The sequence below is a fragment of the Schistocerca serialis genome, chromosome 8 (assembly GCF_023864345.2).
Source record: "Schistocerca serialis cubense isolate TAMUIC-IGC-003099 chromosome 8, iqSchSeri2.2, whole genome shotgun sequence".
Classification (NCBI taxonomy): Eukaryota; Metazoa; Arthropoda; class Insecta; order Orthoptera; family Acrididae; genus Schistocerca; species Schistocerca serialis.
In genome coordinates, this window is record NC_064645.1 from 480,445,882 (window position 1) to 480,590,060 (window position 144,179).

A 144,179-nucleotide genomic window follows, 5' to 3' on the forward strand; every position below is an offset into this window, starting at 1 on the left:
ATGGTTGTTGTCTTTCAAACGTCCCCATCTGTTGACTCAGGGATCGAGACGTGGCTGCACGATCCGATACAGCCATGCGGATAAGATGCCTTTTATCTCGACTGCTAGTGATACGAGGCCATTGGGATCCAGCACGGCGTTCCGTATTACCCTCCTGAACCCACTGAGTCCATATTCTGCTAACAGTCATTGGATCTCGACCAACGCGAGCAGCAATGTCGTGATACGATAAACCGCAATCGCGATAGGCTACAATCCGACCTTTATCAAAGTCGGAAACGCATTTCTCCTCCTTACACGAGCCATCATAACAACGTTTCACCAGGCAACGCCGGTCAACTGCTGTTTGTGTATGAAAAATCGGTTGGAAACTTTCCTCGTGGCAGCACGTTGTAGGTGTCGCCACCGGCGCCAACCTTGTGTGAATGCTCTGAAAAGCTAATCATTTGCATATCACAGCATCTTCTTCCTGTCGGTTAAATTTCGCGTCTGTAGCACGTCATCTTCGTGGTGTAGCAATTTTAATGGCCAGTAGTGTACTTTTACGAACCCTCGGACACGATGTGTTACTGGCTGAATTCATAGTCTCCCAAAGTATCGCACTATGTGGGACGCCAGACGGACGTCGTTCAGATACATTATTCAGGACACAGAATACACTAATTATGTCAATCAAATATTCGTTTACTCGTAGTAAAAGTTGTAGCAAGAAGTTAACGTCGAAGACCAGCAGTTGCTGTAGATCGGTAATGAAAGATTTGCCATACGACTTTGCGGTTTTTACCCCTCACTGGTCGGTACCGTGGCATAGTCCATAGATAGGATTTCGAACCAAAAACACTTAACCTGTAACCAAACGTGTCAAGCAAACTAGCCTTCATCGAAAAATCATCAGTAGATGTGAGAGCTGAATTCATGCACCTCGTACTTATTCAGTTTAAAACGCTAACATGAGTACTTAGCTGACAGCATGAGAACGTACTTGCGTCTGAAATGAAGGAATATTAAGAGCAGTGTTGAGATGAAGAAGCTTGCACAGGATAGGGTAGCATGGAGAGCTGCAGCAAACCAGTCTCTGGACTAAAGACCAGAGCGACAAGAGCAGTGATAGCCTCCGAAAATTATAGGTGAAACAATGAAATTAGTGCGGAATTATTAAAAACGGTGTTCCTCAAGGCTCATTCCTTGAACCACTGATCTCCTTAGTGTGCATTGTGACCTACCAGCGTCAATAAGTAAATATGCAAAGATATTAATGTCTGCTGATGATACAGGTGTCTCGACCGAGGGCTTGAAATCCTCAGCACAGATTACAACTGAGACAATAACGCAACAAGTCAAGAAATGGTTTGCAGCAAATTGTCTATCATTAAACCTCCCAATTATAAATTTAATGCAGTTTCAGGCTGCAAATAACAACCTAAAAGCTCCTCAAATAGACATCAAAGGTCAGAAACTAAATGAAACTTATAAGAATTTTAGGAATACAAATGGATAATAAATTAAGAATAAATGGAAGCTCAGCATGCTTTGCTCTTAGAGCTATTTCACTCTGTGTTTACAGGGAAATAATAATGTTGTCTTATTTTACATATTTCCACTCTCTAATGTCGTATGGTACAGTATTCTGGAGAAATATTGCAAAACAGGAAAAAAATTTCAAAACACAAAAACGAGCTTTGAGGTTGATCTGTGATATTTCAAATCGGACGTGCTGTAGGCACCAGTTCAAGGCACTTGGGGTATTGGCACTCACAAGTCAGTGCATCTACTCACTGACGATATTAGTATTCAGCGAAAAACTTTTGCAAACTGTGATATTCACAATCATGCCACGAGTCAGAACCAAAGCCTCTAGTAACTTTCTATATAGAATACAAAGGAGTTACCCATCCTGGAATAAGAATTTACAACAAACTCCCACTGAATATAAGAAAGGACATTGAAAACCCTTATGTATTCAAGAGGAAAGTGAAACAATTTCTCATAAATCATAATACATACAATTTAAATGAATTTCTGGAGCTATAAGCTTTGTAAAAGATGTGTTACGTTACAAATGATGTAATTTGTATGGTAAAGAATGTAATATTGTATATCTTGTATGTATATTGCCTTGATACTGTGGTTTTTGTCGAAACATCGAATGTAGTACTATATTTGTTCTGTATTTGTATTATTTACAGTATTATTTGTTTTTCTTCTCTTTTTGCCCATGTATTATTATATTCATTGACTTGTCTTACATTCCTACATCTGCATCTACATGGATACTATGAAAATCACATTTAAGTACCTGGCAGAGGGTTTTTTCGAACCACCTTCACAATTCTCTATTATTCCACTCTCGTATAGCGCGCGGAAAGAATGAACACCTGTATCTTTCCGTACGAGCTCTTGTTTCCCTTATTTTATCGTGGTGATGGTTCCTCCCGTTGTAGGTCGGTGTCAAATAAAATATTTTTGCATTCGGAGGAGAAAGCTGATGATTGGAATTTCGTGAGAAGATTGCGTCGTAACGAAAAACGCCTTTCTTTTAATGATTTCCAGCCCAAATCCTGCATCGTTTCTCAGACACTCTCTCCCATATTTCGCGATAGTACAAAACGTGCTGCCCTTCTTTGAACTTTTCAGTGTACTCCGTCAGTCCTATCTGGTAAGGATCCCACACCGCGCAGCAGTATTCTAAAAGAGGACGGACAAGCGCCGTGTAGGCAGTCTCCTTAGTAGGTCTGTTACATTTTCTACGTTTCCTGCCAATAAAACACAGTCTTTGGTTAGCCTTCCCCACAACATTTTCTATGTGTTCCTTCCAATTTAAGTTGTTCGTAATTGTAATAGCTAGGTATTTAGTTGAATTTATGGCTTTTAGATTAGACTGATTTTTCGTGTAACCGAAGTTTAACGAGTTCCTTTTAGCACTCATGTGGATGACCTCACATTTTTCGTTATTTAGGATCAACTGCCACTTTTCGCACCATTCAGATATTTTTTCTATATCGTTTTGTAGTTTGTTTTGATCTTCTAATGACTTTATTAGTCGATAAACGACAGCGTCATCTGCAAACAACCGAAGACAGCTGCTCAGATTGTCTCCCAAATCGTTTGTATAGATAAGGAACAGCAAGGGGCCTTTAACACTACCTTGGGGAACGCCAGAAATCACTTCTGTTTTACTCGATGACTTTCCGTCAATTACTACGAACTGTGCCCTCTCTGACAGGAAATCACAAATCCAGTCACATAACTGAGACGACGTCCCATAAGCACGCAATTTCACTACGAGCCGCTTGTGTGGTACAGTGTCAAAAGCCTTCCGGGAATCCACAAATACGGAATCGATCTGAAATCCCTTGTCAATAGCATTCAACACTTCATGTGAATAAAGAGATGGTAGTGTTTCACAGGAAAGATGTTTTCTAAACCCATGTTGACTGTGTGTCAATAGACCATTTTCTTCGGGGTAATTCTTAATGTTCTAACAGAACATATGTTCTAAAATCCTGATGCATATCGACGTTAACGATATGGGCCTGTAATTTAGTGGATTACTCATTGAAGTGACCTGTGCAACTTTTCAGTCTTTGGGTACGTATCTTTCGTCGAGCGAACGGTTGTATATGATTGTTAAGTATGGAGCTAATACATCAGCATACTCCGAAAGGAACCTAATTGGTATACAGTCTGGACCAGAAGACTTGCATTTATTAAGTGACTTAAGTTGCTTCACTACTTCGAGGATATTTACTTCTACGTCACTCATGTTGGTAGCTGTTCTCGATTAGAGTTCTGGAATATTTACGTCTTCTTCTTTTGTGAAGGCATTTCGGAAGGCTGTGTTTAGTAACTCTGCTTTGGCAGCACTGTCTTCGATAGTATCTTCATTGCTGCCGCTAACATACTTCACATACGACCAGAATCTCTTTGGATTTTCTGCCACGTTTCGAGACAAAGTTTCGTTGTGGAAACTGTTATAAGCCACTCGCCTTGAAGTCCACGCTAAATTTCGAACTTCTGTAAAAGATAGCCAATCTTGGGGATTTTGCGTCTGTTTAAATTTGGCATATTTGTTTCGTTGTTTCTGCAACAGTGTTCTAACCCGTTTTGTGTACCACGGAGGATCAGCTCCGTCGTTTGTTAATTTATTTGGTATAAATCTTTCAATTGCTGCCGATACTAGTTCGTTGAATTTAAGTCACATCTGGTCTACACTTATATTATTAATTTGGAATGAGTGGCGATTGTCTCTCAGGAAGGCGTCAAGCGAATTTTTATCTGCTTTTCTGAATAGGTATATTTATTACTTATTTTTCGAGGATTTGGGGATTACATTTTAGTACAATCTTTATACAGAATATAATTTAACAGGACCAAATAAAAATTCGAATCAAATCACTGGATAGCATATGACATAGGGTTATCAGTTAGTGAGTGAACCATACCCTCAGTACAGGAAACAGACATTTATAAATTAGAGTAAATAGCGTTAGGTAAGCCCAGCTGCTCATCTTAACGGAACACTGGGAACAGGAGAACTGTAGTTAGTGTGGGCCAGTGTGTAGTATGGGCCACTTGGTGTTCCTCGGGTTTGCCGCAAAACAGTGGAAGCATGCAGTGCTTTGAATGAAATGCAGACATCATTCTGCCATTTGCTACAGCTTGAGTGCTGCTGATTTTGTGTCACAGCTAAATTTCACTTGTTTTTGAGTATCAAAGCTGCTAAACGGTTAATTTTCAGTGTCGGTTTATGCTTTCAGAGGTAAGCACTAATATCATCATATTAATATTTTGTATTTAAGTAGCCTAATGTAGACAGCATCGTAAAAATGAAATTCTGATCACTGAAGCCGATTTCTGTTCCGCTAAGTTTTAATGCGCTGTGTCAGTCGGATAGTATGGGCCATGCCAAAGTCGGGTGGTATGGACCATATAACTAATATTTTTGTTTTGCTTTTAGTGCACAGTGCCAGGGTTGAAGCAGAATCTCACTGGTGGGGGTCGACGGAAGCGGTCGGGGAGTGCAATGAAGCAGGCGGTTTCAGGTGCTTTGGAAACCGAAATGACCGAAAGGACTGCTGCAGCTCGTTTTAATGTTCCTAGAAGCACACTTCAAAGGAGACTACAATCGTTGTAGTGATGCAGACATCTGCGACACCTCAGATGGGATTTTCCAAATGAACATTTGAAGAAATTTACGAAGAAATGCTTGTAGCACACACCGGAGATTTATATTCCGGGCTAATGCCGCTGGTTGGCTTGAATTGGCAGCAAAATTTGAAACTGCCTCACAGACTTAACAAAGAAAGGAAATTGCCAGGTAAAGTTTTCCATCAAAATTTTTGAAGAATCATCGGGAACTGTCGTACGGAATACCTCAATCCAGAGGTATAACGCGTTGTGTCAGGTACAATCGAACACAGGATGAAAAATGCTTTTTATTATCCCGTACTTTTGATATACAAGCAGATTAATTTGTTTTTGAATCACAGAAACTAGTATTTATTAAAAACTTACATTTTGTTATGTGGCCCGTAATACCAAATAATATTCGTGTCGGGGAAAAATAAATTAAGTTACAGCAAGAGAAGGCGGTTTTATTTACAAAACAAGCTTTTCTTAACAGTTCGAATTATAAGTCTTAGAAAATCTTTTCTTCCTGGGTGTCATTTTGATTAGAAATCACCATTTGCCTAGGTGTACAATTACAATGAGAACATTCCTCAAGATATTCAGACTTCTCAGAACTGTGAAAAAAATGTATCAAAATGATCTACGTGTGCATGGCACACCACTTTGGTGAAATTTGTTAACAAATTCGTTTTTTTAACTTTAATGTAGCAACGGCCGTGTGTCGCAGTGGAAAAATGGATACATCAACTCACAGAACTGTGAAGCTCATCGAACCGTTTTCACTTACATTTAAATACATAGATTTTACACTACACAATTTTAGTCAGAAAAGTACTCAGTTTGGTGTGAATAGAAACAGAAAATTCACATTTAGCGTTCAGAAGATAGAGACTTTAGCCCAAGTGTTAAAAATATTGACACGTGACGAAAACAGCAAATACTGCTTACCAGAAGTAGTGAGAAGGCAAGCAACGAACTGCGCATTCTGCTGCAGCGTGTGCGACCCACGAGCACGTGACAGTGTGTGTGCGATAATAAGGCAGTGATGAGAGAGAATGACATCTAAATACTCGTTGGAAAAACAATAATGGAAAAATATATCTGTTTCCTTTTAAGTAACTGACCAATCAATTAACTTCACAGTTGATTACAAGAACGGTGGTCTTTTTTCTGAGAAAAAGGTATCAGATTACAGGATTTTTATATCGGCACGAATCTGATGGCACTCGTGATTAAAGATATAGTTCCATGGTTTCCCCGAAGTGTGAAGTACTCATTGCAACGGTCATTTGCGAAAACAAGTTGCCTCCTGGTAGTATTACAGGATAAGGTGGCGCAGTCAAGGACGCATTTCCCCACTTGAGCACGATATCGTTTGGCAACGCCCCTTTCCCCTCAGACAGCAGTTACTTTTTCTTGTACTATTCGTGGGATCAATAAAAATAAACGTAAATCTAGTGATTATAACATGTTTTTTCTTTAAAAAAACTTCTACGTAGACATTCGCTTCTAACAGAAATGAATTTATGAACCTTACGTCAATCGTAAATAATAAAAGAAGAAGTAATTCGTTTTCATTTAATGTAATTTGTGAATTTGTAAAAGCTTTCAGTGAAATCTGAAAGAGTTACAACTGTTTTTCTACCTTCGATAAAAACATACATCTATTGAATCGGGTGGAAGGAATGAAAATATATAATTTCTATTACTATTTAGTTTATAGTGGAACATTTTAATTCTACAGTTAACAAATTACTCCATTTCCCATCGGAAAAGTTTCGACATAAACACAAAAAATATCATCTAATCTTATGCTGACGTATTAAACATATGCCACAGTTTAACTAAGTTGTATGATAAACTTGAAAAAAAACTCTGCAGTAACTAGTTATATTATAGTAAACTTTACATGAACGTTGTTGAAAATTGGAATACATGTTCCAGATTTTGATGTACGCGAGTGAAGTAACTCAAATTTGTGTGTGATACGAAAGATAAACCACACCATGAATTTGGATTCGACTGCTGTTGATAGCATTAGTTTAAACAGACTAGGCCGCCACTGGAATTGTGTCAGATGAAAATATTTGCATCAAACTCTGAGCCACGCCACATTTATTTACATACAAACATTATTCAACTTGACGTTGTATAAAGTAAGCCGTGACACTAGTCAAATCGGAGAAGTGTAGATTGTGGCAGCGGATATAATGGTAGCACTTGCTGACAATGTTGTGATTCTTGGTGACACCCTGATGCAAGTACGCACTGATACTTCCCGATTTCTCCACAGTGCGAAGAAAACTAGGCATGTCGTAAACGATAATAAAATATCTCGTTGCATCATGCTGTCAAGCTCTCCTTCTTTCCACTGCTGTTGATGGGCATATCTTTGGACGAGATCAAGAATTCAAGTACCGGGGATCGTTACTGACTAATAAAAATGGAGTGAAGAAAGAAGTGTATCAACGAATAATAAACGCTAATCATATGTTCTTTAGTACGGACGGTTTATTCAATTCGTGCCTGGTATCGCAGAAGAAGCATCTGTGAGCGATGTATACCTGTGGACATGGCCATCTGCACAAGGTACTTTATGTTTTTTAATATTTTAGTTATGACAGACCTTTAATATCGTGTTGATTTTTATCCACATGACAACTTTCCTCCATTCTTCGCCTGCCGGAAAACGCACAGGGGGAAGTCCCAGGACGTGATGGAAGGATCGAGTACTAACAAGCCTTAAACAAGTGGAGCTGACAACGTGGGAGATATCTCTTCTGTTGTCACTGATTGCCCTTCTTTTTTATTGCGCTTCCTGTGTATGTATTATCGTATAATCCTTTATAGTGATCTCGTTTATTTTCCTTTTGTAGTGAGATTTGTTCTTTTGATCTTCTGCTCTGAGCCTTAAAGGCCCTTTAATGCCATAAATGATTATGATGATGACAAACATTACGATAAGTTTTGATAAGAAACCCATTGGTAGTAATGTACCGTGAAACGTCTCTTTAGATTCGTTCCATACTATTTAACGTGTATTTCGTGCCGTCACGTTCAATAATTTGTAATTTAGTTTTATACCTCGTGTTTGTCCCCATTCAGTGCTACACAGTTACATTTAAGTATCAATTTTTCCAGTTAGGACCTAATCCTACGTACATTACCTACGTTTTGTGCTCCTAAATTCCGTTTCTCTCTTTATCATCTGCATGAATGAGTGATCGAGTGTTTATACTGAATTTATTTTTTATATGGTAGCAAAAGGTGGGAATTTAAGGAGATGGGGCCTGGATAAACTGACAGATCCAGAGGTCGTAGAGAGTTTCAGGGAGAGCATTAGGGAACGATTGACAAAAATGGGGGTAAGAAATACTGTAGAAGAAGAATGGGTACCTTTGAGAGATGAAATAGTGAAGGCAGCAGAGGATCAAGTAGGTAAAAAGACGAAGGCTAGTAGAAATTCTTGGGTAACAGAAGATATATTGAATTTAATTGATGAAAGGAGAAAATATAAAAATGTAGTAAATGAAGCATGCAAAAAGGAATACAAACGTCTCAAAAATGAGATCGACAGGAAGTGCAAAATGGCTAAGCAGGGATGGCTAGAGGACAAATGTAGGGATGTAGAGGCATATATCACTAGGGGTAAGATAGATACTGTCAACAGGAAAATTAAAGAGACCTTTGGAGAAAAGAGAACCACTTGTATGAATATCAAGATCTCAGATAGAAACCAAGTTCTAAGAAAAGAAGAGAGAGCAGAAAGGTGGAAGGAGTCTATACAAGGGCGATGTACTTCCGGACGGCATTATGGAAATGGAAGAGGGTGTAGATAAAGATGAAATGGGAGGTATGATACTGCGTGAAGAGTTTGACAGAGCAATGAAAGACCTAAGTCGAAACAAGGACCCGGGAGTAGACAACATTCCATTAGAACTGCTGATAGCCTTGGGAGAGCCAGCCCTGACAGATGACAGATGACAGATGTGATGTTGTCAGATGTGAAAATTACCGAACTATCAGGGAAGCAGTGGTTGGTATGGGAGTGAGACGGGGTTATAGCCTATCCCCGATGTTATTCAATCTGTATATTGAGCAAGCAGTAAAGGAAACAAAAGGAAAATTCGGAGTAGGAAATAAAATCCATGGAGATTAAAATCCATGGAGATTAAAATCCATGGAGAAGAAATAAAAACTTTTAGGTTCGCCGATGACATTGTAATTCTGTCAGATACAGTAAAGGACCTGGAAGAGCAGTTGAACGAAATGGACAGTGACTTGAAAGGAGGATATAAGTTGAACATCAACAAAAGCAAAACGAGGATAATGGAATGTAGTCGAATTAAATCGGGTGATGCTGAGGGCATTAGATTAGGAAATGAGACACTTAAAGTAGTTAAAGAGTTTTGCTATTTGGGGAGCAAAATAACTGATGATGTCGAAGTGAAGAGGATATAAAATGTAGACTGGCAATGGCAAGGAAAGAGTTTCTGAAGAAGAGAAATTTGTCAGCATCGAGTATATATTTAAGCGTCAGTCGTTTCTGAATGTATTTGTATGGAGCGTATCCATGTATGGAAGTGAAACATGGACAATAAGTAGTTTATACAAGAGGAGAATAGAAGTTTTCGAAATGTGGTGCTACAGAAGAATGCTGAAGATTAGATGGGTAGATCACATAACTAATGAGGAGGTATTGAATAGAATTGGGGAGAAGAGAAATTTGTGGCACAACTTGACTAGAAGAAGGGATCGTTTGGTAGGACATATTCTGAGGCATCAAGGGATCACCAGTTTAGTATTGGAGGGCAGCGTGGAGGGTACAAATCTTAGAGGGAGACCAAGAGACGAATACACTAAGTAGATTCAAGAGGACGTAGGTTGCAGTAGATACTTGGAGATGAAGAAGCTTGCACAGGATATAGTTGCACGGAGAGCTGCATCAAACTAGTCTCTGGAGTGAAGAAAACAACAACAACAACAACATGGTAGCAGTACAGCATCTTGCTGTCAGCTGTAGCAGCAACAGTGTAGCCAACGTAGCTTTCTCAGTCAGTTTAAAGAGATTTGTACCCCTTCGGTAGTCATTCGACAGTAGTTAAGTTGGCGGCAGAAAGAACCCCTCTGGTCTCTTCCGGCTACCTGGGGAAGTTCGTTGCAGGGAGAGAGTGCCCTAGGCACTCGGGACTGGACCTTGGATGAGTGACGGTGGTACTCTTAAGAGCGACTCAAGTGTGTTCATGTGTGATGGTGTGTAGCTATTCTGATGCACACGTTTGATTTGCTACTCAATCTTAAAGATCGGTAGTCGAATTCTTATAGTTTTCAAAGTGTAGTCACGAGTATATTTTCTGTATTTAGTAAGTTCTTCTGGTTCTTGCTTTGTGCATCCAGAACACGTCATGTAGGAAGTTCGTTACTCCACACAGTTTCAAAATTCAGTTCCCTGACTTATCTTGTAACTGGAATGTATGTGTGAACTTTCCTCGAGTGTGTGCGTTTCATCTCTTCTACTTTTCATTTCGTTTCAGTTTTAAGACTGTGCAGCTTTTTTCATACCACAAGATAGTGATTACATCGCGTGTAATTTCAGTAGCGTCTTGAATAAGCTTTTTTCTTAATTACGCGTGCTACTTTATTGCTATTTGTGTCTATGCGTTTTACATTTGTGTTCTTGAAGTTTCCACGATTCTTAGTAATTTTGCTTTGTTCATTAATATACCAGGCATTTGCCGGTGTTTCACGCCAGGGTGCCTTAGTTTCATGTGTTAGGTGATGCAGATAAATTTCTTCGTCGCAAAGTATTCCACAATATGAGTATTCACAGCAGTTCAATCATACCGACTGTGATGAATCTCTGAGCCTTTGACTTATCGTGATGAGCAAAATTATTTTCATCTCTGTTTTGCATGTGTGAATCGTGTATGTTTGTGTGAACTTTCCTCTTCTGCCCCTAAGATTTTCTTTCCATTTATCACCGTAATGTATCTCAGCACTCAGTATAATAATACACTGAACACGAAAAAAATGGTACACCTGCCTAACATCGTGTAGGGCCCTCATGAGAACGCAGAAGTGCCGCGACAGGACGTGGCATGGACTCGACTTATCTCTGAAGTAGTGCCGGAAGTAATTGAAACAATGAATCCTGGAGTGCTGTCCATGAATCCATAAGAGAACGAGGAGGTGGAGATGTCTTCTGAACAGCACGTTGCAAGGCCCCCCTGATATGGCCAATAATGTTCATGGCTAGGGAGTTTAGTGGCCAGCAGAAGCGTTCCTGGACCAACTCTGTAACAATTCTGGACGTGTGGGGTGTCGCATTGTTCTGAATGGTTCACATGATGACACTTATTGATGGCCCAGCATTGAAATCTGCAGCAATTTGCGGAAGGGTTGCACTTCTATCAGTCTTTGTTGGTCCCATTCTTGCGGGATCTTTTTCCGGCCGCAGCGATGTCGGAGTTTTGATGTTTTACCGGATTCCTGATATTCACGGTACCCTCGTGAAATGGTCGTACGGGAAAGTCCCCACTTCATCGCTACCTCGGAGATTCTGCGTCCCATCGCTCGTGCGCCGACTATAATACCACGCTCAAACTCCATTAAATCTTGATAACCTGCAATTGCCGCAGCAGGAACCGATCTAACAACTACGCCACACACTTGTTTTCTTATATATGCGTTGCCGACCGCAGCGCCGTATTCTGCCTGTTCATGGATTTCTATATTTGAATAGGCAAGGCTGTAACAGTTTGTTTGGCGCTTCAGTGTAATAGAAGTTGTAGCAACAACGACTCTGTACTATTGTACATATAAGTAATTCTTTTCATCTGATTCTACGATAAACTTGTGTAATTGATGTTCTGATTTCATTTCTTTTTGTTTCATGCCATTATGTTAAGACAACTGTAAATAAGTTTCTATGTGAATATGAATGTTTATGTCAAATGTCAAGTAATATTGTAATAGGATTGAAATGTAACAAATGTTGAAACCGTTGTAAGATGTTGAAAATTGTAACTGTGCGTCTGGTCCATACGTAGGCAATGTGTTAGGATATGTAGAATGCAAAACCTAGGGTGAATACCCTGTCTGTAAGGGAGCGGTAAAAGGTGGATGGCAGGCGAGCGCGGGAAAATGCGCACGGGCACTGCACGGCACAACGGGCACAGTTTTAGTTGGAGTTTGGCACTGGTTTGAGCAACACCTTCTGGAGCGAGGAGGCTCTCCTGGAAGACGTAGTTTCACTGAGCCTCGGGTATGCCGTTCCAACGCCCACACAGCATGGAAAAATTCCACAGGCACTAAATGGAAAAGTATTGCGACGCTAAGAAGAATTAAAGTGCCGATACGTCAAGTGCCATAGCTGTGGTTGTATGTGTGCTCTGTACCTCGCCATCTTGCCGCCCGCCAACCGCCGCATCGATACTAAAAGGTTGAAACTTTTAGTACTGTGTTCGTATGGATCAGAGAGTGAACTGTGTTTGTTTGGTGCAATAATAACCTAAATTTTACCAGAACTTTTCCATCATTTAATTATCCTCACAACTAACCTAGACAGGGTCCTTTCCAAACGTTGTGCAATCCGAGTGTGCCGAAATGAAAATTAAAAATTGTGTTAATAATAATTTTTGTAGAACTAGCTATATTAGAATGGTTTTGTTAATGTACCAGTAAATGAACAGCGAAGGTCTAACGAAGTCGAAAGATAACTTTAGTATTGATATAGTAATGAAGTTTATTATTTCGAGACAGATTGAAAGACATTTAAATGAGCAGTAAAGAAGATGAAAAGAGTAGTAACTTATATACTGAAAATCTTGAATGAATAATAAATTCAGTAATCATTTTTTTTAAATATAGCGATCAAGCGATCATAACAGTTTCAGGGTCCCCCCCCCCCTCATTCATTGTAATTCTGAAGTGTTCTAAATTGGTTTGACCAGCAAAAGTTAAAGCCAATATAAAAGTCAAAATGTATCAGTGTTTTATCCCTATCAAAATTTACATTTTGTGTGTGGCATGAAAGTATAATTTCTAGGGTAACCTAAGCCCGATTTTAGTCAGATTAATAGAAAGTATAAAGTTTTGTAGTAAACATTATAGTGTAGTGTTATGTATTCATGACTTTCCATATCAATGCAGAACGTGACTCTATCAGTTCAATAGATTTTCTGGTTCTAAAATTCTACTATATTATGCAGTGTTACAACTTGTTGTTTTGCATGAATATATACCAACTTGTACAGGGAAGAAACTCAGTTAATGCCTAATTAGGCTGGCGACCGTATTATTGTCACATTGGTAGCATCTTCTGGTTTGATTTTGATCCATCCTGACGTGTGATTGCATTTCGAACTCACTTGACGTATCATCGTTATTACAGAGTGGATGTAAGTCTGATTTGCCACCATTCAGGTACACACGGTCGATATCTATGCGAAAATCCTTTCTCATAAGGTGAATCCCGCTCACTTACCATAGCACAGGCTTTAACGAGTACTGTGTCAGGGATTACAAAGTGAGTTAATTAAATAACAGGCGATACGTTGCTTTTAGTATAACTAAGGACGCTGATAACCTCGCCGTAGAGCGTCTGTAAGCACCAAACACACACAAACACACACACACACACAACAGGCAACGACAAACCATAGTTTGGAATTACAGTGTTTTGTGATTTTTAATATGCTGTTTTATTTTAATAGACTATGTTAAACTGTGATGACTGTTTCTCAGACAAACCCCTCCCGTTTCGTAAGATTATTTTTAATACATCCCATCTGGCCTTTCTGCAGAGCATAAAACAGGCTTTTTTTAGGCTTAAGCTTCTGCCAGCTCTGAATGATTTGATTTGTCGTTTGTGCTTAAATTGTTCCCATATGTTCATTAGATATATTCACTTGGATTTTGTAAAATATTAACAAGTTATTTATGCTTACCAATTCAGTCATTAATTCAGTTCTTATGTTAAATTTTCCCAATTTTTATTAAATTGGGTGGTGATCCGGCAAAATTTTACGGCACATTAAGTTCTGCGCTAAACTCGGGAAAACTCCTAGTGAAACGTGAACAATGAATAAGCAAGAATATGCACACGATGCACTTTCAAGAGGTGTTTTCAAGTGGCACAAAAGTTGTTGTGGAGGCTGAAGTTCATTGCAAGACGATCCCAGAGCTGCATGATATCAGAAGAACTTAATTTGAATCGTGACTTGTGTCATAAGATTTTACACGAAGATTTAGGGAAATGTAAACTTAATGCAAAACTCGTCCCTCAAACACTAACAGACGAACAGAAAGAGGAAAGATGAAGAATTTATGCTGAACTACTACATAGAGCCAGACGTTATGCCACAATTCTGTCGAATTTATGGGGATGAAAGTTGGTGCTACCAGTATGAGCTCACACGAAGCGTCAAAGTGCTGAATGGCGCAGTCCTGGATCACCAGCCTCGAAGATAGTTGCCCTGATTTTTGGCATTATCAGGACTGGTTCTTACTGCGTAATAGTGCAAGACTTCATACTGCTTTACCTGTTATCAACTACCTGGCCAGATATTCTGTAATTGCCACTCCAAATAAGCTGTATTCGTCCGACCTTTCGCCTTGCGATACTTTTTGCCATGAGTGAAAAGGTCATTGAAAGGAAAGCTTCATCAGCATGTCACAGACATCCCACGAGCTGTGACAAATGGGTTTACAAGAATCGCAATTGAAAAATTCCCTGCTTGCTTCCAATACTTCCAGAAAGGAAGGAAAGGGAAGGTGGTAGGCTTTATTCGTCAAGTGTATTTCGCCTGATGCAAGAAGGGCAGCTTCTTATACTGCCAGACTTTGCACTACTAAATACATCAGTTGGATTCCTTATTGTATTCATTGGAGATTAGACATTCCCATTGTGGAGGCATTTTATCAAATATCACAGTCAATTTGTTTTAGATCGGTGGTATGAATATTTCAACAAAAACTTTTCCAAACAACAACAATTAACAGCATGTGATTTTGGTATAATAGTCGCCAAGTGCAGTCTTATTTGGAATCCAATAGAAACTTCACCAGAATTTGCTGACAATATTGCCGTGCTCCTTGCAGCGGTGTACCGTAGGTCTCTAGAAGAGCGTAGCGTTCCAATGGATTGGAAAAGAGCACAGATCATCCCCGTTTTTAAGAAGGGACGTCGAACAGATGTGCAGAACTATAGACCTATATCTCTAACGTCGATCAGTTGTAGAATTTTGGAACACGTATTATGTTCGAGTATAATGACTTTTCTGGAGACTAGAAATCTACTCTGTAGAAATCAGCATGGGTTTCGAAAAAGACGATCGTGTGAAACCCAGCTCGCGCTATTCGTCCGCGAGACTCAGAGAGCCATAGACACAGGTTCCCAAGTAGATGCCGTGTTTCTTGACTTCCGCAAGGCGTTCGATACAGTTCCCCGCATTCGTCTAATGAACAAAGTAAGAGCATATGGACTATCAGACCAATTGTGTGATTGTATTGAAGAGTTCCTAGCTAACAGAACGCAGCATGTCATTCTCAATGGAGAGAAGTCTTCCGAAGTAAGAGTGATTTCAGGTGTGCCGCAGGGGAGTGTCGTAGGACCGTTGTTATTCGCACTATATATAAATGACCTTGTGGGTAACATCGAAAGTTCACTGAGGCTTTTTGCGGATGATGCTGTGGTATATCGAGAGGTTGTAACAATGGAAAATTGTACTGAAATGCAGGAGGATCTGCAACGAATTGACGCAGGGTGCAGGGAGTGGCAATTGAATCTCAATGTAGACAAGTGTAATGTGCTGCGAATACATAGAAAGAAAGATCCTTTATCATTTAGCTACAATATAACAGGTCAGCAAGCAGTTAATTCCATAAATTGTCTGGGAGTAGGCTTTAGGAGTGATTTAAAATGGAATGACCATATAAAGTTGATCGTCGGTAAAGCAGATGCCAAACTGAGATTCATTGTAAGAGTCCTAAGGAAATACAATCCGAGAACAAAGGAAGTAGGTTACAGTACACTTGTCCGCCCACTGCTTGAATATTGCTCACCAGTGTGGGATCCGTACCAGGTAGGGTTGATAGAGGAGATAGAGAATGTCCAACGGAGAGCAGCGCGCTTCGTTACAGGATCATTTGGTAATCGCGAAAGCGTTACGTAGATGATAGATAAACACCAGTGGAAGACTTTGCAGGAGGGCGCTCAGTAGCTCGGTGCGGGCTTTTGTTGAAGTTTCGAGAACATACCTTCACCGAGGAGTCAAGCAGTATATTGCTCCCTCCTGCGTGTATCTCGCGAAGAGACCATGAGGATAAAATCAGAGAGATTAGAGCCCACACAGAGGCACACCGACAATCTTTCTTTCCACGAACAATACGAGACTGGAATAGAAGGGAGAACCGATAGAGGTATTGAAAGTACCCTCCGCCACACACCGCCAGGTGGCTTGCGGAGTATGGATGTAGATGTAGATGTAGATGAAATGTACATGTCCTCCACAGCAATGTCATTGACCTGCAGTGATCCCTAAGTGTTGATGAGCAACACACAGAAGTGAGTGTTCTATACCAGGCATTTATCAGACAGGCCGAAAGTTTAACAGACCTTCATATGAAGCTGTTCAAATGAGACAGTTTTGAAAACTTTTTCTCACTTAATAAATCGCGATTTTCATATATTTCTCAGGTACGCTACATCAACTTCAGTATTGCCTCTCGTTTTAAGACAATGAAAGAAATAAGAGGTTAATGAAATACATTCAGTACTTATAGTCTGTAATTCTGCTACCACTTTATCACATAACTTGTCCAAAATGAATCAGTTGTGGTATAATGGTTTTGGTAGTTCCATTAAGGACGCCATGTAAACACAACTGCTATGAAAGCTTCTGCTGATGCCATGTTTTCAACAGTACAACAACAGAAACACGAGCGTCAGCAACAGTACTGGCGCTGCTACGCACAGCGACAGCCGAATGCTGCCGGCTGCACCCAGTCGCCGTCGGAGTCACCCGAACGCTCTGGTCGCTGGGCTCAGAAACAGCAATTCGGCCAGCGGCGCTCTCTGCCCCCCCCCCGATTGCAACGCTACAGTAATCCCGCGCAGTCAGCAAGCTGTGGTTTGTTCCGCCATCGCTGCTCTACTCGGCTCGCGCATTTGCTCTGATCGTGCCGCATCACTCCACTAAAACCGCAGCCTAAACCACAACAGAGTCACAGCTTGGTCATGAAGTGGTCAGGCCATCAACAACAGAAGGCTTCTGTTCTTCCACTGTGCCAATGATATTACAGCTCCGGCTTTATCCATCAGGGCCTCTACATGTGGCTACCAACCAGAAGCCTCGACAGCAGTACTTAACAGCATCAGCACAGTCTGCTTGACCGCCCCTGTATGACCTGCTTCCACAGTGCTTCTTGCATTAGCCCGTGGGTGATATCTTTTCTGTAATTTAGCCATGCCAGATAAAGCAGCTGTGGCGCAACATAACTGGAAGAGCACGATAACAGAACAAAAACGTTCCATTAAACATTGCAACACACACACTAAGACAAAGAAAATGACGCACCACGAAGCAATTATCCGGATGGGACTGAAGTTGGTAGATGTGATGTTCATGTACAGACAGACAAATGATAACAATTCCATAAAAATTGAGTGACTTATTCTTGAGTAAGGGCTTCACAAATTGAGCAAGTTATAAGGTATGGGTGTACCTGTCATCCTTATGCAAGCAGTTATTCTGATTGTTGTTGACTGACAGAGTTATCGGATCTCCTCCTGATGGAAGTCCTGCTATGTTCTCTCCAACTGGTGCAATAGATCATCAAAATTACGGGATGTTTGGAGAGCCTTGCCCCTAAGGTTCAAAACGTCCTCAGTTGGGCAGAGGTCCGATGACCTTGCTGGCCAAGGTTCATTTTGGCGAGAATGAAGAGTTACAATAAAATCTCTCGCCATGTGTGCGTGGACATTTTCTTGCTGAAGTGCAAGTCCATGATGGCTTTCCATGGAGGGCTACAAAAAGGGATGTAGAATATCGTCGATGTACCAAAGTGCTGCAACAGGGCTGTGGATGAGAAGCAAAGCGGTTGTGATATCAAAAGCAATAGCATCCCCAACCATCACTCCTGGTTGTTTTTCTGTATGTTGGGTGACAGTTTGATATCCCACTACTGTCAAGGGTGTCTCCAGACGTGTGTGCTGGTCATCGGACTCACTTCGAAGCAGACTCTACACTGAAGACAGTTCTACTCCAGCCAATGAGCTTTTAGGTCAAAGACGTGTCTAGGATGTCCTGGACAGCAGTGGGATACCAACTGCCTATCGCCCGCCATATGGTCCTACTATGTGTGATGGTCTGTGGAGCCTTTTCTTTTCATAGCACGACCCCTTCGGTTGTCATTCACTGCCCCCTTACGGCACATCAGTATGTCGGCGATAATCCAAAACCCGTTTTTGTTGCTCTTCATGGCAAACCATCCTGATCTTCCATTTCAGCATGACAACGGCGAGAGTTTCTTCTGCGTGTCTCACTGGTTGCCAAACACTACCCCAGCCAGCAAGATTGCCGAATCTCTCTCCAATTCAGAATGTTTTGAGCATTATGGATATGGCTCTCCAATCATCTCGGGATCTTGTTGATCTAAAACGTCAATTGGACAGAATGTGGCACGATATTCAGAAGGTCATCTGACAACTCTGTCAATCGATGCCAAACAGAATAACTGCTTGCATAAGGGCCTGAAGAGGACCAACACTTTATTGCCATGCCCAATTTGTGAAGCTCTTTTTCTTGAATAAATCAACGAATTTTTATGAAACTGTAATATTTGATCGTGTATGTATGTACATCACATCCACCAATGTCCGCTCTATTGGGATAACTCTTTCATGGTGTGACATTTTTTTTTATTTTTTGTGTGCTTACGTTTGTGTGGTTATGAGCAACCATTGGCTTTAGTGTGAAATATTGTCCTAATCAGTACAGTCTTAATTTAATTGAATGTATTCTTTCAGACCACCTCCAAAATGGCTCAAATTCCAACTAGGACAATATTTGATACTAAAGCCAGTGGCGGCTTATAACCATTCATTCGCAGCTATGTGGCGGACAAGCTGTTTTTTCGAGGCCATTTTTTCTGGAGCGTTCATTCTTCTATTGCCGTACACTTTAAGACGTGTCTGTTTTCGATCTTAATTACGATACACACGGTATACAAATTTTGCACTTGGGCCCCTCTTGCTCCACTCTCAGCTTGGTGCCCCAAGAGGGTGCTTGTCCCAGTTGGGCCTTAAACCAGCCCTGTACCCAGTGGAAGAGCACTGGACTTACATTCGAGAGAATCACGGTTCAAATGTCTGTTCGTCAATGCAAATTTACGTTTTCTGCTGTTGTCGTACATCACTAAAGGCAAATGCCAGCACGGGTGATTCCCTTCACTATCTTTGGCCAGTTGGAGTGTGCGCTATGTTTCTAATGACCCCGTAGCCTTGGGATGTTAAATGCCTAACTTCCTTAGTCGAAAAGAGTATGCTAAGAACGACTGACCGTACCTTTTTTAATTTTGTTTTTGAGTAATCAGTCTTCTGACTGGTTTGATGTGGCCCATCACAAACTCCTCTCCTGTGGAAATTTCTTCATCTGAGTAGCACTTGCAACTTACGTCCACAGTTATCTCTAGGATATATTCCAATTTCTGTCTTCCCCTACAGTTTGATCCTCCGTATCCCCCCCACAGTTACCATCGACGTTAATGGTTGATGTCGTAATGTGAGGGACATTCAATAATTAATTAAACACGTTTTTTTCTGAAAGCATGTTAGTTTTATTCAGGATTCCAACCCACCATTTTTTCCCCACTCTTTTGGCTACAAAACCCTAGTTTCCAACATAATCTCCATTCAATGCGACAGCCGTATGCCACCTTCCTGGGAGAACCTGTACGCCCGCATGGCACCACTTTACTGGGCACATCTTGCTGCATCCACAACCTCCGGTCATCCACGTACTGCATCCCCCGTAGTGCATCCTTCGTTGGGCCAAACGGATGGAAGTCGGAAGAGGAGATATTTGGGCTGTAGCGCGGATGAGGAAGAACAATCCAATGAAGTTTTGTGAGCTCCACTCAGTGCACGGATTTGTGTAAGGCCTTGCGTTATCATCCAGAAGGACAAGTTCGTCTGCATTTTTGTGGCGACGAACACGTTGAAGTCGTTTCTTCAATTTCCTGAGGGTAGTAAAATGCAGCCGCGCGGAGTGGCCACGCGGTTTGAGGCGCCATGTCACGGATTTCGCGGCCCCTCCCGCCGGAGGGTCGAGCCCTCCCTCAGGCATGGGTGTTTATGTTGTTCTTAGCATAAGTTAGTTTAAGTACTGTGTGTAAGTCTAGGGTCCGATGAACTCAGCAATCTGGTCCCTTCGGAATTCACACACATACATTTGAAGTAAAATGCGCTTCAGAGTGGACATAAAACAGAATAATAGTTGCAGAAGACGGTCGCCATGACTATATTGGCTGAGGGTGCGGCTTTGAAATTTTTCTTCAGTTGAGAGATGGTGTGGGGCACACTGTGTGAGGCACAACGACGGCTCCTTATCAGTTCTTCCCTGCCTCCCGTAGTCGTATGTGGCTATGGCACCACACTTCCCTCTGTGTATCGATTATCCTTGTGAAGTAACATCTCTGGCGGTGCATCCCCCTAGTCCTGCACGTGGCGGATTCCAACTGTAATGGTAGTCGACCCATCCACGCACAGGCGGTACAGGATTGGGGTACTGGGACACATTTTGTTACTTTGAGAGGCACCCACATGCCTTGCTCATACTGTGGCATCAAGCAGTCAGGCCTGCAAGATGAGTGGTCTGCCAAGCGAGTGGATTCATTCTTAATTTATCGAGTAACATGAACTCTTGTACTCACAATTTAAGTTACAAGTTATCCTCCTATATGATTATTACGCAACGGAAACACGCATCTGACTATCAATAATTTACGGAACTCTGACTGTACACTACGCACTGGCAATACCACATTTTCTTTTTTGTCTTTTATTTAACGGCTTTTGTCAACACGTGACCACCGCACACATTATAAATTCATGACATTATGACAACATACAATTCGAAGTAAAAGTCTTTTCACTATCTTATTTATTCCGATAAATTCTCTAACCTAAACACACAAATTCTACAATCTACAACAAAACACACAAGAAATTCCGCCCAGTGGGCATGGCTTTACAATGGTGAATCTCTATATTATGGTCTCGTAATTACTTTTAACGCTACAGTGCACTTCCTGGATAGGATGGTGGATCTTTTATTATACCTCACACTTCGACTCTCACAATCATCATCACTAAACTTTCCTCCAGACCGAGCGGTACCGAAGGAACAAGCATAGCCCGCTAATCTTTTGAAACTACCTCGCTACTCTCCCATGCAAACCACACATACCCAAATTACATGACATACACCACACTACAACATGAAATGCCACACAGAGAATAGTCACAACATTACCACTTTCAGCTTTCCCACTTCAATTAATATTTATCCCAGTTTCACACGACACTGCCCCACTTTGTAATTCTACTTTCCTACTGTGAACTCTGGAGATATATGCACGTCTTCCTGTGCAATGCAAGCCATGTGGCGTTGCTGGATAGATGGCCGACTCACCTTGATTCTCTCTCAGAGTTTAAATCTAGCGTCACACGGAATCATATCACACAATTTAACATTAAGAACATCACACACGCGAGTCCTCAACTGATACCCTGGACGAGTAATTCTCTTTATCTTTTGTCTCATACACAGTTTGAGACTCACACAGTACTCACCACGTGGAAGTACTCGTCTCTAATTTCAAGTCCTGCACACGCCATTTCTTAAATATTTCAACTTATGGTACACACGCTATTTCTTAAATATTTCAACTTATTGACACATGCTAGTAATTCAGCTTAACTTAAGCACATGGAAGTATTTCAACTTAATGCTACACGTGGTTTCATTGTGACCGTTGGTCACTTCCGAAGATTCCTACAATCACATTAATATTACCTGCCTGACATTTAATTCTCCCCACAAAAGTTCCTGAAATAGAGAAATTAATATTTCAAACTACTCTTAAATATTCCACATGCATACCATGTCTCCACTCTTTCGTCATTACGGAGCACAACTAAAACAGGTCTTAACAGCACAAGATCCAGCGGCAGAGTGCTGAAACATGGCCGTTCTCTAGCCCCTGGTGACCTCAAATAGACGACCAAATGCTGTTACTTTACCAAAGTATTGACACAATTGTTCCATTATTGTACTCTCCACAATCCGGAGTAACGTACACATACAAGTTTGCAACAATCCACATGACAAATAAAACATTACATCACACAAATAAAGAATAATGTTCAGATAAAAATTTGCTTAGTTACTGCGATCTTCGTTATTTTTATGAGTAATCCAAACTTCACTGATTCTATGACAAATAAAAAAAATACTAATTGTACTCGTGAAATTCTAAATAGCTCACCGTCCAAACACAGAACAAGTAATCTGACATTCATAAATTGCGTTGTAATAATATTTACACAGCAATCTCTAAATACAAAACAAAATCAACAAAAGGAAAAAAAAATTGCGTACACTAGTTACACGTAGAAGTCAGGCTCCATATCAATACACGCAATAAATAGTTAGCAATAAGTGCTTGAATCCTCCAATAGGTCTCGTATCTTACTCTAGTGCTCATTTCTCTGTTGTCACACATTTAGATGACAAGAACTTGCATTTCGACTAGCCTTTGTTACACTTTAGTGTGAAATATCACCACTGTGATAATAAAATAAGTGGCTTCAGTCAACACACCAACAAGATCATTACAGTCCACGACATCTAAAATCATCAATTAACTCTGATATTTGTTGTGCAATGCAAACTCTTGTCCCCTGTGACAACCTTACTGACCAATGCAACAAGAGCCGCTACGTTAGTATTACGCCACCGGCTAATAATTAAAGCATCATTGTACCAAATATTCTAATAAACATACTACGTGAACTTGATAACTCAGAACAAACAAAAAACAAACACTAACTATTCTAAACACAAATGTTAATGAAATACAATTACTCTTGCTGTCCCTTCAGGAATGAAACATAAAAAAAAACATTTACACAATTACAAATACATTATTCCCTATCTTGCGAGTCACATGGAAACATTTCATTCTGTGATTTTCTTGGGGTCAAAAAGTTGCTGATAGTTTTCCTAGAAACACTGTCTCGGTGTCAAATCTCTCCCATGGTTTCCCGGACGAAAATCTTTAAGTCACTCGGCATTTTGAACACGCACTGAACAGTAAACTGTATCTCACATTAAACACGAATGCCATAGTCACTCTCAGCGTACCATCCACATGAATCTGGTCGTCCAGAAATGGCCCTACAACTACTATTACCCACAGTTCTGTCCTTTCAGTTTATGGTGTAATTAAAAGTCGTAATTTCCAACAAACAGCACTTATTCCTGCACCAATTAAAGAAATGTCTCCTACTACAGACGCAAATGTCAATGACCCACTCTAGTTTCTTGGGTTCATACAATAATTAGTCACCAAACAACAACTGTCCTCTTCCAGAATACCAAGCGTCCCACATGCAATTCACGAAGCACACTTAACGAGTCACTGCTAAAAGTTTATGGATCCCACCGTCCAGTGGTCAAGACAAAACAAAACAATCGTCCTGTCTGCTAAAGACAAAATCTTTCCACCACTCACAACGTGGAAACACCAGTCCTTCACTTTCCACCTTATGGAGACGTAACGAGCAGTCCTCTTGTTTCATGGCTCCACAGTCCAGTACTAGTTGATAGTTGCTGGTAACAAATGCCCGCCGGGCTCTGCCGCGTGTCGTCCTTTCTGCCGCGGCGCCACTGCGCGCGCCGTTGAGCAGAAGAAACCACCCGCTGTTGCCTCCGCGGGATACTTTCCCCAGTCGTAAGGGCGGCGGAACTTATGAATGGCCAGTGGTACGTGCGTGTCGCCCCAGGCCGTTGACCTGCTGTAACGGGCGCGTGGAGTGTACCCCGTCCGGCAGTGGAGTGGGGAGTGCCGCGGCTCTGTCGCCCGTCGCCATGGCTACGTCATCTCGGCCCGCTAGCGGTATGGGCGTTACGACACCCAATCAGTCAGACCCTTCCGTGCATCTCGCAACATTACAAACAAAAGGATATATTTAAATACTCATTGATTACATGTATGATCTATTAGATACATTGGTAATAAAAGAATCTTTGTTCTAAAAAACATAAAACTATACACCCTACTTTTCTACACATACATCAACATTTATCCCTTTTCTATATGCAGCCCACACTTGCGCTATTGATTGTACCTGTCGTCCCTCATACAAAACATGAAAGATTAAAAAAAAACAAAAGGAATAATAAACAATCTATACAACTCATAATTACAATATAAAATAGTAGACTACTCTAACATCCTATCACAATAAACATTTTAGAAACTGGTGACTCTAAATCTACAACATACAATGCACCTTTGTGCTTGTGACAGACTGAAATTAGTATCTCTTTATATATTTTACCTTTTTTATTATATATAACAACATTTCTAGGACACGTATGTACCATCCACATGATGTCAGATCCTGACCTGCCATCGAGGTTCATCCAAATCAAACAATAAAACACAATAACGTTTTAGTTACGGATCAGTAGCATTGATCACACTACTCTACGACTCTCACTCACCAGACATCACATTTTCCTTCTCATTCAATCCATTAATACACTAACAGAATAGGTCTAGAAGTCAGCTAACCTTAACACCACCACACTCACGACAACATACCACACATTTGCTCCCTCTTACTCATGACACCACCACACTCACAACATACCATCCTTTGCTCCCTTATACTCAACCACATAACACATGAAGCTGTTTCGGAGATAGCATTCCAGTCTCCGAATTCGTCCTTTCACTCTGGCACCTCTCTCCATCGGCTTACCTCTGCATTCGCTTTACCGACTATTCCTCCTGCTAAATATCACTTTAGAATTGCGACATTTCATCTAAGAACAAAAATACACAAATTATTCAACCTGCAAAATAACTGTACACATTCTTGGTACCGTTTTGATTAGTTATACTGGTACCAGGCTTCAACAACAACAAATATTATTTTTTCCAAATCGCAAATGTTATGCTAAGAATTAGATCTACACTTATATTACATCTTACGTCAGTATTCCACAACGTTCACCATCTGGATCTCATACTCCCTTTATGTCCTTTCACACTGTGCAGTTGTCCTCATCTCTTCATTCGTATTTCGGCTCTCCGTCCGTCCATTACTCCATCATTTTCTGGTCTTCCTTCGCCATTGGCATCAATCTCTATTGCAGCATACACAGGCCTCTCTGTAACATACATCTAAGACATCTCCACATTATTAATTCTACTCACCTTTATTTACCACTGTTTCATCACGTCGAATCTCTCTTTATTAATCACACTGCTTCACATCGCTTCTCTCCTTAAATATCACCTTTATCCACTACTATTTATCACGTCGCTTCTCTATCTACCATCTTTATCCACTCATTAATCATCACGTCGTTTCTACCTGATCCTTATTCATATGACAAAAAATACATACATACACCACTCTGTCGACTCCTGTTCATGACTCATTCGACCAGTCTATTCCGTCATACTTCCTGACATCCCGCCTGAAAAATTCTTATGTTCGATTTTGACCCTGCATAACGTTACACACCACAAATAAATACACTGACTATCTACCATAAATTGCCTACTTTCGATCTATCCTTAACTTTTCCATAATTTGATGTTAGAAATGTGATGAAGCCCACGAGATTGTTTTCCCTTGATCGTCTCAATTGTGACAATGATTCTCCTGTCGTGAACGCAATGACTGCCTATCCTCTCTTCGCCCATCATTTTGATTTTCCCTTCTTCTTCCATCTCTGTCCCATCTTCTATTTTCCCGGTTTGCCGGTCGATATCCCCATGAATTCTGCCCCCTATTCTAAGTCCCATAGTGCTCAGAGCCATTTCTGCCCCCTATTTCCTCGCCACCTTCCATTCCCGTCATTCCTCTGATTCCATGCTCTCCTGCCATTCTGATAGTTTCTGCCGTTCCTGTCCTCGACTCTGTCTGACCTATGAGTCGTGTCTCCGTTCACGATGTTGCTCTCATTACTCAGTTCCTGTAACAAGTGCTGAAATGACGCAGAATCGTCTAAGCCTCTGCCTGCTATCGCTATATCTCTGCGCAATCTCACTGGCAACTTCGTTATACAGATCCTAATGAGCTCCCCAGGTTGGTATGGCACATCCAAATACCTATTTCGTCTCAGCATTTCCTGATAGCACGCAACTGGATCTCTTATACTACCTTCGTTACAATTTGGCATCATCAATATGCTTTGCTTAACCTGGTCCTGCTTACTTTTCGGCCAGAAGTCATTTAAAAACTTGTCACAAAATATCTTGTAGCTACTACAGTCTTTGATAACTTCCTGCATTTGTGCTCTAGCCTCGTCCCTCAAATGGTTACACACAAACTTCATTTTGAGGAGCGGTCCCCACGATTCAGGTAATGAATCTTGAAATTGAGACAGCCACAGACATGGATGTTGATAGTTATCAGGATCCGGAAAGCAAGTGAACTTTTGTACCGACACGAAGTGCCTCCTACATTCTTCTTCCGCATTTATGTTTTCCGACCTTGGGCTATACCCAGTTGGGTTTGCCACCTGTTTTATCCGACACAACCGTTCTTCTGACTTTCTGAGTTCGTCTTCTTCTTTCTGCCTATTTTCTTTTTTTGAATTTATCTCACTCTCCCTCTGCAATCTATCTGGTGGTGTGTCACCTCCGCTACTGCATGCTAATTGCAACTGTGCTAGTTCTTCCCTAGGTTTCCTATTTATTTCTAATTGCGCCTCTTTAAACTGTAATAGTGATTGTATCTCTTCCAGCTCGGCATAAACCTCTCGCTGCGTACTGTCAGAGCCTGTCTTGCCTCTTATACTGACCTTTTCTACGTCTGCACTAATTGTATTCATTCTGACCACTACCTCCGCAACTTAATTCCTGTATTTATTTAGCGCCACTTCCTGCCGAGTGACTTGAGCTTCCACGCTGTCTAATGCCCCTTGTTTATCTGCAAGTAAGTCCTCCACTATCTCTTTGATTCGCTCATCCGGCAACACGTCCCTACGTTCTGTAATATCGCTCTCTATTGCACTTATTCGTCCCTCCAAATTATTGGCTTTTTCTTTCATGGCGTCACATACTTGCTTCAACACACCCAGATTCTTCTCCCCCTCGTCTAACCGATTATTAACTGCGGACAGACGCTCATCGATAACTGAGAGTAGCTTCCTCATTGCCTCTTTATTTCCCTTATCCATTGCTTCCAATCTTTCCTTATTATCTTTATCCATCGCTTCGAATCTTTCCCTATTATCTCTATCCATCGCTTCCAATCTTTCCTTAGTCTCCCTATCCATTGCTTCCAATCTTTCCTTAAACTTCCTATCTCTCTCCTTAGTCTCCCTATCTCTCTCCTTAGTCTCCCTATCTCTCTCCTTAGTCTCCCTATCTCTCTCCTTATTATCTCTATCCATCCTCTGTAAAAACTGCAGTATCACATTGTCATTTGCTACTTTCGACGCGCTCACCTCGTTCGCCTGAGAAACGGTAGCTTTGCTAAGGGTAGCTTCACTTTCACTGCATACCTGACCTAGTCCCGGCTCGTCGGGAAAAGCCCGCGTTTGTGGACAAAGCCCGCCGCATAAAGGATCACCCAGCAGCGGTCCACTGAACAATTCAGCCCCTTCCGACTGTTTGTCTTTCTCGCTCATTAACCCATGGTCAACAGCTACTTCCTGCTGCACTCCTACGTTCACCCCAGAATCGCTATTCTCCATTGTGGCTACACTTTTCGACTGCGACCTAGTTACTATGGACATTACGCAAAAAAAATTATAACGATCTTCCAGCCTTGGACAATATAGCAATTAATTACATAAAAAAAATAAAAGATCCTCACCAATCCAGAAAGAAATTACAAACAGAAAAAATTTTACTTCTTAGCGCTATCACAATATATTCCATCAAAAAATAAAAAAAATAAATCTTAACAGCAAACCCTATCGGCAAAATAATCTGGCAAAATATACCCTGGCAAAAAATATCCTGGCAAAAAGTATCCTGGCAAAAAATATCCTGGCAGGGTCGAAATTATGAGAGGCACCCACATGCCTTGCTCATACTGTGGCATCAAGCAGTCAGGCCTGCAAGATGAGTGGTCTGCCAAGCGAGTGGATTCATTCTTAATTTATCGAGTAACATGAACTCTTGTACTCACAATTTAAGTTACAAGTTATCCTCCTATATGATTATTACGCAACGGAAACACGCATCTGACTATCAATAATTTACAGAACTCTGACTGTACACTAAGCACTGGCAATACCACATTTTCTTTTTTGTCTTTTATTTAACGGCTTTTGTCAACACGTGACCACCGCACACATTATAAATTCATGACATTATGACAACATACAATTCGAAGTAAAAGTCCACCAATCTTTTTCTTTTCACTATCTTATTTATTCCGATAAATTCTCTAACCTAAACACACAAATTCTACAATCTACAACAAAACACACAAGAAATTCCGCCCAGTGGGCATGGCTTTACAATGGTGAATCTCTATATTATGGTCTCGTAATTACTTTTAACGCTACAGTGCACTTCCTGGATAGGATGGTGGATCTTTTATTATACCTCACACTTCGACTCTCACAATCATCATCACTAAACTTTCCTCCAGACCGAGCGGTACCGAAGGAACAAGCATAACCCGCTAATCTTTTGAAACTACCTCGCTACTCTCCCATGCAAACCACACATACCCAAATTACATGACATACACCACACTACAACATGAAATGCCACACAGAGAATAGTCACAACATTACCACTTTCAGCTTTCCCACTTCAATTAATATTTATCCCAGTTTCACACGACACTGCCCCACTTTGTAATTCTACTTTCCTACTGTGAACTCTGGAGATATATGCACGTCTTCCTGTGCAATGCAAGCCATGTGGCGTTGCTGGATAGATGGCCGACTCACCTTGATTCTCTCTCAGAGTTTAAATCTAGCGTCACACGGAATCATATCACACAATTTAACATTAAGAACATCACACACGCGAGTCCTCAACTGATACCCTGGACGAGTACTTCTCTTTATCTTTTGTCTCATACACAGTTTGAGACTCACACAGTACTCACCACGTGGAAGTACTCGTCTCTAATTTCAAGTCCTGCACACGCCATTTCTTAAATATTTCAACTTATGGTACACACGCTATTTCTTAAATATTTCAACTTATTGTACACACGCTAGTAATTCAGCTTAACTTAAGCACACGGAAGTATTTCAACTTAATGCTACACGTGGTTTCATTGTGACCGTTGGTCACTTCCGAAGATTCCTACAATCACATTAATATTACCTGCCTGACATTTAATTCTCCCCACAAAAGTTCCTGAAATAGAGAAATTAATATTTCAAACTACTCTTAAATATTCCACATGCATACCATGTCTCCACTCTTTCGTCATTACGGAGCACAACTAAAACAGGTCATAACAGCACAAGATCCAGCGGCAGAGTGCTGAAACATGGCCGTTCTCTAGGTCCTCTCCCATCTCTGTCGAGGTGGGGGAAGCACCTTGCTATCGTATTGGTCAGCCACATTTCAGGCGCTCAAAGCTCTGGTAAATTTCATCTCTTTGGTCCCACCAAAGGTGGCCAAAGGATCGACTCAAAGATGATCATATATTCACATTCACTATCTGCGGTTAGCAGACGACCATACATTCATTCATTTCACAGATTGCACCAAACTGGATGTAGGGATTTACTTTGTGGGAGTGCACATGTGATCAATTAAATAAATAAATTGTCATTCTTTCCCACACTGGTATCCGGCTTCGCTGTATTAATTGAAATTGAGTTATTTTACAAAAAAAAAATGTGTGCTTCTGACAAAAATAATGAAGTATGTTGTACCTATTTTCAATGTCGGGTGGTACTGTACCCTTTCAACTTGTACAGAACCAAGACAAGCACCGAAATTGACGTAGGTTAGATTCTTTAGTAAGTACGACTTAGCATTAGGAAACATATAACAGGGACCCGCAGCGAAATATTCAAGTTATCTTTGGCCTACCAAGTGTCAGGGGCACGTTCATCGGCATTAGCTTGGTGGGCAAGGCCATGCAAGTAGGTTTATATACTTGACTGATGCACCTGTGATGCTGCAGGCAGTGTAGACTTTTAGTCATTAAGTACACCATTAGAATAAGGAGAGTAATATTAACAGTAAATAGCTTGCCCATTATAACACTACTGCAGCTCACTTGTAAACCTTGTAAAATAGCTGCTAACAATATTGTAACAATTAAAGGACCCACTAATTATATAAGGTGGTGGGTATGTATAACATAAAGATCAAGAATAAAGAATTTTTTTATAAAAAAAACCTTGTCAAAACTTTGAATAAACACTTTTGGGTGCACTTTCCCGTTTGGAACAAAATAATCAAACTTCCTGCACTTAATTAAAACTGCATCTGCAGATCCAGAGGTTGGATAATGCACAATTTTATGTAATAATTTACTTGTTTCTTCTGCAAGATTTAATATTTGTTTATCAACTACTTTGTTGTGAGCAGTTTGGGTGGACTGAAACGATTACCTATTATCGCGATCGGCACTAATTACGCTATTCATCTCAGAGACAGCACCTTTAACCATCTCTACATTTCCTTTGCTGACTTCATTACGCCAAGTTACTAACTTTTCTGCAGGTGTGGACTCCGTAATTAAATGCATGCAATCGTTCTGAACAAACGTTAATTTTTCTGTTAATTTAGTGTGCATTTCCGAAAATTTTATTTCCCATTCCTCTCTCAATAAACCGAATATCCAATTCCTTTTTCAATTTAGTCATTTCCCCAGTAAGTTTAGTTTCTGCCTTCTTCAGCTCGCTTTTTACCTCAGACTTTACAGATTCCACGTCGGATTTTACAGATTCCACATTCGCATTTAATGATTCTACATTTGCATCTACTATATTTGTCTGAGCGCTTAAGGCACTTAGTATTGACAGAAGTTGGTTATTTCCCTCTCCAGCAAGCATCTGTTCTGAAACCTTTTGAGGATTTGAATTTTCCAGAATTCGAGTACTCTCAGCCGTAAAATTACCTGAATCGTCCAGAGTCGATTCCTCCACTTCCTTCTTAATTTTAATGCTAGATTCCACCCCCTCTACACTCTGCATCGTATCATTTGCCAAGTCATCAATACTATCATTAGTGGCTCTTGTTTAATTTCAACATCTTTAAAACTACTGGAGGGTTCACGTAGCTCATCAACAGGCGAGAACCTATGCTTGTCTGCTTGCTCCGCCATTTTCTCACTCATGACGAAAATTATTTTGGGTAAACACAACACTTTCCTTACACGTAACTTGCACGCTGCCCGACGTGCTGCTTGAGATGTCTGCTCTGGGGCCCGAGCCTCCTCTTGCCAGTGACAATGAACGGTAGATTTGTGGGACTCCCGATGTCGCCTCTCCTTTCGTGACGTCGTGTTCCGCCACCCGCTGTTGCCTACGTCAGCTCTCCCAATACGGCTTCTGTTCCAGTCCCGTTATACGATGCACGATGTCTTCTACTCAGCTGCGTTTGGTGACCCGCACTTTACTTCCAATAGGAAATGATTTCATGCAAAGGCATGCACTGCGGAACTCCAATAATGTCATCAAATTCGTAGTATTTACTAATTACCTTGTGGCTAACGTACAATTTTAAAACTGCCTGATTCATTTCACTAACCGGTTTTATTTAATTTCTTTCGTTGTCGGGTGCGTTCAGCGTTACATCTAACATGTCACCACAGAAAATTTTTCCCGCGCTTCGGTGCCATATTGGAAATTTTTCCAATTTACGGCCGATCGCACCACAACGGAAGTTAGTAGGGTCGGTAGAGCAGTTTATTACTCTGAAATGTATTCCACCTGACTACCATTATGACTCACCGAATAATGAAATGTGGTATAACATGGGTTGCACACTATTATTAACGTATCGGTGCCAGCGGTTCGTAACTTGAGAGCCTTGGCGTCACACCACAGACCACGACCTTTGTATTTCTCGAAGTTGTTTGGCTCTCAAAGATAGCCCTGCTCTCCCGCTCTCGATGCTACTCACTGTAAGTAATCTTGGGAAGCAACAAATTAACCAAGAAATATTGTAAGGAAAAAAGGGCATTGCACCAAATGAGAACACGGAACTATCGTGATAAATAAAATACAATTCAGAGGAGCAATGTCTTCCAATAAAGCACATGTTGCAACTGCAAGGGCTTGCTATTACAGTAATTAATGTAGGTTAATTCTTACAAAGAATAAAACAGCAAGCAGCCACTATTAATACTGCTATTTATTTAGGTAAATAGCGCCGTTGCCGGTTTCGAACTGGCAAGTTCATCATCAGACGGCTGTTCACATGATTTTCAAGATACACTTTACATTATCGTCCGTTTTCGATTTTTATTATTCCACTGTGGCGAAGTATTTTTGGTGTGTTGTTGCCCTACGGTAGAAAACAGCGTTAGAAGCACCCTATGTGAAAATAACTAACCTCCAAACGATGAAATGCAGCGTAAAGAAATATATGAGGTTAAGTGGTTATGGTACTTACGTCGAAAATTCTGCGCGATTTTGGTGCGAAGTTGCAGGATTGTATTTTTCGAATATTCCTAAATATACTCCTGGAAATTGAAATAAGAACACCGTGAATTCATTGTCCCAGGAAGGGGAAACTTTATTGACACATTCCTGGGGTCAGATACATCACATGATCACACTGACAGAACCACAGGCACATAGACACAGGCAACAGAGCATGCACAATGTCGGCACTAGTACAGTGTATATCCACCTTTCGCAGCAATGCAGGCTGCTATTCTCCCATGGAGACGATCGTAGAGATGCTGGATGTAGTCCTGTGGAACGGCTTGCCATGCCATTTCCACCTGGCGCCTCAGTTGGACCATCGTTCGTGCTGGACGTGCAGACCGCGTGAGACGACGCTTCATCCAGTCCCAAACATGGTCAATGGGGGACAGATCCGGAGATCTTGCTGGCCATGGTAGTTGACTTACACCTTCTAGAGCACGTTGGGTGGCACGGGATACATGCGGACGTGCATTGTCCTGTTGGAACAGCAAGTTCCCTTGCCGGTCTAGGAATGGTAGAACGATGGGTTCGATGACGGTTTGGATGTACCGTGCACTATTCAGTGTCCCCTCGACGATCACCAGTGGTGTATGGCCAGTGTAGGAGATCGCTCCCCACACCATGATGCCGGGTGTTGGCCCTGTGTGCCTCGGTCGTATGCAGTCCTGATTGTGGCGCTCACCTGCACGGCGCCAAACACGCATACGACCATCATTGGCACCAAGGCAGAAGCGACTCTCATCGCTGAAGACGACACGTCTCCATTCGTCCCTCCATTCACGCCTGTCGCGACACCACTGGAGGCGGGCTGCACGATGTTGGGGCGTGAGCGGAAGACGGCCTAACGGTGTGCGGGACCGTAGCCCAGCTTCATGGAAACGGTTGCGAATGGTCCTCGCCGATACCCCAGGAGCAACAGTGTCCCTAATTTGCTGGGAAGTGGCGGTGCGGTCCCCTACGGCACTGCGTAGGATCCTACGGTCTTGGCGTGCATCCGTGCGTCGCTGCGGTCCGGTCCCAGGTCGACGGGCACGTGCACCTTCCGCCGACCACTGGCGACAACATCGATGTACTGTGGAGACCTCACGCCCCACGTGTTGAGCAATTCGGCGGTACGTCCACCCGGCCTCCCGCATGCCCACTATACGCCCTCGCTCAAAGTCCGTCAACTGCACATACGGTTCACGTCCACGCTGTCGCGGCATGCTACCAGTGTTAAAGACTGCGATGGAGCTCCGTATGCCACGGCAAACTGGCTGACACTGAAGGCGGCGGTGCACAAATGCTGCGCAGCTAGCGCCATTCGACGGCCAACACCGCGGTTCCTGGTGTGTCCGCTGTGCCGTGCGTGTGATCATTGCTTGTACAGCCCTCTCGCAGTGTCCGGAGCAAGTATGGTGGGTCTGACACACCGGTGTCAATGTGTTCTTTTTTCCATTTCCAGGAGTGTATATCCAGCACTTATGTAATTTGAACATCACCATATTGTGCAAAGCACCACACACACACACACACACACACACACACACACACACACACACACACCAAAAAGAATTTGCCACATGTGTTGTTATCACAAAGATTGCAGATCTACAAACACAACAGTGTCAGAGACGTTCTCTCTCAGAGACATCAAAATATACAGGTTGCTTTGATTTCACAGAATGACTGTTTTTAAAAGAATAACATAACTTAATGAAAATTAAAACACAAAGATTAACATCTATAGATGTTAATAGAATTGTTACTTTCATATTAATTTTATCTCACCTCTATGTTGCTCCTTGTATATAGCACAGTGTTAACATAATACCATATAAGTGGTAATCACACAAGCTGGTTACTACATCTGTCGACTTCATTTGTAATATTATATGCTCATAATGTAATGTAAAACTTTGAAGACTTATCAGAAATTCACACCAGCGCCGAGCCATGCAAGAAATCACTTAACCCATGACAATGAGATTGCATCCTGATTGCGATACACGGTTCTACCTTGTTCTAAAGTTCATCACAGTTCCAATGAGACTTCGTATCACACTATCAAATTCACTGCCTCTCGTACGCTTTTTCTGGTGGATAAAATTGCTACTCAGCTAGTGTTCCAGACACTCGGAGTAGTGCCTGGAAAGCCGTACTTATTGACCGAATAAAGTTAGCATTTCATTGGAGCAGTGAGATACGGGGCTGTCCATTTCGAAGGACCCGGTCCGTCCATTTTGAAGGACCCAGAGCGACTCTCGAGAACGAAAGTGCCAACACCAAAACTAGCACTCCCATCCAGTTTATTCGTACTTCCGCGACGATGAGTAATCACGTAGTTAAGAATTTTACAAACTAATGAAAGAAAATAGCATATAAGAGAGGAGATCGTTTCCTTAAGCCCTTTCTTCAATTTCGTGCTTTAGATTACGTTTAAAATATACCAGGTGATCAAAAAGTCAGTATAAATTTGAAACTGAATAAATCACGGAATAATGTAGATAGAGAGGTACAAATTGACACACATGATTGGAATGAGATGGGGTTTTATTAGAACCAAAAAATACAAAAGTTCAAAAAAATGCCCGACAGATGGCGCTTCATCTGCTCAGAATAGCAATAATTAGCGTAACAAAGTAAGACAAAGCAAAGATGATGTTTTTCACAGGAAATGCTCAATATGTCCACCATAATTCCTCAACAATAGCTGTATTCGACGACTAATGTTGTGAACAGCACTGTAAAGCATGTCCGGAGTTATGGTGAGGCATTGGCGTCGGATGTTGTCTTTCAGCATCCCTAGAGATGTCGGTCGATCACGATACACTTGCGACTTCAGATAACCCAAAAAGCCAATAATCGCACGGACTGAGGTCTGGGGACCTGGGAGGCCAAGCATGACGAAAGTGGCGGCTGAGCACACGATCATCACCAAACGACGCGCGCAAGAGATCTTTCACGCGTCTAGCAATAAGGGGTGGAGAGTCATCCTGCATAAACATCGTAAGTTCCAGCAGGTGTTTATCAGCCAGGCTGGGGATGATGCGAGTCTGAAACATATCGGCGTACCTCTCACCCGTCACGGTAGCAGTTACAAAACCAGAATCACGCATTTCCTCGAAGAAAAAAGGCCCGATAACGGTAGATGTGGTAAATCCAACCCATACCGTGACTTTCTCGTCGTGCAGTGGAGTTTCCACGACAGTTCTAGGATTTTCGGTAGCCCAAATTCTGCAGTTGTGGGCGTTGACAGACCCTCGGAGCGTGAAATGAGCTTCGTCGGTCCACAACACGTTACTCAACCAATCGTCATCTTCAGCCATCTTTTGAAACCCCCGCACCGCAAATGCCCTCCGCTTCACTAAATCGCCAGGTAACAGTTCATGATGCCAATGGATTTTGCACGGATAGCATCGGAGAGTACGCCTAAGTGTCAACCAAACAGTAGTGTACGGAATGCCGGTGCGACATGCGTCTGCGCGAGCGCTGACTTCCCCGTGCATAGACGAACCCGCTACAGTCTCCATTTCTTCCTGAACTGTCTCAGCAGCATTACGCCTTGTGCTCGGTCGGCCAATACGGGGTCTATCGTCTAAACAACCCGTGGCTTCGAACTTCGAAATCATTCTCGCCACAGCTGCAGTTGTCAATGGACCTTTACCCATTCGAATCCCCTTTCTATGGCGATAGGATCGTAACGCTGAACTAGCACATTCCCCATTCTGATAATACAGCTTCACTAAAAGCACCTTCTCAGGTAACCTCAACATGCTGCGACTGCTGGCGCATCTGATTCTCTCTCTCATTACAGCTCCTTTTATACTCGATTGTCATGCGCAGTCACTGACGTTTTGCTGTCCAGCGCCATCTGTCGGACATTTTGTGAACTTCGTTGTTTTTTGTTCTAATAAAACCCTATGTCATTCCAAGCATGTGTGTCAATTTTTACCTCTCTATCTACATTATTCCGTGGTTTATTAAGTTTTCAAGTTTATACTGACTTTTTGATCACCCAGTATTTTTCATAACCTGAAGGGTTAAGAACAAGTGGGACTATTTTCTCTCAACGCCGATATCTCGCAATATCGCCATCGAAGTTCTGCATTGGGGGGTTCCCCTCAGCATTCACAGTCCCATGACCTTTCCAATACTGGAACGGTATTACTATGCTGATATCGTTCTAGGAGGTACTAGACACCTATCACTTTCCCGCACAGCTGGCACTCCCATCTACATCCAGCCATGTCAACCAGTGCACCCTCCCGCTCAACCCGACTCTGAGCCTTCTATACCAATCGTTCGACGTATGCCTGCCCACTGGCTTCTGCCTACGCTCATTTCCATTTACTTTGATTAATAATGAAAATATAGTTATTTGCGTAGCCTTATGGGTGGCGTGAATTACTTTGGTTTAAATTCGGGTGAAGCCCTTACGTTATTATTGTTATTATTATTATAACAATAGAAGCGTTTAAATAACGCTGCAGAATAACAGTGGGTATGTTTGTACAGTACTACATAATGTAGTTTCTATGTTACAAACCTTGCTTCTTGCCACATTTTATGATTCTAGCCAACGAGAAATAGCACATAGGTTTTGATGAGTAAGTTTGTCTCAAAAATCTGGCAGTGTCTTTTGATTGCACTGACTTACATGTCTAAATTTTTAACACTGCCAATGGACCCTACACCTTAGATGTGAAATATATTTCAATTGGATACGTTTACCCATTACTGAGAAAAAAAAGGTCTTATCAGTGGGACAGACAGACGACAAAGTGATCCTATAAAAGTTCCGCTTTCATCAGTTGAGGCGTGAAACCCTAAAAAGTACTCTCTTTTTCGAAATATATTAGCTGAAATGCTTGAGCTGTATTTGATATAACTATGCTGCACATTTGTGACACATAAACGTTTGTACTGGACAGGGACTTGAGCACGGATTTCCCGTTTATCGCGAGCATTCGGCTTAGCCACTTACGCTATCCGAGCATGCCTCCCAGTCCGACCTAACATCCACGTATCACGCTGTCTATATCCTTATGTTGCAGTCCAATCTGTTCATTTCTCAGTGTTCAAAACTATACTTGTAGACTTTACACTTTGATATGAGGATGTAGACAGCGTGATATGTGGAAGTTAGGTCGGACTGGGAGGCATGCTCGGATAGCGTAAGTGGCTAAGCCGAATGCTCGCGATAAACGGGAAATCCCGTTAGGTAGCCTAAGTGGTAAAGTGATCACTCACAATAAGCGGGAAAGCCGAGTTTGTGACCCAGTCCCATTGATTACAGATGTAACTGGCGGTATAGGAATGATCACGAAACAGACTATTGCTGTGATGTACAAACCCACCCGAAACATGCAGGAACTTATAAAGTCGACCAAGACTGCTTACAAACCGCTGAAGAAGCACGAATTTACAGGATACTATGTAGCCGTAAAGACGTGTACGAGGGTACTACTGCAAGAATGGTCCAGAAGCGTCTACAAGAACACAAGAGCAACTGCGGAATAGCAGAAACAGAAAGATTGGACCACTGTGGAACTTCCTTTGCAATCAAGAGACCAGCTTATTAGATTTGATAAGGTTAGGATACTGACAGCCACGAGCAGATACTACACTACTGGCCATTAAAACTGCTACACTAAGAAGAAATGCAGATGATAAACGGGTATTCATTGAACAAATATATTTTACTAGAACTGACAAGTGATTACATTTTCACGCAATTTGGGCGCATAGATCCTGAGAAAGCAGTACCCAGAACAACCACCTCTGGCAGTAATAACGGCCTTGATACGCCTGGGCATTGAGTCAAACAGAGCTTGGATGGCGCGTACAGGTACAGCTGCCCATGCAGCTTCAACCCGATACCACAGTTCATCAAAGGTAGTGACTGGCGTATTGTGACGAGCCAGTTGCTCGGCCACCATTGACCAGACTTTTTCAATTGGTGAGAGATCTGGAGAATGTGCTGGCCAGGACAGCAGTCGAACATTTTCTGAATTCAGAAAGGCCCGTACAGGACCTGCAACATGCGGTCGTGCATTATCCTGCTGAAATGTAGGGTTTTGCAGGGATCGATGAAGTGTAGAGCCACGGGTCGTAACACATCTGAAATGTAACGTCCACTGTTCAAAGTGCCGTCAATGCGAACAAGAGGTGACCGAGACGTGTAATCAATGGCACCCCATACCATCACGCCGGGTTATACGCCAGTATGGCGATGACGAATACACGCTTGCAATGTGCGTTCACCGCGATGTCGCCAAACACTGATGCGACCATGATGATGCTGTAAACAGAACCTGGATTCATCCGAAAAAATGACGTTTTGCCATTCGTGCACCCAGGTTCGTCGTTGAGTACACCATCGCAGGCGCTCCTGTCTCTGATGCAGCGTCAAGGGTAACCGCAGCCATGGTCCCCAAGCTGATAGTCCATGCTGCTGCAAACGTCGTCGAACTGTTCGTGCAGATGGTTGTTGTCTTGCAAACGTTCCCATCTGTTGACTCAGGTATCGAGATGTGGCTGCACGATCCGTTACAGCCATGCGGATAATATGCCTGTCATCTCGACTGCTAGTGATACGAGGTCGTTGGGATCCAGCACGGCACTCCGTATTACGCTCCTGCACCCATCGATTCCATATTCTGCTAACAGTCATTGGATCTCGACCAACGCGAGCAGCAATGTCGCGATACGATAAACCGCAATCGCGACAGGCTACAATCCGACCTTTATCAAAGTCAGAAACGTGATGGTACGCATTTTTCCTCCTTACACGAGGCATCACAACAACGTTCCACCAGGCAACGCCGGTCAACTGCTGTTTGTGTGTGAGAAATCGGTTGGAAACTTTCCTCATTTCAGCACGTTGTAGGCGTCGCCACCGGCGCCAACCTTGTGTGAATGCTCTGAAAAGCTAATCATTTGTGTATCACAGCATCTTCTTCCTGTCGGTTAAATTTCGCGTCTGTAGCACGTCATCTTCATGGTGTAGCAATTTTAATGGCCAGTAGTGTATCAATGGCTATGCAGGGCGGCTATAGAGACCACTAAACTCAGCAATGTTTTTAATCGGAAGGGGGAAGGTGTGAAAGTAGTATGTAACTGGATTCAAGTGCTAAATGCATGTACCAACCTTCTACCATGGGGTGATGGCAACAGCGGACGACAGCAACCGATAAAGGCCAATGGCACTCGAGTTTTAAAAACTCGAAACTTCTTGCATATGCACAAGGCACACGGAAAGGGAATTTTATTTCAGTCAGTAGCGGGTCAGGATGTGGATAAGACCTCTGAACAAGCTACAGCCTCTCTCGAAGATGTCCTCCGCAGATGGGGACGAAACGTTGGGTTTCAACAGCAAACTCATGCGAGCACTGCATTGTAGCATGGAATATTTCAGCAAGTGTAACAACAGCATTGCTTCATTTTGGATGTCCTTTGGGATAGGTGTGGAATATGAGAAACGTAAACAGATTTTAGAATGTTTTTATTCGTAAAAGCATGATGTTGATTGTGAAGAACTAGAGAGGTCTTCCAGAGATACAGTTGACTCCACATTAGCAGAAGCCAAACTCACAGCTGCTGTGCACGGGGTTGTAGTAGGTACCGTAGGTGCAGGCAGCATGCACCCACGTCCAGTTCTCGCTGCACTCGTAGTAGCGTGTGCAGTCATCCGGGTCGGCGACCCTGATCAGTGGTGGCGAGCAGGGAGTTCCTGGGATGGGGGCAGAGCTGGATGTGGTGGTGCTGGTGGGAGCGGGGGTGGGAGTGGGAGGGGCTGGCGTGGTCGTGGTTGTGGTAGTGGTCGTCGTCGTGGCCGCTCCTGTGCTAGATGTTGGCGAATTGGAGTCGACACAGCTGAAATGAAATATTTATTTATTTAGCAGCTTTTGATGTACATACAGGGTATGCTGGTTAAACGCATAAGAATATAAAATGTAATAACATGAGAAGTAAATGAGATATTCGTTGACTGTGAGTTTCCCCAAGCATGGTAACTCAAATTGTTACCATACTCACACCTAATACACCTGGATATGCGCACCATTAGTGGCGCGACAGACATCTTATCGGTATTCCACTACTCCCCAGGTGTTTTGCAACACTGCAGGCTTAACATTTCCTAAGCTGCACGAATGCGATGACGCAGATCTGGTAGATAGCAAGTTGGTGTCTGATACACGCGATTCCTGATGAACCGCCACAGAAAAAAAAATCAGGTGTCTGGGCTTCTAGGGGGGCAAGCAATCTGTGGAATACATTCACAGTCCAGCAATTTGGAAACTAACAATCCAAGAACATCCTATAATGTTCGCAAAATGGTATGATGCGCCATCTCGTTGAAAGATCAGGTCACGAAGAAGTTGTGGCACAGCATACAGTTCTAACATGTGTACGCACATTGTTGCATTAACTGTAGGCTCTGCAATGAAGAATGAGCGTATAACCCTGTCCTTCAAAAATCCACAGCACGCATTCACTTTCAGAGAGTCACGTTTACACTCTAACACTACATGGGAGGGAGGGAGGGGGGGGATAAGGCACAGTTCACAACATGAGGCACACGTGCGTGTTTACCGTGCCAGCAGTATAGAAGACAGCATCGTTCGAGAAGCAGACGATATTGAGGAATGCCTAGTTTTCACCCATTCTTGCCAGAACTGTCTCCGCGAATGCCTTCCATCGCGGCATGTCCTTAGCCTTGATTTTGTGACGAAGCTGCAGCTTGTACGCCTGTGGGCGCAACCTTTAATGGACAACATGGTGTACTGTCGAACGAGGTAACGGCCACTGACTACTTGTTTGTAGGGTTGACTTATGAGGACTCCGCTGTAAAGACGTACAGATTAGTTCAATAGTAGCCTGTGGAACTGCGTGCTCGCGTGGTGACCCAACACCGAAACAAACTCCCAGTTTCCAGAAGCCGCTTGTTCCATTTGTTGATTGTTACGTATCATTGCAATGGACCTTAGCTCCGCGAGAGTAAGCACACAGAACACCTTCAGTCCACATGGCTGCTGATGTGTGTTTACGTGAACAAAGCAGTTACGTGCACAAGCACACGGTACCAACTCCCGGGAGCGGACACAGAACACATCTGGAGTTGCCTTATCTGTAGAAGCAAACCGCCAATAAGTACCTCAATTATGTCTCAAGTTATGGCATTCTATGTTGTTGTATTTTTAACCTGGACAGCATGTAATAGGTTTAGATGTAACTATATATTTGCATTGTCAGCCTTACAAAATGATATTCACATATACTATTTAATTATCACAGGTATATCATTTTTAAATACAATAACACCACAGATAATTGCACATATTCTGTGTACTGTACAATCTCCCTACACACATTTTAATTCTATTACACCACACAGAAGTTCATATCTTCTATTTACCACCCATCTACCTATATACATTTTATTTCTGTTACATCGTACACCTATTTTCATTTGTATTCACTGACTGACTTGACTTTCTGCAAGCAATAGTTTTATCGTTCGCTTAAATATCTATTTCAAACTGATGCCTGAAATATGAAGTGGGAAGCAGTTACACAGTTACATTGCCGTGCTAGCTGAGTAACTGGCGTGGCCCAGGTATATACTTACTTTAATTCTATTACTCACTCGATTCCTTCCCCTCTTTCTGTCCATCTCCTCCTACTCCTTCTCCCTGTCCACCTCCTCCACCCATCACTCTGTCCGTCCCCTCCTCCCCCTCTCTTTGTCCATCGGCTGCTCCCTCCTCTCTCTGTCCATCTTCTCCTACTTCTCCCTGCCCACCTCCTCCACTCATCACTCTGTCCGTCCCCTCCTCCCCCTCCCTTTGTCTATCGGCTGCTCCCTCCTCTCTCTGTCCATCTTCTCCTACTTCTCCCTGCCCACCTTCTCCACTCATCACTCTGTCCATCCCCTCCTCCCCCTCCCTTTGTCCATCGGCTGCTCCCTCATCTCTCTGTCCATCTTCTACTCCCCCAATCTCTGCCCATTTCCTCTTCCGCTCTCCCTCTCCATCTCCTCCTCTTCCTTTCCTATCTCCACTCTTCCTTCCCCTCTCTCTCTGTGCCGTACAACGATATAATTTTGTAGGTGCATTCAGCGGCATATGTGGTTACTGTCTGCTAAATGTGTTGCAAATAGACTTATTATCAAAGACATAAAAAATTAAAACGTCATGAAAGTTGCTGCAATTTTTTGTGCATCTCAGTGTTTATGAGGTCATATCTCGTGAACTATCTGCCGTAAAATGATATAATTTCGCATGTACATACAGTCTATACGTGAACACTGTCTGCAAAATGTGTCGTTAATATAGTAGTAAAGAAGTAAGAAATTAAAAGGTCATGCTTCATGCGACAGTTTCACTGCATGAACAGCGAAAATCTTTTCTCCTTTCATCATTTTTCGGGGGTTGTAAGCAACAAAAGTTTTGATAACGACTTGAAATTATACCAAAATTTTGTTGCAAGTCACCAAGTGCCTCGTTCTCAAATACTGAACAGTGCCGATACTAGCTATACGTGACATTGTGCAGCATGAGTGTGGGCGCATGGATTAAACACATTGAAGATTGTCTAAACATTACATAATTACGTTGAATCGTAGCACATAGCAGCCAAGAAAAGCATTTTCACAAATATGATGAAGTTCAAAAGCCAAAAAGCAAATAGCTTTTCGAAAGTCTAAAACTTTTTCTCTAATTCGCGTAACATTCTCAAAATCAACAATTACCTTGTACTACACAGTATCTAAAGTAGCTTTGTTTCTCCCTCAGGATTCAGGCTATTCCCTACCAACATTTATCCAAATCGGTTCTACGGGTTATTTAAGGATCACGCATCTCGGTGTTTATGACGTCATATGCTCTGAACTATGAGTCGTACTCTGATATGATTTTACAGGTTCATTCAGTGGTATACAGGAATACTGTCTGCAAAATGTGACCCGAATACAGTTAGTAGTTAAGACGTAATAAATTGAAACGTCATGCAGGATGCGAAAAGGAGCAATTAATATGTAGTAAGCGATAAACATTTTTCCTTTCATCAATATGTGCGGGGTGTCAGCGAGAAAATATTTCATAAGGATTGGAAATTATTTTTTAAGTTTGTTGCAAATCAGGAGGTTCTCTCTTCTGAAATGCTGGATGAATAAAATCTGGATATTCGAGCGTCGTGGCCTACGCTTCTTATTATTTCCTCTCCCCATTCCTTTGACAGGTGGGTGGTTCTTACCCCACGGCGATTATTTCCTGACAGTAAGTGATAGATGTACCAAATTTGGTTGAAATGGATCCAGTGGAACACACATATATTTCTATAGTCTCCGTGAATATTTTTTCCCTGATCCGATTTTGATGAAATAAAGCCTATATGGTGCCCCAAGCTACGGAGAAATTACTGCGAAAACTTCTTAAAAATCTGTGTCGTAGTTTTGGAGATTAGCGTGTTAAGGCAAACAAGAAAGTTTTAATAAAATTTTAAATCTCGATGTGTTTTTCTCTGTGATCTAATTTTGGTAAACTGGAGCCTGTAAGGTGCCTCAAAATAAGCTCAAGTTACCTGCGAAAACCACATGAAAACTCTTCGAGCAGTTTTGGATATTAATATGTTCAAAGGCAAACAGACAAACACAGAGGTATTACAGATTTATTATTAGTGTAGGTAGGCAGTGCTACTTTCAGGTTTAGCTGCGTTCTCCTGAGGAAATCTTATCTTTATAAGTTTCTGCTGCCACGGCCACGACTCTCCAGCCGTAACGTTGCAGCATGGAATGAGGTACCAGTCTCAGTCGCGCAGGTTCAGTTCAACTCGATTAGAGTTAGAGTCGTTGTTTTGTCAGCTCAGTGTACAACATTCACAACCTATATATCCCAAAATCACGAAAAAAGTAATCTTGATTTCTGTAGAGTCCTGCTCACTCGTCGCTTTTGAGGTGCCTAAAAAGATGCTGCGTCCTCGGTATGCTATACAACAATTGAAGCAAATCACGTAAATAGTCTTTATTCCAAATAAGCAGATTGACAATATTTAACTTTGTATTTACAACGGTGTCGCAAGTGGTGGGCGATATGCAACCAATCAAAGTCCTTTGCTGTATGCAAGGTCCATGTAAGCAACTGATATGGCTCATACGTCACTGTTATCGTAGTGCTCTCTGCTAGTACTGTGCTAATACTGTCCATCCGAGGCTGGCAGGAACGGCGCTTGTATTCACTTCGTCTGAATGCCTCTCCTATCGTGGTGACGTCCTGGTCAGCGCGCTATTGGCTGATAATGCCTCACCACCTTCACTGGCCTTGCGTTCTTCGTCTTCGTGCCGGCGCTAGTCGATACGCCGGGACAATTTCTTTCAACTAAATTCTGTTGCGTTTTGAGTCTGAGGGACATCTGCTTTAACTCACAGTGATAGGAACAGAAAGATTGGGCTATGCATCAATCACTGCTATCTGGGACAGAAAAGCCAGTGAACTGACTATGTAAATAATCCTATAAAGTTCAGTTACATTCACATCTACATACATTCTGCGAGCCACCGTATGGTGAATAATGGAGGGAACCTCTTGCCAGTACCAGTCATTTCTTTTCCTGTTCCACTCCCAAATGGAGCGGGGAAAAAACTATAGTTACGAGGGTAATCCCAAAAGTAAGTGTGTGTGAAATCTTATGGGACTTAACTGCTAAGGTCATCAGTCCCTTAGCTTACACACTACTTAACCTAAATTATCCTAAGGACAAACACACACACCCATGCCCGAGGGAGGACTCCAACCTCCGCCGGGACCAGCCGCACAGTCCATGACAGATACGCCCCAGACCGCTCGGCTAATCCCGCGCGGCCCAAAAGTAAGGTCTCCTATTTTTTATAAGTACATAGACCTGTTTATTTCTACAATGATTGACATCAGTTTACAGCTTGAACATGTAGCAATTTTTCGACATAATCACCGTTTCTGTCGATGCATTTTTGTAGACACTGTGGCAGTTTTTGTATGCCCATGTCACACCAGCTCGCCGCCATGCTGAAGAAAGATGCCGCCACTGGCGTGATTGTTGCTTGGTCTCAGGTGTAAAGTGGTATGCCCAGGTTTCGTCATCCGTGATAGTTGTGTCCAGAAACTTGTCCTGTTCGGCTGCAAGGCGGTGAAGAAATGCGCTGGAAGCATCATCTCGTTGCCGCATGTGGTCCTCAGTCAGCATGCGTAGCACGCATCTTGCGCACACCTTTCGGTAGTTCAGTGTTTCCGTTAAAATTCTGTGAGCGGTGCTTCGGGATACCTCAGGAACCAACGTGCAGAGATCATCCAGGGTGATCCGCCGATCTTCACGCATGCTTTGCTCAACCTTCAACTCTGTCTCCTCAGAAACTGACGGTCTCCCGCTCCTTTGTTCGTCGTGAATTTCGGTCCAACCAGCTGCAAACTCTCTATACCACTTACGAACATTTTTGACATCTATGCACGACTCACCATACACTTCCGTCAATTGGTGATGGATTTCAATCAGCGCAGTGCCATTTGCGTTCAAAAACCGAATAACTGCGCGCAATTCGCACTCGGCGGTAACATCCAATGGGAGCTCCATTCTCAATGGCTGCTATGCCAAGACTGAGCGCCTCAGCGCGGCGTGCGCATGTTTACACACAACACGTGAAGCACTCTTCATAACAGTATGACCAACTGCCACACATTTTTTCCCCTTTATTGAGTTTTGATTCCCCCTAAGGGGGGCGGGTTGGCAGCAGCGTATTACGCCACTCTTCAGCCTACAGAATTTGTTTTAAAAAGATGAAGATAAGAAAAAATAATAACAGTTGGCGATAAAATCGGTGACTTACAGGTAAAATGGCAGAAAATGTTGGAGCTTAAAACATAAAACAAGGGGTTGATGATGCTAATAAAATACACAGGAAGCAGAAAAATAATAGACAATTAAAAAACACAGCGACAGTCTGGGTTCTGTTCGCAAGAGATATAAAATGCACACCCAGCGACAGCATTTTTTCCGTTCGCAACACTGTGGAAAGACGCACAACATTGAACACTCACTTAAACACTGCACTAAAAAGTTGGCACAAGAATGACATACCACACCCAAGAGCAGGTGCGGGAAACTGATCAGATGACGGGAAAAAAGTGGGTAGGAGAGGAAAAGTGAAGTGGGAGGGGGAAAGGAGCCAATGGAAGAGGAGGATCCAGAAGAGGGGTGGGGAGTGCTGAGCAGACGTGCCAGGGAGTGGGGAAGGCAGAGGAGGGGAGTACAAAAGGACTCGGGGGGGGGGGGGGAGAAGGGAGAGGGTAGGCAGGGAGAAAACACAGGATGCAAGGGGGGAGGAAGAGGGAGCCCAGGAAGAGGACAGAGGAAAGGAGGGGGGTGAGGATCAGATTTGATAGGAGGGATGAATGGAGGGAGGGAGGGGGAGTTGATGGAAGCCACCTTGGCAAAGGAGATGTAGGGTGTAGAGATGGAGGGTAGGGGGGATACAACAGTGAAGACGTGGCAGGGGGCAGGGGGTGGGGATGGGAGAGGAGAGGAGCAACCATGGGGTGAGGGGGTTCAAGGCGGTCGGAGGTGTAGAGGATGCGGATATGTTCGAGGAAGAGGAGCAGATGGGGGAAAGGAATGAGATCATAGAGGATCCGCGTGGGGGACGGGAGGCGTATACGGAAGGCGAGGCGGAGTGCATGATGCTCAAGGATCTGGAGGGACTTATAGAATTTGTGGGGGGGGGCAGATATCCAGGCAGGACTAGCATAACAGAGGATGGGACGGATTAAGGATTTGTAGGTGTGGAGGATGGTAGAGGGGTGCAACCCCCATCTCCGGCCAGAGAGGAGTTTGAGGAGTCGGAGGCGGTTGTGGGCTTTGGATTGGATGGAGCGGAGATGAGGGATCCAGGTGAGGTATTGGTCAATGGTGAGGCCAAGGTAGGTGCGGGTGGGGGTGAGGCGGACAGGACGGGCACAGACAGCAAGGGAGAAATCCAGGAGCCGGAAGGAACGAGTGGTACGACCTACGATGATTGCCTGGGTCTTGGAATGATTGATTGTCAGGAGCCACTGGTTACACCATGCAGCAAAAAGGTCAAGGTGATTCTGGAGAAGGCGTTGGGACCGTTGGAGGGTAGGAGCGAGGGCGAGGAAAGCGGTGACATCAGCATATTGCAAGAAGTGTACTGGGGGGGGGGGCATATCTGCCATGTACAGGAGGTAGAGGAGAGGGGAGAGGACAGAGCCCTGGGGCACACCTGCAGAGGGGTAGAAGGTGTGGGAATTGGCATGATGGATGGTAACATAGGAGGGGCTGTGGAAAAGGAAGGAGGCCATCAGACGGATCTAGTTGATAGGAAGGGTGTAGGTTTGGAGTTTAAACAGGAGACCGGGATGCCAGAGATGGTCGTAGGCCTTTTCGAGGTCAAGGGAGACAAAAATGGCGGAGCAACGGGAGTTAAGCTGGAGGGAGAGGAGATGAGTGAGGCGGAGGAGTTGGTCATCAGCAGAGAAGGAAGGTCGAAAGCCACATTGGGTGTTGGGGAGGAGGTAGGTTTTGGTGGAGGTGGTGATGGATGCGTCCAGAAAGGATGGATTCCAAGAACTTGCTGAACACTGATGTGAGGCAGATAGGACGATAGGAAGAGGCATCAGATGGAGGCTTGTTGGGTTTGGAGAACATCAGGATACGGGAGGTTTTCCACAGGTCGGGGTAGAAGCCAGTGGCCAGGATGACATTGTAGAGGGTGGCAAGGACTGAAAGGAAGGAGGGAGGGCGGTGTTTGAGGTGGCGGTAGGTAATGCAGTCGTGGCCGGGAGCAGTGTTGCGTTTAGTGCAGAGTGTGAGGCTGATGTCCTGTGTAGTGATGGGAGTGTTAAGTTCAGATGGTGGTGTGTGGCCCAAGTAGTGGAAGCTAGGAGCAAGGGGACTGCCACACAAACAGAGCTCTGTACTTACAAAAAAAAATAGGAGACCTTACTTTTGGGATTACCCTCGTAATATGCCTCCCTGTGAGCTCTAATTTATGTTATATCTCCATGGTCCTTACACGAAATGTATAGCGTATCTATAATTTAAATTCCAACTTCAAAAAGCTGTAGAAAGAGAACAACTGCTTAGAATGCTGTCAAATCTGAATTACTGTCGCAGGAGGGTACGTCATGGAACAAAAAAATTAGCGAAAATTCGATCAATGGATGGCGCCGTAAGCGGCAGTATACGAGGGGGGACCCAACAGAAACCGGACAGACGGCGTCAGAGCTGAACGTGCAAGTGTGGTAATGTGTTTCTCTGACTGTTGACGGGTTACCTCTGCCAAGTCGTTATGAACAAAGAGTGTGTGTGAAATTTTGTTTCCTGCTTAAAAAAAACTGCAACGGAGACACACCAAATGCTTCAGGAAGCTTTCCAGGAGGACGCTATGAGCCGCACACAGGTGTTCGAGTGGTTTGGGCGCTTTAAACGTGGTGAGATGTATGTTGAAGACCAAGCTCGTTCTGGACGCCCTTCAACATCGCGAAATGAGGAGAACATTGAAAAGGTCCGCCAAAAGATCAATGAGGATCGTCGCCAAACGATCGACCAAATTTCAGCAGAGACAGGAATCAGTTGGAGCTCGTGCCAGCAGATTTTGAGTGAGGATTTGCACATGAGACATGTTGCTGCTAAATTTGTTCCGCGCCTTCTCACACAGGAGCAAACAACCATCCGCATGAATGTGTGCCAGGACTTGAAAATAGAGAGTGCACGTGATCCAAACTTCTTGAACAAAGTCATTACAGGAGATGAGAGTTGGTGTTACGGGTATGACCCAGAAAGCAAGCAAGCGTCAAGCCAGTGGAGGACTCCCAGCTCTCCCAGACCAAAAAAGCAAGTGAGGTCAAATGTGAAGACGATGATCATTGTCTTTTTTGATGTTCGTGGAACTGTGCATCGGGAATTTGTACCCCCTGGCCAGAATGTTAACCAGCACTTTTACTTGGATGTTTTAAGGCGTCTGCGAGAGGATGTGGGGAGGAAACGCCCGGAACATTGGCGATCAGGTGACTGGTTTCTCCATCACGACAACGCTCCAGCACACACCGCCTTACGAGTGACCCACTATTTGGCATCTCAGAGGTGGTCTGTCGTTCCCCAAGCTCCGTATTCGCCGGACCTAGCCCCGTGCGACTTTTTCCTATTTCCACGAATGAAAAAAACGATAAAAGGGGAGCGTTATGACGATGTGGAGGCGGTAAAAACAGCTTCGCAAAGGGCACTGGACAACATCAAACTTGAAGAGTTCGAAACATACTTCCAACAGTGGGAAAAGAGACTTGACAAGTGGATCGCATGTAATGGAGAGTATTTTGAAGGTGACTGAAGTAATTTTGTAAAAAGGTTCATCAATAAATTTTTTATGACAACAATCCGGTTTCTTTTGGGTCTCCCCTCGTACGCACACCAACGGACGGCACACAGGTGTTCCTCAGCTTGCGTCCGAGACGTCCAACATGAGTGTCTTCATGAAGGATCGCGCCATGCTGGAAAGCTCTTTTACATGAACGGTGACTGTGCGCCAGTAGCCCTGTAGGAGCTCCGCACACTAGAGAGTAGGAAAAAAGACATTAGTTCGATGTCTGCTAAGGGTCTGGAAAAAATGATTGCAAAAATCGAAAAGGCAGGTTCTTTTGAAGTAGTATGAGGCAGAGGAAGGAAAGCCACAGCATTGCAGGAAGGGTCGAGCGGCGGTGTGTAAACATACAGTACACGGGAAATTGCCCGACCGTTGGACATGCCTGTGAACACGATGCACAAAATGCTGCCAAACATCCTGCATTGCTATCCATACAAAGTCACCCGTGTTCCGAAGTTGATTCCTGCTCACTTGACAGCAAGACAGGAGTTCGCTCTGGAGTACTTGCTCACGTGGAAGTGGACAGTGGGTGGCCGTGGAACATTCCGTGAACAGTCGAAGCCCATTTTCATCTCCAAGGACATGCCAATATACAGAGCTGCAGAACATGGGCAAGGGAAAATCCGCATGCACATCATCCAGTACCAGTTCATTCTGCTAAGGTGTCTGTGCGGTGCTGGTTGACGGCATCGTTTGTCACAGAGTTGTAATTTTTTGAGGAGATGAATCCTGCGGGTCCTGTTACCTGTAGCGTCACTGGTAAACGCTATGAGAGTCTTTTGGGCACCAACGTGTTTCCAACCCTTGAACACCGTGCGTGTGCGAGTAGGATCATTTGCACAGCCAGTGAAACGGTAGCTGAAGATCCATTTCGGAAATGCTAGAATTATCAGCCGTCATTTCCCTACAAGCTGGTCGTCCACATCGCCCAGTTTTAATCCCTTTGACTCCTGGTAGTGGACCGGTCTGAAAGATGTTGTGTTTAGTGCTCCAATTACGAACGTAGCTGAACTGGCACGCGTTGCGCAAGCGTTCTGAATGCAGCCCACCGAAACACTCCGATCCCTTGTGGAACATGCTGTTTCTCGATTTCAACTTGTGGCAGAAAACGATGGACAGCATACTGAACACGTCTTGTGCAGTCTCATGACAATCAGAAACGGATGCAGTTAGGCTTTTTGTGCGCTTCTTGGCCCCAAGTCAATTACAAACAGTTGTCTTTTGCTTTTTACGCGGTTTTTGGTATCAGAACAATTAAAAACCGATGTGGTACGACCTTTCCACGGTGGATGGGCTAACCTAACAGTGCAGAAACTGTTAACTGCCGAATTTGTGGAGTGATCCACATTGAACAGAACGGATGATGTACCTCGCAGCTCAAACCATAACCGAAGTATTGCGATTTATCTGTCATTTGTAGCCGTCCCCATTCACGTTAAGACGCTTACAACGCCATCTATTGATAAAATTTTCGTTAAAAATTTTTCCTTGCATGACGTTTCCCCGTTCGCCAGTAACATGCTGTTCAGATTTGGCGTCATTCTGAGCAGTGGTTCTCTTCCCACAGCGTTTTGAAATTGGAACTGTAATTATGGGCAATCGGTATGTTCGCGGCAGCTGAATAGTTCCGCATTTGGCTTCAAATGCCTACTCTCTAACTTTTCTCGATAGTATTTCGTGAAAAGAACGTTTTTCTTGAATGGATTCCCATTTGTGCTCGTGAGGCATCCCTGTAATATTCGCATGTTGGCAGAACCTAACGGTAACAAGTCTAGCAGCCCGTCTCTGAATTTCTTCTATGTCTTCCTTCAGCCCTACGTGGTGGGGATCGCAAACACTCGAACAGTACTCAAGAACGCCGCGCTGGGTAGGCGTATTGTCACAGTTCGCGCGGCTTCCCCCGTGGGAGGTTCGAGACCTCCCTTGGTCATGGGTGTATGTGTTGTCCTTAGCGTAAGTTAGTTTAAGTTAGATTAAGTTAGGTTAGGTAGTGTTTAAGCCTAGGAATCCATGACCTCAGCAGTTTGGTCCCATAGGACCTTACCACAAATTAAAAAAAAAAAAAATTACTCAAGAACGGGTTGCACTAGTGTTCTATATGCGGTTTCTTTATGGATGAGCTACACTTTCCTAAAATTCTCCCAATCAAGTGTAGTCGACCATTCGCCTTCCTGCTACCATCCTTATATGCTCATTCCATTTCTTCATATCGCTCTGCAACGTTACGCCCAGATACATAATCGACGTGACTGTGTGCACCTGCACATCACTAATGCTTTATTCGAACGTCACTGGACTGTTTGTGCTTCTCACCTGCATTAACTTGCATTTTTCCAAATTTGGAGCAAGCTGCCATTCATGACACCAAATAGAAATTCTGTCTAAGTCATCCTGTATCCTCTACGGGAACGCAACGACGACACTTCCAAGTGCACGACTGCGTCATCAGCAAACAGCTGTAGATTGTTCATCACCCTGTTTGTCAGATCATTTATATATAGAGAGAGTAAGAATGGTCCTATCGCACTTCCCTGGGGCACTTCTAACGATACCCTTGTCTCTGATGAACACTCCCTTGTGGACAAATTAGTGCGCTCTACTACTTCAGAAGTTCTCGAACTACTTACATATCTAACTGCCTAATTCCTGTGCTCGGATCTTCGTTAACGGTCTGCAGTTCAATACTTTCCGGAAATCTGGGGATATGGAACCTGCTTGTTGCCCTACGTCCATAGATCGCAGTATATCAGGTGACAAAAGGAGTTCTAATCCTTGCTATTCCTCATGTGAAACTGGGCCCTGTGAAGAACTTTCAAGGCCTTGGAAGGACTGGGAAAACATTCTTTATCTGCTGCAAGTACTTATCACTTTTCGACAAAGTCAAAGCAACGATTTTTTTTAAATTTTTTTTATACGCTGACTTAGCGAGAGTGAATACTTCATTAGCATTCTGACGGTTGATGGGAAATTGGGAAATAACTCCTGTAGTATTTATTTTCTAAAGTGTCCATCACTTTCCTTGGAGGTGCATCAGCAGAAACTATAAGGAATTAGAGGGTAATCTGTGCTATACTGTAGAAGCTGGAGATTAACATCCCCGTCGAAAACTTACGAAAGTGAAATATAGTATAAAGTGATTGGATGGTAGTTTATTATTGATGAACCGTCAAAACAGAACATCTACAAACGACACGTTAATTGATGACGCCTTCACTGACATTCTCGGTGAGGTAACAGTAATGCTGATACGTAAATAAAAGCATCTGCTTCAAAGAAAAAGTCTGAAAAGATGAATCAACTAAACTGTCGGGGGTGACCTTATATTTTAAGGACCATTTTTGTTACAGCATCTTCGAAAACAGATTAAGTAGTTTTTTCGATTACAGTTAAAGAAAGCTTTAGTTCTTCTAGTCTAGTGTTACTGATATAAAGGTAATTTAGATGTTACATGCTGGATTACATCTAATCATTCTGTTCACCGAGAAGATATTTTTAGAATCTTTGTTCTTTCGACAACTTTAACGCAACGTAGCAGCTTTTCCTACATGTGATAATACTTATCTTCTGGATGCCCTAGCATGTTCCAGTAATCTGGGACGTATTCTGGTGGGGACTTCCCATAGATTTCTTTTTTCTCTATTCTTTATAACACCTCTTAATTTCGTATGCAACTGTTTCGGTTCCTTCTGTGCAACGAAATAAAAACTTCTGTAGTTCTACCGTTCAATTTTCATATTCATACTATACTGCGTTCCATCTGTACATTTTAGGAGTAGTATTCAATCTCCGTAATGATCTCCACTCGAACTTTCATGTTGTAAAAGCTTCCTTACAGTTCAATAATTTGCGTCGCTTTTGTTCTCTCTAGCCTGCTGCCTAGGAAATAGATATCTTCTGCTGTTACAGTGTCTCCGTAAGTTTTGTTGATCAACAAACCGATAGGTGCTTTCACTTTTACATCGTAGCTCTGTTTACCGTATACCTAGATGCTGATATAATTAGGCCGCTTATTCGACAGCATTTAACAATAATAGTGCCTGGGAGATGTTGCAGTTGCTATGGGTCAACTCAGAAAGTGAAAATGGTGCTAATCGTCGAAAGCTGGACTGACACCAGTTGAAGGCCGAGAAAATTTTATGCACAAATGCTGTTACAGAGAGCTTCGTTGCTATTCACTCTTGACCTGCGTTATAATGCAACAACAAACCAAAAATTTCATTAGTATATTTCATTAGTATCTTTTTATCTTAGCTTCGCAGTAATTGCTGTAAGCTGTTTGGCTGGTAACTTACGTATATATTGCGGGGTTATACACTCCTCCGTTGGGGCACTTGAAGAGCGATGGGGTCAGTACGTTACTAGTGTCGACTACGCAGACGTAGTACATGCTAGGGTCGGTGGCCAGTGCTCCAGTCTGACCCTCGCTGACGCAAGCAGGGACGGGGCCACTCGTGCAGACGGAGTCCGTCGTCCGGAAGCTGAAACAGAATGCGTACCAGCCTGTGGAGAATGCTGCCCAGAACCACTCGTGGAATGGCGGTAGCAAAGAGAGCTTCACTCCAAGTTTAAACGCAGCCAAAACCTCTCAGACAAACAGAAGCTAAACGATGTCAAAGTTAGCGTAAGGAGGGCTATGCGTGAAGCGTTCAGTGAATTCGAAAGTAAAATTCTGTGTACCGACTTGACAGAAAACTCTAGGAAGTTCTGGTCTTACGTTAAATCAGCAAGTGGCTCGAAACAGCATATCCAGACACTCCGGTATGATGATGGCATTGAAACAGAGGATGACACGCGTAAAGCTGAAATACTAAACACCTTTTTCCAAAGCTGTTTCACAGAGGAAGACCGCACTGCGGTTCCTTCTATAAATCCTCGCACAAACGAAAAAATGGCTGACATCGAAATAAGCGTCCAAGGAATAGAAAAGCAACTGGAATCACTCAGCAGAGGAAAGTCCACTGGAGCTGACGGGATACCAATTCGATTCTACACAGAGTACGCGAAAGAACTTGCCCCCCTTCTAACAGCTGTGTACCGCAAGTCTCTAGAGGAACGGAAGGTTCCAAATGATTGGAAAAGAGCACAGGTAGTCCCAGTCTTCAAGAAGGGTCGTCGAGCAGATGCGCAAAACTATAGACCTATATCTCTGACGTCGATCTGTTGTAGAATTTTAGAACATGTTTTTTGCTCGCGTATCATGTCGTTTTTGGAAACCCAGAATCTACTCTGTAGGAATCAACATGGATTCCGGAAACAGCGATCGTGTGAGACCCAACACGCTTCATTTGTTCATGAGACCCAGAAAATATTAGATACAGGCTCCCAGGTGGATGCTATTTTCCTTGACTTCCGTAAGGTGTTCGATAAAGTTCCGCACTGTCGTCTGATAAACAAAGTAAGAGCCTACGGAATATCAGACCAGCTGTGTGGTTGGATTGAAGAGTTTTTAGCAGTTAGTAAAATTAGGAAAAATATTATAAATTTGGTTAATGAATACAAAAATTAACGGTCGTAAGTTCACTAAGTGAACAAAATTACTGTTGCTGTATTCACTGACTTGTATTGCTGGTAAATTTATTTACGAATAGTTTGCTTTTGTATCAGGCGAAAATAGCACAAATTGTTAATTATTACGTTAGTACAATGGAGATGCCACAGTGGTCAAATACTGTTCAGTTGAATTGTAAGGCATGGAAACAATTTGGTAATGATGGAGAACAACAAAATTTCGTTATCTATGAGTGGTTTCGTAAAAAGCGAAAATCGTGACGTCACTCACTACAATGCTGATTGTCATTAGTTTTGCGTAAAAGGCATTTATGTCTGTTCATTACCAAATGCTTTCAATTAAGAAGTAAGACATAGCATTATTAGAGCAGTGTTCAGTAATCACTTTCATGTAATTCACAGTTACGCAATGTGCAAAGCAAAGTTTCAGTTGCAGAAGTACACCGTTCAGCCAGAACAGCAAGCAGTGTACGACACTCCTTGGCCATCATGGAGCCTTGCTCAAGTTCACTGGACCCATGTATGCACACTTCAATGTTCCCCAGAGCATAATGGACCTGCGGCCAGCTTGACTCTGTCCAAAGCACAGGTGTCAAGAGGCCGTTCCCCCAGAAGACAACGAATTCGCATCCTTCCATCACCATGATGAAGAAGGCATCGGGATTCATGAGACGACGCAATGCTCTGCCACTGTGCCAACGTCCAGTGTCGATAGTCACGTGCCCACTTCAGTCATATGTTGTGGTGTTGACATTGGCATAAGTAGTATGGCAAAGAGGGTAACACCCCACTCTGCAGTGTTGCCAAATTTATTCAAGATGGTGGACCCAAAATAGCGGCCATAGATGTGGCAATGTCCCAGTAACGTCATGGTGGGGAGTTAAAATTTTGGCAGGAAATTAGGCCAATTGAGCTGTCTCCACTAGCCTAACAATTGTCCCCACTCCCTTCCCCTCCCCCCTCCCCCTTCCTCATCCTCTCCTCTCCCTTCTGACCCCCATCTGGAAATATGCAGGAAAAGAATCTGTCGGGCTGCCAGTTAGGATGGATGTAAGTCTTTACTTTGTGTGCATTGTTTATTTAAATAGTTTGAGTTTGAATAGACAGAAGCTCCACACAGTGTGTTCACCATAAGGTCCAGAGTCCAAATGACCTTGTTCACAAGACTGGAGGGCTCCTGCCGTGATGTAATCCAAGATGGCGGTCTGTGGAAAAATGGCGGAAAACGAGTCACTCTGTTTCTAGCTGCTGGACTGGAAGGACAGACGTAATTGTTTACTGTGTTCAATGGATGAGATGACTGTGCAGGAGAAATAGGAGTTTAATGAGTACATTAGCTTTAATCATGCAGCCGAGGATTGTGCCCATAGCCACCTGGACGGTGCCGGAAACCAATGATATTTGGTGAAGATGAATACGCTTTATCAAATCATGGAGATGCAGCAGGATGGGGCCATGTTACACTTCCCAACTCATGCTAATAAATGCGTCTGCTGTAAATGTAGATCATTTGATAAAAGTCCAGTCGTCTTCTGAAACGCAAAAGCAAGATGTTCACTCATTCTGGTCCGTGGCCTCTTCCAACAGGGGCAGAGACTCGGGCAGGGAGCACATCGGACTTGCACCACTACCACATGGCAGGCACAGGGACAGCTATGTACTTCCTGTCGCATTGAAAATACCCGCAACCGTTCTCCTCCTTCTCATCCCTGGTGCACAGATACCCTTCGTCGATGAATACAAACTGCCTCGGGAGTTATCACATCTGGTGTTTGAGCAATGTGCGGAATACTGTCACATACATAGCTAGAAGATGTCCCAGATGTCTGCCTTGCAGATGAGCATTGCAGATGACGCAAGAATATTTATACAACTTGTGGTGTAACTACACGTTTTATTCCGAGGAATACCATCACCACCACAGTTGAACACAGACTCTAAAAAGATCGCGACACACTTGTGAAACCATCCCAGAGACACTTCGCACACTTCTGTGGGAAATGCCTATGTCTTTGAGCACAGGCTACTTCAGGAGTTACTAAATCCAACTCAATATGCCTCTTTGACCACCAAAATTCTTGTACATCAAACTTGCGTCCTCAGCATCTTTTTGTATGCATCAGAAACATGGACTACCTATGCCAAACAAGAACGTCACCTTAATGCTATCCACATCCGGTGCCTGAGATCCATCCTCGGAGTAACGTGGAAGGACCGAGTGACCAACGAAGCAGTGCTATCTAAAACTAACTGCAACAGTATTTTAGCAAGAGTATTTCAGCTATCTTGAAGCAGAGACGACTCCGCTGGCTAGGACACGTCCACGGTATGGATCCTGACAGATTACCACGTGAGGTGATGCTTGGAGAGATCTCTATAGCCAAAAGACCTGTAGGACGTCCTGTATTGAGGTTCAAGGACTCCTGTAAACGAGATATTGAGATCTTTGGAATCGACACAAACAGATGGGAGGCACGGGCTAGCATGAGACCAGAGTGGCGTGATGATATATCATCTGGAATGTCGAAGCATGATGAAGGCTTGTTAGACAGATTAAGGCAGAAAAAGCTTCGCAATGCTACCACTGCTCCTGCCTCAGCAGCCAGAACACTTGTGACAATAGCGGCAAGAGATGCCGTGCTGCCATTGGCTTGACAAGTCATATGAAAAAATGCAACCGATAAGCACACAGACATTGCAACAATCATCTACCAAGATGTCGTGGCCAATATATATATATGCCTCTAAATACACTTTCAAAAAAGATCGCTGCACAGTATTTTGCGTCAGTTTTGCGATGTATACCGACACACGCGAACATGGACTCTAAAGCGATCACTGCTCACTTATTGAACATCCCTAAGAAACTTCACACGCTTTTGTGGGAAACAGATCCCGAAACCGATATCAGCCGCAATACACACCCAAACGACTAATTTGTAAGTCAAAATAAATACCTCTGTAACTCTAAAAACAGGACGCTCACCACATTTCGAGTTTAGCTGCTTGTCTGAAGGCACTGCCGAGACACAGAAAATTTTTGAGTCCTGCAGCTACTGTGGTGTTCATCACTTTTCTGGAACAGTGACTGGGCTTAGTTAGGATTTGCTTCTGGAGTTGTCTAACTGCAGACGGGAAAATCGAAACAATTACACAAATAGAATTCGAAGCATTGCCCTACAGACGAGATAAATGGCTGGAATTTTCGGCGAATTTTCGATGTCGTGCAGCTGCTAGTCTGGAGATGCTCGAAAGCCACAGCTGCGGATTAGAGACAGTATCCCGCCTGTCCAAACCAGAGGAGGATGGCCTGCTTGGAGCTGTCTCTGAACTCTCGAACAAACAAGACGTCACGTGATTCTCAGACATCACAGAACTTTCTGTAGATACCTCGCCCCCATCTTGTTCAGACCAGTCTGTAGAGTGAAAAACTCCCTTATTAACCCACTGTTATTGATTCGTGGATTATAGCCTAACAGTTTAGAATAGTTTGACCGTGTGAAAATGATTAAGGCTGATCGGTTAATATTTACAAGGGCACTGTTTCATATCAAATCCAACAAAGCTAATTAGGATGTCAGGTAGCAATAATTGGTACATACTTGTTGTTAGTGTTCTTCATCTTTTGTTTAAACAGCATGAATGAGGCAGTTACTCCCTTTGTCTGACAAAATAATGCGGTTAACTCATCACAGATCGCCTATCAATGTCGTCGCACACCAATATTCTTCATGAAGCATCGAATGCACAGCCCTCACTGCAATCCAAATCGTGGGTGCCTGCCGCGGTTGTCTCGTAATCACGATACACAAAGGAACACTTAAATACATCTATAAATCACTCGATTAATGCCATTTCTGTATTTGCTGGACGTCAGGTCCATGGCGCTGGGTGACACACACAGCCGTTAAACAATAATAAGTGTGGTAGGCTGTCCTGCCCAAATTCGCCCTGCTCATTTAGCAGCCAACAACTTACTTGCCCAGAGTCTCAACACTGAGTACTATCTGGCGCACTCGACGCTCGACTATCGACAGTACCTATTGCGAGCAAAGATGTACTGTTAGGTAAAGATATACTGCGTGAGGCAAAGATAAACTGTTTTCAATATGTAAGGGGTTGTTGACCCCTTACATCCCCCCCCCCTCCAAAGGACTTCTTTGAAACCGGAGATGGAAAAGAATACAGACAGAGTTCACAGTGATAGAAAGAAAAAAATATATAAATACAAATACAATGAAATTTGCAAACTGATAGGTATATCCTCTGACTGGTCACAAACTGCCGCTACAAAACAGATTGCATCTAGATTACAAACTATCCTAATGACACAACACAAAATCATAATTTGTTGAAAAAATACCATCACATATAGATTATAACAAAACTCCAATCTACTGCAACTGATGAACTATACAGCTCTGCATATCTATTGAATCATATTGTAACAAACTATTTTCATTTCGTTCACCTCAGTTCGGTTTGCCATCCAGAACAAAACCAAAATCCTACTACATTAGCACCACACATCACAGGAAATAACTATCTCTAATTAGACTAATACCTACTTAATCCAATACATCATTGAACAAAAACATAGTACATAACAAAAAATATTGAATAGAAATGCGGAGAAATGACAATAATTTAGCCTCTATGCTATATGCATATATCCATCTACAGTCAGTGTGGTCATTACAAGACCAGTCTCTAAAGAAATGTCTTTCTCATTGGTTACAAATTGTGGTTCCTGCTTTCGAGCATCTTTTGTTGACACAGTTCACAGAGTGGTCCATATCTAGTTCATATTAATTCACACTACAATATTCTAAATACTACGAGGGTTGTTTTTTAAGTAAAGGCCGTTTTTATTTTTTTTAAAAAAGATACAAATACTTTTGTAAAAAAACTTTTATTTTCAGATTCTACTCACTTTTACCTATTTTTCTACATAGTTGCCTTGTTTATTTAAGCACTTGTCATACCGTACATTTAAGTTTTTAATTCCCTCTTCAAAGAATTCGGCCGCCTGCTCCAACAGCCAAGAGTTCAAGGCCGCTTTCACTTCATCGTCGTCATTGAAGCGCTGCCCGCCAAGATGGTGTTTCAGGTACCGGAAAAGGTGAAAATCGCTAGGAGCAAGGTCGGGGCTGTATGGTGCATGGTCCAAAACTTCCCAGCCAAAAGAATCAATCAAATCCCGAGACTTTTGAGAGGTGTGAGGCCTAGCGTTATCGTGCAGGAGCAAAACTCCTTTTGTCAGCATGCCGCGCTTTTTGTTTTGAATTGCTCTGCGGAGCTTCTTTAGAGTTGCACAGTAGGCATCTGAGTTGATTATCATTCCTTGTGGCATAAAGTTCACTAGCAAACACCGCGCCGGTCCCAGAACACAGTTGCCATAATCTTGCGCTTTGACAGCGTCTGTTTGGCTTTGACCTTGACGGGTGAGGTTGTGTGTCGCCATTCCATCGATTGTCGCTTGCTTTCGGGAGTGATATGGGATACCCATGTTTCATCTCCAGTGACAATTTGACTCAACATGTCATCCCCTTCTTCCTCGTAACGAATCAAAAAGTCCAATGAAGTGGCAAATCTCTTCCCTTTGTGGTCCTCTGTGAGGAAACACAGTTTCTTAAAGTTTAGGTTTTCAGACACAATTTTGTACAAAACCGATCTAGAAATTTGTGTAAATTCCAAAGAAAGAGTGGAAATTGTGAATCTTCTGTCCTCTCGAATCTTTGTTTTGACTGCAGCCACCAAATCATCAGTGATCACAGAGGGCCGGCCTGAGCGTTCTTCGTCATAGACGTTTTGACGGCCATTTTTAAACTCTCTAACCCATTGACGCACTTTACCTTCACTCATTGCATTCAAGCCATAAACTTCTGTTAACTGACGGTGAATTTCTGCAGCTGATAGGCTTCTCGCGGTCAAAAAACGTATTACTGACCGTATCTCACACGCGGCGGGCGATTCAATAATCGTAAACATTGTAAAGTAGGACAGCGATGCGTACACGTCAGCTACAGAGCTGCAACTTGCACCAGTGTGAACGGGAAGGACACCGGCAAGTGGCGCGGTGGCTTGTTACGGCGTCCGCGCGAACTACGGGACTATACGCGCGAACGGCCCTTACTTAAAAAACAACCCTCGTAATACTTCTCACATTATAAAGGACTTATATGCAATTCATCCCTTAAATATGGTTAATTCTTTTCTCATAATGAAAAACCGTAATCCTGAATAGCTACAAATATAGTAACTAAAGGACAACAACCGACACTTGAACGCCAGTTCTCATGATCTTTATTCTCCAAATACACATAATAACCGAAAACCACCTACACACATTTATGTTGATGCCTGACTAGGCCCTAATTCATCATCCTCATTACTTCTCTCCTCTGGGTTGCCCCAATCATCAGGTGGGTATCTCCTCATACTTTCAACTCGTTCCCTGCCATTCACTCGGTTGGTTTGAGTGCATTCCAGCTCCACAGTATTGGGGTGTTCGATCTTGATAATTCTATATGGTCCCTTATATACATGGTTAAATTTATGTATTTCAGAATCTATCTTCTGTGACTTAGCGCACACTTTCATCAACACTAGGTCTCCTACTCTGTACATTAGAGGTTTCACCAATTTATCATGTCTTTCCTGTCTCCTTTTCGCCTTCTCCCTCATGTTCATATCTACTAATTCAAGTTTCCTCTCCCAAGTTAGGTTGAGAGATTGCAGTGCATTCTCACTTCTGATTCGGTGTTATGCCACCTCATGTTCATAGGGAATATGATCTTTACTGCTATTTGACTTCATACATTATGATGAAATGGTGGGCAGTAGTTAATGGTCTTGTTTGCCTGCTCTAGGGAAGGAAATGTGGTAAGCTTTACTTGCGCTGAAAGGAATAGGGTGCCGACTTAAATGACTGCAGTAAAAGCACGGCGTTGGTGGGCCGACAAAGCGCGGTTTTCTTGGGAATGGTGAGTAGACATTTCCAGACGGCCACATGCCACGGTCGCATTGTGCAAAACACATTAAGTTGGCGCCGGACGGGAGGCAGGCGTCCAGGTATACGGGCTAGCGCCGAGAAGTCCCCGACAGTGCACCGTAGGCCAAGAATAAAGCAGAGGATGGGCCCTTGTTAGGGAGCAAGTCGCCAAAAGAAATGTGAACGTTCTGCGAATTTCCATGGGACAGGAAACTGGCGTCCAGACTCTGTTGCAAAACATGTTTATGAAAGCACGAGGCTTTTGGCGATTTTATGGCCGTTCTTTGGGAACTTTGAAATGGACGCAACAGGGGAGACAACAAGCTGTTTATGGAGGGCTGTGCTTCCATCCTGTATTGTGTTAGCAAAAGACACAGCAAACGCGTGGGAAAGAGGCCGCGAAGCTGAATCTTTTATCTGTTCTCTGCCAATTAACTTTAAAGTATCTGATTGGTCAAATCGGTTTGCAGTGCAAAGACCATTCTCCAAGCTTAGAATGCCAGGCCCCAGCTCGTGATTGGCTTGTATGAAAGTGGGGGGAGTCAAAAAAGAGAAATGTACTTTTGTACCTGGGCTGAGGAGGAAGCGGTGAGAAAGGAAGAAGGTTCACTCTGGTACAAGTCTCTTTTACTGGCGCTTCGCTAGTAAAGAACTGCAGGTCTCTACCTAAATGGTGAGACATGTGCCCTTAGCTAATGTGCGACTTAGAACCTGTGTCAGTCACCTCCTGAACCATCAGAGATACTGCTTATATTATCATGGTCACAATGAGTGACACGTGCGTGTACTTATTTGTCTTGAGTTGGCTGTCTAAACATTTGACATATTCCGACACGCAGAGTCATGGCACGGAGTCAAATTGGTTTGGCAGACCAGCAAACGGGTCCTCCTGCACACTGGAATCCATCGAGGTTTCAGAGGCTCATAGGGAAGTACCTGCATTCTGAATTAACCAAACGTGAGACCGCGTACTTGCATTTTTTGGGAACGCGCATTTAATAACAGATTTCCGCCGTCCATGACTTCAGTCAGCGAACGCATCTTGATGTGCCTCCTGGACCAGCATGAGGGTAAAGTATTCGCTGCTGCGACGTAGGGCTATAATATATATTTCTCAGCACCCTGTTCTTTCGAACCATATTTTTCTTTTTTCTTGTATGGTAGAATATAGATGCTTGGTGGTGGTGTAGTTTGATGCCACAACCTGGATTCACGTGTATGGAGTCAGATAGAGCGATTAGTGTTCTGGTTAGCGTCGTGTGTCAATCCCCAGCAGATCACTTTTTCCACCATAGATCCCATGTTAGTAAGGCGTTTGTTAAATAAAAATGTTTGTGTGAAGTTTCTTGAATAATTTTGATGTCTTGTCTTGTTTAAGAGGAATAAATTGAGTGTCAATTAGACTACAACTTTTCCCTGAGTTCTAATTAATGGTTCCTTCCCATTTTATTATTGCAGTCTAGATTCGTAACATAAGGAGTAGCTTTTCACTTGATGTCCACTGTGTGGATCTTTTAGTTCATTAACGATAATCATCCTTCAGGGTTATATCCTTGTGGATATTCCACCAATTCACGAAAAACACTGTCAGGTTCCTGATTAAGTAAGATTTCACATGGTGCAAATCCTGTTGAATCATGCACTAGGTGGTTCCGAATACGCTCGAATTCTTCTAGGCATTCCTTCCAAGTACCATGTTTCATGTGGCAATAGGTCTCACACATGTTTATGTTGAACAGTAGTAGTTTTAGGTTTCTGACAGGCATCACAGGTGCTCAGCAACTTGCATATACGCCTTCCCATGTTGTTGAAGATGCAGTCCACTCTCAGTTTCTCAAGGCACTTCTTAGGTCCATAATGGGCATTGCTATAATGTGTGCACCAGATTAACTTGTCTATTGTATGCTCTGGTATACATAATTTCCAACCCTCTTCATCCTCTCTTCTTCTCTTGTAAAGTATTCCCTGGTGGATATTATAATAGTATGCCCTAATCTTTTCTTCACCAGAAAGTCTACAATTACTCTTGATTAATTTCAGTTTTTCGTCCTGGTTCTGTTCTCTATGTATGTTTCTCAAGAACCTCGTCACAAAATCTCATGCTGTACTCGTTTCATTAAATTTATCCGAACTTCTCGTTCTTCTGGTCCGCACATGGCTATTCCCCATTAATTGAGTGGCAGCTCTGACGCATCAGATATGGTATGTGATTTACCTGGCTCATATATCACTTTGAAGTCATAATCTTGCAACACCAATGCCCATCTTATCAAGCAGCTGTGTTTCAGTTTACTTGTAGTTAAGAATATTAGAGCTTTGTGGTCCGTGACCAAATTTAGATGTCGTGCTAGATAATAACGAAATCGATTAAAACCCCACATGATAGCCAGTGCCTCTTTTATTTGTAACGCTACATCTCCTTTCCCATGCATTCAAGCGTCAGCTACCAAAGGCTGTAGTCTCTATCGCCTCGGTATACCCTTCTTTCTCGATCTGGTATAAATGTGTGCCTAGTCCATAATCAGAACTGTCCACTCCAAAATAAAAGTCTCTGGAGAAATCAGGGTGGCATAATATATCTGTTTCTTTAACCTTTTAAAGTTCTTGACATTCGTCATGTAAGTAGTAAGTGTTCTCAATTCCTTCAGGGATTTCCGATAGAACTCACAGACGCTGAAGAATGCTCTCAGTCGCCTTTTGTTACAAGGAACTGGAAACTGCCTAATTGTCTCCAGCTTACTTGGGTAGGGTAGCTACCCTCTTCCATAATTATGGAGCCCAAGAATTTTCTCTGGGATTTACCAAATTCTGATGTATCTAAATTTGCTACCACCCCTGCTTCCTCAAACGCCTGCAAGACTCCCTCAAGTGTCTCTAAATGTTCTTCCCACGTCTTACTTGCAATGAGTATGTCATCCACATAAACAGTAACTGTCTTAAGTAATTCTTCACCCAAAACCATGTCCAGTGCTCTAATGAATTCCGACACCAACACGTTAAGCCCAACTGGCAATACTCTAAAATGATAACTTCTGCCAGCATACATGAAGGCAGTATACTAACGTGACTCGGGGGCCAGAGGTATTTGCCAGTAGCTGGCGGTCAGGTAATTGCTACTAAGTATCTTTGCACTCCAAAATCTTTGAATTAATTCTTCTATCGTTTCTGGCTTGTCTGGCTCTGATTCAATGATTTTATTTACTATATGTGCATCCAAAACTATCCTCACCTTCCCATCTTTCTTGTCTACCACAAATAATGGACTATTATATTGTCTCTTGGTTCTCTCAATAACCCAAAGTCAACAATTCTTTCTATTTCCTCTTCTACCACTTGACTTTCAGCCTGTGGGATTGAGTAATATTTAACATTGAAAGGCTTGTGCTCTTTAATTTTCAATTTACATTCTATCCATTTCATGATTCCTGGCTGCTGATAGAAGACTTTGTTGTGCTTATGTAAAATCTCTGCTAACCTCTTCCGAGTCTCTTCATCCAAATGTGTCATATCTTCTAGTTTCTTGCCTATAGCATCTTCACTAGGTTGATCTGCTGCGGCGAATCTCTTGTAGAATATCAATACTTCCTCATCATTTGGTTGTTCTTCTGTAGGCCCTTCCTCACAACACAATTTCTCCTATTGAAACTCTTCTTCCTCTTCTGACTTCTAACTTTCTACCAAGGTCAATTCTCTCCTATCTCCCTCACGGCCTCCTACACTCACTGTGCCTTTATCGAAATTCATGTTTGCTTCTACATCGTTCTTCCAATCAAAAATAAATGCCATGTTAAGACCTAGTATCACCAAAAAATGTTCCTTTGTATACTTCTCCCTCTACTTCATATCCAATCACTGCATGTTCCTTAATGGGCTTATTTTTGGCATCTACAGCATTTGCAATTTTGACACTATTTACAGAAAAACTAGGTAAGCTGGTATTAGTATTCAGTATCTGTTCATATAGCTTTCAAGATATAGCACATGCTTCACTCCCAGTGTCAACAAGGGCATCAACACCTAATTCACACATCTTTATCCTGCCTACAGGTAATCTTGGCTCTTTGGAACTCTGTTCATTTTTCCTCGTGTGGTCTTCTCTCAGGTCACCATCGTCATGCCTAATCAGATTTATATGGGTCCTCCTTTCTCTCACTCCCGATCGGACCTCTTCAGGAGCGTGGTCTAGTTTATCAAACTCCTTTCCTCCTCATCTTGGGTCTCACTATATCTTCGCCTGCCGCCTCCTCTCTCATATTCCTTTGCATTTTCATCTCTTCTAGAATCGCCTTGGAACCAATGTCCATTACCACAGCCCCTATACCCATGATCTCTTCCTTGGTTGAAAGATTGCTTATTAAATGGACTCCCTCGGTAATTGTCTTCTCCTAGGCCCTGCTCAACTGCTTGACTATTCTCTTACCCACATGTGGACTTCAACTGCTCTAGTATCTTTATTACGGCTTCTCTATCTTTAATAAGACTTCCAGATTAGGTTTCTTGCATCCTCTGACTTAATCTTCTCTTAATTGCAGAAATCATTATCTCATCATTTAAGGGATGCTCCAAAGTTTCATTCAGTTCCTGTAAATACTCAGCAAATTCTCTCAAGGTACCTCTCCAGTTATTAAGATACTTGTGATGGAACAGGTTTTCCAATGGTGCACATTGATGGCTCTTTGACCAATACTTCTTTAGAAACTCTCCTTCAAAACTGCTCATCACTACTAACTTCGTCTTTCCTCTTCACTCTCCACATGAAAGCTTCACCTTCGATTCTGTCTATCGCAAATTGAATTTTGTCTTTGTCTCAAATATGTGTTGGAAAAATGCCTCTCAGCCATTTCATAAAAATCGTCAGGTGCAGTTCTCACTTTGGCTTATTTTTTGTCCCACATGAGCTCATTAACGTTATCACTTTACCTTCCCCTATAGCTACTATTGCATTACCAATCTTCCTGTCAATCTCCTCACTTTTCGTTTCTAATTGTTGGATTTCGCCTTGTAAATGTTACATATCTTGTGAAATCCTCCTATTATCTTCTTCCCTCTGCACTGCTATTGCGTTCTGTATATTTTGAGCTAATTCAGTCTGTTTGTTGCCCAGTCTCATAATAGCTGCTTCACACTGTTGTTGCTTCTGCATTATCTGTTCGATTCTTCCCCCTAATTCTTCCTTAACTTCTTGAATCTCTTCATGGGCTTTCTTGGTTATCTCCTCTCCCATCTTCATATCTTCTGAGAGCAGGTTTATACTCTGCTGGAATCTGCCTTCTCTTTCCTCACCGTCTTATCTCACCTCTTCTTTATAACACTGTCATCCTCTCTTCAAATTTTCTTGTTCTCATAATGTCATCTGATTCTTCTCGTTGATGGTGACAATGTTTTGTTGGGTTATTCTGTCAGTTTCTTAGATTTTCTGACTGGCGGCTTCAATCTTTTCTTGGATCGTTTTATTGTCTTCCTTGATTTCCTCCATTTTCCGATTGGTTTCCTCCATATCCGATTGGTAGCTTCAATCTTTTCTAATATCGCCAACAGCATGTCTTGCTGTCCTCCCACTAGAATGTTTGATTTACTACTCCCATGTTTAATTGATGTCTCGAGGTAATTGGTGGAATGTGCTAATGGGCTTTCTATTGACAGTCAACAGCCATTATTCTTGAATCACCTCTATCCTCCTGTCCTATCTCCTTCTTCTTGGCTTCTGCCTCTTGAGTCTCCTGCTTGGTTTCAGTAGACATATTTGGTTATGTATATTATATACCAGCAATACTATAAATCAATCTTGGATAACGTAAACAATCTAGACCATCTGACAATTTAAACAAAATATGACAGCAGTGCTTCAAGTAGCTCAAAACAGAAACAATACCTATTTGCACTGGATAAATAAAAAAACTTCACCAACTTATCTGAATTAAACACCAGTGGTAATATTCATCACCTCACACCAAAGCATCAAAAATCAAATAACATCACCAATTAGCACTATAAAACCTCTACTCAGCAGTTAAGGCTGCAGGGTGAGCCACTATTGCCTTGCTGGTGAAAACACAAAAAACTAAAAATTCGCATACATAGACACACTACTGTCCAGCCAGAACATTCCAAAATGGAAGGAAAAATTACTATACAATTCTAATAGCGTTACATACTGTGATTAAAGCTCCTTATGTGCTCTGCAGATAGCGTAATATAAATTGTTATTGCGCCAGTAGGTTGTCTTCCTCACCGCACAACGCTAATACTTGCTGCGGAATATATTTGTTGAGCGCTATGTTTACTGGTAGCTGATCACACTACTAGTCGAGTCGCCGCCGCTGCTGTCGGTGTCATTGGCTCGTTCCATGCAGCGACTGTTGGCTGAAGCGTCTCTGCCGTTGGCTGCCCGGCGTGATGAGTGCAGATGTTGTCATCGAAGTTTGATGATCGGTGAGCAGATGACGTTGCAGACAGGATACTTCTTAGTTTCGCCACAAGATGTCATCTTCGACAGCGTGTTGGTCGCTGCTCGGTGTAGCTTGTCTATGGCATAGAAACTCTCACGTGGCTGGAATTAGTGCTGTGTCCAATTACTTCCTGACTGGCATTCTTTGACGTGGCTGCTGGGCTAGTCATCGTGACATCACTCAACAATAACATTAGTCACTCGCATTATTGCCTACGTATCAGTTTATGGGTCCACATCAATTTTCACGATTTTAAAACGGTTCAAGGTCAGTTTCGAGCATAAAGTCACAGTACAGAACTTCTCTCATACGCTTGTAACGAATATGCGACCAGTTACGTCGCGATAATGTCTACCTCTGTCTCTCATTAATGTACACTTTGCACTGTTTTTCACACGAATTTCCATGCTTGTACTCCACTATACAGTTTATTAATACTGTCCCTGTCGTCTGATACTGCCAATAACTTTTCATTATGAGGTGTTATAACGTTCTACTATCCCGCAATTTTTGCAATTACGTCGTAATACACTGCCTGAAGTTTCTTACACAGATTTTCACAATAAAAACTATTATAGACTACTGTTTATCGAAGATTGTTTTTCACGCAATTTTTCAATCTTCATACATACGTAAACGAATGTGAAGTTTTCGTTACCATTTCAACTTTTCTATATTGTCTTAACACTGTCAATGTTCTTTGGCGATAAGCACACTTAAACCATTTATTGTTATTCTCTTCCTCTTATCGTCTGTCCGAAAACTGCACAATGTCCTATCATGGAATGACACGATGAAACACTAACTTATTAACCCACCGCTGTTGACTACTGGATTATACCCTAACCATTTAGAATAGTTTGACTGTGTGCAAATGATAAAGGCTGATTGGTTAATATTTACAAGGGAGTTGTTTCATATAAAATCCAACAAAGCTAATTAGGATGTCAGGTAGCAATAATCGGTACATACATGGTGTTGATGTTCTTTATCCTTTGTTTAAACAACAGGAATGAGGCAGTTACTCCCATTGTCTAACAAGATAATAACAGTGAACTCATCGCAGGTTGCCTATTAATGTCGTCACATGGCAATATTCTTCATATAGCACTGGATACACAATCCTCAATGCAATCCAAATTGTGGGTGCCCAGCGTGGGTCGCATAATCACGATCCACAAATGAACACTTAAACACATCAACAAATCACTCGATTAATGCCATTTCCGTATTTGCTGGAGGTCAAGTCCATGGCTTTGGGTGACACACACAGCCGTTAAACAATTATAAGCGCGGTAGGCCGTCCTGCCGAAATCCGCCCTTCTCACTTAGCAGCCAATAACTTATTTGCTCGGAGTCTCAACACTGACTACTTTCTGGTGCACTCGATAAGAACCTACTGCGACTTGCGTGAAGTAAAGATATACTGTTCTCAATATTTAAAGGGTTTTTGACACCTTACAAGAGGCACCTACGCCCTGCACGAAGGATGTCTTGTGACTCTCTGACATCATGGAAGTTCTTGTGAATGTAGCATTCTGATTAGTGTTTACTGAATTCTGTCGCTACGGGAACACTATCCGCCATTTTCTGCTGACAGACAAATTTTGAGACTTTCAAATCGACTTTTGTACAGATCGAAAAAAATGTATAGCAGTCACAGTTAATTGCTGAGAAAGATCATGAAATATGGAAACTACCACCAAAGGTACTTCCTCAATTGCACTACTCTGCTGCTGTCGAGGAAAGCTTAAATATTTCAGCATGGAACCGATATCCAGCCGAGCTACATCACCACCTACCAAATCGCTGTAGTAAACATAATTCGTATCCTGCACCATACAAAATCATCACTTCTGTGTCTTGCAAATAGCTATCGATCACCAGGCTCCTGTGCATATACCGTGAAGACAGAAATATCCTAAGACATAAGCTCATGCACCATATATTTTCCTCAGTCACTTTGTTATCCACTGTGGTCAATGGTCACAAGTCAACTGGCCACCATACACACATGTCCAATACATGACCAGAGCGACCTCAGTGGACAGCACTCACTCACCGAACTGGTGTGCAAAGGCTGGGCTGGCTCTCCTTGGCACACAGGCATTACTGTTTCTGGCCCTGACCTGCTTGCATGCTGCAATACTTTCTACATGCTTTCTACAGGCATCTCCAGACTCTGGGATTATAAGAACATATGTGTTTTCACATGCTTTGCCAGAATATCATATCATTTACGCGATAGTTCTCGATTCAAGTATATAACAGTGTGCTACCGATCGCTTGCACAGAATAATTCCAAAGATAAAGAGTGGAAATTATATTTCTAGAAACCCAAAACTTTAGCGAGATGCAGCGATGTGGAACATGCTGCTAACCACTAAGTAACTACACTCATGCTCGTAAATTAAGGATAATTGCAGAATATGGTGCCACACAACGTGGCACTACTCAAAACTGGCGCTAATAGCATAGGCGCATAGGGAACACACACGACACAGATCTGTGAGTCCACTGTATTGGTGATAAGTTGAGAAAACCGTCCCGAAACACATGTGCTACAAAACGCCACTGTTTCCTGCGCCGATTGCACAAAATCCATATCGTTTACTGTATCATTTGCAATCATATAATATGGGATATGATCACCATGCACACATACACAGGCCGCACAACGGGTTGGCATACTTTGGATCAGGTGATCGAGCAGCTGCTGGGGTATAGCCTCCCATTCTTGCACCAGTGCCTGTCGGAGCTCCTGAAGTGTCCTAGGGGTTTGAAGACGTGCAGCGATACGTCGACCGAGAGCATCCCAGACGTGCTCGATGGGGTTTAGGTCTGGAGAACAGTCAGACCACTCCATTCGCCTGATATCTTCTGTTTGAAGGTACTCCTCCACGATGGCAGCTCGGTGGAGCCGTGCGTTATAATCCATCAGGAGGAAGGTGGGACCCACTGCACCCCTGAAAAGGCAGACATACTGGTGGAAAATGACGTCCCAGTACACCTGACCTGTTACAGTTGTTCTGTCAAAGGCAAGCAGCGGTGTATGCGTACCAATCATAATCCCACCCCACACCACGACCTCCGTACAAGTCCCTTCCAAGGACATTAAGGGGTTGGTGTATGGTTCCTGGTTCACCCCAGATGAAAACCCGGCGAGAATCACTGTTCAGACTACACCTGGACTCGTTCGTGAACATAACCTGGGAACACTGTTCCAATGGCCATGTACTGTACTCTTGACTCCAGCTTTACGGGCTCTCCTGTGACCAGGGGTCAGTGGAATGCACCTTGCAGGTCTCTGGGTGAATAAACCATGTCTGTTCAGTCGTCTGTAGACTGTGTGTCTGGAGACAAGTGTTCCAGTGGCTGCGGTAATGTCCCGAGCAAGGCTACCTGCAGTACTCCGTGGCCGTCTGCGGGCACTGATGGTGAGATATCGGTCTTCTTGTGGTGTTGTACACTGTGGACGCCCTGTACTGTAGCGTCTGGACACGTTTCCTGTCTGCTGGAATCGTTACCATAATCTTGAGATCACACTTTGTGGCACACGGAGGGCCCGTGCTACGACAGGCTGTGTTTGACCAGTCTCCAGTCGCCCTAGTACTCTACCCCTCATAACGCCATTAATATGTGTTCTTTGAGCCATTTTCAACATTCAGTCACCATTAGCACGTCTGAAAACGTCTGCACACTTACTCGCTGCACCATACTCTGACATGCACCAACACACCTCTGCGTATGTGGACTGCTGCCAGCGCCACCGTTCGACGACCGCAGGTCAAATGCACCACATGGTCATACCCCGAGGTGATTTAAACCTGCAAACTGCCCACCAGAGCGTTGTTTCACCATGTATCAGCATTATCCTTAATTTATGAGCATGAGTGTACAAACATATCTTGTCTGGAAAGATCTGTACGTGAAAACCCGAAAATAGAGGAAACTGTTAGTTCCACTCGTATTTTTTAACGACTATCAATGTCAATGATATAACAGATTCCAAATCATTCTTCTATTTTCAAAGTCAACTAAAGTGTTTCTCATGCCCAAAGAACCAGCAAATGTCTCTTCTATTTGTCTTTCACCATCTAGATGCAAACAACACACGCAACAATCGATGTTCTCTCAACCAAAAAAAGACAATAATAATTTGGAAGCAGACAAACCCACAATTTAAAAGGGAGGGAATAATTGTCCACCGCAAAAACACCCATACTGAACCTTCTCAAATTTCCATGGAGAACACACTCGATCACAAAGGCTCCCCAAGACATGCTGAGTATTAGTTTGCTGTTCATGCACCTAGAGGGTGACACGGTTAGGTCAGCTACATTCCTTCACCCCAGCCGGCCCCTCTAGTTCAGATGGCTCCCTCCATATGCCTGAAACATCAATCATTCCGGTGACAGGCCACTGCCGCCACGCGCCCCACTCCCCAGATAGTACTGTTCTAGGGAGCCATCTACATATATCACTGTACTTACAATTAAATATTATGATTGCAGCCTCACTCTGACAATATTCAACAATGACTGTGACTCTGGAAATATGAAAATCTATATCCTTCTTATAAATGGACAAAATTTTCCATATGAAGAAAAATCTTTCATTCCCCTTATGGCTATAGCAATAATTCGCATCAAATCCACACCTTCCTTACAACAGGGCAAAACCATTTTCTTTGCACATGTCGGAACTCTGGACACCATTTTCTTTGCACATGTCGGAACTCTGGTAACAAATACTTTATAAGCCTGTTGATCACAGCGAATCTTTCACACATCCCCTAATAAGTATAATACTTGGCCAATAAGTGAACGCTGGTGACAACAAAGAATATTGAGCAAAAGCCCGCGATGGATGGACATACCTCATTTGCTTTTCTTGCTAGTGGCATCAGTGTGTCTTAGTAAGAGAGAGATAGTCGTCTTACAAGCCAATAGATGTTAGAAACACGATCGCAAAGTCTATGTTACTGTCACCCTGCATAAAAAGCAGTCTTGTTTCTACTCCCGCACACAAGTATCGCAACGATATCCATGTTAAAAACTATACAAGCTTTATAAAACAAGATATGGTGTTGCTTCCGAATGAAGTGGTTTTCCACACCAATACCATGACATTGAATATAGATGCTCATTGCGGGGCGTGTATTAACAGACTGAAAGTGTGGGAGCACATCGCCAGGGATGTAAGCTCGTAATAAAATCACCGAATTTAGAAAGTGATCCGGCTAAGGAACGTGGTATGAAGCCAGTATTTGCAACTCCACTAGATATTACTCCAGTATTTGTAATGCAATCTGTCTCGATGCCATGTCAAAGGTTCTGCGATATATCCACTGGCTTAAAGGTGAGGGAAGATTATGGTTGGTTGAGAATGATCACATACAGCAGGTGGTTCGCTATGTGACAAATCGCTTTAAAAAGATGCAACACTAGACTGAGCTCGTAAGAAATGTACTCTGGCTGTTCAGATCTATAGTGTTACGCTTTTCGATAGAAACGCTCTATGCGATTTGGAATCAAGTCCTTCCATTTAGCCACACACCTGCGTTGGATCCTAAGGAGACGTCTTCTAATGATTACAGTCACTGGTGAATAATATTTGAGGCACTCTCATATCTCTAAACGTATCACCTTTTTCGAACTTATCTGCTACAGTAAAACTCCAACGTGGTTTTAGACCGGCCCTCTGCATCTTGTAACTGTTCCTCACACTCTGCCCCACCCCCCATGCACCTTTTTCCATGTGATCGTCCTAATTTAAGTCCAAACTGAGCAGAAGTCGGAGAGCGCTATGTCTACCACCTTCTCCAAACCGTAGAGAAACAGAGCGACCTGAGTTAATGCGACAGGGCCGCGTTTTCTGATCACTGGTAGGAAAATGGGTACATACTGTCATAGCACCACCAACCATATTCGATGTGTAAGGTGAACACTAAACGAAGCTTTTCCCTGCAACACGAGGTAGTAGAAAAAGATAGTATGGGAACTGGAAGAAGCATGAGGATTTCGCTACTGCATTGCAATGTGTTTTCAGACTACATACAAGTACCACAGTCCGAAGGAGATCAGTGTCCTTCAGGGTGCATTCATGGCTGTCACACTTTCTTTCTACCATCGTTATTTTGTACCATCCATCAGAAAAAAAAACTACAAACTATGAAAGCTCCGCTAACTTCACCCAGTAGAGAACTAGACAAGATATTACTGCATCCCTCTCTTCTCACTGCAATATACGAGGTGCATTCAAGTTCTAAGGCCTCCGATTTTTTTTCTCCGGACTGGAAAGAGATAGAAACATGCGCATTCTTTTAAAATGAGGCCGCGTTCATTGTCAATACGTCCCAGAGATGGCAGCACCGTACGGCAGTTGGAATTTTACCACCAGCAGCGAGAATGAGAACTGTTTTAAATACTTAAAATGGCGACGTTTTCCTTACTTGAACAGCATGCAATCATTCGTTTTCTGAATTTGCGGGGTGTGAAACCAATTGAAATTCATCGACAGTTGAAGGAGACATGTGGTGATGGAGTTACGGATGTGTCGAAAGTGCGTTCGTGGGTGCAACAGTTTAATGAAGGCAGGACATCGTGTGACAACAAACTGGAACAACCTCGGGCTCGCACAAGCCGGTCTGACGACATGATCGAGAAAGTGGAGAGAATTGTTTTGGGGGATCGCTGAATGACTGTTGAACAGATCGCCTCCAGAGTTGGTATTTCTGTGGGTTCTGTGCACACAATCCTGCATGACGACCTGAAAATGCGAAAAGTGTCATCCACGTGGGTGCCACGAATGCTGACGGACGACCACATGGCTGCCCGTGTGGCATGTTGCCAAGCAATGTTGACGCGCAACAACAACATGAATGGGACTTTCTTTTCGTAGGTTGTGACAATGATGAAGTGTGGATGCCATTTTTCAATCCAGAAACAAAGCGCCAGTCAGCTCAATGGAAGCACACAGATTCACCGCCACCAAAAAAATTTCGGATAACTGCCAGTGCTGAAAAAATGATGGTGTCCATGTTCTGGGACAGCGAGGGCGTAATCCTTACCCATTGCATTCCAAAGGGCACTACGGTAACAGGTGCATCCTACGAAAATGTTTTGAAGAACAAATTCCTTCCTGCACTGCAACAAAAACGTCCGGGAAGGGCTTCGCGTGTGCTGTTTCATCAAAACAACGCACCCGCACATCGAGCTAACGTTACGCAACAGTTACTTCGTGATAACAACTTTGAAGTGATTCCTCATGCTCCCTACTCACCTGACCTGGCTCCTAGTGACTTTTGGCTTTTTCCAACAATGAAAGACACTCTCCGTGGCCGCACATTCACCAGCCGTGCTGCTATTGGCTCAGCGATTTTCCAGTGGTCAAAACAGACTCCTAAAGAAGCCTTCGCCGCTGCCATGGAATCATGGCGTCAGCATTGTGAAAAATGTGTACGTCTGCAGGGCGATTACGTCGAGAAGTAACGCCAGTTTCATCGATTTCGGGTAAGTAGTTAATTAGAAAAAAAATCGGAGGCCTTAGAACTTGAATGCACCTCGTAGAACTGCAGAATGGATCATATGTTTGATATTGTGCAGGACTGATTAGATGTTTTAAACCCTGTCTGGCGATGAGCATATACATCATAAACACATCATTAGATGCAGAGTGTGTGTAGGTACATGGTGAAAGACCCCCAGGATATGGTAAAGTTGAAATTTATTAAAAAATGAAACAGCGATAACGATATAATCAAAGACCAACTATAGTTATGACATTAATTATGAATGCGCAAAAGAATAATTGACAAATAACCATAAAACATCATTCACTTTTCCGTACACGATTTTGTTTCACTCTCTCATTTGTAGAGGTTTGACTGAGATGTACTGCTCGGAGTATGACGGGCTACGAGTGTTTTGTATCATATGTGTGGCTGAATAAGAGAAGACATAATAGCATTATTAAGTATTTTTATTAAAGTGGAGCAGAACCAAGTTAAGAGGAATTCCTTCATATGTTATATCATCTTGAGAGGCACTGGTGTTCCCTGAAGTCAGCTGCCTGCATCTACAATTTAAATGGAGGAAAAGAAGTCCACGGTTATATTTTTGGTAAAATTAACAGAAGGAGAACCTGTCAGAAGATGGGAAATGTAATAAAAATATATATAGTGATGGGCACAGAAAAAGAAACAACGCAAGGTAAAATAAATGAACAGTAGCTTAATTTCGTACGTGCAGAATACATCATAAAAATGCAATTGTACTAATATTCTCTTTTCAATGCAAGCAAACGGACAATTAACAATCAAATTTCCTTCATTGTTTCCTTTAATTTTTTTTATTATTGTAATACAACTGGCAACCCAAGTGCCACGACTTGAGGACGCCGGTTGTAAGTAGGGTTTTTTAACTATTGTTATAGTAATAAATTTCCATGACATTGTTATTAGTCATAAAAACTAATTGTTTGTATTTTCTGCTTGCATGAATCACAACGGGGAGCCAGTATTGCAAAAAGGCAAAAATTGCGGAGAAATTCTGGAAAGAAATAGGAGTTGGTCCCAGGTTATGTAAAATATTCCATATTAAGCTGATTTGTTCGGCGCAACGAAGGTAGGATGGCTACGCAAGTTGCTTGCATGGTTACGCTTGGTAGCACCTCATTTGACGTATATAGGAACCTTTTCTTCATTATCCCTTTCCTTGAATTTTGGTGTGAAAAATTTACAGGAATTTTTCAGTGTGATACGTGTTGTCAATAAAACATAAGAAATCCCAACACAACAGTTTGCGTGTCATAGTAGACACAAAACAGGCTTTGGCGTCGCGTAAATTACAATTATCAAGTGTAATAATCAGCATACGAAACTTTTATTTTTGCATATTCATACAACATGGCAGAAAAATATATTTCAGTTGTTGATATCTATAGCGAAAACGCAATCAGCCAAGACGGTGTAGAATTGCGCGATCTAACAATTGAAGTTCAGGTGTCATGCATGTCTACTGCAGGAAATTTAAGTAGGTCAGAGATGAGTGTCGCAGGTGTGACAAATGGCAACGACATTCCACAACAGAATAACTTTGAAGACACAATGTTTACAATTGACGAAACAATGTCACACATCTCCCAGAGTGATAGACCACTCAGGAATGAAACACTGGAGAGCGATACAAATTTGAATCTTGATAACACGTTACGAACACCACTTGTTCATAATACAAACATTAACTTGGAAAGTACAGCTGACAGCAACCACAGTAGTACAACTGACGCACTGCTATGGCAGTTATTATCTAACATAAACACAACTGTGCTAATACACCGCAAATTCTTTCCACTAATGTCCGCATACTGATCCGATCTGAGCAGAGGAGGCTGGCAGGAGTGGCGCTTATATTCACTTTGACTTGAGGAAGCTCCTACTGTGGTGTGCTCCTATTCCGCACACCATTGGCCGACATCGTTTAACTGCCTTCTCTGGTCTTTCGTTCTTCGTCTTCACTCCCGTGCTTGTGGTTACACCAGAACAGAAACAAGATACGAACACGGTAGAACAGCAACAAAACACTGTTACACAAGATCTAAATACAATGAAACAAGAACAAAAACAAGTATCCAAGGATTTGCAAGACACGCTCTCACAGAAGTTCAATGAAGTAGCCAAAAATTTGCACACTGAAATCGACGAAAAACTGAATGACATGAAAAAACAAGTAAAGCATAAAGTACTTTCTGAAGTTAAGAGTAACAATACGGAGTTAAAACATAAGGTAGATTCTTTTAATAACCATTATGATTTAGTAGAGCAACAGATAAAGAAAATCACAGATGCGAACACAAACATTGAAGCCAAACAGAACCAGTTGTGTTCGACAGTAAAAGAGGTAACCACTGTCGTTAACAAGCTAAGCAAAGACTATGAAGGCGTACCTCTAGCTGTAAAAGAGCTTACTTTAAGGGTAGCAACATTAGAAGTTGACTCAGCAAGTGCTAAGAAGGAGAGAGAGAAGATCAATGAAAATCTAAGTGATATCATCAGTCCAGCTGAAGCAGGTATGTTAGATAAGGGTATATCATTGCAGAGAAGTTAGTAACCGACTGTAAATTATACACAGATGTAGTAGGAAAAGCTACTCAGAAAAAAGAAAAGAAAATAGTGATTAAGTTAAACATTAACCTACAAGCCGCAGAAGGTAGGATCCGCAGTCTTTTAGAAGAAAATATTACCGGATCTCGAAATATGCACGTAAATAATACACAGGCTACAGTGAACAAACACAGCCTGTCGGTATTGTCACGAGTCCTTCAGCAGGTACCAGTGACAGTTGTAGAGTACAAAATGAAAACATACCCACAACTCCAACACCTGAGCAATTACCAACCAGAGTTACAGTTAACTACAATAACAACATAAATACGTCAGAAAAATGCCACGTGTCTATCAACTATTTTTGAAGACGAATATTTGCTGAGACATCGACAGTTTCCTACATTCACTATCAAAGCTAAAAGAATGAACCCAGTAGTTTCTACCAGTGCTTTTCGTCATGTATTTCCACGCAACTGGACGGAAGCACAGAAAATCAGATTTGTCGTGGGATATACAAGAGGTGACGTGGCCGAACGTTGCTCAGAGCCATTTGAACCCAGGCTATTCACCTCTCAGGGAGTGGGGGCAAAGCAAAACTACAAACATGTTTCATAAGATTTGAGAAACAAAGTGACATCAAGGATGATCTGTATCAACATGAGTCAGATACAACGAATAATATCCAGGAAGAACAAGTCCACAGTTAATTTTAGTTACAGGTTCAACTACCAAGCTAATGTCAAACGCATTTTTCTATGAACTGAAGAAGAGAGGTAAATTTCCTGTCCAAAATTGCAAGGTGCAAACTGCTACAGCCAGTAAAAATTAAATTGGTAAAACGTAAAGCACTTGTTCCATTACAAATTGAACATTTTACAGTGAAGTGCAATTTTCTTATAATTGACAAACTTATAGTTAATTGTCCTATTGGCAAGACACATTTAGAACATGCAAAACACAGACTGACATAGGTAATGGTAAATGCCACTTTTATGTAAAGGGTCAGGTTTTTCCATCGATTTAGTCAAAAAACCTGATAAAAGCAACAAAAACTATCCAGAGTCAAATGTAATAGTACAGTATTCCTTCTAACTGTGTCTTTCACAAACAAATTTGATACTGAACAAGAAGCAAACACTGACGTTAGTTCCAAAATGGTAGAGCAGAAACTAAGTGAATCACAGATACTAGATGATATGCAATGGCAAGAACTTTCTAACTTGTTATTTAAGTATGCAAACGTATCAGAAAGGAGCCACGAATAGTCAAAGACTATCAATATAAATTTGAAGTCTATCCACATGAAAAATTTTATGTAACGTCATATCCTATTCCATGGGCAAAAGGAGAGGCAGTAAAGGAAGAGATCAATCATTTGATTAAATGGGGAATTATACAACCTTCATTTTCACGCTATTATAGTGCTATATTACCAGTAAGCAAACCAGGTAGATCTGTAAGGTTAGTTCTTGGTGCTACAGGTATCAATAAGATTTTAGTACCAGTATGCATAAGACCAGAAAACTTGCATGAACAGTCAGTATACTCGACCTAAAGGAATCACACTAGCAAATAAAGCTCCACATAAAAAGTCGAAAATATACAGCATTTGTTTGTGGTGGCCAAAGCTACGAATTCTGTGTTCTGCCTTTTGGACTGAACATTAGTGCAGTCGTGTTTATATCTGCACTGAACAAGGTCTTAGAACCAGAACTGCTTGGTAAAGTCACTGTTTATGTAGACGACATGCTAATAGCCACATCGACTTGGTTAGAACATATCTGGCTCATTGAACAGGTGCTTCAACGATTTGCAGATTACAGAGTAACAGCCAAGTTAAAAAAAAAAAATCTAGTTTTGGTAAGGGGCAAGTAAAATTTTTAGGACATGTTGTGACAGAACAAGGTATATTACCTGATCCGAAAAAACGTGATACCCTACTCAATTGTCCAGCTCCAAGGAATAAAAAACAGCTTAAAGCTTATTTAGGACTAGCATCCCTTTTTCGGAAATTCGTACCACAGTAACTCAACTTGCTATGAAAAAACAGGCCTTGGTTATGGGATGATAATTGTCAGAAGGACTTTAATAACATTATGCAGGCACTGTCAATGCAAACATTCTTAGCCACCTTGACATGTCCAAGGATTTTCTCAATGAGCAGATGCTTTATCACAGGGGCTGGGTCCATGCTTGTTCCAGGTATGAAGAGAAGAAGGGAAAGAAGTACCCAAGATCATCAGTTTTGGTAGTCCCCATTATCATAAGCAGAAAGATCTTACTCTCTGTCAGAATTGGAAAGTTTAGCTTAACATGGGAATTTAAAAATTTTGTATATTTTTTGTCGGGCAAGCATACCAAAGTTTACTGTGACCATCAGTCACTGTCATTTCTTTTAACATGTAAACTGTTGCACCGTAGATTAGCTAGGTAGTGTCCATATTTACAAGAACTCAGTTTCGAGATCATTTATATTAAAGGAAGTCAAAATGTTATTGGAGATGCCTTGTCTGGGTTACCAAATGAATTTAGTGAATTAACACAGCAAGTGCAGAAATTAAAACGTTATTAATGCAAGATACAACACAACAGTCTAATTACCATAAGTTTTGTAAGCAAACAAAAATTATACAACAGTAAGATCGCAAATGGAGTGAAGTCATGACAACCTTAAACAAGATGAAGTTGGAGAGGAAAGTAAATGGTGTCAGGAGTACAAGGGCGTTTTGTTTCATAGGAAACATGAAAAATCTGATCAATGGTGTGTGTGTATTCTGAAGATTATATCGTCGAATTTATGAGACACATACACGAAGTATGGAGACATTATGGAGTAGGTAAATCTACTGAAAAAATTGCAGAACTTCATTATTTTCAAAATTTGAGAAGGTAGGTCCTACAGGTATTAAGAAAGTGTGCAATATGTCAAAAATCAAAACAGTCCAATGTGTCAAAATATACTAAGCTGTACCTAATACTCGCAAAAAACCCTCTAGATATAGTATCCCTGGACATAGCTGGTCCATATCCAAAAAGTGAAGGAGATGTAAGATACGTAGTGGCACTACATGATATTTTCCCGAAACATATCAAAATGTATGCCATTGAAAATGCAACAGCCACAAATATCAGAAAAAGAATTAAGGAAGACTATTTGAGAAGAATAGGTAAACCAAAGGTACCACTATGCTTCATATTTCGTTGGGCAAAAGTGGAAACAATTTATGTCTTCACAGGGCATAAGACATGTATTAGTGAGCGTTTTTCACCCGGAAGCAAGTCCTGTCGAACGAGTCTTTGTAGAATTTAACTGGTTTGTTAGGACATACACCCCCACAAACACACCCGATGGTTAGAATACTTAAATCACTTCATGCAAGTTGTCAATAAAGTTCCACATTCTTCAAACAGGTTTCACACCTAACGAATCGATGTTCCAGACAAAACAAACGAATGAGTGGGAGTCGCCCATACCAAAAGTATTCACTACAGAAATGACACTACAAGACAGAATCAAACAAGCCATAATTACACCCGAAAACAGTTCGGAGTGTAGAACGAAAATTTTAATAAGAAACTGAAACGTGTTACACAGATTCTGGAAGGGCAACGAGTCCTCTTATGGATGCATCCTAAATCGACAAAATCTGGCAAACTGAATAAGAAGTGGCAATTACACTATTCAGGACCATATATAATTTCTATAATACTTTACCCTGGAACGTACAGATTAGTCTATGAGAAAGCAGTAAGACAAGTGTCTCCACCCTCACAAAGATATAAAAGCATTTATACAATGATGAAGCAAGGTAGCATTTTTCTTTGTATCACAAGATAATTGTGCATAATGTACATAACTCTAAGTGTAATTTTTTTCTGGAGTGTATTTTAGGATAAAGTAATGTATATCAGTATAAGAAATTCTTTTGACTTGTACACGTAAGCATAAAATCGACAGGATGAAAAGTAATACACCACTTCACGAAAAGCGAAAGTATAAACAGAATTAGCTTATGGCTCAGCTGTGCACGCTCAGCAATGCGCACTGACGTCAGTAGTGGGAGAGGAGGCACTGACCTGTGCGTATGTGCGACAGACTGGCAGAAGGCACAACCTAACAGGAATGCGATAGGTACATATACCTAACTTAAATACAAAGTAAACGGAAATATTAAACAATTACATCTACTAAGAACTAAGGAACTTATTGATATATGTGTAGAGAGATTTAATTACATACTAAGCTATATACAACATATTTACAAGCAACAGAAAGCATTATGAAAAATATACGAGACGTGCAAGCTAAGAAGAAACGATAAAATGCCGTAGGAAATGTCAAATAGTTCTCTTTGCAGGGTAAATGATCATAAAGGGTAACAGAATAAACGAATGTCTGTGATTTAAACACAGTATGGAAATGTCTGCGGGCGGATGTAATGACCAAATGCATCAGTGGCCACTGAGCTACACAGTGCCATCAGTTTTAAGTTTTTTTCTTATTTTAGCGGCTAGTGCATCATCACGGCGCAGAAGAAGAGAATTATATCGAGAGTAGCAGGTACCAAATGAAGAAATGGGCTGCCCCTCGAGTAAACAATTTAGTTATAAGGATGTTTATACAAAGGTCATCTGGCAAATGAAAAATGAAAATATGCATCGTCGCAGTATAGCTCCATCACATTTACCAGTACCTATGCGCTGCAAAGTACACATAAACATTTAAGCATGTGATTTTACAAAAACTAATTAATTTTTACTGTGTCACATGAAAGCATTCCATGTATTCGAGAAAGATAAGTCTACAATGGTTGAAACTCCTTCATAATTAACACAGAGCTACACGTGAATTGAAGTACACACCACTAGCACATGAAGAAACAACATGATAGTACATGCATGATTAGTCAGTACACATTATTTCCGTAAAATAAGAGTTCCTTGGCAACTAGTTCATAACTGTGCGAGTAGCACTTCCTCCTAAATCCTTGAACCAGTAGATGAGTATTTCCCTTCTTCCCTCCCAGACAAAGGAGGTGGCGCCAAACGTAGTTAGGCCAGCAGTGTGTAATGTTTGAATGTTTTTCTTCCTCCTCTACCTCAGGAAGTAATGAGTTCACATAAGTGACAAAAGCATGTCTATAAAATGAAATATAAATGAATCATATGCATGTATTGTACCATAATAATGTGTTACTTAATTAATTTGTATATGTGATGTGAACAAAGATAAGTTGAAAGACACAAACAAACTGTAGTAACAGAAACTAGTTAAAGAAAAATTTATGACTGTCAAAAATTAAAAATTATATGTTTGTAGTATAAGCGATGGATAGAATGTCAGCCATAGGTATACGCTATCATGTTATATATTGCTGTAACTCAACACTTGTATGAATTTTCATTGAAAACCAAACTCTGTGTAATGGAGTGAACTTTAAAGATAAGCAATTTATACAGTGTTTTGGACGGCAATATGAGTCTTTCAACAAAGTGGACAGTGAAGTGTGATGCCATTAAAATACGTGTGCAACGAAGTTATTTCTCAGAATTCTGCCTCACAATGACTGCTACATTAATAAGTGAACTATAGTTGTTCGAGCCAGTATTTACCTCGACAACAGATGCCGTTGGCCAGGGTTCTCTGCGCTGAAAATGCGAGTACGGTGGGTAATAATGACGCCCGAGCCACTAGAATGGAGATCTTCTGCCATAGCGTCGAATTTTGAACAACAAGCACACACACACTGCACTCAGAATGAAGACAAACGCCACGACAATCCTTTAATATGTAATACTCAGGTGAAAGTGTGACACTCAATGTGAAATTAATACTAAGAAACGAGTGCACGCACGTGCGACGGTAGCAGCTAGCATGTTGACCGTTAGCGGCTCGTGCTTAGCCGCCAAACGCATTAGCGCACAGGCACAAAACCCGACAACGGAGACGAAGCAAACTGAACATTATTGCCAGTGCGCTAAATTCAAATACGTAATGAACCATCATATCATGTATATAATCTTTTAATTTCTTGTAGAACTCTAACATACATAGCATACGCTGACATCCATTCCATTAAATAAAAGAGAAGCTGACAAATAAAGGGCATTGCCCCAATCGGCAAATGTAAACATAAGTTATGTACTTACAAAAAAACTGTACATCTCTATTCCATGTCAACGAACAGTGTGAGGGCAGTTGTGTAGGTACATGGTAAAAGACCCCCCCAGATATGGTAAAGTTGAAATTTATTAAAAAGTGAAACAGCGATAATGACCAGATCAAAGACTGAATATAAACGTCGGCAAATACATTAGTTATGAATGCGCAAAAAAGCGTTGACAAATGACCATGAAACATCATTCACTTTTCCGTACATAATTTTGTTTCACTCTCTCGTATGTAGAGGTTTGGTCAAGATGTACTGCTCGCAGTATGAAGGTCTACGAGTGTTTTGTATCATATGTGTGTCTGAATAAGAGAAGACTTAATAACATTATTAATTTTTTTTATTACAGTGAAATAGAACCAAGTTAAGAAGAATTTCTTCGTATTTTATATAATCTTAAGAGGCACTGGTATTCCCTGAAGTCAGCTGCCTGCGTGTACAATTTAAATAGAGGAAAAGAAGTCCATGGTCATATTTTCGTAAAATTAACAGAAGGAGAAGCTTTCAGAAGACGCGAAATGTAATTGAAATATATATAGTGATGGGCACAGAAAATGAAATGACACAAGGTAAAATGAATGAACAATAGCACAATTTCGTACACGCCGAACATTTCATAATAATGCAATTGTACTAATATTTTGTTTTCATTGCAATTGAAAGGACAATTAACAGTCACATTGCCTTCATTTTTTCCATTAATTATTTTTTTATTATAATATAAGGGCTATTCCACCTAATGTGCGTCACCTCTCTTAGAACTTTTCTCTGCATCATTCATATTCGTTCTCGAATTACACTATTTCCCTAATGGTAATGGGCTTGAGGTTTCCACATTTCGTCGATGATGATAATAATAATAATAATAATAACAGTAATGCATGGACATACTTACCAAGCAGCATGTGCTTATCAGACTCCATGCTGGATCAGTGATTCCATGCTGGTAATATATACAAATGGTAACCGAGTTTGTAAATTGTTTGAAAAGCACATTGCTAGTCCTACTGGTGACATAAGGCACTAACAAAATGTAATAGACCTGAATGTGGCAAGAATAATAGTCGATACTAATCGATGGGACCATCGGGGGAGGGTACACAGAAAAGCAGGTTTAGAATCTAGTATATGGTGTGAAACAATTTGCGTCCACGACGTACAAACGGTTCTTTAAATGCTGCCCAATGGAAACGATTGTACTTCCATTTCTGTGTTCATAGTATGTGAGTGCAAATGTTTTGTAGAAGACCCACAGTAATCGCTGTGTGACGATTGAGACGCCAGATACCGTAGACTACATTTAGCAAATAAAAACAAAAACGCCTCAACCCAGATTCGACCTTGACCACCTGCATGGTAACCCAAAACACCATCCATTTCACCAACTGCACAGCACTATTCCTGTCCCTTTCAGACCCACTGGCTGCAGTTGTGTACATTAAATTATAGTGTCTCTTAGATGGAACAGAAATATTTTTCCCCACTTGGAACGTCATGTACTCATTTGTGAATGTTCAGTCTCTTTATCATGTACAAGTGCTCAGAATTGAAGGGCTTCACTATAAAAATATCAGTTAGTTAGTGTAGCGGTACACAGCAATTTGTGACTGCCAGGATATATGGGAGTATTTGGTTAGTTATATTCCACTGTATAGATCAATATTATTATGATTATTTTTTCTTTACTTTCTCAGACGTTAAGTCTGGTTAAAAATGGAAAGTGACGCGGACCTTGATCAAGCGTCACTTCCTTTTAACTGTATGGTATGTGTTATATTGCATTTAGGAACTTTCGGGTAATTGAACATGTATCAATAATTACAGATTTCTGTAGTTGTATATATAAGTTTGGATGTAGCTGTATTGCATTGATGTACTGGTGGATATTGTGCGGTATGACTCCTGTAGTTGATAGTATAATTGGTATAATGTCAACTTTATCCTGATGCCACATGTCCTTGACTTCCTCAGCCAGTTGGATGTATTTTTCAATTTTTTCTCCTGTTTTCTTTTGTATATTTGTTGTATTGGGTATGGATATTTCGATTAGTTGTGTTAATTTCTTCTTTTTATTGGTGAGTATGATGTCAGGTTTGTTATGTGGTGTTGTTTTATCTTTTATAATGGTTCTGTTCCAGTATAATTTGAATTCATCATTCTCCAGTTCACTTTGTGGTACATACTTGTATGTGGGAACGTGTTGTTTTATAAGTTTATGTTGTAAGGCAAGCTGTTGATGTATTGTTTTTGCTACATTGTCATGTTTTCTGGGGTATTCTGTATTTGCTAGTATTGTACATCCGCTTGTGATGTGATCTACTGTTTCTATTTGTAGTTTGCAAAGTCTGCATTTATCTGTTGCGCATCTGCTCGACGACCCTTCTTGAAGACTGGGACTACCTGTGCTCTTTTCCAATCATTTGGAACCTTCCGTTCCTCTAGAGACTTGCGGTACACGGCTGTTAGAAGGGGAGCAAGTTCTATCGCGTACTCTGTGTAGAATCGAATTGGTATCCCGTCAGCTCCAGTGGACTTTCCTCTGTTGAGTGATTCCAGTTGCTTTTCTATTCCTTGGACACTTATTTCGATGTCAGCCATTTTTTCGTTTGTGCGAGGATTTAGAGAAGGAACTGCAGTGCGGTCTTCCTCTGTGAAACAGCTTTGGAAAAAGGTGTTTAGTATTTCAGCTTTACGCGTGTCATCCTCTGTTTCAATGCCATCATCATCCCGGAGTGTCTGGATATGATGTTTCGAGCCACTTACTGATTTAACGTAAGACCAGAACTTCTTAGGATTTTCTGTCAAGTCGGTACATAGAATTTTACTTTCGAATTCACTGAACGCTTCACGCATAGCCCTCCTTACGCTAACTTTGATATCGTTTAGCTTCTGCTTGTCTGAGAGGTTTTGGCTGCGTTTAAACTTGGAGTGAAGCTCTCTTTGCTTTCGCAGTAGTTTCCTAACTTTGTTGTTGTACCATGGTGGGTTTTTCCCGTCCCTCACAGTTTTACTCGGCACGTACCTGTCTAAAACGCATTTTACGATTGCCTTGAACTTTTTCCATAAACACTCAACATTGTCAGTGTCGGAACAGAAATTTTCGTTTTGATCTGTTAGGTAGCTGAAATCTGCCTTCTATTACTCTTGCTAAACAGATAAACCTTCCTCCCTTTTTTTATATTCCTATTAACTTTCATATTCAGGGATGCTGCAATGGCCTTGTGATCACTGAGTCCCTGTTCTGCACTTACAGAGTCGAAAAGTTCGGGTCTGTTTGTTATCAGTAGGTCCAAGATGTTATCTCCACGAGTCGGTTCTCTGTTTAATTGCTCGAGGTAATTTTAGGATAATGCACTCAGTATAATGTCACTCGATGCTCTGTCCCTACCACCCGTCCTAAACATCTGAGTGTCCCAGTCTATATCTGGTAAATTGAAATCTCCACCTAAGACTATAACACGCTGAGAAAATTTATGTGAAATGTATTCCAAATTTTCTCTCAGTTGTTCTGCCACTAATGCTGCTGAGTCGGGAGTTCGGTTGTTGAGTGTAACCTCCACCCATAATAATTCACAGGAACTATCCACTTCTACTTCACTACAGGATAATCTACTACTAACAGCGACGAACACTCCACCACCGGTTGCATGCAATCTATCCTTTCTAAACACCGTCTGTACCTTTGTAAAAATTTCGGCAGAATTTATCTCTGGCTTCAACCAGCTTTCTGTACCTATAACGATTTCAGCTTCGGTGCTTTCTATCAGCGCTTGAAGTTCCGATACTTTACCAACGCAGCTTCGACAGTTTACAATTACAATACCGATTGCTGCTTGGTCCCCGCATGTCCTGACTTTGCCTCGCACCCGTTGAGGCTGTTGCCCTTTCTGTACTTGCCCAAGGCCATCTAACCTAAAAAACCGCCCAGCCCACGCCACACAACCCCTGCTACCCTTGTAGCCGCTTGTTGCGTGTAGTGGACTCCTGACCTATCCAGCGGAACCCGAAACCCCGCCACCCTATGGCGCAAGTCGAAATACAGTAGAAGAAGAATGGGATGAAGTAGTGAAGGAAGCAGAGGATCAAATAGTCAGAAAACGAGGTCTAGTAGAAATCCTTGGGTAACAGAAGAAATATTGAATTGACGAAAGGAGGAAAAATAAAAATGCAGTAAATGAAGCAGGCAATAAGGAATACAAACGTCTCAAAAATGATATCGACAGGAACTGCAGAATGGCTAAGCAGGGATGGCTAGAGGACAAATGTAAGGATGTAGAGGCTTATCTCACGAGGGGTAAGATAGATACTGCCTACAGGAAAATTAAAGAGACCTTTGGAGAAAGTAGAACCACCTGCATGAATATCAAGAACTTTGTTGGAAATCCAGTTCTAAGCAAAGAAGGGAAAGCAGAAAGGTGGAAGGAGTACATAGAGTGTCTATACAAAGGCAATGTACTTGAGGACAATATTATGGAAATGGAAGAGGATGTAGATGAAGATGAAATGGGAGATACGATACATGGGAGATATGATACTGCGTGAAGAGTTTGACAGAGCACTGAAAGACCTGAGTCTAAACAAGGCCCAGGAGTAGACAACATTCCATTAGCACTACTGACAGCCTTGGGAGAGCCAGTCCTGACAAAACTCGTACCAACTGGTGAGCAAGATGTATGATACAGGCGAAATACCCTCAGACTTCAAGAAGAATATAATAATTCCAATCTCAAAGAAAGCAGGTGTTGACAGACGTGAAAATTACCGAACTATCAGTTTAATAAGTCACAGCTGCAAAATACTAACGCGAATTATTTACAGACGAATGGGAAAACTGGAAGAAGCCGACCTCGGGGAAGATCAGTTTGGATTCCGTAGAAATGTTGGAACACGTGAGGCAATACTGACCTTACGACTTATCTTAGAAGAAAGATTAAGGAAAGGCAAACCTACATTTCTAGCATTTGTAGACTTAGAGAAAGCTTTTGACAATGTTGATTGGAATACTCTCTTTCAAATTCTGAAGGTGACAGGGGAAAAAAACATGGAGCGAAAGGTTATTTACAATTTGTACAGAAACCAGATGGCAGTTATAAGAGTCGAGGCGTATGAAAGGGTAGCAGTGGTTGGGAAGGGAGTGAGACAGGGTTGTAGCCTATCCCTGATGTTATTCAATCTGTATATTGAGCAAGTAATAAAGGAAACAAAAGAAAAGTTCGGAGTAGGTATTAAAATCCATGGAGAAGAAATAAAAACTTTGTGGTTCGCCGATGACATTGTAATTATGTCAGATACAGCAAAGGACTTGAAAGAGCAGTTGAACAGAATGGACAGTGTCTTGAAAGGAGGGTATAATATGAACATCAACAAAAACAAATCGAAGATAATAGAATGTAGTCGAATTAAGTCGAGTGATGCTGAGGGAATTCGATTAGGAAATGAGACACTTAAAGTAGTAAAGGAATTTTGCTATTTGGGGAGCAAAATAACTGATGAGGGTCGAAGTAGACAGGATATCAAATGTAGACTGGCAATGGCAAGGAAAGCGTTACTGAAGAAGAAAAATTTGTTAACATCGAGTATAGATTTAAATGTCAGGAAGTCGTTTCCGAAAGTATTTGTATGGAGTGTAGCCATGTATGGAAGTGAAACTTGGACGATAAATAGTTTAGACAAGAAGAGAATGGAAGCTTTCGAAGTGTGGTGCTACAGAAGAATGCTAAAGATTAGATGGGTAGATCACATAACTAATGAGGAGGTATTGAATAGAATTGGAGAGAAGAGGAGTTTGTGGTACAACTTGACTAGAAGAAGGGATCGGTTGGTAGGACATGTTCTGAGGTATCAAGGGATCACCTATTTAGTATTGGAGGGCAGCGTGGAGGGTAAAAATCGTAGAGGGAGACCAAGAGATGAATACACGAAGCAGATTCAGAAGGATGTAGGTGGCAGTAGGTACTGAGAGATGAAGAGGCTTGCACAGGATAGAGTAGCATGGAGAGCTGCATCAAACCAGTCTCAGGACTGAAGACCACAACAACAACAACAACAACTATTGAATGACCAGTTTAATTATTACAATAATGAATATTTCAAAATTAATTTTTTAGTACATAAAAAGAAGCTAAGTGCACAAAAATATGTTCAGAACTGCTACATATTTTTGTACAAGTCTTGTATCTAAACTCATTAAAAATGAGTTAAGGGCACTATAGCAAAAATGAAAAAATTTCTCACTCCAGAGCAAAATTTCAGTTCTGAAAGGGCTGTGTGCTGACAGAGGTATTAGCGTAATGCGATTACATTGTTGCCAGACTGTCGGTCTTTAACGTTCATTTACTGTCAGAAATATGCACAGTACGAAATTTTGTGACAGATATTTTTGTATTGATAGTGACATTGATAACTACAAAACTTATATTTCCCGAATATGATGTTCCTGAGCAGCCATAACTCGCTGTAGCCATAACTTCTTAACCACTAAGCCACTGTTACATTGGTGAAAGGTGAGGCTACTGGAGTATTCCGAAATTTAACAATCAAAATTTAGATGTGGATGTTACAAAATCATAGAACCAACAGAAGATTTTATGATGGCAGTTGAAGACGAGTGTATTGACAGGGGAAGATGTAAATAGAAGAGAAAACTGGGCTGAATTCATTTTTGTAAACTAAGCTGGGCTGCAAAGCTAGGTTTCCTATATGTTTGAAAATGACTGCTTACAATCTGTATGTATTACCAGTTTTGACTTATGGCAGCGAGACATGTATTGTCTGTACGAAAACGGTTCACTAACTGATGTTCAGTGAGAGAACAGTGGAGAAAAATTCACGATGACTATTAATAGAAGAGACAAGACAACGAGCGAATAATCAGTGAATACAGTGAAAAGGAAAACGTAACTATGATATAAATGCAAATACAACGGAGTGGCGGGCGAAACATGTATGCAAGCAATAAAGGTAATAGATGGACCAAAGGAATCAGAAACCAAATGCATGTGTATAGCTGGAGACTGTGACGTAGCGATGCGTTTAGAGGAGTGTTCAGTGGATGTCAAATGCCTGATGATGGGTAGCAGTTAGTTCAAGTTACTCACACAGGTCAAATGCTTTGAGATGAAACAAGAAATTTTATTTTATAGTTTCACTTTTATATCGCGTTATAGACTTGCGGAGTTCCTTATTAGCAGTTTGTTGGCTTGCACAACGAAATCGAATCATACATTCAGTCGCCTGTGGTTTATAGCCAATGTTTTTGTGTGTACCTCAGAAGCGCAAAGGAATTTGATTGTATGTGTGATTGTTACTTCAATATACAGCGTGAAATGCTCTGATGCGCGTTATCACGAGTAGACTAGCATTATTCTTTGCTGTAATGTGGACGTATAAGACTCCCCTGAATGAATATTTTGTCCATGAGTGTATGTGCTGGGTAATTAGGTTTCAGTTTGGACAGATATGTACCGCACTTCTCCTACATCGTGCTTGTACTTATTTCACAGTGTTGCAGTGCTAGCTGAGTGTTTCTTATACAGAAGGTTGTCACTGGTCCTGTATCAACTAAAACTTACCTGCAGTCACTCGTGAGAGGATTGTAGGCGCGGCCGGCAGGGCACTCCATTCGCTGAGAATAGTAGCCCACGGCAGGGCAGAAGTGGTAGACGCTACAGTTGTACGGGTCTGGGAAATACCCGAGGCCGTTGCAGTGAATGCTGCCAGTTGTGTCGGCGCCGCAGGCCGTGGGGCCAGTCACGCAGGTCCCCTGCTCGGCACTGCACCTGGTAGTGCCCTGAGTGCACGTCTCCAGCACCACCTCCTGGAAGCCTCCCTGGCCGTTTGACACGCAGAGGATCACCTACAACCAGAAAAAGGCGAAAAAGTCGTTTTAGCAGGGAAGCTTTCTTCATCAGATTGAATCTACTGGCGTCAGACATTCCTCTATTAGCGGTTTGGAATGATATGACCATTATGGAGTGATGGGGAGCCATTCTTTCAGCCTGTCAGGATAGTATGTGTGATGATTGTTCTTTCGGATATGTGTTAAGGAGCAGACACTATTTTGATCCTGCAGCCAATACGAATCAAGACATCCTTTTGATCTTACAGGCACTATTAATTAAAACACAAAGGAATTAAAGAAATTATCTGGCAGTGAGTACCACATCCGCCTAGTAAGCAGGAATGTATATTGGAATTCCTGTCTGACAGAAAATTTTCATCTTGCTTCATTGATACAGATCAATGCCCACTGGTAGCTAATACTTTTAATTCCTTTGAGTCTTGATTCGTAGTGGCTGCAGGATCAAAATAGTGTCTGTTCTTTCAGACGTGTCTGAAAGAGCAGTGTGATCCATGTGAGTTGTTGTTCAATCGATGTGCATTACTGAGAAATCTAACTCAAGTACTTGATTTCCTTTGTATCATAAATATTGTGGAAGTTATTAATGATTTCGTATATTTCAATTATAAAAATAATCTAGGTGCCGTATCTTCTCACATATGTTGATTACAATTCATATCTGCATGCTAGCAGAGTCGTTTCAATCTCCTCTTTAGTTTTACATATCGTCCCTCACCATGGCTATTACAATTTGCAGTGTGAGTGCACAAATGCGAACAATATAAAAGAACAAATTGCTGCTCGTTACCAAAACACATAGCCCACATTCAAATACAGTATGTTGTGCCATATGATAACACATGCTGAGTCCATATAATTGTTCCAACTGCAACAGTTCAGTCACTGACTATGAAGCTTGGCCCAAATTAAATTTGTCAGTCTCCATACATATTCCATAAGACATTACGGATATGTTCTCTTAAGTTCAAAAGGTCCATGTTTGTTTCTCAATCATATATTCTCTCTGTTCACTCCTTATATACTAATACAAGTATACAATTTTATTTATGTTACACCTTTGTGTCCCTTAACCATTCTAGTAAGCTACTCAGTAGGTATTTGATGTATTGATAACTCATAGGGATGGAAAGTTGTATGTTTCAAGAAAAAGTAGAGCACACAAACTGTTAGTAGAAAAATAGCAACGCTAATTGTGCTAATGCTTACAGTCGTGATGTTATATCATTGTTTTTCTCTACAATGCTGAATATGCTGTAACGTTTGTTCTGCGAAAATTAGTCCCCTCTGTAATGCTATCGGTTCACCCACTGAGTGTAATAGGCCTGGGTCCTAGGTGTTGTTTAGGAACGTTAGGTTTTGTGCTGGTAACACTTCTAACGGTTTTTCCAGTCGGTACCATGTGGGTTGTGATAACTTGATCATGTTCAGACCAGTGATGGTAGCTGGAAGAGGAATTGTGCTCGTGCTATGTCACAAGTTGTACCATTTATCAATACGCCACCGTTTTCTAATTCTAATTTGGTCATAGTTTTGGGTTTTTTTGTTTTTGAAACACTTCATGAAGACAGCTTCTAGTGAGAAAACTGAATAAATCGATTGTGCTCCTGCTCTCTGGAAATAAGGTCATGGGACCAACCTTCCTCTCCAGCGCTCTGGTACTTCTGTTGTCCATATTAACAACTATACATGTCTGTGTGCTCGTCTGTATCACTCTTACTGGACAAACTGTAATGCTTTCTCAAAGACATTCTCGCAACTCTTCTAATGACAGCAGCATATAAGCTTTCCTTTGGTCTGGGGTTATTAAGACTTCCTGCATTTGCACTTGTATCCACTCGCCTATAGCTCCCCACTTTATCTTATATGGTTGAACTGTAAGACACGGGTATCATGCGTTCATGCACACTATCGAGTATGGAATGGATACATGCAGTTTTGCTTTATCTGTACTGATTTCGACAGTTGCTGTATGATATAGTAGCGCTACATTCTTCTCATGTTGCATGTCTGTAGTAAATTCATTTTGTGCCTGTTGTAATCCTGCTAGAAATTGTTTTGGAGGCAACAGTAAAGAACTCAGTTGCCTGAGTATTACATGGTAAACCGCTTCTTGCAGTGTTGCTACTTCTAGTCTTGCATCATTTAAGCTATCTGCCAATGCTCAAACAGTCTACCTAAGGTCATTCTCCCATGCAGTGCACTTAACTGAGTATGTTATTATTTATTGTATTGTATTGTACGTAGTCAGCGCTCTTCCCACTCTGTTATTTTTTAACACATTCTGCTCCATGTTTGGCAGTTGCGTCCTATGAAAATCTACTGTGGTTTGGTGGTGTCTGCTATTACCAGTATTTGCTTTATTGTATTATTTAGATTTTGTGTGTCTTCGCTGTCTGTTTTGCCAAATACAGTTTTCAGTAATTTTTTTCCTGCATCCAGCCCACCCCTTTTCCTTTGTGCTAATTTCTATGGCACTAGTTCTGTTAATTGACTCAGATGCACTCTCAGTTCCCCATACTAGAGCCTCAGTTCTTGATACTTGTTTCGTATTTTCTCTAAAACTTTGTCTCTCCACATATCTCGATGTAATTCCGTTAATACATCTTGTAACGTGTGAACCTCATTTCTTACTTTCCTAATGTCGAAAGTTAATCTGAGTGTCCACTGATAGCTAGTTAACAGCACATCTGGCTATCTGGAGAATAATATTCCAGAATTTAGAGGCTAGTTCTGAATTGTATTCAGTACTCCTTGCTTGACAAAATGCAGTGTTATGAGGACTACAATAATCCTTCTGGATATCTTATGCTGGCATGCCACCTAATAAAAGAAACCTATTACCAATCCCATCCTGCTTCTGAAAGTTTACTGACACAAAAAAGAAAATAACTTCTACAATAAAGCAATGATCACTACAAACTTCCAAGCTCTATCATACATGGTACAAAGATACATCAATAAATTCATAACAATACTAAACAAAATAAAGATAACGAGTGTACAGAAAACCTCTAAAAACAACATAAAAGTCTAATCACAACTATTTATCTCGTGATCTGAGTGCACAAGGTGTACTGTGCATCGTCATATTGTCATTAGATACCTGTTTTCTAATTTTTAGACACCTTTCTCGATACTGATGTAGGATATGGGACTTGTGGTGGTACATCAACAGTTCCTGTGAATGGTTTGCTCCTACTATTCACGTGAACAACAGATTTTCTGTCGGCAACTGTAATTTAACTTTTACTAGCAAAGTCATATCAATGACTTGCTGTGGACCGAGGTACCTGGTTAAAAACATCATCGCTTTACCTTCAGGCATGTATGGGTTTTTAACAGTACCCACCGACCAGTTCTGCACTTTGGCAGTTACCCTGTATGTTACCCTGCCTGTTCCTGACGTTCTAATTCTTTCGGGTTGGCTCATTTCACATTTTGCCAAACTTCACATAAACATTTTGCCAATTCCCATACTGCCTCTCTATTAGCTCCAAGCTTAGGCTTCAGCATGTCAGAGGATGATGGCAGATTCTCTTATAAACCACTTCATATGGCGAAAGATTGGTATTGGTGTGGATTTAGAGCTGTAGGCTGATATTATGAACGCTGGATACATGTCTCAGTCATTGAGTTGGATACTGGCTTGTCATTGTGTTGTCTTAACGTTCTGGAAATTGTCCTATGCACCCTTTCTGTTCGTCCACTTGCTCGTGGATAAAAAGAACTTGTTCGTAATTTTCGAATTCGAAGAAAGCGACACAACTGCTTCAATAACTTTGATATGAAATTTATACCATGAACTGTCATTATGGCATGCAGTACAATGAACTTAAGGATACAATTATTTACCATTGCTTGAGCTACTGTGTTAGCTCGCTGGTATGCTGGTATTGCGAAAAATGGTCTGTTGCTGTTAATACATACTTTTTTCCCTGCAGGTGTTCTATTAAAAAGTCCTAAAATATTCAGCCCAACGATTTCAAATCGTTTCTTTACCTCTGGCAATCTCTGTAATTATACATTCGGATGTCAGCTGTCTGTGCACAAGATGTGCTGCCTTTTCACATTCTTCCACATCGCATCTCACAGCTTTTCACTACAATTTTTCAGAGACTCGTTTGACCACAGTTCTGTGACTGCTATGACCTGCTAACATGTGGTCAAGTGTTTGTTGCAAAATCTTGCCCTTAACGCTGGTTGAACCACTTCACATTGTCCACACTTTGGCGATGGATGGATGTAATATAAATGGCTGACAGTCTGAAACAACTGTACTCCAATTTTTCTCTTTAACATATCAACATTCATATGCTTCTTATCCACTGTTTAAACTACTTCATAATCAATTTCACTCAGTTTGAGTGCCCATTTCGTCAGTCGACTAGAAGGATCTCTGTATTCAACAACCATTTCAGTGATATCTGGTCTGTTATTACTTTAAATTTGTGATCACGCAGATAGCACTGTAAGTATGTAATTCTGAAAATAACAGATAGCATCGCCTTTTCTGTAGTTCTGCCCTACTGAGTTGTCTAGATGCATGAGCCACTGGAAGTTCTTTACCATCTACATTCTGACTTAGAATGTAACAACCATACTATTGCTGACATCACATGACCATACTATTGCTGACATCACATGACGGAATGAACCCTTTCTTATATCTGTAAATATCAGTACTGTATATGATATTAACATTTTTCTCAATGCCTCAAATGCTGTTTGGCCCTCTGTTTTCCTATGAAATGTTACCCTTTTTCTTAGTAAGTCGTTCAATAGCCCTGCAATTTTTCTCTAAATTCTTGACAATTTTTCTAAAATGGTTGCATAGACCCAGGAACGATGGAGTTGTTGGGTTGTGTGTGGTGTCGCAAAGTCAGAGACTACCAATATTAATCAGGGATCAGTTTTCACAACTTCTGCACTAATCACATATTCAAGATAGTTAACTTCTGATTGGGCGAAATGTCATTTATACCTGCTGAGCGACATTTTTCTTCCATATATCTTATATGTTCTTCCATATCTTTCGAGAATACAATGACATCATCTAAGTATATCATACATTTATTCAGTTTTCATCGAGGAAGTATACCATCTAACAATCTGTGTAATGTGCGTTCTTGAGTCCAAATGGCATTCTGTGACACCGATAATGGCATCATGGTCTTGTGAAGGCAGTTTTCACTCTGTCTTCTAGAACTACCTCTAGCACTTCTTAGATCCATCATTGAAAAATACCTGTGTTGGCCTAAATTGTCCAATATCTCAGTAACATTGAGGGGTGGGATATGCAGCAGTGACAGTTTTTGGATTCAGGTACTAGTAATAACAACAGAACCTGTATTTATTTATACCATTCTGTAATTTCTTAGAACAATGACGACAGTGGCACACCATAGTCTATCACTGTGTTCTGTTATTCCTTCCGCAAGTTGCTGATTAATGAATTCCTCCATTAATGGTTGCAGTCACTTTGGTACATGGTTAAGCTTCCTGTAGACTGGATTATTATTACCTGCGGGTATATGATGATGTGTAACAGGCGTCACTGATAATGGATCATTTGTATTAAACAAATCTAGAAGGATTATTATTACCTGCGGGTATGTGATGTTGTGTAATAGGCGTCACTGATAATGGATCATTTGTATTAAACAAATCTACAAATTGTAGTGGTAAAGATCCATCATTTGTTGATCTCTTCTTCACAAGTTATACATTTTGCTACGTAATGCAGATGCACTAACAGTCTGCTTGCAGCTGTGGTCATCATATGACCTATCAATATCTTGCTCATCCAAAACATCTAAAATGGCACTCATTAAGCACTTTGGCAGGCTAATCTCGTCCATGCCAAATTATCCAGGCTTACAGCTACCATAAAGTCAACAATTTTTTTTACTAATAAGTGCCATTCTTCTTAGCACAAAATATGCACTTATCCAACGGTTCATTTCTTACCGACGCTTCTTGCAGCTAATCGGCATCTAGAAGAATCCATACTAACTTCCCTGTATTTGATAGTCCATTATCATGTGAACCAATCCTTACCACACATGTTTGTTCAGTTGGCAACACTTCATGATCAGTGCACCTTGTGACACAGTCTCGCTTGTAGTTGTTGTTTCCAGTGGAAACAGTGTTCCACTGACTTCAACTGTTTATCGCAAAAGATCGATTTTAGCATGATATTTATCAAGGAAATCTGGTCCAATGATTGTAGAACGACTTTCACAAACATGCGGCAAAACTTCCATGTGCTCACAAAAACAGCTCCAATGCTGAAGGCATGCAGTGTTGTCGCAAAACCTTCTCATCATTGTCACCTACCCTACATAACATGTAACATGGAGACCTGAGTCTCTTCCTGTCTAAGAAGTCCAGACTAACGACTGAGCCGGCCGGGGTGGACGAGCGGTTCTAGGTGCTACAGTCTGGAACCGCGCGATCGTTACAGTCGCAGGTTCGAATCCTGCCTCGGGCATGGATGTGTGTGATGTCCTTAGGTTAGTTAGGTTTAATTAGTTCCAAGTTCTAGGGGACTGATGACCTCAGAAGTGAAGTCCCATAATGCTCAGAGCCATTTGAACTATTTGAACTAACGACTGACATCTGCACATCTGTGTCCGCCAAAAAATTACATACCTTGCCCTTAATTGAATCTAACAAACAGCATTCTGTCTTTGCATACATTTGTGCAATATTATCTCTTATTGTGGATTATTTCTGATGTGAGATGCATTCCCGTTTGCATTTAAGGATACTTCTTCTGGTGCCGTTCTCCCTGCCTCTTATAACTGCACTCTCATGCCTTATGACCCACTTGACCACACTATGCATTGGCATTGCTTTTGCAGAACACTCGTACGTCCACATCTCTGTGACCTCAATTTGGAATCGAAGACCCGATGGTCATTACGCCGTTTTGTAGCAATATGGATTGTTTCCAACTGTGTGGCGATCTTAATAGCCGTGGTCAGATCAGATGAACTCTGCATTCTGATTCTGTATAACAGTTAACGGGGATACCCGTGGTAGGAAGACATCAAGAGTCCTATTCTCAGCTTCATGCAAGGTGACTGCATCAGCTCCTGCAATCCATGTTAGCTAGTATGGTTGTGCATCAGTCCTACATGTTCTACGTGAGAAGGAGTCCACTGATTCACTACTTAGTTTCTCCCTGAACAACTTCGTGCTATTCTGTTTCCAGCAGCGCTGGCACAGACCATCAGCTAGCACTTGGAACGTTTCTGCATTACTAAGTGCTCTATGATACATCACATGTGTTTTAGCCTCACCAACTAAGTTAGACATAGGTAAACATGTTTCATTTGGTCGACTGTTCAATTTTGCAGTAGCTATTACATGTTAATGAACGCAGATCCATCCTGCACTGTCTTTCTGGAAAATAGTTTGATGTCCACTGCTGATGGAGCCACAGAAGGAAGGGGTACACTCAATACTGGTTTTGTTTCTCCTGATTCCGGCTGCACCTGCTGTTGAATAGCTTGCAACACTTCTACTTGCCTACGTAATTCATCATTATATTTCTTCTGCTGAGCATTAACTGCTAAAAACTGCATTATCTGTTCCAAGAAAGTGAGAACAATCTCAAACATCTGCTTGTGTTTCTGAAATTTTTTTTGTATTCTACAACTATGGTTACAGTAACAGAAAGACAGGAAGAACTACACTTATAATACACATAAAACAATGAACTAATTTAGCTTTACCATGGATAATGGCCCAATATTTCTCAAAACAGTCCTGTGTCAAATGACCAAAACGTCTACAGATGTCATATGCAGCTGTCACTGACTTAGTGCATGGTAACTCAAGTCCTGACAAATTTGAAAATTTACATCTCACTGGTATTAAATATGTTTCTTTGCAATCTCCTGTGAATAAGGACAAGTCTGCAGGCCTGCGGTTTAACAAATGTCACTGTGAGAGTGCTATTGATGTCCCTGCTACCTGAAACGGCCACACAGAATAAACACAACCTGGAAGGCCAACAGAAGATTGCTCATTCATTGCACCCCACTGCGCCATCTGGAATTCTGGACGATGACGACGATGGCAGTATGGACTGTCTCCAGGCGAGGTACCATTGTCAATCAGGTCCTGAGCTGGCAGCCAATTCTGACACCAATAAATAAGGGTCAGGGGCTAGGACCCTTATGGTTGTAGGATGACGAAGCACGGAGTTGGGTGATGAAGGCCAGTCAAGCACACTGTGCGATACTGAAACGGCACTAACGAATCGTACACTTAGTAGTTAAGGTCTGCATCTGAACCATCTTCTCCGCAGCATGGCGAGGGCAGTGGACACAGCGGGCAGATTTAGAACGTGCTAACTCATCTGTCTCAGTGATCTCTCGAAGCCGTCAGCTAGACCACGACAGCTCACATAGCCAGAGCAGTAGCGAGGTGACCCTGCGCCCTTGGTATTATTGCCCAATCTGTGCCCCTCGCCCTCTCCCCTCCCCCATCGACCTGTAAACTATATTTCTGATTGGGCTGTTTTGAAAATCCGCCTTATGCAAACACAATTAGCTTTCTAAATGAAAATACAACACTGTGCAACAAAACACTGTTTGCAACACTCAACGAAATGTACAAAGGGACGTCCACACATAAAACATAATTGTGAAAGCGCAACGGAGGTGATGTAGTGAGGGAAAATTTCGTGAAAAACTGTGTGGAAACAGTGCACTGGACAGCAGTTGATCGAGACACTAACCACAGACACGAAACAGAACGGAAAATGTAAGTACAGAAACGCACATAATCTCTAACTAGGAAACAGTTCTTCACAAATATGCAATAATTTTCTTCATGGCTAGTTTGCAGACGACATGCTGTCAACAAAACGACGAAAACGAGCACAAAAAAACGCATTTCAGAATGAGATTTTCTCTCTGCAGCCATGTGTGCGCTAATATGAACCTTTCTGGTGGATTAAAACTGTGTTCCAGACCGAGACTCCAAAGCAGGAGAGCTTCTGTGAAGTTTGGAAGGTAGGAGACGAGATATGACAGAAGTAAAGCTGTGAGGAGAGGGCATGAGTCGTGCTTGGGTAGCTCAACTGGTAGAGCACTTGCCAGTGAAAGGCAAAGCTCCTGAATTCGGGTCTCGATTCGGCATACAGATTTAATCTGCCAGTAAGTTTCATAATAACGCAGTTCATTTAGTGATGTAATTTTAAGGGGAGCATCTAAAAATAAAAGCAAATTGCATATTTTGTATTTCTTAGACCTACAGCTGTCAAATTATTATAAATTTGATATTGTATTTTACAGAAATAAAAATTTGACCCACAGAAGACAACATATAGGAGCCGAAACATGTCTTAATTGGTAAATATAAAAAATAAACTAATTGCGATTGCATAAGGCGGATTTTCAAAACAACCCAATTTTTAAATAGCAAACATGGAAGAACATCAAGAGGAGTTTCAAATTTCAGTAAAATGACTGCATTTCTGCATTATTTCTACATAGGTTTAGCTATTTTTATAACTGAAAAATATTATTTAATTTGAACTCAGTTGATAAAAAGAATTGTACGCAACAAATAAAATGTATCATTCTACTAAATAAATCACAAGTAGTATAAACTTTCCGAAAAAAATTAAAGTAAAACGGTATTGTATTTGTTGTGGAGCCACTGTACACTGGCTTCAGTATGATGTACCAGGTCATTCAGAAAGAAAGAACAGATTTCAATTCTTTTCTACCGACAAACTACAAAAGATAGAAACTCTTTGTGCCTGTCACTGGATAGAGGAAGGTTCAAAGCTTCACCACAGCTGCACTGCTGTTTATTTGTACCAACATGACGACTGCACCGCAAGAGTAATCATTTTGTGTGTTGAAAATTGCGCGAAGTCAATCCGTTGTTCAAGTGCAACGTGCATTCCACCGTCGATTCAGCAAAAACTGCCTCCGCACAAGTAGATTTTTGACTGACATACAAAATTCTTAGAAGTTGGTTGCATACGCAGAAGGAAGAGCACTGGTCGGCTACACACGTCTGATGTCGAGTGTATCCAAGACACATTCACAAAATATTGTTCATTGCCTTTGGTCTCCCACATCACCAGACCTCAGACTCGCGATTTATTTTTCTGTGGGGTACAGAAAAGATAGAGTCTCTGTCCCACACATGACAGCTACTCTGCAACAGCTGAACATCGCATAGTTGAAGTTGTAGATTCAATAAATGGGGTATGTTGATGATTTTCACTTATGGACCGTCTGACAGCAACTGAATAAAACACAATTTTAGTGCCATACGCGCTTCGCCTTTATTTTCTGCAAGGCATCATCAGTGGCCTGCAATATGTACATATGTTAGCTATTTTATTTACATTTTTTGTCACTGTGCCTATAGGTTATAAACAGTTCTGGTGGTTGGTATTTCCTATTAAGTAGTAATGTTTTGAACTGTACTTACAGGTTGCGTAGACAGTTTCTTACATATTACGCTCCTGTTGCACTTTTGGTCTTGTTCTTCTTCCTATGAGCGCCAATTTGCTGTTTTTTCTGCATTCCACAGCACTATGCACTGAACGCTTTTTTTAATGCAATGTTTTGGTTTCTGTTGCCGACTGTCAAATGTTTTTGCCAAAGATCGAATATTACTGCCAAACTTACGAGTGTAACTATCGAAGTATCAGTGGTCTGTTCGTGTATGCATTTGTGTGTGCGCTTGTGTGTGTGTGTGTGTGTGTGTGTGTGTGTGTGTGTGTGTGTGTGTTTTTTGGTGTCATATTATTTTATTTTATTTTATTGTATTTAATTATTTATTTTTGTTTATGTCCTGTGTATGTGTGTGTGTGTTTTGGTGTGATATATATATATATATATATATATATATATATATATATATATTTGTGCTGTGTATGTGTGTCTGTCTGTATTTTGGTGTTATGCAATTTTTTTTTTGGGTGTGTGTGTGTGTGTGTGTGTGTGTATTTTGGTGTTATATACTTTTTTTTATGTCATCATTTCCTTTATTAAGTGTAGTAAGGAGCCTGTGCTGATGTGTGTTTGTTCATTTATCACATGTTTGTTTTCTGCTATGGCTTTCTGGATATGGAAGTTCTCTTGCATTTGTATAAGATGTTTGTCATGGTTGCTTATTCTCATTATTTTCATTTCTTGTTCCATGTTTGTAGGATGATGGTTGTAGTGTTTTAAATGCTCTGCAAATGTGGAATGGTTTGTTTCATACTTCCAACATCTGATATGTTCTTTGTATCTTGTTTCAAAATTCCTGCATGTCATGCCTATGTATACTGCATCACAACTTTGACATTCAAGTTTATATATTCCTGATTGTTGGAATTTGTCCCTCTTGGTAGCTGGCTGGCTTAGGTGTGATTGAAGGGTTTGCCCAGGCCTATATGCTATTTTGAAGCCCTGTCTCTTTAGGATTGGGGACCTGTGATTCGTGTGTGGAATGAAATGGACTAGAGTATCGATGTTCCTCGAGGAACGCATGTTCCTCACGTTGAGTGTACGGTATAGTGTCTGTGCAGTGATAAAACGTGGAATTTTTGTAGTGTAGGCTGAGAAATAAGAAGATTGAAAAAAGAAATGAATCTTAAAATAAATACTTGTAAAATAGAACACTGCAAAAATAATTTAGTTATATATTTCCACTAAGACTGAAACTAATACAGAAATTTGTTTTAAATAAATGCATAAAAATTTTAAACAACTAAAAATTAATAAAAATATAACACGTAGTATGTCATATTTACTTCTCTTTATAAATAAGTCCTATTCTCCTGTCCTTTTTATGGACGTAAACATCGATAACTCGAGATATGAACTACTGCAGTTTGATTGAATATTTCATAGTTTCCTTCTCTACAGCCAAAGTCGCCAAGTTTGACAGTCTGTCATTTGTCTTTGTGTTGCGAAGGTAGATTTTAACGCGTTTTAATGTACTCATGCTTCTTTTGCAAGACGCAATGGTTGCTGGAACTGCAAAAACTAACGACAGTAATTTCACACGTTCAGAGAAAGTTTTTTAATCCATTGTTTATAATGATTTAAGGAGGCCCTGAGGCTTTAGACGTTATTCTCACTGCTGTAAATAAGGGTTAGTTCTTCTTTCAGTTTGTCGATGTCAAAGAAAGAATACATTTAAGTAGTTTTTCAACTTCAAGTATCGAGAAATTGTATGGTCTACTACAACGTGAGACGTTTTTCTCATTTGCAAGTTCTGCAAAATCTGTTTCATACAAGTCTTGGAATCTAGTTTCCATGTTTACTACTATTACTACTGTGCCAGTTATTTCGAATGCTAGCCTTTTCCATTCCACAATACTTGCCCCTGTTTCGTTAAAATTAATTTCAGATACCCCTGGTGAATTCATAAGGTTCTTAGCTTCCACTACGCATTTCAGAATAATTTTCTCACATCTTAGTCGTTCAACGACTTTAATTCAGATTTCAATTTCGAACTTACAGCGGTTTATGTCCAATGTTTTACTTTGCAAGATATCAGACAAGATACTTGTACATTGGAAAATCGAATTGCATAGCTGCAGTAGATAAAGAAAATTTTCATCATCCAGTATACTATTTAGGACACTTGCCTGAAGTAAGGAATTGTCATCCCACCCTTCTCTGTTTATCACGTCATTATATGCTACTCTCTGGTCCGTATAGTGAAGAATAATGGTTTTTACGGTGCGTGAATGAAAATTCCACCTTGTTTCACACAGACTTTGTGGCTTAAATCCACTTTCCCTCAGAAGTTCACTTTTTTACTTGAATCTCTACACAATGAGTGAAATGCTGATAGGTTTGTCACAAAAATTTTTACTTGCATAATTCTTTTAAAGCATGAAGGAGCACTAGGTGCAATTGATGTGCGTAGCAATGGATCAAGACAGCTTGAGGATACGCTTGTTTCACAATAGAATGGACAACATAATTTATTCCTGACGTTGAACTGCAGCCATCGTATGTTTGCCATATTAATTTGGTTTTGTCAGTATTCCAATTGCTTAGCACTTGCAACAAAACGGTTGCTATGCTTTGTATACGTTGTCCTTTGGATACGTCATAAAACCCTATGAATCTCTCTTGTATTTCTCCTGATTTGTTATTTGCAAAACTAAAAATTACTCTTATTTGATTCTAGTTGAGACATCCATAGTTTCGGCGTCTTGTACTGATATTAAAGGGTTGTTGTTGCCGTTGTGGTCTTCAGTCCTGAGACTGGTTTGGTGCAGCTCTCCATGCTACTCTATCCTGTGCAAGCCTCTTCATCTCCCAGTACCTACTGCCACCTACATCCTTCTGAATCTGCTTAGTGTATTCATCTCTTGGTCTCCCTCTACGATTTTTACCCTCCACGCTGCCCTCCAATGCTAAATTGGTGATCCCTTGATGCCTCAGAACATGTCCTACCAACCGATCCCTTCTTCTAGTCAAGTTGTGCCACAAACTTCTCTTCTCCCCAATCCTATTCAATACTTCCTCATTAATTATGTAATCTACCCATCTAATCTTCAGCATTCTTCTGTAGCACCACACTTCGAAAGCTTCCATTCTCTTCTTGTCTAAACTATTTATCGTCCATGTTTCACTTCCATACATGGCTACACTCCATATAAATACTTTCAGAAACGACTTCCTGACACTTAAATCTATACTCGATGTTGACAAATTTCTCTTCTTCAGAAACGCTTTTCTTGCCATTGCCAGTCTACATTTTACACCCTCTCTACTTCGACCATCATCAGTTATTTTGCTCCCTAAATAGCAAAACTCCTTTACTACTTTAAGTGTCTCATTTCCTAATCTAATACCCTCAGCATCACCTGACTTGATTCGACTACATTCCATTTTCCTCGTTTTGCTTTTGTTGCTGTTCATCTTATATCCTCCTTTCAAGACGCTATCCATTCCATTCAACTGCTCTTCCAAGTCCTTTGCTGTCTCTGACAGAATTACAATGTCATCGACGAACCTCAAAGTTTTTATTTCTTCTCCATGGATCTTAACACCTACTCCAAATTTGTCTTTTGTTTCCTTCACTGCTTGCTCAATATACAGATTGAATAACATTGGGGAGAGGCTACAACCCTGTCTCACTCCCTTCCCAACCACTGCTTCCCTTTCATGCCCCTCAACTCTTATAACTGCCATTTGGTTCCTATACAAATTGTAAATAGCCTTTCGCTCCCTATATTTTACCCTTGCCACCTTCAGAATTTGGAAGAGAGTATTCCAGTCAACATTGTTAAAAGCTTTCTCTAAGTCTACAAATCCTAGAAACGTAGGTTTGCCTTTCCTTAATCTAGCTTCTAAGATAAGTCGTAAGGTCAGTATTGCCTCACGTGTTCCAATATTTCTACGGAATCCAAACTGATCTTTCCCTAGGCCGGCTTCTACCAGCTTTTCCATTCGTCTGTAAAAAATTCGCGTTAGTATTTTGCAGCCGTGACTTATTAAACTGATAGTTCGGTAATTTTCACATCTGTCAACACCTGCTTTCTTTGGGATTGGAATTATTATATTCTTCTTGAAGTCTGAGGGTATTTCGCCTGTCTCATACATCTTGCTCACCAGATGGTGGAGTTTTGTCATGACTGTCTCTCCCAAGGCCATCAGTAGTTCTAAGGGAATGTCGTCTACTGCCGGCCGGGGTGGCCGAGCGGTTCTAGGCGCTACAGTCTGGAACCGCACGATCGCTTCGGTCGCAGGTTCGAATCCTGCCTTGGGCATGGATGTGTGTGATGTCATTAGGTTAGTTAGGTTTAAGTAGTTCTAAGTTCTAGGGGACTGATGACCTCAGAAGTTAAGTCCCATAGTGCTCAGAGCCATTTGAACCATTTTTTTGTTGTCTACTCCCGGGGCCTTGTTTCGACTCAGGTCTTTCAGTGCTCGGTCAAACTCTACACGCAGTATCATATCTCCCATTTCATCTTCATCTACATCCTCTTCCATTTCCATAATATTGTCCTCAAGTACATCGCCCATAGACCCTCTATATACACCTTCCACCTTTCTGCTTTCCCTTCTTTGCTTAGAACTGGGTTTCCATCTGAGCTCTTGATATTCATACAAGTGGCTCTCTTTTCTCCAAAGGTCTCTTTAATTTTCCTGTAGGCATTATCTATCTTACCCCTAGTGAGATAAGCCTCTACATCCTTACATTTATCTTCTAGCCATCCCTGCTTAGCCATTTTGCACTTCCTGTCGATCTCATTTTTGAGACGTTTGTATTCCTTTTTGCCTGCTTCATGTACTTCATTTTTATATTTTCTCCTTTCATCAATTAAATTCAATATTTCTTCTGTTACCCAAGGATTTCTACTAGCCCTCGTCTTTTTACCTACTTGATCCTCTGTTGCCTTCACTAAATTCACTTGACATTTATTCGTTAACAACATCTGTAATAAAAGTTACTAATTAATTGTTATGTCAGATCTTTTAGCATCTGATGGAGTATTTAAAGGCACTTGCTCTTTCATGTATATTTCCTCTTCTGCCAAGAAATCCAAATGTAAATAATCCCCTTTATTTACTGACACATCAGATGTGTCATGACCTTGAAGAGCTCTCTCTCTCTGTGCTGAAAAGCAGATAGTCGAAATAAGTTTCTTCGTTATGCTTCTGTTTCGACCAGTTACTATGTTTCAAAGCTTCCAGCCTGTTGCTGCTGGACCAGCATGGTCAGTTCTTACCGTACCTAGCTGATTATACACTCCTGGAAATTGAAATAAGAACACCGTGAATTCACTGTCCCAGGAAGGGGAAACTTTATTGACACATTCCTGGGGTCAGATACATCACATGATCACACTGACAGAACCACAGGCACATAGACACAGGCAACAGAGCATGCACAATGTCGGCACTAGTACAGTGTATATCCACCTTTCGCAGCAATGCAGGCTGCTATTCTCCCATGGAGACGATCGTAGAGATGCTGGATGTAGTCCTGTGGAACGGCTTGCCATGCCATTTCCACCTGGCGCCTCAGTTGGACCAGCGTTCGTGCTGGACGTGCAGACCGCGTGAGACGACGCTTCATCCAGTCCCAAACATGCTCAATGGGGGACAGATCCGGAGATCTTGCTGGCCAGGGTAGTTGACTTACACCTTCTAGAGCACGTTGGGTGGCACGGGATACATGCGGACGTGCATTGTCCTGTTGGAACAGCAAGTTCCCTTGCCGGTCTAGGAATGGTAGAACGATGGGTTCGATGACGGTTTGGATGTACCGTGCACTATTCAGTGTCCCCTCGACGATCACCAGTGGTGTACGGCCAGTGTAGGAGATCGCTCCCCACACCATGATGACGGGTGTTGGCCCTGTGTGCCTCGGTCGTATGCAGTCCTGATTGTGGCGCTCACCTGCACGGCGCCAAACACGCATACGACCATCATTGGCACCAAGGCAGAAGCGACTCTCATCGCTGAAGACGACACGTCTCCATTCGTCCCTCCATTCACGCCTGTCGCGACACCACTGGAGGCGGGCTGCACGATGTTGGGGCGTGAGCGGAAGACGGCCTAACGGTGTGCGGGACCGTAGCCCAGCTTCATGGAGACGGTTGCGAATGGTCCTCGCCGATACCCCAGGAGCAACAGTGTCCCTAATTTGCTGGGAAGTGGCGGTGCGGTCCCCTACGGCACTGCGTAGGATCCTACGGTCTTGGCGTGCATCCGTGCGTCGCTGCGGTCCGGTCCCAGGTCGACGGGCACGTGCACCTTCCGCCGACCACTGGCGACAACATCGATGTACTGTGGAGACCTCACGCCCCACGTGTTGAGCAATTCGGCGGTACGTCCACCCGGCCTCCCGCATGCCCACTATACGCCCTCGCTCAAAGTCCGTCAACTGCACATGCGGTTCACGTCCACGCTGTCGCGGCATGCTACCAGTGTTAAAGACTGCGATGGAGCTCCGTATGCCACGGCAAACTGGCTGACACAGACGGCGGCGGTGCACAAATGCTGCGCAGCTAGCGCCATTCGACGGCCAACACCGCGGTTCCTGGTGTGTCCGCTGTGCCGTGCGTGTGATCATTGCTTGTACAGCCCTCTCGCAGTGTCCGGAGCAAGTATGGTGGGTCTGACATACCGGTGTCAATGTGTTCTTTTTTCCAATTCCAGGAGTGTATTTAACAGCTGCTGTGATATGTGAAATGTAATATTTATGCTCTTTAGCTTTCGAAAGGATATTTTGAAGACTCTCTTTGTCTACTCCTCACTTATGCCATTCAAAACCGTTATTATCCATGCCAAATAGTGCGGAGTGAAAATAAAAAACCCGATTTCGAATTCCAGCATATCGTCTGGAAACGTATTACAAATTTTCCATTAGTTTTTTTATCAGACAGACTTGACGTCAGCTTTAGTTCTTTCGGCAGGAGTTTATCCTACAAAGAAATTAGAGATAAGAATGCAGGGATTTCTATTAAAAATTCAGTGGATCTTGTGACGAAATAAATGTTTGCGTGGCAGTTTGAGGTAATTAGCGATATCATGCGTTAAAAGATAATGATTTAAATATTAGACAACTTACACTTTTCCTTTCGACAACACAATGACAGAACAAATGGATGATGACACCTCACACGTGACAGGGCACACCGATTTATACTTCACTAATCAGTTAACCACTACCACTTCTTACTATAATTTAACTACAAAATCCAAGTTCGAGGGTTTCACCATAAGCATGTCTAGAAATGTTGATACGAAAACCTACAGGCACCGCTACGGAACTACCGACGTTTGAAATAAGTGAGATTACTAAATTTTAATCTGAGGAACAATGAAAATACATAAGCTATTTCCTATCATCTTGCAACAACATTCAATGATGTATTCACATTTATTTTCTACGAATTATGATGTCTTCTTGTTATCAGTGCTTTTCTTCTAAAAAAAAGTTTGAGGGTGCTCCGACATTGGATATAATGCAGCGAAAATTACTTATACCTGAAGCATGGGATACCTCCCGCCTGCTTTTAGCCATGACGGCATCAGCATGTCATCAACATGCATACGCATATCCGTTTAGCACTACCATCGCCCACTATTAGCGGGCGAGGGCACTACATGCTTGTCGAACTGGCTGCCAGCGATTCAGTTGTCGAGAACGGTTGGCGCAGCTTAGAAATGTTTGAAACAGTCAGTGACAAAGCTTTTCCCACCAAAAACTGCACTGGTGTCATTCGTATTGCAATTACGAAAAAATGAAATAAAAAAATTTACGTCCGTGAAATAAATCATTGGCACTCTTCCAAGCTCTCAACATCGTAAAAAAATTAATTTGTCAACGAAAAAGTTTAGGGGTACGCATCCCCTAGCGTTCCCCCGGAAAAACAGCACTGCTTGTTATTTGTGTTTTAAATAAACTCTTAAATTGAAAATTAATGTTTCTCTTTCTTTCCAGGTTGCTGCTAGCGCTATCTGTTAGAGAACTGCTGAATGACTTGTCATTCTGCTTTGACATGTGTCGAGTGTCCACCTACTGGCGAGAAGTAGAAACAAATCAAATACCAGCTTTTAAAAAAAACTGTATCCACACAGTAGAACGCCACTCGGCCAAGTGAAAGAAACGGGCTGACTGTGCAAGCTCGTTAACAGGCATGGAATTCCGAGCTGCTGTTGGCTGCAAAGCTAGAGGAGTGATGCATTACACTGGTGGGTGGAAATACGAGGTTGAAACGTAAAATATTTGAAAACGTTCACGAGGGTACGTGATCAGATTCGATTAAATTTAGTTTGGACGAATTAATTTGGAATTCTTTGGGTATCTGTGTGACCATACAACTTTGAACATCCCATTATCCAGCGGCAATTTCTGTCTTTCATAGTTTGTCTGCCATAAACATTTAAGATCTGTTCTCCCTTTTTGAATTACGCTGTCCAATAAAGATCCTATATAAGAATCCTACTAGGCGATGCCTTCACACAACTTGGCGGAATAAAGTGTACCAAAAAGCAGTTAGCAATTCCCCATCGGAAATGGGGTCAGATGCATTGCGTTGTGTCAACAAAGGAATTTGAAAATCACGTTGACCTCCCTGTGGAAAAATTTTCGAAAGTGAAAGATCTGGAGGTAAATCGTACAACGTCTTGATGAGCCTCAAACAGAGCATCAGATCCATGACGTTGCTGTACCATGCAGTTCTCAGAAAGAATTTCACGATGTACAAATCCACATAGGAGCAAACGTCGAATCAAATCACTATCTTGTCCGCATCAAAGTTAAATTTACCTCAAAAGAGAACACTGAGGGAGTACACATCTTCAGAAAATTTACACAGTAAGGATCCAAGAAACTAATACAAAAGAGAAAAAGGGGAATGGAAGAAAGAACACGCAGTTACCTGGGAACTGCACCTGAACCGCAGAAGAAAAACACGAAATTACCTCTGTGAGACTAAGAATGTCAAGACACTTCAGAAGAATAGAAGAGAGACTTCCAGGAATGTAGCAGTAAAAAAAAAATCACCTGAGACTGAATAACGCTGTTTCGAGATCAGAAAACAGGTGGCAACATTAATCAGACAAAGAGGTGACACATGAGTGAAAAAGATTCAATTATTGAAAATGACTTTAGGGAACACAACGCGGGTGACTTTACAGGATGTTCATTGGGAAGATCCGTGGATACACACCACAGAACCTATGTTTCAGAAAGCAGGACAGTAAACTTGTTCTGACAATGACAACTGTAGGAAGCAATGCTACTTCTCTTAGCTTTATACAGCTGTCCACAACCGCCTTCAAGATTTCCCTGGGAGACACCTGTCCACGCACCAACCCAATATCTCAACCACCCAGCAAAGATAAAATCTGCTAACAAATCCTTAGACTTAAAAACAATAGCACAAGTGGAGAACATGGCAACTTTGGAGAGTTATTGAAGCACCTAGGTAAAATCAGCTCAATCAATATGACTTGATTGGCCGATAGGCTCTGTTTGGTATCCTAGAAGGGCAGCGGCTAGACCGAAAGAGAAGAAGCCTTGTTAAGTAAACTCATGGACACAGCGTCCAAAGTAAAACTTAGGTGCGAAATATCAGAACACTTTGAAATTAAATAGGTGTTCCCCAAGGACATGAACTCTGACCACTCATTTGCAATCTCATCTCATGGCAAAATTTCTTGTCTTTTGCAGACGATTTAGCGGTGCTAACTGACATGTAAGTCACAGTAATAAGGTAGAAGTCCTCAGTGAATGCGATTAAAAAAAAAAGAGAAGAGACTTGTGCTGATCTCTCTTAAATATACAGGGTGTTACAAAAAGGTACGGCCAAACTTTCAGGAAACATTCCTCATACACAAAGAAAGAAAATATGTTTTGTGGACATGTGTCCGGAAACGCTTACTTTCCATGTTAGAGCTCATTTTATTACTTCTCTTCAAACCACATTAATCATGGAATGGAAACACACAGCAACAGAACGTACCAGCGTGACTTCAAACACTTTGTTACAGGAAATGTTCAAAATGTCCTCCGTGAGCGAGGATACATGCATCCATCCTCCGTCGCATGGAATCCCTGATGCGCTGATGCAGCCCTGGAGAATGGCGTATTGTATCACAGCCGTCCACAATACGAGCACGAAGAGTCTCTACATTTGATACCGGGGTTGCGTAGACAAGAGCTTTCAAATGCCTCCATAAATGAAAGTCAAGAGGGTTGAAGTCAGTAGAGCGTGGAGGCCATGGAATTGGTCCGCCTCTACCAATCCATCGGTCACCGAATCTGTTGTTGAGAAGCGTACGAACACTTCGACTGAAATGTGTAGGAGCTCCATCGTGCATGGACCACATGTTGTGTCGTACTTGTAAAGGCACATGTTCTAGCAGCACAGGTAGAGTATCCCGTATGAAATCATGATAACGTGCTCCATTGAGCGTAGGTGGAAGAACATGTGGCCCAATCAAGACATCACCAACAATGCCTGCCCAAACGTTCACAGAAAATATGTGTTGATGACGTGTTTGCACAATTGCGTGCGGATTCTCGTCAGCCCACACGTGTTGATTGTGAAAATTTACAATTTGATCACGTTGGAATGAAGCCTCATCCATGAAGAGAACATTTGCACTGAAATGAGAATTGACACATTGTTGGATGAACCATTCGCAGAAGTGTACCCGTGGAGGCCAATCTGCTGCTTATAGTGCCTGCACACGCTGTACATGGTCCGGAAGCAACTGGTTCTCCCGTAGCACTCTCCATACAGTGACGTGGTGAACGTTACCTTGTACAGCAGCAACTTCTCTGACGCTGACATTAGGGTTATCGTCAACTGCACGAAGAATTGCCTCGTCCATTGCAGGCGTCCTCGTCGTTCTAGGCCTTCCCCAGTCGCGAGTCATAGGCTGGAATGTTCCGTGCTCCCTAAGACGCCGATCAATTGCTTCGAACGTCTTCCTGTCGGGACACCTTCGCTCTGGAAATCTGTCTACATACAAACGTACCGCGCCACGGCTATTGCCCCGTGCTAATCCATACGTCAAATAGACATCTGGCAACTCTGCATTTATAAACATTGCACTGACTGCAAAACCACGTTCGTGAGGAACACTAACCTGTTGATGGTACGTACTGATGTGCTTGATGCTAGTACTGTAGAGCAATGAGTCGCATGTTAACACAAGCACCGAAGTCAACATTACCTTCCTTCAATTGGGCCAACTGGCGGTGAATCGAGGAAGTACAGTACATACTGACGAAACTAAAATGAGCTCTGACATGGAAATTAAGCGTTTCCAGACACGCGTCCACATAACATATTTTCTTTATTTGTGTGTGAGGAATGTTTCCTGAAAGTTTGGCCGTACCTTTTTGTAACACCCTGTATAACATTCAGAAAATAAACGCGAAGTATGGAAAATCAAAAGAGTATGACGATGAGTTCTTAGAACAAACACGGTCATCGATCCTAAAGTTCTGTACGCGAGAGAAATGTTCATTCTTAGCAGAAAGGCGACCTGGAAAACATCTTGAAAGAAATACAAAGAATTATAAGAAAAATTCTTTGCCTAAACAAAATGGAAGACCGATAGATACTAACATATTGTAAACCAACAGAGAAATTGTCAAAGCTGGCAGCGGACGTTTAGAAAACAATGATTTAAATTTTGTTGATATGTTCGAAGACTCCCAACATCAAAGCCTAAACACGAGATTATGTAACACGGTAAATCGTGGATAAAACATATTAAAAAGTACGTTGAGAAAATCGAGACATAAGCAATGGAAGTAGCAGACAGGAATCTGTTCAGTCACAAGGCAGACTTTTGTGTAGAATGAGGAACCAAGTGAACTGAAGAAAGAAAAATAGGACACGGAGAGAGAATGAGTGACATAAGGAAAATCAGAAGAAGGAATTTAAAAGCACTGGGTATCAACAGGGCCCGCAAGTAAATAATAACAGCAACAATAATCAACAGGTTTTATTGGCTCTTTATAAATTATAGATAATGCCTACATTACTTATTAGAAATGAAATATAAAGGGCTTAATACGGAGTTGAGACAATATCCCTTTCAATAATTATGTTGTATCACAATTTACTTCGCATTTCTTTGGTTTAAGCGCAGAAAACTCTGATAAAGGCAGTGAAGTCAAGTTTAATAGCTGTACACTGTGGACAAGATGTCAAAGTTAAGTTTGCCTTTACCCAAGGCGCTACAGGCCCTGACAAAGCTTATTCGACGTTCGGATAGCATCTCCTAATCCGTACTTTGAAAAACATTCAAAATACCCAAATCGGGATCCGTTTCTATACTCTTAATCTTCTCTTTCATCTAGAACTTCAATGCAGCTATTACTTTAACTAGCTGAGCTATATCAATAACTCCGTTATATTTGGCGCCAAAATTAAGTGCATATTTTTCTAAATAAGATACTGTGCTTTCCTTTAAAATGTTTACCGACAGGAAACTAGAATCAGGTGAAATGTTTTGATATATGGGTGATCTGTTTTCTCTAACACCTATTATTCTGCTAAATTCTTCAAACATTCTAGCTCAAACAGTCACGTTCCAGCCCTAAGCTGGCAAAAATCGGATCCTTCAGACAAACACCATATCTGTTTCCGTGTAAGCTCGCCAACTTTTGAGATCCTTCAATACTGTAGCGAAATAGCAGCAAGAGCTCCATTGTTGAACAAGAGCCAACTGTGTAGATGGAAGCTGTGTGAACCAAGTGCACTGTTGCCACAAGACCGTGTTACAGCAGTAGACGTCTTGTCGGTAGCAGTCGTTCCTTCATGACGCTGCCTGGACTAAATGACGTTGTAGAGATGATACTATGATAGCGGTGTGCATTCACAGTAGCCGGCCCAGGGAAACGGCTCCCCTTTAGACAGGAACATGAAGGGTAGGACAGATCACGTACTTCTCCCAGTTAATTTTTAAGCCACATTTTTTTAAGTGGCCAGATTTTGCGCCCCTTGCGTGCCTGCATCATGGGCAGGGGCCTACTTCACCATGCTCTTGGTGCAGGCCTGAGCACAGTGGGTGCAGAATCGTGCAGGTTTCCAGTCCAGCGAGTGCCAGGCATAGCTCATACAGCTATGACATTTTACAATCGTCGACTCCTTCTTACTAGGCCTCACCTCTACTCATCAGAGGGAGTGCTCAAATTAACATCTACATCTACATTTACATCTACACGGATATTCTGCAAATCACATTTAAGTGCCTGGCAGAGGGTTCATCGAACCACCATAATCTTCACAATTCTCTATTATTTCAATCTAGTGTAGCTCACGGAAAGAATGAACACCTATATCTTTCCGTACGAGCGCTGATTTCCTTTATTTTATCGTGGTGATCGTTCCGCCCTATGTAGATCGGTGTCAACAAAATATTTTCGCATTCGGAGGAGAAAGTTGGTGAATGGAATTTCGTGAGAGGATTCCGTCGCAACGAAAACCGCCTTTCTTTTAATGATTTCCAGCCCAAGTCCTGTATCATTTCTCTGACACTCCCATATTTCGCGATAAAACAAAACGTGCTGCCTTCCTTTTAACTTTTTCGATGTACTCCGTCAGTCCTACCTGGTAAGGATCCCACACCGCGCAGCAGTATTCTAAAAGAGGACGGACAAGCGTAGTGTAGGCAGTCTCCTTAGTAGATCTGTTACATTTTCTAAGTGTCCTGCCAATAAAATGCAGTCTTTAGTTAGCTTTCCCCACAACATTTTCTATGTGTTCCTTCCAATTTAAGTTGCTCGTAATTGTAATACCTATGTATTTAGTTGAATTTACGGCTTTTAGATTAGACTGATTTATCGTGTAACCGAAGTTTAACGAGTTCCTTTTAGCAGTCACGTGGATGACCTCACACTTTTCATTATTTAGGGTCGACTGCCACATTTCGCACCATTCAGATATTTTTTCTAAATCGTTTTGCAGTTTGTTTTGATCTTCTGGTGACTTTATTAGTCGATAAACGACAGCGTCGTCTGCAAACAACCGAAGACGGCTGCTCAGATTGTCTCCGAAATCGTTTATATAGATAAGTAACAGCAAAGGGTCTTTGACACTATCTTGGGGAACGCCTGAAAGCACTTCTGTTTTACTCGATGACTTTCCTTCAATTACTGCGAAGTGTGACCTCTCTGACAGGAAATCGCAAATCCGGTCACATAACTAAGACGATATTCCATAAGCACGCAATTTCAGTAAGAGCCGCTTGTGTGGTACAGTGTCAAAAGCCTTCCGAAAATCCAGGAATACGGAATCTGAAATCCCTTGTCAATAGCACTCAGCACTTCATGTGAATAAAGAGCTAGTTGTGTTTACAGGAACGATGTTTTCTAAAGCCACGTTGACTGTGTGTCAAGGGACCGTCTCCTTACCGAGCGAGGTGGCGCAGTGGTTAGACACTGGACTCGCATTCGGGAGGACGACGGTTCAATCCCGCGTCCGGCCATCCTGATTTAGGTTTTCCGTGATTTCCCTAAATCGCTCCAGGCAAATGCCGGGATGGTTCCTTTCAAAGGGCACGGCCGACTTCCTTCCCCGTCCTTCCCTAATCCGCTGAGACCAATGACCTCGCTGTCTGGTCTCCTTCCCCAAAAACAACCAACCAACCGTCTCCTTCGAGGTAATTCATAATGTTCGAACACAATATATGTTCTAAAATGCCGCTGCATATCGACCTTAACGATATGAGCCTGTAACTTCCAGCAGCCATGCATGAGACAAAGGTGGTGGTGCAGAATTACAACATAGCCCCTCCATCAATGGAGGCCAGCACTACGGCGCCTTCACGGTACAGCGACATTTTGACAGTTCGCCAAACACTATAGTCTGCCTCCCAGCAAGACAGTGGTAGGTGACTGCAGGTCTTCACACTAGCGGATGCGGGGCTGGCAGCTCACAGTAGTCCATTTCAGTAGACTAGACCAGGCTGGCTGCAGCCTAGAAAGTAGAAGTCATGTGGGGGATGATAGGCAGCAGATCACAGACTCTTACTGCAACTGAATGGGAGAAGAGTCAGAGTCTTGAGTATTTGTACTTATGCTTTTAAGGCGATGACGTTACAGCTTGCTGGGGATGACTGAACGTGGCCCAGTTTTCCAGGCTCATCGGCATACTTCTCCACGCCTCGGTGTCACAACTTGTGGCTTTCAGTGCTTCAGCTTAGTACTTTTCCGCCGTCTCAGTGGGCTGATAAGTGTTCTTGTGTAAGATTTAATCGTTGTTGTGGCACCTTGCTGTGTTGTCAGAATGACGTAATGTTCCCTCTTCAGTGAGATCACGTTGCTGAATTCATGATTCAGACTTTTTGCTGGTGCAAGGTGTAGCAAAAGGTTTCATTGTGTGCTGCGCTATTTCCAGTGTCAGCTCTCCGGCTATTTGTCATTCTGATTGTTACACGATATGCGAGCCTGTCTCGGCTAGGCTCAGTGCTGGCTAGAAAAAACTTAAAATAATTTCACATTTGCCCACACTATCTTTCTGCAGCAAAGCACATCCCATCTCCTGTAGAGCAGTGATATCATTTGTGAAAGGTAATGAAAACTTTGATCCTAAACTTAATTGTAAAACAGTGCCCCAAGGTTGTACATGTCCGTGTATAATAGATACAACATTGAAAATTCGATTCTTTTAAAACTAGAAATTTGGGATAAATTTTAACTTACACACAGGACTACAAAGCTTTTATCTTCATTGATATGGGAGGTATAGACTCGTGAAATCAGATGAATCATTCTAAAAATCCCGTATTTCCACGGATTAAGATACTCGCACGGGAATTCAGTGTACGACAGCGTGAAACTGGTCACAAAACTGTTCAAGTAACTTACGGGTTTCTGCCGGGTGACGTCGTCGAACACCGCCGATATTTCGACAGGAGCACACCCTGCCATTCTCAAGGCACAAATGCAAGGAAGAAAAAATGTGCAAGCAAATTTAATACCTCGGTTCACAGAGGAGAAACAAGGAAGACACCACACACAGAACAAATGTCAAGACAACCAAAGATAACCAACATCAGAAATATCGATAGTTACTATTAATCAACAGGTGAGGTAGCACTAATTCTCAAAAATGGTTCAAATGGCTCTGAGCACTTTGGGACTCAACTGCTGAGGTCATTAGTCCCCTAGAACTTAGAACTAGTTAAACCTAACTAACCTAAGGACATCACAAACATCCATGCCCGAGGCAGGATTCGAACCTGCGACCGTAGCGGTCTTGCGGTTCCAGACTGCAGCGCCTTTAACCGCACGGCCACTTCGGCCGGCTTAGCACTAATCCCTCTGTTTTTTGATGAGAGACAGAGCCGGATTCCAAGCAGCATTTAAACAAAATCCACCATCTCTGTTAATGAGGTTGCTTGATAGTCTGATTTCAACAGCTTCCTTAATAACACTATCCCAATAGCTGGACGTGCAAGCCAGAATCTCCGTGTTGTTGTATTCCATAGGATGACCAGTGTCAAGGCAATGTTCTGCAATAGCGGCTTTACTCGGCTGTTGTAAGCGTGTGTGACGCTTATGTTCAATACACCGGTCTTCCACAGTCCTGATTGTCTGACCAATATATGACATGCCAAAACTGCAAGGAATATGATAGACCCCAGCCTTACGCAAACCAAGATCATCTTTTACGGACGCCAACAGGGCCTTAATCTTAGAAGGTGGTCGAAAAATACATTTCACGTCATATTTCCGCAAAATACGGCCAATCCTGTTGGAAATGCTTCCTGCGTAAGGCAAAAAGGCCGTAGACTTAGGAGCCACTTCGTTGCTATCGTCACTCACCCGTTGCACAGAAGGCTGATGGCGCAACGCATGTTTGATCTGCCTCTCACTATAACCATTCTGACGAAAGGTGACTTTGAGATGTGCTAGCTCAGCTGAAAAACTTTCAAGGTCTGAGATAACGTGGGCCCTGTGAACCAAGGTGCGAAGTACCCCTTCACGCTGAGCTGGATGGTGACAACTATCAGCTCGTAGATACAAGTCAGTGTGGGTGGGCTTCCTATAAACAGAATGTTCCAAAGTACCATCAGTCTTCCTTTTGACCAACACATCAAGGAAAAGAAGGCATCCATCCTTTTCCACCTCCATAGTGAACTGAAAAATCGGGTGGATTGAAATCAGATGTTCCAAAAACCAGTTTAAATTCTCACTACCATGAGGCCAAACAACAAAAGTATCGTCTACATATCTGAAAAAACACGCAGGTTTCAAGGTCGCTGACTCCAATGCACGTTCCTCAAAGTCCACCATGATCAAATTGACCACAATAGGCGACAACGGGCTTCCCATTGCAACTCCATCAGTCTGTTCGTGGTACTGACCACTGAATAAAAAGCAAGTGGAAGTCAGCATATGTCGAAACAAATTTGTTAACTCGACACCAAACTTAACCTCTATTAGCTGCAACGAATCAGAGAGAGTGAAACGTCCCCTTTGAACAATTTATACATGACTGTGTTTAAACTGACACACAATATTTTTAGCGCAACGCGATCTGACTTTCAGAAATCCTTACAGAAGAATGGCTTCGACTAACATTAACCTATACCTTTCACAAATCACTTACCTCACCAAAAAATCTTCGTTACTCGAACAACTGCAATACAGCGATCGCCACTACTGCCAGCTAAATAAAAGATTCAAACTACTGAAGGCACTAACTACTAATAGACATAGCAAATGAAAGATTTTGATAGAGAACAATTATTTACCTTAATAGCGTTGAAAAATCATAATATACATAGCTGTTCATGACATCCAGTCTTACAAATTTCAAAACTCCGCCATCTCTCTCCCCACATCCACCACTGCTGGCGGCTCACCTCCAACTGCCCAACGCTACGCGCTATTCGCATTCAACTGCCCAACACTACAATGGCAGACAAACAATGCAAACTAGTCACAGACTGCACACAGCACAGCCAGAGATTTTCATACAGAGCGCTACGTGGCGTTACCAATAAGCAAACCTAAACAGCCTACTTACATTGCCCCCATGCTCCCCACAAAAAATTTTACAAATTGTTTTGGGCAGTGGCCAATAATGATTTGACAAAATTTTTCATAATTACAATAACAAGAAATCACTTATTGATACAATGTTGGTCAAAAGCTAAAATTTTCTCACAGTCCATAAAGACAGTCCTGATCATTCATCACAGTAAAATAGCAGTGTTTTTCTCAGTGTCTGAGCAGTAAAAGAAAATGCACACGGAAGTAGTGGATTTCCATGCAGTCTTGAAGAAGTAGTGTTGTCCTTCCAACGGAAAGACAGTGCTGACTCTTGACATGCAGACAGGCAATGGGCCACAACAGAGCAAACCCACAGCAGAGTCAGTCGAAGTTTTGAAGAATACTGGTAGGTAGGTCATCACAGAGCAGACCCACTGTAGTCCTGGTAGAGATTACGGTATTGGTGGGTCATCAAAGATGCATACCCACTGTAGTCCTTGTAGAGATGGCCAGCAGCCATCTGTTGTGACTGTGCAGGTGCACAATCACCATTGAAGTGTCTTGCGGATAATATAGCAAGTCCATAAACCACCACTTGTGCACTCACACAGTTTTTGGAATTGTCCTTAGAACCAGCAATGCTGTTATCCAGTCCCTTGCTGAATTATTAACACACGTGCAAACACTGTGAGTCCCTACTTCTCACATATTGTCCATATACTATGACTAACAGAAACATGTGCAGTGAAATGAAACTTAATTTGAAGAAATGGTGTCTATACAATTATATATTTACAGCATAAGAATACAATTACAAAGGTACAAAATACATCATTAAAGAACGTAACAATACAGATAACATCTGTAGTACAGGCTTTACAAAAGAATCGAAATAACATATACATCAGTGTTACAGGAATTATGACATGAGTACATACATAAAAGATCAGAATAACTTTCGAAACATCAACTTCACACATGAGCATTAAAACAAAACAGAATAAATAATGTCTAAACATCTTTATGAAGAAAATAACATAGTATTTGAAAAGTTCTACAACATAAATCTTATTAGCTAAACACATAAAGACAGGAAAAACACAAATATACAAGAGTACACAAACACATAGCAGAATAACACAGGGGGAAAGGACAGGGTTTGTTTTCAGTGTAACATTTGGTACTGCAGTCCAACCCAAAACTTCATTCCATAGATCTTTCGTCTTATTTCAACATTTGTTTCCACCAAAAAAAATCCTATCCAAGCATGCTTTCTGTATTTATATGTACACATATTTCTTACCTCATTATTTATTTTCCATTATCTTACCTCATCACTTATTTCCAAGAAAATCCTACCTATACCTGCTTTCTGTACTTTTTTCGTATAATTTCTCAATGCATTTCTTCCAATTCATTGCAACTCATTCTCTTATATAGTCTACCCCCTTTTAAGCTAACTTAAATCTACTGAGCTCAAATTCTAAACTAAGGGACGAGGCAATGCAGCAGCATAAAGCAATTAATACAAACAGCAATGAAAAAAAAATTGAAATTGTCAAAGCAAGCTGCAGTAAATCTAAATTACCAAGCAATGCAACATTACAACTAATATGAGCCAATGTGCAGCAACAAGAAAAATAAATCAGTAGTAAAACTAGCTTAACAGAGTAATACAAAGTGAAATTTAGTAGCACTATGCCTGGCAAACAGCAGCAGCAAATGCAATAACTTATATCTAATCATGACAAAGCTCAAGCAAAAAAAAATAGTACACTAAAGACAACAATGCAGATAAGGGAAATGTCTATTCACATCTTAATGTCTATGTAATTAAAGTGGTGCACCACAAAAACTAATTCTACAAAAAATTACTAAGTACTAGAAAAGAAAGTTATATATGCAGTTGCTGTTATTAGTACCTTCTTATTGTTCTTTCCATTCCAAGAGCTCCTTTTTCGAAGAATGTGTATCATAAAATAATTATTTAATAGATCTGTTGACAGAAAGTATTCACATTAGCAAATGCATTTAATTCTATCTTATAAAACCAATGACGCAACACACCTGGAAAACAGATATCAAATAAAATAAGCAACTATGTACAAAGTGAAGCATAAAAATATCATTCAGTAGTCATGAAGCATTTCATAAGTTAGTAGAAATTCTCTCAATTCTCGTAGAAAGACACTTGTCATAATCAGGTGTGGAGATGTACGAACATTTCCCATCAATTCATAAGCATTTCAGTAGGTAGCACAAAGTACGATATGTTTCCAAGTAATGTGCGTGTCGTATTTGTGATGCTTTCTACAAAGAAATGTCAATAGCGAGGATAATGGCCTCTTTTTTTTCCACCTGTGCCTCTGAAAGGCACACACTAATGGCTTTTTTTCCAGGCGACTGTCGCGCAGCTGCCCACGACGCATTACGTGCAGGTGGTCACTCAACTTTCTTACGGAAATGTTTACGACAGCAGTTTCCGCTACAGTGACACTTTCATATAAAAATATTTCACACGTCAAGAATTTGTGTTACAAATCTGTAGAAACAAAATCCTATTGATATAACAGAGTCCAAAAAATTTTCATCGACATTGTAAGACATTCACACATTTACATACATTTCATAACTCTTAAAGTACGATTCTTGGTTTCCAACAACCTTTTTCACAAACCAGAGTCCCTAACCACTACTCATTATTCCTTATCTTATTACATATATACATATTCATCAACTCATCTTCAAAATTTCCTCATAATAAATACAGAGCATAATCAAATTCCTCACATAGCATCTCATTGATCATAAACATACCTCAACAGCATAATACACATCATCATCGTAATAATAAATCATAACAGATCAGTCAAATCTCAAAATCGTCGTAGCTTCCTCCAATAATATCAAAACCTAAAGAAAATTCTCTGTTCATTTCAATAGTGTCATCTACCTCAAACGTACTTTAAAAATCATGGTCTCATACCAAATACATCATTCAAAGCTCTCATAGTATCACAATGGTTCCGAAAAAATATGAACAGTTCACAAAGTACAGACGAAATACAATTTCATAAGTGTGAAGTTATCCAACTGTGTAATTGCGTAAACATCTGCCACTGACGTAGTAAAAAAAATGTTTGTTTCTCTGTTAAATGATCAGATAGCTGTGTAATTTATGTGTTAGAGAAATATGGTACCGATGTGTAAAGTTGTATAAGCAAATACCATATTAGCTAGGGCTCCTTGTGCTTGCCAAACACATGGTACACGAAGTAGGCGTGTACCCCCCTGAGGATTAATGTAATTATACTCTCAGGTGTTACAGATTACAGCAATGGAATGAAATGTAGCACGGAAAACTTTCTTTGTAATTCAAAAACCTTGAAAAATAAAAGGCTTAAGTACAAAATTAATCACTCAAATGCGTGTTCTGTAGCGCTAAATGCGCGTCTTGCTGTAAGATAATTCTGTGAAACTGTCGTAGTTTTCGTCCTCTGTAAGCGAAGTTCTGCTGATGTCAATGTACTTACCTCATGATAAACAAAAGTGAAATGCTTTGCGTGTAGATATCTTAGTTATTACGCTTACTGCCGTGATGAAGGTCCTGTAACGTATTGTTGTGCTATGGAAAAGCCTGTCTCCTTGTAGCTATATCGCAAAAGTTACTACTAAAACATGTTTTACTTGCCAGAAGAATTCAGAAAATTGTGCAGACATAAAACAGAAACACCGCAAAAGCAACATTGTAAATTGTCACTCATTAGTAGCGTCGTGATAAAATCGTGTAGCTGTCACATAAACCCAGTAAACCAAAATGTTGCATTAAAATCTTATTAGCAGTACTGGTAAATGTTCTAAGTATGTGAGCCTTGTAGTCATTACGTAATCGTGCAACTAACAAGCAAGAATGTACAAATAACAACATTGTGTCATCTGTTCACTATAACAATGCATTCGTAATTTCTGTTGAAATAAGTTATCTTGGTTCTTGATTGGATATTTAACTTCAAACATTTTTGCATGGTAACAGTTTCTAAGTCTGACAATGCATATTAGAAATGTGAAGTGAAACGTTTTATGGCAAAGACAAAGTTAAAAAGCAGATTATCTCTCAATAAACGATTTTACAGGTGAAATGTGCTGTAAACCTTTACTCTTCCTAGTACGCAATGTTTCAACTTCGACACAATTATCATGTGGTATACGTCGGTAAAGAACACTGGAATTTTTCTCAAGGTTAGCGTCTATGTAATTTTTCCCTGAGCCAGCCGGCGCACGCGGCTGCCTGCCGTGCGAGTCATTGTCTGTCTCTTTGTTGGCGCAAGTCGTTATTAGGATTGGGAGACCTAACTTCCAAAAATTCACCTTGTCGAGAGTGCCCTGCTCTGTTTGAATCCCGCCAGTTCTGATGGAATTCAGGTCTCTCGTTTTGTCGGTAGTTTACATAGTTTCTTGTTTGTCGGTCATGTGGTGGAGAATTTCTCCCGGAATCGTAACTGCGCGCTGGACCGTTGCGTCTAAAGTTATTCTGTCTCCCTTGATAATAATTATTTTGGTACCCAAATTTTCTGTTTCTATGGTAATCTCTGTCATATTCATTACTACGGAAATGTGATCTTTCTCTGTAACTATTATTACTCTGCCAGTGGTTGTCATATGGGTGGTGTCTGTTTTGGTCACGATTTGCGTTGTAAGAATAGACTTGTTGTGTCCAGTTATTGTTTCTGTCATCACGGAATTGTGACGGATGTGACCTGTAGTGATTGTTTTCCTGTTTTCGCATCCCACGACTATCTGTGTCAATTTCTAATTCTTGTAAGCGTCCCTGAAAAGCTTCAATGTCGTCTTTGCAACGTCCTGCCAAAATAATATTTCTTAAGTGTTCAGGCAATTTCATTAAGCAAATGCGGACGATTTCTGAAGGGCTGTATGGGTTTGAAAGATATTGATTCTTATGCGACATGTCTTCAAAATATTTGACAAGACTGGAAAATTCAGAGTGTTCAAAGTGTTTCATCATCATGATGCTATGTTTTACTCGGTCTTGTGTAGCTTGAGACCAATATGCTGAGAGGAAGGCATGGTAAAATTCTCCTTCACTGTGGCAATCGTGAATGACCAATCGCATTCTTACAGCTGGTTCATTCTCTAAGTAGCCACACATAAATTCTAATCTGTGTTCTAACGACCAGTTGGGAGGAAAACAATGAGAGAATTGATGGAGCCATGCTTGTGGATAAATGTCGTTGCCAGAATTCTTAAATGTTTTGAATTTACGTGTAGTAATGAACAGCTTATAGTCAAAATCATCATGTCGACGAGTCGCATGTCGGTCATTGTTACGTAGTTTCGGGGTAGTTCCATCTCAAAATTCGGTGTACCTTGCCAATTTCTTTCATAATTTCCGAAGTGTCCTGTGTTATTATTTTGTGGTTGTTCCGTATTTCTAAGTCCCTCTTCCCGTGTTGGAGCACGAGTGTCCTCTGAAATATGTAATTTTTGTATTACTTGTGTCAGCTGATCTTGTACTTCCCAGATTTCTCTTTGGTGTTGCGTATTAATTTGATTCTGATTTTGTTTGAATTTCCTAATTTGCTCGCACTCTTCTGTGCCATTAAAGAGTACCGGTTTTGTGTATTCAGATTATCATCTACCTTCGTAGATAAATTATTTAGCTGATCTGAAAGTTCAACTACTTTCTCTGATAATGAACTAATTTCCTCCATGTGTCTTTCTACTGTGTCTAAGTTTTCCTGAGTTTTTGCAAGTTGCGTAACCGAATTGGTAGATGCAACTGAGTCAATTTTATCTTGCATGGTCTCATGATTTTCATGAACAATAATTTGCAGTTCTTTTATGGCTGCTTCGTGATTCTGTAATGCATTTTCATGCCATGAAAAAATAGGTTGAAAATGCTCACAAATTTGTGTTTTTACGTCGTTACAGACTTTTTGACATTTCAATTCGATTTTATGTAACTCAGTAGTTAAATCTTCACATGTTTGTTCAAGCATAGTGTGAAGATTTTGTTCCATTGCGTCTAACTGTTGCTGTATTTGTCTCTGGTGTTGTTCCATTGTGTCCAACTTTTGAAGATTTAGTTCCATTGTGTCTAACTTTTGAAGCTTTTGCTGTGTTTGTCTCTGATTTTGTTCCATTATGTCTAACTTTTGAAGCTTTTGTCCCATTTGTTGCATTAATTGTAATAACAATGCACTGGTGTCTGAAACATGTTCCTCAGTGCTTTTTGGCAGTGAATTTGCACCGGCAACATTCACATTTTGACAAGCGAAAAATGTCTTGACTCATTTGAGAAAACGGTGAGAACCCAAAACCAGAGTCTACAGTATTTGCAATATTGTGTTCTGTCATTCCCAATTGCTGAGGCGAGCTGTTGCCGACCGATCGATCGATAATGCTTCCCTGTTCACTAGCTGTTTCACTGTCTACACCATTATTTGATGCCCACTCCATTTCCCTATGCACAGTTACCAAATTACTACTTTGAATGTCTGTTAATTCATTACACAGCGGTGCTGGTAAGCTACGCTCGTCATCACTATTATTTCTCTGTTTACTTTGGAGCCTAGTGTTACGTTTTTCACACGCCATTATTGTCACAATATTTCACATGATAACACAGAAAATAAGAGAACACATTAACATAGTGCTGAAAATAATATCTAGTTAATTGTAAGCTGCGAAATACTTGGTGCAAATTTACATGTGTGCCACACCTATTTTACTGTACAACAATGAAAGACTGCAACTACAAAGGAGATTCTCTCTACAATTATGTGCTAGCAATAAACAAAATCTATACTAATTACACAAACTACAAGAAAAAATCTGAAGATTCCAGTGAGGTATCCTGGCAGGGTCGCCATATGAAACGTCCCCTTTGAACAATTTATACACGACTGTGTTTAAACTGACACACAATATTTTTAGCGCAACGCAATCTGACTTTCAGAAATCCCTACAAAAGAATGGCCCTGACTAACATTAACCTATACCTTTCACAAATCACTTACCTCACCAAAAATCTTCGTTACTCGAACTACTGCAATACAGCGATCACCACTACTGCCAGCTAAATAAAAGATTCAAACTACTGAAGGCACTAACTACTAATAGACATAGTTAGCAAATGAAAGATTTTGATAGAGAACAAACAATGTATTTACCTTAATAGTGTTGAAAAATCATAATATACATAGCTGTTCATGACATCCAGTCTTACAAATTTCAAAACTCCGTCATCTCTCTCCCCACATCCACCACTGCTGGCGGCTCACCTCCAACTGTCCAACGCTACGCGCTATTCGCATCCAGCTGCCCAACACTACAATGGCTGACAACAATGCAACCTAGTCACAGACTGCACACAGCACAGCCAGAGATTTTCATACAGAGCGCTACGTGGCGTTACCAATAAGAAAACCTAAACAGCCTACTTATAAGAGGAATGCGAGTGAAAAGAGAAACCACTTCAAAACTGACTAAAATATCAGAGTCATTCAAACGCAATCCCTTCAATCGACGTAAGAAATCTGCAGAGTTCTTAATGTGGTGTTCACACCTACCTACTAGTGGGCTCAACAAACTAGCAAGATGTTTAGCTACACGATATGTCAGAGCACCAATATTAGAAACAATAGGCCTCAACGGGACAGCCTCTTTATGGACCTTAGGGAGGCCATATAATCTGGGTGGTACAGCACAGTATGAATGAAGACTCTTGATAGTCTCCTGTGACAAAGAACTTTTCTTGAGGAGGTTATTTGTCATTCTCTCAACACTCTTAGTAGGGTCAGCACCGATTTTGCGATACGCCGAATCAGAAAGTAGACACCGAGCAAATCCGCTATTGCAGAACATTGCCTTGACACTGGTCATCCTATGGAATACAACAACACGGAGATTCTGGCTTGCACGTCCAGCTATTGGGATAGTGTTATTAAGGAAGCTGTTGAAATCAATCAAGCAACCTTATTAACAGAGATGGTGGATTTTGTTTAAATGCTGCTTGGAATCCGGCCCCTGTCTCTCATCAAAAAACAGAGGGACAGAATTAGTGCTACCTCACCTGTTGATTAATAGTAACTATCGATATTTCTGATGTTGGTTATCTTTGGTTGTGTTGACACTTGTTCTGTGTGTGGTGTCTTCCTTGTTTCTCCTCTGTGAACCGAGGTATTAAATTTGCTTGCACATTTTTTCTTCCTTGCATTTGTGCCTTGAGAATGGCAGGGTGTGCTCTTGTCGAAATATCGGCGGTATTCGACGACGTCACCCGGCAGAAAACCCGTAAGTTATTTGAACATTCGATTCGCCAGGAAAAGTTAAGGTCTCACATTGGTCACAAAACTATTTGATGAAATCAATGTCTGTGTGTACTCTGAGGCAAACGAAAGACTGAAAAGAGATTCTCGACCTAGAAACTTGTTCTGTGAGCAGCAGGATATGTGGTGCTTAGTTGCTCCTTACCCCATAGCAGCCCGTAGCACAGACAATCTCCCCAGCTTGGCTGCACGGGGAGTCTGCCAGCGGCAGCGCGTGGCCCAGCTGCAGCAGAAACTCCCGCAGCGACCTCTGGGCTGGCGACGCGCCGACCTGGGACGCTGTCACCTGCAACACGGGGCCGCAACCAGCCAAGTTAAAACGCAGCAATTACTGTAGCAGTACAGCGAAATTCAGAATGAATACAATATCTGATCAAAAGTATCCAGGCACCTATTAGCGGATATTAATACGGGCCATGTCAACCCTTTGTCTTTATTAAGACTTAAACTCTGCTGGGGACACTTTCAGTCATGTGCCCGAATGTTTGTGGAGGAATGACAGCTTATTCTTCCTCAATAGCCGGAACTAGAGAAGGTGATGATGTTTGACGACAGGGACTGGAGTGAAGCCGACGTCCTAACTCATGATGATGATGATGATTAGTGTTTTAGGGCGCACAACAACGAAGTTATCAGCGACCATTCCCAAAATAAATGTTGACGAGTGCAGCCAAGATCTGTTAAACAAGGATCAATTCAGATCCGATCTTTTCGAGAATTGTAAATGCTCAAATTTCTAGATTGGACACAGCATATCAAAACAGGTAGATAAAACTAAAAATAAAATACCAGTACAAAACAGGTATAAATAATTAACTGTGGCTGGGTGACCACTTACAAATAATGGGTGACCAAACCACTTTACAGCACATTAAGCTCTCAATCCCAATATTCTGGGAAGAAGTCCAGACATAACACAAAAACGTAAACCTCTAGCCACACTTGCCTTATTATTAGTTAAAATAGAGGGCCGGCCTGGTGGGAAACTTAAATCTTCCCTCAAACCCACATATAAAACACACTCAGTTAAAATCGTATCGACAGCTGTGTCCCACATGTCTGACACGTTGGTGGCTCCTCACGACGTAACAGAAAACCATGTGTCGATGGACAATGTCCTGTTCGAAGCCGTGTAAGGGCTACTTCCTCAGCTCGTCGTTGTCGGAAGGAGGTGAGCCACGGTCGGACAGAATCCTTCACCGCTCGCAACTTATTATCCCTCACTTCCAGCCACTGAGCCTCCCACCAACGCATGTCCTTCCGAGTCACGCATGATGTTATTGCCTACAGGGGGCGGAACAGCGAGCAGGAAGTGGGCTGGAGCAAGCCTCCTCAGCAGCAGCGTCTACAAGTTCATTTCCAGGAATCCCTATGTGCCCTGGAACCCAGCAGAAAATTACATCCTTACCCTGCTTTTGCAAGAGCAGGAGTGCGTCATGCACTTCTTGCACCATCCGATCTGCTGGGTACATCTGTTCAAGAGCGTGTAGAGCACTTTGAGAATCGGAGCAGATGATGAATTTCTTGCCATGATGTCGTCGCATATGCTCTAATGCTTTCAGAATGGCAAACAGTTCTGCATAGTAAATTGAGAACTGCTCTGGGAGCCCTATCCTACGGACAGTATCGGGAAACACAGCAGAGCAGTCCATAAAATCCCCCTGTTTAGACCCATCCGTGTAAACAGTAACAAAATCTGAATGGCGGTCTAAAATCTCAGTAAATTTAATTTTAAAAAGGTGGTCCGTGGTACAATACTTCTTGTAAGCAGCCAGATCAAGAAGCAATCTCGGCCGTTGTAGTAGCCAGGGAGATCCCCTACTCCATCCCTGGTTGAGGACCTTAATGCCCACCCAACGTGTTCCAGTGGGTTCACGTCAGGACTCTGGACAGGCCAGTCCATTTCAGGAATGTTGTTGTCCACAAACCGTCTACACACGCTGCTTTATGACAGTGTTCTTGTATACTGATATAATCATCGCCTCCAAACTGTCCTCTACTGTACGCTGTACTTCAATGCTCTTAACTGTGATTCATATCCTTCCACATTTAACGTTCTCTTAAGCGCAAAACGGTTGCCACAACCAACCACGAAAAGCACCCCGATATCGTAACTTTACCTCCACCGCACTTCACTGTTGGCACTACGCATGGTGGTGGGTAACGTTCTCCATATACTCTCCAAACCAAACCCTTCTATCAGATAGTCAAAGTGTATAGCGTGCTTTGATCACCACAGATCACTCGTTTCCAGTCATCCAATGTCCGGCAGCTTTCCTTCTTTGGACCACCTCAAGTGTTACTTACAAGGGAACCTCTCCATCGCACCCCCCTCAGATTTAGTTATAAGTTGGCACAGTGGATAGGCCTTGAAAAACTGAACACAGATCAATTGAGAAAACAGGAAGAAGTTGTGTGGAACTACGAAAAAGTTAGTAAAATATACAAACTGAGTAGTCCATGCGCAAGATAGGCAACATCAAGGAATATATATGCTAAGGAGCGCCGTGGTCCCGTGATTAGCGTGAGCAGCTGCGGAACGAGGGGTCCTTGGTGCAAGTCTTCCCTCGACTGAAAATTTTACTTTCTTTATTTTCGCAAAGTTATGATCTGTCCATTCGTTCAATGACGTCTCTGTTCACTGTAATAAGTTTAGTGTCTGTGTTCTGCGACCGCACCGCAAAACCGTGCGAATAGTAGACGAAAGGACGTACCTCTCCTATGGGAACCGAAAACATTTGATCGCAAGGTCGTAGGCCAACCGATTCCTCCACAGGAAAACACATCTGACATATTCTATACGACATTGGTGACGGCATGTGCGTCACATGACAGGAATATGTTGTCGACCCACCTAACTCGTACACTCAGCGAATGGGTAAAAAGATTCTTCTACCTTGCCCGATTTAGGTTTCCTTGCGGATGTGATAATCATTCCCAAAAAAGTGATGAAAACATAAGAGTTTGTCACATTCGAGGGAAGACTTGAACCTAGGACGTCTCGTTCCTTAGCTGCTCTCGCTAACCACGGGACCACGGCGCTCCTCGATTCCGTTTGTCCTTGATGTTGCCTAACTACTCAGTTTGTATATGTTACTAATTTTTTTCATCGTTCCACACAAATTCTTCCTGTTTTCTCGATTGATCTGTGTTCAGTTTTTCAAGGCCTCCCCACTGTGCCAACTTGTAACTAAATATGAGGGGGGTGCGATGAGGAGGTTCCCTTGTTAGCAACGTGTGATTTATGAGAAGCTGCTCGATCGTTGTACGCCATTCTTCTTAATTACCAACGCACAGTCACTGTACTAGCTGGACTCCTGGTAGCACACTGGAACTCACGAGTGATTCCTCCCACTGATTTCATCCGATTTCTTACAACCACCCTTCACAGTGCTCATTGGTCGCTGTCAGTCAGTTCGTGCATTGCGCCCGGTTTTGGTTTGGCTGTTGTTCTTCCTTCGTATTTCCATTTCACGAGCACATCCACAACAGTGGACTTGGGCAGCTTGAGAATGATTGAAACCTACCTGATGGATTTGTTACTTATGTGGCACCTAAATTCGATGTAACTAAGCTCTCTGCTGTTACTGCTTACAACACAATACTCGCCACCCTCCGTTTTATACTGGCGGATCTGGCTCCCGGTACATCTAGTGGTCAAATTCCAATTACATTGGGGTGTCCGGATATGTAAAAATACAGGAGTCCAACCACGCCCACATAGGGTACGGGCACGGTGACCATCACAGAAACTCTACCGACACGCCTTCGTTTGTTAGTACTAATCGAGAAATTCACAGGACTTAGCGTTGTCGGTGCGTCTGGGTAGGATTAGCCAACAACAAGGGCCCACGAAGGTGACAGAAAGTGGACGAAAAGCGGCTGAAAAGTAGTGCACTTAGGGCGGAGGGAAAAAGTTCCAAGGTAATCGCCGAAGGGGAAAAACCTCTCCGATAGTGTATGCGACCCTACATTTTCGCTTATGCATCACAGCATATACAACGGTTTCCGATCCACTGTGCTTGCGCAACAAAATTGTAATTTTCAACTTTGTTTTACGTTCTCTGTAACTGGCATCGATTACCGCTAGCCAAAAAATAGTTATAGCCGTTTGTAATTGCTGTTTTCACTATGAACTGCCCTATATTTGTATGGCTCAAAAAGATTTCTCTATACGAGCTGGTGTAATCTGCATAAGGGGAGCAGTTATATGTAATGTATGAATGAATGGGCGTAGATAATATTTTTAGTGCGGCAGTAGTAGCTGCGTAATTGAAAGGAAAGCTCCTAGAGATTCAGATGTACAAAAGGCCAAGCACCCAATGTCACGTATTAACCCTCAAAATACCAACTAGGAGGGCTTTATGCCCACCTTTAGAAAATTTCAGATTCGAAAATTGTTATACAATCTATGGAAATTCAAAATAGAACTAAGATACAAACATATATGCAGTTGAAATTATTCTCATGGTGATACATAGGAACGACAAAGGAATCGTCTCTTGTGTCATTTTGATTCAACCTCAGTCAAGCAACATATACAACGAACAGGCAGATCAACTTGCGAAGTCAGAAGTTACAGCAGGAATTTAATATCTCTCAAGAGTTCCTAAATCAGACCTCAATCTCTGGATGAAGGTGAAAATTAATATTTATTGGAAACAATATTGGAAGTGATTTGTAGCTAATCAGGGGAGCTTATTAGCCGTTTATCTCACATAAACCTTGGTTCTAAGATATAAACTTTTCAAGGAAATTAATAAATAGCATAATTCTGGGGCGTTTCAGTCATGGATATTTTCCAGACCATCTTCAGCGAATGGTTGCCCCGAATTCTCTTTATTGTGACTGTGACAATACCTACTACGCAACCGTAAACCGTGTTTTGTTTGCTTGTACAAACACAGCGTGCTTAGACAGATGTTCCTGAAGACTTAAAGAAAGCTGACGTCCTGCTACCTTATGGTTTTTCAAGTATTCTTCATCAGCTCAAATTATAGTTTAGACTAATCTCTCATACTTAGAAATTCCGGAAAGGAATATTAAAAGACGTATTACATTGTCATTAATATTTGCGATGTATTACACACATAATATGAGTGGCTGTATGGTGCTATTTACCAAATCCCAAATAAAATAAAATAAAATAAAATAAACATTGTACGTCAGTGACGTTAACAAGAGGCTTGTGTTACTGTTATTACTGAACTAAAAATTTGTCTTAAAGTGTATGAATGAACCTTCCTACTTTGAATCTTGTACGTTGTTATAATCGTGTTGTCGGTTGTTGTACTGTACTGTAATAATCTGTGTGTGCCATCCGTAATTTATTCGTCTGCATAGTCAAAATTCAGTTTAAAAGTTGTTCATAATTTATATTTTTTGAATTTCTTGTGATTGGGGTTCACAATCTTGCAATATTTTTTAAAAGACATCATAGTCGTCATGGACTGTAGAAATTATTTATTTTACCTATTGCAATTTCAGCCTTAACGGCATTTATCAACTGATATACTGCAAAAGAGTATGCTTTACTACATGTCAAACTTTATCTTGTGACATTTACATGTGTTGACAGATTGCAATCCCGATCTCTATACGTGTCCAACACCTGGCGTGATGGTACATGCTGTCGCTGGTTATGGAATACCGTCACTTTTTGTTTACTTAGCGAGTAGTTTGTCAGCTGGCGTACATTTCTGATGTGTTAAGGCTGATGTATTCCGCCTTTCTTAGAGGTCTCTGTGATTTAATCTTACAACAGTCTAGTGCAAAATTTCATGCTGGCCATATTTTCCTGACCCAACTTTGATACAGATTGTGTTAGTGTGATGCTCTGTGCAGCACTTTTTCCAGATTCCTGACGCCTTAAGAATATCTGGTTACGAGTTGCTGAGTGAGTGGTATGTGTGTGTGTGAGTCACGAAAGCAATATTCAGTTTTGAGCGTTGGGTTATCTATGTCTCACATCTGACTAGCGTCCTTATCTTCTCCATTCCAAAAATGTCTGAATAACTAATTGTGTTTTCTTATACATCACAGACATTTTCTTGAAACAGTACTACACACCTTAGTAATTCGTTATTTTGTACATAATTTGCATGTAGTGGCACGTATATGCTCCAGAAAACAACACACAGTGTGGAAAAAGTTAAAAAGTTGGTGTTTGGTACATCAAAGCCATCTTCAAATGATATGTTGAAAACTTGTGTGTTATATTTCATGTTTTTCATTCTGAGGATAATAAATGTGTTCAAGTACTTATTTGCTATACTTTTTTCCATTTTTCCCACCCTAATAAAATCATTCTACAATTAAAAATCTAACTCTGAAAGTGCTAGGTTTACACGAAAACATGGATCTAGTTAAACCCGTGGGACACGTGTGTTCCACATCACCGATTTTCAAAATCTGTCAGCTTAAGACTTTTTGTGTTGCGGAAATTCATCACAAAGGAAGACTATTTTTGATATTTTATTTTTCAAACGTATGCAAAATAAAGTTTAAGCATGAAAGGATTAAAACTGGCACAGAGTTGACACAGCACAGAATGACATTCCCGTATCTGTCATCCAAGCTTAGTTCGACTCGTCATCCAGCCGTGTTAGGGCCACTGTTGCCTCTAGAGTTTGCTGCAAAAAAAAAAAAAAAAAAAAAAAAAAAAAAAAAGCTCTGAGCACTATGGGACTTAACATCTGAGGTCATCAGTCCCCTAGAACGTAGAATTAATTAAACCAAACTAACCTAAGGACATCACACACATCCATGCACGAGGCAGGATTCGAACCTGCGACCGTAGCAGTCACACGGTTCCGGACTGAAGCGCCTAGAGCCGCTTGGCCACAACGGCGAGCTAGTTCGCTGCTCTGTATATTAAATACCCCTACGTGATAAATATCCCTGCATACTACATATTTCCCTGCACTAAATACATGTCATCATCTACAAATTTAATCAGGTATTCTTTTTACTGCCCATTACACGCGCAGTAAGTAAAATTTCTTTCCTTCCTGTCCTTTGCTGTTGCAGCTTTTAACATCCACCAGTGTATTTTGTAGACGTCAAATGTGGTGGCATATTTTTAGAATTTTGCACAGCGCATAATTTAATCATAGCTAACACTTGATTTAACAATCATGAAAGAAGATTTATACGTGGAAGAGACCTGGAGACACCACTGGGTTTCACATTGATTATATAATGATAAGACAGAGATTTTAAATTGGAAGAGAATTCCAGGGGCAGATGTAGACTTTTACCACAATTTATTGGTTATGAACGGTTGATTAAAACTAAAGAAACTGCAGAAAGACAGGAAGTTAAGGAGATGGTATCTGTATAGGTTGAAAGAACCGGAGGTTTTTGAGAGTGTGAAAGGGAGGATTAGACAACGATTGATTAGAACAGCTGAAAGGAATACAGTGCAAGACGAATGGGTAGCTTTGAAATATGAAACAGTGAAGTCAGCTGAGGATGAAATAGGTAAAAAGATAGGACCTGATAGAAATCCATGGATAACAAAATAGATTTTGAATTAAACTGATGAACGGAAAAAAATAAAAATGCTGCAAATGAGGCAGGTGAAAGGAGATACAAACGACAAAAAAATGAGATGGACAGGAAGTGCTAAATGACTAAGCATGAATTGCTAGATGACAAAAGTAAGGATTTAAAAGCGTATTTCACTAGGGGAAAGACAGATACCACATACAGGAAAATTAAAGTGAACCTTTGGGGAAAAGAGAACCAGCAGTTAGAATATCAAGAGCTCAGACAGAAAAACGATTCTAAGCAACAAACTAGAGCTGAAAGGTGAAAGAAGTATGTAGAGGATCTGTACAAGGGAGATGAATTTGGAGGCAGCATTATAGAAATGGAAGGGATTGTAGATGAAGATGAGACTGGAGATACAATACTGCGAGAAGAATGTGGCAGAGTACTGAAAGACCTAAGTCGAGACAAGGCCCTGAGAATAGACGACGTTCTGTCAGGCCTGCTGAGAGCCTTGGGGGAGCAAGCCAGGTCAAAACTCTTTCACCTGGCGTGCAAGGTGTATGAGACAGGTGAAATACTCTCAGACTTCAAGAAAGTAGTAAGCCAAATTCCAAAGAAAGTAGTGGCTGGAAGGCCTGAAAATCATCGAATTGTCAGTTTAATAAGTCATGGTTGCAAAATGCTAACGCAGACTTCTTACAGAAGAATGGGGAAACTTGCAGAGCGTGACCTCGGGGAATGTCCAATGAAAGGATGTAAACTGGTCAAACACTGGTAGTGGTAGCAATGGGAATTAATTGTGTGAGATGGAAAGGAGCCGAGTAGGAGGAGATGTGCTGAAAGTGTATGTCTAATCTAGAGATTGGCGAGCTTGGTATGACACACCAGAGAAATGTAGAAACAAGCGTGGCTATACTGACCCTTCGAATTACCTTAATAGACAGTTTAAGGAAAGACAAAGCTACGTTTATAGTATTTTTAGAGTTAGAGAAAGCTTTTGACAATGTTGAGTGGAACACTCTCTTTCAAATTCTGAAGGGGCAGGGGTAAAACACAGGGAGCGAAGGCTATTTACAATTTGTACAGAAACCAGATGGCAGTCATAACAGTCGAGGGGCATGAAACGGAAGCAGTGGTTGGGAAGGGAGTGAGACCGGGTTGTAGCCTTTCGCTGTTGCTATTCAATCTGTATAATGAGCAAGCAGTAAAGGTAACAAAAGAAAAATTTGGAGTAGGAATTAAAATCCATGGAGAAGAAATAAAACGTTTGAGGTTTGCCGATGACATTGTAATTCTGTCAGAGAAAGAAAAGGACTTGGAAGATTAGTTGAACGGAATGGGAAGATATAAGATGAATATCAACAGAAGCTGAACAAGGATAATGGAATGTAGTCGAATTAAGTCAGATGATGCTGATGGAATTAAATTAGGAAATCAGACACTAAATGTAGCAGGCGAGTTTTTTTATTTGGGGAGCAGAATAACTGACGACGGCCGAAGTAGAGAGGATATAAAATGTAGACTGGCGATGGTAAGAAAAGCGTTCCCGAGAAAAGAAATTTGTTAACATCGAATATAGAGCTAAGTATTAGGAAGTCTTTTCTGAAAGTTTTTGTATCGAGTGTAGCTACGTATGGAAGTAATACATGATTGATAAGCAGTTCAGACAAGAAGAGAATAGGACCTTTTGAAATGTAGTCCTACAGAAGAATGCTGAAGATTAGATGGGTCGATCACGAAAGTAATGTGAGTGTGCTGAACAGAATTGGGGAGACAAAAAATTTGTGGCACAACTTTACTAAAGAAAGGGATCGGTTGATAGTACACAATCTGAGACATCAAGGGATCACCAGTTTAATATTGGAGGGAAATGTGGTGGCTAAAAATCGCAGAGGGAGACCGAGAACTGAATAAACTAAGCAGATTCAGAAAGATGTAGGTTGCAGTAGTTACTCGGAGATGACGAGGCTTGCACAGGAAAGAGTAGCGTGGAGGGATGCATCAAACCAGTCTTTAGACTAAAGACCACAACAACAACTTTGCTCGCAAAGCTCCGCCTCAGAGAAGCTGCCTTATAGCGTGGTGGATTGTGATGCTGATACTAACAGTTACCGTCTCCGAAATGTTCCTCCACTGTACGGAATACACAACTCTGTAATGCTTCCGCATTTAGCGTTTCATTAAGCGAAGAAAGATGACCACACCCTTACCACGTAAAAACACCACAACCATAACACTATCTCCTCCCTCCATACGTCACTGTTGAATGTACACATGTTGGCAGGTACGTTCTCCACGTATTCGTCAAACCCTTCCATCGGATTACTACAGGGCACAGCGTGAATCATCGCAGCAATTCACTTGTTTCCAGTCACCCACTGTCCAGTGCTGTAGCTCTTTACACCACCGCAAGCTTCTCTTAGCACTGACTGCAGAAATGTCCGGCTTATGTGGAGCTGTGCAACCATTGTAGCCCATTACTTTTAACTCCCTACGAACATTCAATAAGCTTGATGAACTGCTGATAGCAATTTGAAATTCACGAGTGATTCAGTCTGCAGACTTCATGCGATTTTCTTTTTTACGACCATCCCGAACGCTCGTCTTCCATCGGTACGAGAGGTCCGTCTGGTCCTGCTTCAGCTATGGTTGTTCCTTCACGTTTCCACTTCAGTCACATCGCCAAAAATCTGCTTGAGCTGCTTTAGAAAGGTTGAAATGTCCCTCATGGATTTATAACCAAGGAGATATCGAGATGTCTAGTCCACGTTCCGAGTCAATGAGCTCTCCTGAACGACACTTTTTGCTGCAACTGCTTCCCTGCTGACGCCACAATTCTACCCGCCCCTTTTTACACTGGCGGGTCCGCCTCGCGTGACATATACTACGAGGGTGAGTCAAATGAAAATCTTAAATATTTTTTTAATATTATTTATTGTGCAGAATTAGTACAAAGCTGTATCACTTTTCAACATAATCTCCCCCACGCTCAATGCAAGTCCTCCAGCGCTTACAAAGTGCATAAATTCTTTTAGAAAAAAAATTCTGTTGGTAGTCCGCGCAACCACTCATGCACCGGGCGGCGTACCTCTTCATCAGAACGTAACTTTTTTCCTCCCATTGCGTCTTTGAGTGGTCCAAACATATGGAAATCACTTGAGGCAAGGTCTGGTGAGTATGGTGGATCAGGAAGACACTCAAAATGCAAGTATGTGATTGTTGCAACTGTTGTACGGGCAGTGTGGGGCATTGCATTGTCATGTTGCAAAAGGACACCTGCTGACAGCAATCCACGTCGCTTTGATTTGATTGCAGGCCGCAAATGATTTTTTAGAAGATCTGTGTATGATGCACTGGTGACAATGGCCCCCATAGGCATATAATGCTCCAAAATGACGCCTTTTTCGTCCCAAAAGAGAGTCAGCATAACCTTCCCTGCTGTTCGAAACTTCTTTGGTTTTGGTGATGAGGAATGGCGCCATTGCTTGTTCGCTCTCTTCGTTTCCGGTTGGTGGAAGTGAACCCAGGTTTGGTCTCCAGTAACGATTCTTGCAAGGAAGCCATCGCCTTCTCGTTCAAAGCGCCGAACAAGTTCTTCACAAGCATCAACACGTCGTTCTCTCATTTCAGGAGTCAACTGCCGTGGCACCCATCTTGCACACACTTTGTGAAACTGGTGCACTTCATGCACAATGTGGTGTGCTGACCCATGACTAATCTGTAAACATGCCGCAATGTCATTCAGCGTCACTCGGCAGCGTTCCTTCGCTATGTCTTCAACTGCTGCAATGTTTTGTGGAGTCACAACTCGTTGTGCCAGACCTGGGCGAGGAGCATCTTCCACTGAAGTCACACGATTTGTGAACTTCCTACTCCATTCGTAGACTTGCTGCTGCGATGAACATTCATCACCGTACTGAACCTTCCGTCGATGAATTTCAATAGGTTTCACACATTCACTATGAAAAAACCGAATAACAGAACGCTGTTCTTCCCTGGTGCAAGTCGCAAGTGGGGCGCCCATCTTTATATTCACACTGCGACGGTATGTGTGCATCGGCACTATGCTGCCACCTACAGGCCATTCTGCACACTGTTTGTAGCATGCTTGCCAATTTACAGGATAACGGCGCGAAATTTCGATTTTTTATTACAAATTTAATGTTTTCATTTTACTCACCCTCGTAGTTAGTTCTGCATTACCAATAAATGGTCGAATATTTGTGATCAGGTAGTGTAGTTGGACAATAGTATTAAGAATATGCTAAGTTCTGGATGTTTTATTGCGGCACTTTATTCTAAAGTTCGAGTACTGTGGTTTGTGTTGCAGAGTTGGCAGTCCACAGTGAACAGGCAACCATTGTTACCCAGAGTATGAAGTTTCCTTGTCCCACGAATGTTCACTCCCGTGCACGAGTGAAAGAAAAATCTCTTCCACAATATTTTTCCGTTGGGATTTTCTTCATCTGCCAAACATGTACATGAGAGGCTTCAACACAGCATTCAACCAGAGGCTGCTTATCCGCTTCCATCGAGCCCAAATAGCCGAGTGGTCAACATGATGGACTGCTGTCCTACGGGCCTGGGTTTGTTTCCCGGCTGGGTCTGAGATTTTCTCCCCTCAGGGACTGCTTGTTGTGTTGTCTTCATTATCATTTCATCCCCATCCGTCGCGCAGCTAGCCCAATGTGGCGTCGAATGTAATAAGATCTGCACCAAGGCGGCCGGACCTGCCCCGCAAGGGGTCTCCCGGCCAATGACGCCAAACGCTCATTTCCATTTTTCCATCGCCAGCAGAACAGCCCACAGAGTCCTCTTACGAGCGCCTGTCAGCCAACCGGAAGTTGTTCCTGTTCCAAGGAGCCTCACTTTCAAATAAAGGTCCAATTGTCAACTCACTGGCCACACAGTGAAGTTCAGAAGGAAGCAAATACTCCCAGTCCAGTGTACAGTCTGATTTCGTATTGTTCTGTGACAGACGTATCGATATTACCACGTCACTGTCCTTGACCTACACTGACAACTATTTAATAACATTAACAATTTGCAGGCAATAAATTGGAGTAAGGCATGCTCACCCTGCCACCCTAGTAATCCAAGAGACCATCGGATGTGTATTAAGGTGACATTCCCAATTTTCGACGTCTGCCAAACATTTTTGCATCTGGCGCATTGTTTTTGAGTTCCAGGGTAGGCGCGGTTACTAGGTACAATCCCTTATTTCCCCAGTCGGTTCTTGGTTTATGGCAGCAACATTCTCAGTCGGACATGTATTCTGCGATAGGATATGTCACTTACGTTGAGAAATTGCACTTAGGATGTCCTGTGTTCAATTACCAGTGGATGCATATTTTTGCAGATTTTGGTATTTTCCGCTATTTCGGCTCTTGCCCAAGTAGCTGTTGGTAAACCTTTTGGGATGTAAGGTCGTGGTCCATAAACCCTTCTGTTCCTGATGTTTCGTCCAGGACTGCGCTGGACATCCTCAGAGGCGCTCCTCCCACTGAGATTTGCCGACTCAGTGGAGGAGCACATCTGGTGATGTCCAGCGCAGTCCTGGACGAAACGTCAGGAACAAAAGTGTTTCTTGGACCACGACATTACATCCAAAAGGTTTATCAGCAGTTACGTCATCTGGTAATGAAAGCCTTCACGCTTACCCAAATGCCTCATAACTTTTGCCTATGGTGATTTGCGCCTGGAATGTCCTAGGTTCAAAAAGTGCTGGAAGTATCAGCAGTTATTTTTATTTGGGCTCTTGATTACGCCCTTCATTACTTTTACCTGTCTACACCTCGTCCCAGGTCGCGGGTTTGAGCGCCACTGCCCATCCAGTAATCCACGAGACCACCCGAATAGTATCGTGACGCTCGACGTCCTTGAAGCAGTTTTTTTTTTCACCTGACAGTTTGTCAGTTGTATATTATAAAGGCTTCAACACATTTTGCCTTCATTTATCACAAGCTCGAGTTGCGCAAGCAAGTTTTTATGTATGATAAATACGTTCTCCATCATACACGTTCTCAGTGATTAGGATATATCAGTTATCACGTTTGCTGAAGAGAGTACTCCATGGTCAACAAAGCTAGAGGTTTCATTAAGATTAATGTAATCTATGTTTTGCTCCTGAGAGATAACGAGGGAGTTCAAAACAAACTCCTTACGACAGAATAAAAATTCTTGATAGTTATCTGACAAATGGATCAGAGTTCGAGTCCATAATTTCTTGTAACCGACAAGGAACTGGGAATTAAGCGTACAGAGTGATTTATGACTTCATCATAAACACTTGAGAATGTATACGTTACACACAGTGGGTAATTCTTTTGTCGGCATACATATCCATTTTTCCCATCGCT

At 41.7% G+C, this 144,179-nt stretch overlaps 1 protein-coding gene across 1 annotated transcript; it reads right to left on the reverse strand.

The window, feature by feature from the left end:
• Positions 1–40,585: 40,585 nt before the first annotated feature.
• LOC126417084 (uncharacterized) lies at positions 40,586–100,207 on the reverse strand. Its single transcript, XM_050084978.1, has 4 exons — positions 100,160–100,207; positions 93,219–93,502; positions 54,711–54,896; positions 40,586–40,775 (listed from the first exon to the last, which is right to left on the reverse strand). Exons 1-4 carry the CDS (start codon positions 100,205–100,207, stop codon positions 40,586–40,588), a joined length of 708 nt encoding a protein of 235 aa, XP_049940935.1.
• Between the last annotated feature and the right edge of the window lie 43,972 nt (positions 100,208–144,179).

What these genes read in the sequence shown, in the direction of transcription:
- LOC126417084 (XM_050084978.1), bottom strand. Translation starts at nt 100,207, where the DNA reads ATGTATGCAAAGACAGAATGCTGTTTGTTAGATTCAATTAAGGGCAAG. An exon ending in TAGATTCAATTAAGGGCAAG is followed by an intron (nt 93,503 to 100,159) that starts GTATGTAATTTT and finishes TTCTGGTTGTAG; the next exon opens with GTGATCCTCTGCGTGTCAAA. An exon ending in TATAACCCCGCAATATATAC is followed by an intron (nt 40,776 to 54,710) that starts GTAAGTTACCAG and finishes CGCTCCCACCAG; the next exon opens with CACCACCACATCCAGCTCTG.